Source organism: Panthera pardus, unplaced genomic scaffold (assembly GCF_024362965.1).
Source record: "Panthera pardus isolate Hobbes unplaced genomic scaffold, ASM2436296v1 HiC_scaffold_27, whole genome shotgun sequence".
Taxonomy (NCBI): domain Eukaryota; kingdom Metazoa; phylum Chordata; class Mammalia; order Carnivora; family Felidae; genus Panthera; species Panthera pardus.
The window spans coordinates 39639918-39783461 of record NW_026526843.1 but is presented as its reverse complement, the minus strand read 5'-3'; the positions used below and the strand labels follow the sequence as shown (position 1 = coordinate 39783461).

At 46.8% G+C, this 143544-nt stretch overlaps 1 protein-coding gene across 3 annotated transcripts; it reads right to left on the bottom strand.

Moving 5' to 3' along the window:
* Positions 1–65837: 65837 nt before the first annotated feature.
* TSC22D3 (TSC22 domain family member 3) lies at positions 65838–127851 on the bottom strand. 3 transcript variants are annotated; one of them, XM_019435664.2, is made up of 4 exons: positions 127687–127851; positions 126996–127421; positions 68541–68592; positions 65838–67420 (listed from the first exon to the last, which is right to left on the bottom strand). In XM_019435664.2, the coding sequence occupies exons 2-4, from the start codon at positions 127313–127315 to the stop codon at positions 67190–67192; spliced, it is 603 nt and encodes a 200-aa protein (XP_019291209.1). In that variant the 5' UTR covers positions 127316–127421; positions 127687–127851; the 3' UTR covers positions 65838–67189. The 3 variants fall into 3 exon arrangements, with proteins under 3 accessions (XP_019291209.1, XP_019291211.1, XP_019291210.1); XM_019435666.2 differs by lacking the exons at positions 126996–127421; positions 127687–127851 and adding an exon at positions 74265–74383; XM_019435665.2 differs by lacking the exons at positions 126996–127421; positions 127687–127851 and adding an exon at positions 69299–69651.
* Positions 127852–143544: the final 15693 nt, after the last annotated feature.

The window sequence follows — 143544 nt, the reverse complement described above, 5'->3', positions numbered from 1 at the left end:
GTTTGGCTGGAGGAGCACCATGCATCTTGGGAGCCCTCTAGGGATGCCAGAGCACCGCTCCCCCATCACATAACTGGGGTCGCCAGTCATACATTACTGCCCGCTCAATGGCTGCCAGTGGGAGAAGAGGATTAGAGTTAACACAACCATGGGGGCAGGAACATACTGGAAGTCAATTCACACCTCATTTTCAGGCCAAGGATTGACCTTGTGCCTGTTAGTCATTTGCTGCCTTTTGCCAACTGCTGGCTCCCCCAGAAGGCTGTTCTTACCAGCTCATCCTTTTACAAGTGATTATCCCAAAGAATACACCATGATATCTCTACCCTCCCGCACACACACACCAGTCATTGGCCCCTTGACACAGCTGCTCCGAACAGGTGGCTCCTGTCAGGTCATGGTTTAAAGGTAAGAATGCTACAGCTAGACTCCCCCACCCCTTGTGCTTTACTCCTGCCATGTTTCAAGGTCTGCTTCTCTCTTGAAGATCTTTTTTCTACTAGTCTGAGACTCCTTGTTGAAGAAGAAAGCAAATTCTGTCCTGAATCCTGATGGATAAAATTCGGTGCTCCATAAACTCTTCGATAAAACCGTTTCCTCTAAGTCCCATGTTTCACAGCATAGTTATTTACAACTGTAGGGGAGCTAAGAGAGTGACAGGCATATTCAGACCCGGACAGCCTGTGGTAATGATTGTCTAGTTCTCTCCATGGCCCTGAAGATCGCCAAGGGAAAGGGCTTGTGGGGCTGGACAGATTCCCCCCACCCTGCCCTTCTTGAGACCACTCTTCTAAGCACAAGGGGCTACGAGAAAGAAGACACTCCTTCCCAACCACCATCCCCTCGCTGCCTCTCTCTCCTTCCTGGGAAGGCCTGGATGCCCTTAGCCACCGATGTTACTTTTTTTTTTTCAAGTGAGCTATACACCCGATGTGGGGCTCAAACTCATGACCCCGAGACCAAGAGTCATACGCTCTACTGACTGAAGCAGCCAGGCACCTCAGCCTTTGATGTTGCTAAGTAGTCTTGCCATGAAGCTTCTTAGGCCTGCTGTTCTTTTGGAGGATGTTCCCTTGGTTTTTCATTCACAGAATGAAGGGGAAGAAGAGACAAAGGGGCAGGGTAGCTCTCTCCAGCCCAGCCCTTGCTCACCTCCCCAGCCCCAGAGACCCTGAAACCTGGCTGGCTCCTTGCTGCAGCTTCAGTCCATGTGGGTGTGATCCTCTTTGTTTCTGGCCTATTGTATGCCCCTTGGTGACAGCCTACTGTCCCTGCCCATGCCCTAAGCCACCAGAGTGAGACTCTTCTCCATCTTTCCCTTTCCTGAGCTCTTTTCCCCCAAGATAGGCCTCCAGTAGCTCAGCTACCAACTATAAAATTACAAAGAGGGGGAAGGGAAAGCTGATTTGAAAGCAAAATCAAACTGTGCAGTGTGGCAATAGGACTTAATCTCATTTCCCTCCACCTAGCTTTGTGTTTTCAACTGGCTCGCGTCTTTTATTTTCCAAGTCTCCACTGCCATACTCCGCGTGTCCGTTCACTGCTACAGCTGGCTCTAGTTGTTTCATCCATATAGTTGCCATGAACCCACTCACATCTTGTGGTTCTGATCCAGGCTTTGAATATAAGACAAAAGAGGACAGCCAGGCTTGACCAATCCATTTTGCCTGGGCAACACACGGAGCAGAGTTTTTCTGCCTCTGTCATGGAAATCAGCCTGGAGTCACACTACCCAAATTTACTCCTCACCTTCCAAGTTCTTGGGGTAGGGCCTCCGGTGACAAGGTGGATGAGACTCTGTGGTGCTGCAGGGGCTACAGCCAGGCAGGGGAGGAGCACCATGAGGAGAGGGCCACCCAGTAGAGGTTGAAGCCTGGCTCGAAGACACTGCCTTCTCTGGTCCCTTTCCTGCAGCTATCACCTGGCCCTCGGGCCCTGTCACAGTGACAAACTGCCACTAGGGGGAGCCAAGCAGAGGCTGGAGAGAACGGACACCTGGGAAAAATGGCTCAGGGCTTGAGACTCCTAAGCCCCTACTGGTCCTCCAGGTCCCCTCTTCCCCTTAATGTCCCCAGCAGCCAGGGGACAACACGGTGCCAAATTCATTCAGCACACAAGTTGCACAAAGTATAAGTACATAGCTCCGTGTCTTTTCATGAACCAAGTGCTGTGCCAGATGCTAGGAACACAGAATCTGACAAGGTCCCCCACCTGGAGGCACTATGGTCTAGGGAGGGAAACAGGGCATTGGTGTGATAAGGGCAACGATGAGGCAAGAGCAAGGTTCAATGGGAGCACAAGAGGTGAGCAACTCAGTCAGTGTTGGGAGTCAGGAAGACATCCTGGAGAAAATTATTTTGACTTTTGAAGCAGTTGATTAGAAATTGGCCAAAGGGGGAATGGGGAGAAGGATGTTTCAGGCAGACAGAATAGCATGTGCTTACCTGGGCACCCAAAAGAATGTGGCAGGTGTGTATGTGCGTGCACACGTGTGTGTTTGAGAGTAGGATGGGGAACTGTGACCAGGGATGGGGCTGGTGAGACCAGACCACAAAGGATCTTTTTTTTAAGTTTATTTATTTATTTTGAGAGAGAAAGAGACCATGTGAGCAGTGGAGGGGCAGAGAAAGAGAGAGAGAATCCCAGGCAGGCTCCATGCAGTCAGCACAGAGCCCGACATGGGGTGCCACCTCATGAACCATGAGTCAAGATCAAGAGTCAGATGATTAAACCACTGAGCCACCCAGGTGCTCCCAGGAAGGATCTTATAAGTAGCGCAACCACACACCTATGGTCCCGGTGTATTTATTGATAGCACCCCCTTTCACTCTCAAAAGTGCCCTGGTTTGGATAACAATGCAAGCCTATAATATGGTAACCCTACTTGTAAGACATGCTAAAGTGTTTGAACTTTATCCTGGGAGCAAAGAGGAGCCACCCAGGGGTTTCAGCAGGGTGCTGACTGGATCAGAGTCACTCAGTTAAAACAGAATGACAGTGAGGTGAAGAGTGGATAGGGGGTGGGTGGCAAGCGTGAAAGAGGAAGCACAGGTAGGAAGCCGTGCAGTTGTCCGAGGGGAGGATGAGGGCAGCCGAGGTGACAGAAGTGCTGGTGGAGAGAAGACCAATTTACAGTAGGTCCGGGAGGAAAGTGCCACAGAACTGGGTGATATTTTGTTTTAATGTCGTGATTGAGAGAGAAGGAGTCCAGTACAACTTCCATTCTTCTGGCTGAGTGCACGGTGGTCACTGGTACTGTGGACTATGGGGATGATGCTGAAGTCTGGTTGTGGAATTGCTCAGTTTAAGGTACCTGGGGCATCTCACCAGGAGGACTCAACGGGCAGCCATGGCAGCCAGCAGAGAAGTGGCCATCAATACATTTTTGCCCAGATGCCATCTCCAGACAGTCATGAAGCGGTGGGGCTGGAGACCAGCCTTGAGTACTCTGGGTGTGTGAATCCAAAGGACAAGGAGAAGTAGGGGAGGTTATGGAACCAAAAGAAAGGTGGGAGAACAATGGAGAAAGGTAAAAAGGGTTTTAAATGTACAAGATAAAAATCTGGGCTATAGGTTACTTAAAGGAGGAAAATAAATAGAAGCCAACAGAAGGTTCTAAAAGAAACTAGTGGAGGTCTGTTGAAAATTATAGACAGCCTAGGGCAGCATTACAGACAATTTGGGAAACATGCCTGTGAAAAGCCTTCACTCATAATATGTCACTTCATCACAATGGCAATTATTTCAGTATATTCAGGAGGCATGCAAAAGTGAAGCAAGAGCAGAAGTAGCAGATTAACTAAATATTAAGATCTACAGTAACCGTTTTAACAGGTCCAAGGCCAGTCTTGGCAGCCTACATCAGCAACCCAGATAGGGAATAGCAATCAGAGGCTCATCTAAAGGGGGACAAAGGCTTCAGAGCCCTGCATCCATGTGAACAGACTCCCTATGCTTTATTAAATATCAAAATATTTTGAGATAATTGTAGATCCACATGTAGTTATGAAAAATAATAGAGATACCACACGCCCTTCACTCAATTTGTCCTAATGTAGGTAACATCTTGCAGAACTGTAGTATAACATACAAACTGGAAGTGATTCACTGATACAAACAAGATATAAACAGCACGATTCATCACCACAAGGAGCCCTTCATTGCCTTGAAGAGCCACAGCCACTTCCCTTGAACACCAGCACCCTCATTAATCCCTGGCAATTAACTCATCTATGCTCCATTTCCAACATCTTATCATTTCAAGAATGTTGTATAAATAGAATCATACAACATGTAATCTTTTGGCTTTTTCTTTAAACTCAACCTGATTCTCTGGAGATTCACCCAAGTTGCATTTCAATAGTTTGTTCCTTTTTAGTGCCAAGTAGAATTCCATGGTATACATGTACCAGTTTGTTCAACCATTTATCCATTGAAGGGTATTTGTGTTTCCGAGTTTTGGCTATGGAGAATAAAACCATCATTGACACTCATGTACTGGTTTTGTGTGAGCCTAAGTTTTTAATTCTCTAGGATAAATGCCCAGAAATGCAGTGGCTGAGTCATATGGTAGTGGCACGTTAAGTTGTTTGTTTTTTTAAGACACTGCCAAACTGGTTTCCAGAGTGGTTGGACCATTTCACATTCCTGCCATCAATGTGTGAGTGGTCTGGCTTCGAAACCTCTATAGAAACGTAAAGATGAATGGAAATTAAGATGGATACACGAGCGCTTCAGCAAGGCTTGACATTGAACTGAACAAGTTTTTCTCCTCATTCTTGAAGCCTCTCCTCTCCTCTTCACTTGTTTTTCTGTAGAATCCTTTGTTTCAGGAGCTTGATATGGATATTGACATCTCCCTGACCTCAATGTATACTTAGTAATGAGACTGGGATGGCCGGCACCTGCGCTAGTCTAGTCGTGAGACTACCTCGAAGACATGATGAACGTAGCTGGCAGCACAACAGCACGTATCAGATTCCTATGAAAACTGCCCAGATCCTGTATTTTCCTATAAAACCCCTCAGCCTCTTCCCCCACCCCAGGTGGGTCTACAGTTTTGAAGGCATCGGCCTTCTGCAGACTCATTGCCTGGCAAAGTAATAAAACTATTGTTCCTCTTTATCCCCAAACTCCGTCTTTGTGTTATATTATGTCTCCAGAGCACAAAGGTCAGTTTTCTGCAAGAAAACAAAAGTTTCTCTGCATCCTCACCAGCATTCAGTGTTGTCACTATTCTTTTTTTAAATTTTAGCTATTCTGATAGGTATATAGTGATGTCTCACTGTGGTTTTCGTTTTCATTTCCCTAGTGGCTCATGATGTTGAACATCTTTTCGTGTGCTTATTTGCTATCCTTATATCCTCTTTGCTGAAGTGTCTGATCCAACCTTTCAAAGCTCTCTGTTTTAGCTGGTTCCCTCTGACACTGCTCCAGCGCTGGAAGGGGGAATCGGCATCACCGTTGGGGTTTGAAGTACAGGTCCCACTCAGCCTCTGTTGATAAGACCAAGTAGGGACCCTCCAAGTTACTGCTGGATTGGGACTTCCGGCTTCCACTAGGTCTCTGCTGATACCTCCTGGCCAGGAAGGGTAGGAGTTCCTTGTAACTGCTTCCCCCACTCCCTATGACCTCTTGTGAACTCCTCCCCCCACTCCCCATGACCTCTCATGACACCACACGGTTGGAGGAGTGTGGTCTCCTTACTGCTGGGTGATGGTGAAAATCTTAAACTCTCCACTTGATCTGACACTACCCAGCCAGGAAGGATAGTCATTACAGCCTAGTGGGAATGGAAGTCCGGGGTCCCCACGTGGTCTCCACTGATACCGCAGGAAGAGGGAATCTCATTATCATTCAGCCAGATGAAAGTCCCACCTCTCTACTCAGCCTCCTCTGAACCCTCTTGACAGGGGGTGCAGGCAAGGGCTTGGGGTGCTCATTATAGCCTGAAGTCGAAGTCTCTGCTCTCCATGTGTCCCTTGTTGGCAAGGGTGGGGCCACAGTTTTTCCTGTGCTGTTTGGCTACAGTAGAGAGATCAAGATCTAAAATTTTCTGTTTTCTTAGGCTGCCTTTTTCATAAACAGAGATGACTTTTGCCGGGGTTCTTCTGCCTGCACCTATTGGTGTTTCCCAGTTATCAGCTTCTTCAGCTCCAAGTCTGGAACATATGAGGCAAAAAAGAAAACCCAGGAAACTCCCGATCATGTTGTTCCTTGAGTCAGAACCCCCTAGCTGCTCTGCCTTCTCTCCCTCTTTCAGAGTCTTCCATGGTTGTTTTATATATAATGTCCAGAGTTTTCAGCTCAGGTATTCAGAAGGAATAGGCAAAAGTAAGTCCACTTGATCTTTCTAGAAATTCGTATGTCTTTGAAGAAACCAAAACTTGTTGTCATATAAACACATAGGGAAGGGCACAGCTCACTAAATTTTCACAAACTGAACATACCTAGCAACTGGATCAAAAACCAGAACATGACCAACACCCCTTTCAGTCACTACTGTCCACACTACAGTAGCTACTACCTCTGTGGTTCTTACCTGGCTGGCCTGGCAGAAGGGCATCAACAGCTGGAGACTCACTCTGACTGGCTTAAAGGCTCTCCAGTGCGTGCATGCATGTTCATGCGTGCATGCGTGTTCATGTGTGCATGTGCACATGCCCTCTTGTGTATAAGCCCGTGGGTTTTGGCACCCAGCTTTTATCAATGTGACTTCCTTGCCAGACCCGTAGGTTTGAAAGTTCTTCACAGACAGGGGTTCAAATTTGAGTTCCATTATTAACCAGAAGTTCAGTGTACTAAGAGCATGGGCTTAGCACCTGAGTTCAAATCCTCTCTCTACCACTCCTCAGCTGTGTGGTGAAGAAAAGGGCAATAACAGTGCAGACCTTTTGGTGGTGGTGTGAGGATTAAATGCAACAACTTATGCTTAGAACAGTGCTTGACCCATAAGCCCATCCTCAATCACTGGCAAGTATTACCATTATTAGTATTAGGGCTGCGGTGAATATTGAGTGATCTAAGTTATGTCAAGTACCTGATACAGTTGCTGGCATTCAGCAAGCAGGAATTCTCCTTCCTCCCTGCAGGGGATGATAAAGAGTCAAGTACCATCTGTAACTTTGTTCCCATGGGCTGGAGGGAGGGAAAAGCTTCAATGGGGAGAGTAGCCATGATGTGGCATCCTTCTCGGGGCCTCCTGAGAATATGCAACCTGCTCCCTTTTGACAGACTTCCTTCCCTGCTCAACAACAAAGTCAACTCCCACTGCCTCCCTTCATGCCCCTACTCAGGGCTCCATCAGCAAAGGTCTGGATGGAGTAGAAAGCAATGCTGAAGGGAAAGCCAGCCTGTTTCTGTAGATTGAGGTCTGCCTGCCTCCTTAGCTCTAACACTATTTGACTTCCCTCTTAGTCTGGCAAAGGCCCTGGAAGTTTCCAGGCTACCACAACTCCATATCCCAGCCTAGCCTCTGTGAGTCTCTTCCTCTCTGTGGCAAACGGTGTGGGCTGCCATGCCCAGGCCTGCCTTGGTGAAGCCCCAAGATGGCTTCCAGTACCTCACTTTGTACATGAAGGGGAGAGTTTGTCACTGAATGTCCAAAATGCATTTTGACATAACCTACATTTTTAAACTGTGTCACTACACATTTCTGTGAGGAGAGAAAGAGAGAGTATGTGGAAGTTAAACAGAGCTAAAGCATTCTAGCTCCCCAAAGTGTGGGGATCGGCTACGCTAATAATTGAATGTAATTTATGAACTCCCTACCCACCTTGTTCCACTGCAGAGAAATCTCTAGATTTATGGCATTGCCCTTCTCTCTGCAGACAGCAGAGGGCCTCATTAGCACAAACTCAATGTCACTGGCAAATATATGGGAAAGAAGTTTGCCAAGGTTCTAGAAGCACAGTAAAACTTTGGTTAACAGAAATGTGCAAGAAAATTGGCTGCTCAGCTGAATTCTCTCCTCTCTCTCTCTCTCTCTCAAAAAAAAAAAAAAGACTTTTATAAGTAAGGGTTGAGAAAACCTTATTGTTCCTCCCCTTGTGGTTGAAAATTCATTCAAAATTCTCACATCGTCTTGCCTCAACCAGTAATAGGGATCCTGGGTAGGGTCTCCAGATTTACAAAATAAAAATACAGGATGTCAAATACAGGACATTATGTACTTTAAAAAATAAGCCTCTGAAAGATGGAGAGAGGACGGCAGAGGAGCTAGGGTCCCAACAACCTGAGAAACAGCATAGTGGTAAGTTTCCTGGATTTTCTTGCCCTGTATATCCTAGACTGGGCACTGGAGCAACGGGCAATCCAGAAATGTCAATGGGCACGGACAAAAGAAGCCTTAACAAAATCCAGCTCTTTCTAGGCAAAGGAAAAGGAATGAGACAGCCTAACAAGACAGAAAACTTACAGACATTCACTGTGCCAGGGCAACCAGAGACCACAGCTCTATCTGCCCCAGGCCAGCAAAGGTCCAGTGGGAAGCCAAGATTTCCACACTCACTAGGCTGTAAGGAGGTGTCCCCAAGGTCTCACAAGGGTGGTTTCAGAAAATGCCTAGCATGGGCCTGGGGCTTTCACTTTTGCCACCTGACCATAACAAGACCCCTCACCCCATAGTGCCAGTGGGGGCACTCCCGCCCCTCAAAGTGGGGGCCTACCAGGGATCCTGAACTCTCATTCCTGTTCAGCCTCTGGGTGTCACTGGAACCCCAATGGGAACCCTGGACTTCTAACTCTCCTGGCTTATCATGAGACCATGTCTTTCTTCCCTCACCAGCGTGGTGTCCGAGGAAGCTTGCTGAAATAGAAGCTTTAAATAAGACCCAGAGTCTCATTATACCCCAAATGTCCAAGTTGCAGTAACAAATGACTCGGATTTCCAAGAACCAGGAGGATCTCAGCCTCACTGAAGAAAGGCAATCAATAGGTGCCAACACCATGATGACAGAGATGTTAGAATTATCTGACAAAGATCTTAAAGCAGCCATCATAAAAATGCTTCAATGAACAAATATGAACATGCTTGAAACTACTAAAAATTAATAGGCTCAGCAAAGAAATAGAGATATAAAGGGACAACTGGAGATTTTAGAGTTGAAGAAAAAAAAAAAAAAACAATGGCTAGACTCAACAGCACAACAGAGGGGCCAGAGGAAAGTGTCAGGGAGTAAACTCGAAGATACAACAACAGGCATGACTCATTCTGAACACCAGAGAGAAAATAGATTTGAAGGAAAAAGAAATAACAGAAACTTGGGGACTTTGTATGACTATAAAAAAAATCTAACAGGGGGGCCTGGGTGGCTCAGTTGGTTAAACGTCTGACTTTGAGTCGGGTCATGATCTCACAGCTCGTGAGTTCAAGCCCCACATCAGGCTCTGTGCTGACAGCTCAGAGCCTGGAACCTACTTCGGATTCTGTGTCTCCCTCTGTCTCTCTGTCCCTCCCCTGCGTGCGCTCTCTCTCTCTCTCTTTCTCAAAAATAAGTAAACATTAAAAAAACCTAACATTCATGACATCAGAGTTCGAGAAGGAGAGGAGAAAGAGGATGGGGCTACAAAGGTACAAGAAGAAATAATGGTTGAAAACTTCCTAAATTTGGCAAAAGACATAAACCAACAGATTGAACAAGCTGAGTGAGCCCCAAACAGGATAAAATCAAATATAATCCACACTGAAACACATCATGGTCACACTTCTAAAAACCAAAGACAAAAGGGGCGCCTGGTTGGCTCAGTTGGTTAAGTGTCCAACTTCAGCTCAGGTCATGATCTCGCGATTTGTGGGTTTGAGCCCCACATCAGGCTCTCTGCTGTCAGCCCTCTGGATCCTCTGGATCCCACTCTGGATCCTCTGCCCTCTCTCTGCCCCTCCTCTGTCTTGCACATGCTCTCTCTCTCTCTCTCAAAAATAAATAAATATTAAAAAAATTTAAAAACCAAAGACAAAGAAGAAAATCCCAAAAGTAGGGAAAGAGAAATGATACCTTACCTATAGGGAAATGGAAATTCAAATGATAGCAGATTTCTCATCAGAAACTTCCTTCTCATCAGAAGGAAGTGCTGACAGAAAACTGTCAACCCAGAATCTAATGAAAATACCCTTCAGGAACAAAGGGAAAGAATCAAGGCATTCTTAGATAAAGGAAAACGAAGGACAGTGTGTCATCAGCAGACCTACTCTGAATTGACAAAAGAAGGAATCGAATCTTGGAACATCATGAAAGAGGAAAGAACTCAGTAAGCCAAAATATGGGTAAATACCATAGAAATACTTCTCTTGAGTTTTCTAAATTATGTTCGATGGTTGAAGCAAAATTTACAATCCTGCCTGATGTGGTTCTCAATGTATGTAGAATATTTAAGACAATTATATGCTTGTCAATTATACTTCAATAGAGCTAGAAAAAAATTAAGGAATAGGGTGAAAGACAATTATGAATGGGAGAGGGTAAAGGGACATAAAAGGGAGATAAGGTTTCCAGGCTTCACTCAAAATGATAAAATGTCAACACCAGTAGGCTGTGATAAATTACGTATATTTTATTTTATTTTTTATTTTTATTTTTTGAGAAAAATTTTAATGTTTATTTTTGAGAGGCAGAGAGAGACAGAGTGTGAGTGGGGGAGGGGCAGAGAGAGAGAGACACAGAATCCGAAGCAGGCTCCAGGCTCTGAGCTGTCAGCACAGAGCCTGATGAGGAGCTTGAACCCATGGACTGCAAAATGATGACCTGAGCCAAAGTCAGACGCTCAACTGACTGAGCCACACAGGTACCTGATGTATATTTTATATAATGCCTAGAGCAATCACAAAAAAGTTATACAAAGACACGCACCCCAAAGCACTAAAGACACAGGCATACTTCATTTCATTGTGCTTTGCAGATATCGAAGGTTTGTGGAAACTCTACATGGAGCAAGTGTATTGGAGCCATTTTTCCAACAGCAATTTGGCCATTTCGTGTCTGTGTGGCATATTTTGGTAATTCTTGCAATATTTCAAACTTTTTCATTGTTATTATATGCTACGATGGTTTGTAATCAGTGATTATGACTCACTGAAAGCTCAGGTGATGGTTAGTATCTTTTAGCAATAAAATATTTTTAAATTAAGGTATGTGCTTTTTTTAGACATAATGCTATTTCACACTTAATAGACTACAATATATTGTAAACATAACTTTTATATGCACTGGGAAACCAAAAAATTCATTTGACTCGCTTTATTGTGATATTCGCTTAATTTGCAGTGGTCTGGAACTGAACACACAATATCTCTGACATATGCCTGTAATGAAAATAGAATCCTAAAAATGGTAAAGGCAGCACATGGGAAGTTAGGGAAAAGAAACAACAACAACAAAAACAGAACAAACAGGAAAAGAACAATAAAATGGTGGTCTTGCTCTCCAGCATATCTAGCAAATAATTACATTTGGTGTATAGTGTTGAAATACACCAATGAAAAGCCTTAGATTGGCATAGTGGATTTAAAAAACATGAAAATACTTTTACTTTAAAATATATTTACTTTAAAAAATCTAAAAATTCTTTTAAACATGGAAGAATATACCACATTGATATTAACTAGACTTACTCTGGTGACCATTTTTGCAGTACACAACATGTATTGAACCATTATGTTGTGCAACTGAAACTAGCAGAATGTTAGAGGTCAATTTTATGTCAATTTTGTAAAAGTTAAAAAAAAATTCTGGACGCCCAGCTCAGTTTGAATTTCAGATAAACAATGAATAATCTTACAGTGTAAGTGTGTCCTGTGCAACAGCTATCTTAAATTCCCCATAGCGCTGTTTTCTCCCCAGTTTTGTTTTGTTTTTCATCTCTCCTACAAATCAATAGCAGGAAGAAAAATAAGCAGTTTAACTCCTGTGTCCTCTCCAAGGAAACAGAGTTGATTGTCCATGAGGTAGATTTCTCACCCAGGATTATTGTGTGGATTAAATGAGCTAATGGAAATGAAAGCCCTGGGCACCCAGGAGTTGCTCAATAAACATTACTTTCCTTCTCTCCTGAAACATCAAGAACTTTCGGGCATCCTCAGCCTGGCTGTGGCTCTGAGATAAAATGCAGATGACCCTCTGCCTGCTGAATGTCATTTTTATTTTAGGAACTAAAATAGTAACTAAATTTTATTGAAAGGATAAGACATGGTTAACAAAAATCCGGACAGTACAAAATGGTATAGGACGAAAAGGAAATCTCTCCCCATCACAGTCCACAGTCCTCCACTTCCTCTCCCTAGAGGCAACCGCTGTTACCAATTTATCCCTTCCAGAAGAGTTCTATGCATATGTATGCCTATATATAACCCTCTTTTTTCCCACCAGTGTGAACATACTAGATGTACTGTTCTGCACCTTTGCATGCTATTTTTAGCTTCTAATTGCCTGGCTGCAGTGGGATACAGGCAGTAGATCCTGAGGGTCCTTATGAAAAACAGCCCTTTGAAACTCGTTGCTACCGCTATTGTAAGGATGTTGTCAAGGATGTCGTTCATTGTATCCCACAGCATCCTGTCTGAGGACCCCCAAGAGGAATTCCTGTCTGATCTGGGTACTAAGAACAGCCGCCCTTCTGAGCAATGAGTTTGTTTTTATCTCCTGGACATTGTGAATTGTGCAACAACAAGGTTTCCCCTTTCCTGTTGGCTGCTAGAAAGCTTATAGCCAGCTTTTGGGCCCACCCCTCGTGGGAGCAGAGGCTTTTATGGTATATATTTCTACCCTTATTCTTGGCTCCGCTTTCTGCCCACCCTTGTTTTTCTATCTTTAATTTATGCTGCCCTGGCCTACCTTGTGTGTCCTTTCAAACCGACTGAAATCCTTTCTGAGGAAAGGTGAATTTGGAATAATTAATAACCTCCTGGCGTAGCTCACTCTCTCTAGTCGCCACCTACTCCCTCCCTTATCCCCCATCATATTCTTTCAGCAGCTTCCTAGCGCTCCTCTCCTGTCTCCTTAGCAATTCCTCTCCCCTCCAGCCTTATGTCCCAGCCAGCCTTCATTGCTCTTAGGCCTTGATGGGGGCTCTCTGGCTTGTCATTGCCCCCACCCCCACCTCTTGTGAGGGTCTTCACCTCTGTATGCATTGTGGGTAGCCTTTCTTTTTTTTTTTTTTTTAACGTTTATTTATTTTTGAGACAGAGAGAGACAGAGCATGAACGGGGGACTGTCAGAGAGAGGGAGACACAGAATCCGAAACAGGCTCCAGGCTCTGAGCTGTCAGCACAGAGCCCGGCCCCGGGCCTGAACTCACCGACCGCGAGATCATGACCTGAGCCGAAGTCGGCGGCTTAACTGACTGAGCCACCCAGGCGCCCCTGTGAGTAGCCTTTCAATGCTTGATTTGATCATTCTAGAACTGAAGACTCTGGCACCCGGCCACACATTAGAATCATTCTCCATCCATCCAAGTTTCCAGCTGGCGTCCCTGGCAGCCAGGCCTGCCATTCGGTAATGTCAGTGGTGTGTGCTGTAAGAACAGGACCATCACAGGCTCGCATTACCTCTCTGGACCAAGGGGGGATTCCATGGAAGAGATGAATTGTTTTTGAAGGGAGCTGCATCCCAGCTAACCTTGTTTCCCAGGTTGGAAGGGCCAGGAAGGCAGAGTGATCTCTGGAAAAAAGCATGTAGACTGTACAGAAAAGTTGGGAACCCCTTGTTCTGTTCCCTGCCACTGAGTGGTCAATGTTAGACAAGTCCTGTCCCCTCCCGGGACCCTAGTTTTTGAATCCCTAAAGATAGAAAGATTAGAGAATCTTTCAGGGACCTGCCAACTTGGGCGGCTCTGTGAGCCAGTCAACAGATGTTGGCAGATAACCTGCTGGAGGATGCACTCATCCCTTCCGGCTGCAAGTCTGTCTGTGCTGGGCTTATTAATAAGACACTTCTAGTCCTCGGCCATAGAAGTGAGGTTCCTGCGATTACCAATCTTCTAAACTGGCAGAGATGCCCCTACAGGCTGTGGTAGTCTGAATTTAAATTTAATATACTAAGAAGTTCAAGAGAGGGGTGCCTGGGTGGCTCAATTGGTTAAGCATCCAACTTCAGCTCAGGTCATGATCTCTCGGTTCGTGAGTTCAAGCCCCGTGTGGGGTTCCGTGCTGACAGCTTGGAGCCTGGAGCCTGCTTTGCGTTCTCTCTCTCTGCCCTTCCCCTGCTCACACTCTGTCTCTCTCTCTCGAAAATAATTTACATTAAAAAAATTTAAAAAAAGAAGTTCAAGGGAAACCCAGCTAGAAGGTCTGATAGGTCCACTGCTTAGCTAGTTGATTTTCCCTTTTTTTTTTTTAAGTTTATTTACTTATTTTGAGAGACAGCAAAAGCAGGGGAGGGGCAGAGACAGGGAGAGAGGGAATCCCAAGCAGGCTACATAATCAGTGCAGAGCCAGACACGGAGCTTGAACTCATGAACTGTGAGATCATGACCTGAGCCAAAGGCAGACGCTTAACAGACCGAACCACCCAGGTGCCCCAACAATAGCTGATTCTAATACTTTCTATTTGAGTGCAGTAAGGAATCAGTCCTATTCAAAATACCTTCCATGAATTAACTCATTCTGCATAAAAACCCAGTGAAGTTGGGACCATTACAATGAACACCTTATGCAGCCATGAGTCAGAGTTAATATTCATTTTTTGCCATTTTTACCTTCAATCCTTAAAAAAAAATTAAAACATTGCAGAAACAGCCAACACTTTCCATCCCATGCCTCTTCTGTCTTCCCCATTGGGAACCATTGTTCTAAAGTTGGCAGTTGGTGAGGGTGTGTCGTATTTATGTTTTTGTACTTTCACTACATAGTGTATATCCATAAACATTATGTAACATAGATGTATGTTTTTAATTTTACATAAACGGTGTCAGAATGTAAATTTGCTTTTGAATAAATGGTGTCAGAATGTACATTTGCTTTCGAAATTGGAGTGGTTAATTCAGTACCTTGCTAGAGTGGATGGCCTTTGTTCATACCGTTTTCAGATGATAAAATGTCAACAATTAGTGCCCATTTAGACTTACTTTGACCATAGGATTCCTTGGTCTGTGAGGTCTTCGAGATGTCTTCCTATCCGTCTTCCATGTACCAGCTTTTTGTCTCTTAAAACAGAACCAAGCTAACTACCTATTAGGCCACCAGCCAGGAATTTCCTCAATTTCCGACCTGCTCCTGACCAAATTATTTGTAGCTTTATGCACCACCTTAACCCTCTTCCTTCCAGTTTCATCAGTCCCTCTAGCTTCAAAAATTACCTGTTGAATGCGTTGACAAACAAATTTGTAGCTACAGCCAGAATTTCCTCCTTATCTCCAGACCTGTACATCTTTGCCCTAACTGGACACCCTTTATCTGGATGCCTTAAAGGTACTTTGGATTCAACTTGCCTCAGACTGAACTCATTGCCACCTTCCTCTCCAAAACAAAACACAACTTAAAGAATTGTCTATACACACCATTTCAATGTCTCACTTCCCATGCACTCCTGTTTTTTGAATGTATGTTCATTCCTCAACTCATTCCCATCTACGTTCCATTCTCACCTCTTCACCAAAACTATTTTGTAACACTTTTTTTCAAAATTGAAGAATAATTGACATGCAACATTAGTTCCAGGTATACAACATGGTGATTCAATATTCATTTATTTATTTATTTATTTATTTATTTATTTATTTATTTAAGTTTGTGTGTATGTATATATGTATTTGTTTATTTATTTTTAATGTTTATTTGTTTTTTAGAGAGTGCAAGCAGAGGAGCAGCAGAGAGAGAGGAGGACAGAGGATCCAAAGCGGGCTCTACGCTGACAGTATCGAGTGGATGTGGGACTTGAACTCATGAACTGGAGATCATGACCTGAGCTGAAGTCAGAGCTCAACCAACTGAGTCACCCAGGTGCCCTTTATTTATTTATTTTTAATGTTTATTTTTAAGAGAAAGAGAGAGTGTGTGAGCTGGGAAGGGGCAGAGAGAGACAGGGACAGGGAATCCAAAGCAGGTTCTACACTGATAGCGCAGAGCCTGATTGCGGGGCGGGGGGTTTGAGCTCGTGAACCGCGAGATCATGACCTGAGCCGAAGCCAGACACTTAACCAACTGAGCCACCCAGGCGCCTCTAGTGATTCAATATTTATATACATTATGCAATGGTCACCACAATAAGTCTGGTTCCATCTGTCACTATACAAAGTTGTTAAGATATCATTGACTACATTCCCCATGCTGTACATTACATCCCCACGTCTTATTTATTTTATAACTGGAAGACTGTACCTCTTAATCCTCTTCACCAATTTTGTCTCTCCTTCCACCCCCTTCTTCTCCGGCAATCACCAGTTTGTTCTCTGTATCTGTGATTGTGTTTCTGTTTTGTTCATTTGCTTTGTTTTTTATATTCCACATAGAAGGGAAACCATATGGTATTTGTCTTTCTCTGATTTATTTCACTTAGCATAATACCCACTAGGTCTTCTGTGTTGTCACAGACAGCAAGATTTTGCCTTTTATGGCTAATATTCCCTTCTGTATATTTACCACATCCTCTTTATCCTTCTATCTGTTAGTGGACATTTAGGTTGCTTCTGTATCTTGGCTATTGTAAAGAATGCTGTGCTGAACATAGGAATGCACATAATTTTTTCAAATTGGTGTCTTTCTTTTCTTTTTTTAATTTTTTTTAACGTTTAATTATTTTTTGACAGAGAGTGAGTGGGGGAGGGGCAGAGAGAGAGGGAGACACAGAATCAGAAGCAGGTTCCAGGCTCTGAGCTGTCACCACAGAGCCCGACGCGGGGCTCAAACTCACAAACTGCAAGTTCATGACCTGAGCTGAAGTCGGACGCTTAACCGACTGAGCCACCCAGGCACCCTGGTATCTTTGTTTTCTTGAGATAAATAATTAAAAATGGAATTGCTGAATCTTATTGGAAGAACCTTCATAGTATTTTCCAGAATAGCTGCACCAATTTACATTCCCATCAACACTGCATAAGGGTGCCTTTTTCTTCACATCCTCACCAGCACTTGTTTCTTGTCTTTTTGATCAATAGCCATTTCAGGGGCACCTGGGTGCCTCAGTCGGTTAAGTGTCCAACTTCGGCTCGGGTCATGATCTCATAGTCTGTAAGTTCAAGCCCTGCATCGGGCTCTGTGCTGACAACTCAGAGCCTGGAGCCTGCCTCAGATTCTGTGTCTCCCTCTCTCTCTGCCCCTCCCCCTCCCCCGCTCACGCTCTGTCTCTCTCCTTTTCAAAAATAAATAAACATTAAAAAGTTGTAAAAAATCATATGACTTCACTCATACGAGGGCTTTAAGAGACAAAACAGATGAACATAAGGGAAGGGAAACAAAAATAATATAAAAACAGGGAGGGGGACAAAACAGAAGAGACTCATAAATATGGAGAAAAAACTGAGGGTACTGGAGGGGTTGTGGGAGGGGGGATGGGATAAATGGGTAAGGGGCACTAAGGAATCTACTGAAATCATTGTTGCACTATATGCTAACTAATTTGGATGTAAATTTTTAAAAATGAAAAATAAAATTTAAAAAAATTTTTAAAAATAAAGATAATAGCCATTTCAATGTGTAAGGTGTTATCTCGTGATTTTGATTTCCATTTCCTTGATGATGAGTGATGTTGAGCTTTTTTTCATGTGTCTGTTGGCCATCTGGATGTCTTCTTTGGAAAACTATTAAAATCCTCTGTCCATTTTTTTAATTGGCTGTTTGTTTTTTTTGATATTGAGTTGGATGAGTTCTATATATAGTTTGGATGTTAACCCCTTATCAAATATATCATTTGCAAATATATTCTCTCATTCAGTACATTGCCTTTTCATTTTATTAATGGTTTCCTTCACTATGCAAAAGCTTTTTGATTTGATTTAGTCTCATTTTTTTATTTTTGCTTGTGTTGTCCTTGCCTGAGGAGACAAATCCAAAAAAATATATCACTGACACCAACATCAAAGAGCTTACTGCCTATGTTTTCTTCTAGGGTTTTTATGGTTTCAGGTCTCACATTTAGGTCTTTAGTCTATTTTGAGTTTATTTTTAGGTATGGTGTAAGAAAACAGTCCAATTTCATTCTTTTGGGTGTTGCTGTTCAGTTTTCCCAACACTATTTATTAAGGAGACTGTATTTTCTCCATTATATATTCTTGCCCCTTTTGTCATAGACTGGCCATGTAAGTGTGGATTTATTTCTGGGCTTTCTATTCTGTTCCATTGACCTATATGTCTGTTTTTGTGCCAGTACCATAATGTTTTGATTACTATAGCTTTGTAGTATAGTTTGAAATCTGACAGCACGATATGTCCAGCTTCGTTTTTCTTTCTCAAGATTGCTTTGGCTATTCAAGGTCTTTTGTGGTTTCATACAGAGTTTAGGATTATTTGTTCTAGTTCTGGAAAGAATGTCATTGGTATTTTGATAGGGATTGCTTTGAATCTGTAGATTGCTTTGAGTATGGGCATTTTAACAATATTAATTCTTCCAATCTATGAGCATGGGATATCTTCCCATTTATTCTGTTGTCTTCAATTTATTTCATCAATGTCATAGTTTTCAGAGTGTAGGTCTTTCACCTCCTTGGTTAAATTTATTCCTAGGAATTTTATTCTTTTTGATGCAATTGTAAATGGCAATTGTAATTTCTCTTTCTGCTACTTCATTATTAGTATATAAAAATGCATCAGGTTTCTGTGTATTGGTTTTGTATCTTGAAAATTTATTGTATTTATTTATTAATTCTAATAGCTTTTTTTGAGGCCTTAGGGTTTTCTATATATAGTATCATGTCATCTGCAAATAGTGGCAATTTTACTTATTACTTTCCAAATTGGACGCCTTTTATTTCTTTTCCTTGCTTTACTTGCCGTGGCCAGGACTTCCAATACTATGTTGAATAGAAATGGCAAGGCTGGGTATCCTTGTCTTGTTCCCAATTATAGAGGAAAAGCTTTGAGCTTTTCATCATTGAGTATGATGTTTGTTGTGGGTTTGTCATATAAGGTTTTTATTATGTTGAGGTATGTTCCCTGTATAACCATTTTGTTGAGGGTTGTTATCATGCATCAATGTTGGATTTTGTCAAATGCTTTTTCTGCATCTAGTGAGATGATCATGATGTTTATTCTTTGTTGCATCAATGTGGTGTATCATGTTGATTGATTTGTGGATATCAAGTCATCTTTGCATCCCTGGAATAAATCCCCCTTGATTGTTGTGAACAATCTTTTTAACGTATTGTTAGAATACAGCTTGCTAATATTTTGTTAAGATTTTTACATCTATGTTAATCACATATATTGGCCTATAATTTCCTTCCTTCCTTCCCTCCTTCCTTCCTTCCTCTCTCTCTCTCCTTCTTTCTTAATTTCTCTTCTTCCTTCCTTCCTTCCTTCCTTCCTTCCTTCCTTCATTCCTTCCTTCCTTCTTTCCTTTCGTCTCTTACAGTGTCTTTCTCTGGTTTCAGTATCAGAGTAATCCTGGCCTCATAGAATGAGTTTGGAAGCATGCCTTCCTCTTAAATTTTTTGCCATACTTTGACAAGGACAGGTATTAACTCTTCTTTAAATGTTTGGTAGAATATACTTGTGAAGCTGTCTGGTCCTGGACTTTTGTTTGTTGGGAGTTTTTTTTATTACTGATTCCATTTCATTGCTAGTAATCTATCTGTTCAGATTTTCCACTTCTTCCTGATTCAGTTTTGTAAGATTGTATGTTTCTAGGAATTTATCCATTTCTTCTAGGTTGTCCAATTTGTTGGCCTATAATTTTTTATCTCTTATGATCCTTTGAATTTCTGGGGTATTGGTTATAATTTTTCCTCTTTCATTTCTGATTAATTTATTTGGGCTCTCTCTCTTTTTCTCATGATGAGTCTGGCTAAAGGCTTATCAATTTCATTTATCTTTTCAAAAAACCAGCTCTTAGTTTTATTGGACTTTTCTATTTTTTCTCCATTTCACTTGTTTCCAATCTGGTCTTTATTATTTCCTTTCTACTATTGACTTTGGATTTCATTTTTAGTTTTTCAGTTCCTTTAGGTATAAGGTTAGGTTGTTTACTTGAGATTCTTCTTGTTTCTTGGGGTGAGCCTGTATTGCTATAAACTTCCTTCTGAGAACTGCTTTTGTTGTGTCTTAAAGATTTTAGGGGGTGCCTGGGTGGCTTAGTCAGTTAAGTGTCTGACTCAGCTCAGGTCATTATCTCATGGTTTGTGAGTTCAAGCACTGCATGGGGCTTTGTGCTGATAGCATGAAGCCTGCATAGAATCTGTCTCTCCCTCTCTCTGTTCCTTCCCTGTTCACTCTCTCTCTCTCTCAAAATAAATAAATAAATTTAAAAAAAAGATTTTAGAGTGTTGTGTTTATTTTCATTAGTTTCAAGGTATTTTATTTCCTCTTTAATTTCTTCATTGACCCTTTGGTCATTTAAAAGCATGTTGTTGAGTCTCCACATTTTGTGTTTTTTCCAGTTTTTATTCTTGTAATTAATTTCTAGTTTCATAATGTTGTGGTCAGAAAAGATGCTTGATATGATTTCAGTCTTCTTAAATTTATTGAGACTTGTTTTGTTGCCTAACTTGTGATTTATCCTGGAGAATGTTCCATGTGCACTTGAGAAGAATGTGTATTCTGCCGTTTTTTAAAATTAACTATTTAAAAAATCTTATAGTTAACACAGTGTTATATTAGTTTCAGGTATACAATATAGTGATTCAACAATTCTATACAATACTCAGTGCTCATCAGGATAAGTGTACTCTTAATCCCCTTCACCTGTTTCGCCCATCCCCCCCACCTACCTCTCCTCTGTCAACCATCGATTTGTTCTCTATAGTTAAGAGTCTGTTTCTTGGTTTGTCTCTTTTTTTCTTTGTTGGTTTGTTTTGTTTCTTAAATTCTACATATAAGTGAAATAATACATACTTTGCTGTTTTTAAAATTTTTTTTAACATTTATTCATTTCTGACAGAGAAAGAGCGCAAGCAAAGGTTGGGGCAGAGGAGAGGGAAACACAGAATCTGAAGCAGGCTCCAGGCTCTGAGCTGTCAGCACAGAGCCCAACACAGAGCTTGAACTCACAAATAGCGAGATCATGACCTGAGCTTAAGTCAGTTGCTTAACCGACTGAGCCACTCAGGTGCCCCAATACTCTGCTGTTTTTAAATGAAATGTTCTGTATATATCTATTAAGTCCATCTGGTCTAGTTTATTGTTTAAAGCCAATGTTTCCTTATTAATTTTCTGTCTGGATGATCTATCTATTGATGTAAGTGGGGTATTAAATTCTCCTACTGTTATTATATTACTGTCCATTTCTCCCTTTGTGTCTGTTAATATTTGTTTTCTATGTTTAGGTGCTCTTATGTTGGGTGCATTAATATTTACAAGTGTTATATCTTCTTGTTGGATTGATCCCTTTATTATTATGTAATGCCCTTCTTTTTGTCTAGGGGCACCTGGGTATTTCAGTTGGTTAAGTGTCCAACTTGATTTCGGCTCAGGTCATGATCTCACAGTGAGATCGAGTCCGCTCCAGAGTTGGGCCCTGTGCTGACAGTGGAGAGCCTGCTTGGGATTGTCTCTCTCCCTCTCTCTTTGCCCCACCCCTGCTCGTACTTTCTCTATCAAAATAAATACATATTTAAAAAATAAAAATACATATAATCATTTTGTCTGATGTAACTATTGCTACTTCAGCTTTCTTTTTGTGTCCATCTGCATGGATTGCTTTTTCCATCTCTTCACTTTCAGTCTATGTGTCTTAGATTTGAAATGAGCCTCTTGTAAGCAGCATATAGATGGATCTTTTTTTTTAATCCATTCAGCCACCCTATGTCTTTTGATTGGAGCATTCAATCCATTTACAATTAAAATAATTATTGAGGTATGCAGGCACCTGGGTGGCTCGGTCAGTTGCACATCTGACTTTGGCTCAGTTTTGTGATCTCACAGGTTGTGGGTTTGAGCCCTGAGTCAGGCTCTGTGCTGACAGCCCAGAGCTTGGAGCTGTTTCATATTCTGTGTCTCCCTCTCTGTGCCCTTCCCCCATTCACAATCAGTCTCTCTCAAAAATAAACATTAAAAAAATTAAAATTAAATAAAATAATTATTGAGGTATGTAATTATTGGCGTTTTATTCATTGTTTTCTGGTTGTTTTTATAGTTCTTCTCTTGCTCTCTTCCCTTGCAATTTGATGACTTTCTTTAATGTTATCTTTGGATTCCTTTCTCTTTATTTTTTGTGTATCTATTATATATTTTTGGTTTGTGGTTCTTATGAAGTCCGTGTATAACAACCTATGTATATAACAGTCTGCTTAAAGTTGGTGGTCATTTAAGTTTGAACACATTCTAAAAGCACTACGCTTTTACTTCCCTTCCCCATGTTGTATGTTTTTGATGTCATATTTTACATCGTTTTGTATGTGTGCATCTCTTAACAGATTATTGTAGATATGGTTGATTTCGTGACTTTTGTCTTTTAACCTTCGTATTAGCTTTATAAGTGGTTGATATACTACCTTTACTATATGTCTGCCTCTACCAATGAGGTTTTTTTCTTTGATATATGTTCTTATTTCTGGTTATGGCCTTTTCTTTTGTCGTTAAAGAAGTCCCTTTAATATTTCTTATAAATCTGGTTTAGTGGTGATGACCTCCTTTAGATTTGTCTGTCTGGGAAACTCTTTATCTCCCCTTCAACTGTGACTGATAACCTTGCCAGGTAGAGTATTCTTTTTAAAAAAAATTTTTTAATGTTTATTTACTTTTGAGAGAGAGAGAAAGAGAGAGCATGAATGGGGGAGTGACAGAGAGAGAGAAAGAGAGAGACAGACAGACAGAATCTGAAACAGGTTCCAGGCTCTGAATTGTCAGCACAGAGCCCAATGCGGGGCTCCAATCCATGAACTGTGAGATCATGACCTGAGCCCAAGTCAGATGCTTAACTGACTGAGCCACCCAGGCGCCCATGCCAGGTAGAGTATTCTTGATTGTAAGTTTTTTTCCTTTCAGCACTTTGAACATATCATGCCACTCCCTTCTGGCTTACAAAATTTCTGCTGAGAAATCTGCGAAAGTCTTATGGGGTTCCCTTATGTGTAACTAATTGCTTTTTCTTGCAGCTTTTAAGATTCTCTCTTTATCTTTAATTTTTGACATTTTAATTATAATATGTTTTTGTGTGGATCTCTTTGGGTTCTTCTTGTTCAGGACTTTCTGTGCTTCCTGGACCTGGATGTCTGTTTTTTTCTCCATGTTAGGGAAGTTTTCCAGAGTTATTTCTTCAAATAATTCTTCTGCCCCCTTTCTCTGTCTCTTCTCCTTTGGGACCCTTTTAATGTAAATGTTAATATGCTTGATGTCCCAGGAGTCCCTTAAACTATCCTCATTTTAAACATTTTTTTTGTTTGCTTTTCAGTTTGATTGATCTCTACTCCCCTGTCTTCCACATTGCAGATCCATTCTTCTGTATCATCTAATCTGCTATTTATTCACTCTAGTGTATTTTTTTTATTTTTGTTGTTGTATTCTTTAGCTCTCATCAGTGCTTTCTTGGTTAAAGTTTTCACTGTGTGTACCCATTCTCCTGAGCTCTCATCAACTTTATGACCATTACTTTGAGCTTTTTTTTTAACTTTATTTATTTATTTCTAGAGAGAGAGAGCACGAGCAGGGGAGGCTCAAGAGAAAGAATCTCAAGCAGGCCTAGCGTGGAGACTGGTATGGGGGGAGGGGCTCGAACCCACTAACTGTGACATCATGACCTGAGCCTAAATCTAGAGTCAGACACTTAACCGACTGAGCCACCCAGGTGTCCCATTACTTTGAACCCTTAATCAGGTAGATTGCTCATTTTGGTTTCATTTAGTTCTTTTTCTGAAGTTTTATTCTTTCTTTTGGAACATATTCATCTGTCTCTTCAACTTGCTTGACCCTCTGTGTTGTTTTTACATATTAAGTAGTTCAGCTAGATCTCCTACTCCTTTTTAAAAATGTTTAAATAATGTTTATTTATTTTTGAGAGAGAGACAGAGTGCAAGTGAGGGAGGGGCTGAGAAAGAGGGAGACACATAATCTGAACCAGGCTCCAGGCTCTGAGCTGTCAGCACAGAGCCCGACGCAGAGCTCAAGCTCACAGACTGTGATATCATGACCTGAGCCGAAGTTGGACGTTCAACTGACTGAGCCACCCACGTGCTCCTAGATCTCCTACTCTTGAAGGAGGGGCCTTAGGTAGGAGATGTTGTTTGGGGGCTCAGAAGCACAATACTCCCCTGGACATCACAGCCAGAGGCTCCAGGGTCATCCCCTCTGTGGGCTGCATCCAGTTTCCTTCTTGGGCAGGGCTGTGCTTGCTGTAAGTACACTGGGGGGAGGCACTGGCCTTTGGCCTGGCTGGCTGCAAGGCCCAGCCAAAACTGCTGCAAGTGTGCTTTTGAGCGAGGGTGGCCCCCAGGGGCCAGGCTGCAACTCACCAAACTTGTTCTTGTCAAGGTCCCCAGTTTCCTCCAAGTTACCAAGTCCAATGGCCAGTTGTCTGTTCTTAATGCACTAGGCCTGTCAGCACCAGTTGTTGCATTGATCACTCACTCCTTGAAACTCTTCACTTCTTTTTTGGGACCCCTCTACACTTGCTTGGTTCTTCCTACCACACCAGTTGCTCCTTCTCAGCTTTGCAAGGTCCTTCTCATCTTTGTGATCTTTAAACAGTGGAGTGCTCAAGGCTTAGATATGTGATAAATCAAATATATATAGGAAACATGAAAAATATATAGGATGAATATATCAACTCCCTTATTCCAAATCTGTTGATATCTGCCTATTGCCCACAGCAGTTTTCAAACTTGTTTGTAGGTGGTCTTTTTTTTTTTTTAATGTTTGTTTATTTTTGAGAGAGAGAGAGTGAGCACATGAGCAGGGGAGGGCCAGAGAGGTGGCGGGGAACAGAGGATCCAAAGCAGGCTCTGTGCTGACAGCAGAGAGCCTGATGTAGGGTTTGAACTAAGGAACCATGACATCATGACCTGAACTGAAGTCAGATGCTTAACCGACTGAGCTACCCACACGCCCCTGTGGGTGATATTAAAACAAACAAACAAACAAACGAAACAGTGGCATTTTAAAAAAAGACACTTTGTGAGGGGCGCCTGGGTGGCTTTCGGTTGGGTGTCCGACTTTGGCACAGGTCATAATCTCGCAGTTGGTAGGTTTGAGCCCCAGGTTGGACTCTGTGCTGGCAGCTCAGAGCTTGGAGGTTGCTTCAGATTCTGCATCTCCCTCTCTCTCTGGCCCTCCCCTGCTCACTCTCTGTCTCTTGCTCTCTCTCAAAAATAAATAAACACTAAAAAAATGCTTTTTGAAACAAACGAAGCTTTTTAACACAAGTAAATGTGGAGCTACTCTAGCTGGAGAGCCATGGAGATCCTATAGCACCATCCACCCAACATCCTCCTCATACCTGCCTCCTTTCTCACTGCTGGCAGCTACTGGAATAGCCCCTTGGAGGCCTCTCTGTGGAACCTTCATACTCCAGGAAACACAGTTGGAAACCCTGTAATATAAAGCCCAAACTCTTACAAAACAAAGAAAATGTCAACAATAAGAAAGTTGTTCTCCATGCTCTGGGCCCTGCTCCCTTGCCCATGTCCTGGCTTCCCACCCTATCTGCTCTTCACACTTTGGCCACAGCCAACCAGTGGCAGGTCCCTCAGTGAGTCTCAGCCCTCAGCAGCAGTTTTGGCCCTCAGTACACACATGTTACATACCCTTGGAGAATGCGCTATCCTCCCTGCCATGCCTCTCAGTCTGACAAACTTAGTTTTCAAGAGCCAAGACAAAATCTGTAAATTCTTGCCTGGCTCCTCCAGGAGGATTTAGGGAGTCCTTCTTCACAGTCCCTTGGAGAAGTCTGAGAGTTACGTTTTCTTGGTCTGGGTGCCTCAAAGGGCAGGGATCTTACTCTGCTTATCTCTGGATGCCGTAGCACCTGGTTTGTCACAGACGCTCAATGTTTGGAAAACGGCCCAGGAGACTACAGTGATGGTTTTGACTCTATTAATAGGCCCTATTGATATGTCGCTTTAACCAACAGGACTAACTAGAGAGGGCTATCTTTACTGATAAGCACGAAATCAACTGCGCCTGGTGGCTTAGTTTCTTCTCTCCCAGCCTGGAAGTCATAAACAATGTGTTCCCTCTGTCACAGGTTCCGGAGGGGGAAGAGAGGTTTCTTAGAGCCAGCTGAGGTTGGCAGCTTTCCTGAGCCATATCTGGCCTGAGCGGGAGCCCCACAGGACCTCCAGGTTATCAACCACACAATGGCTACAATGTGCTGGGCTGCAGGAGCGAAGAGAACAATTTCTATAGCCCCTATATTGTTTACATGAACTTCACAAAAGCATTTCACAACAGTGGAGGGGTGCCAGTCTTAGCTGACTATCAACACAGGGAAAGGAGTGGGGGATGGTGGAGAGGGAAGTCTATAAATTCAACACCAACTCACCCTGGAAAACACACTGAGGTGAGTCCCACTAGCTCCTTGAGTGTTTTGTTTTGATTAGTTTTTCAAAGAGGTAGTGGGGGATAAAGGGGACTTAATAATAACAGCTCCTATTTATTTAGCATTTACTGGGTACCAGAGATTGTACTGATGATTCTGTGTATATGATTCATCATAATCTCTTGAGATGGATACTACTATTACTGTTCCCACTTTACAGATGGAGAAACTGAGGTATGGTGAGGCCAAGTAGCTTGCCTGAGGTTCACAGGAGCAAGCCAGGATTCAAACTCCTGCAGTCTTGTTTCAGAGCCCAAGCCTTTAACCAACTGCACTTCACTGTCCCCCATTGGTTGTACCAAGGCCACTGAAGCTGTGGTCCCACTCCTCGGAAAGCTGACGAAGATGGTAACCAAAGACTGACACGTCCTCAAGGAGAGAGAATATGGCCATAACTACACGGGGCAGAAATAAAAAATGAAGCCCAGAGAGGTTTGCCAGAGTTGCTGCTGAGGATTGTGGGCAACAGAGTGGGGGCAAGCGAGGAACTTTTCCCAAAGGTGCTGAAACAGATTCTTGTACACCCATATTCACAGCATTCAGCACTGTTCACAATACCAAAAGGTGGAAATCCAAATGTCTCTCAAAGGACAAGTGGATAAACAAAATGTGGTTTACACATACATTGAATTTCACTCAGCCTTAAAAAAAAAAAAGAATGAAATTCCTGGGCGCCTGTTTGGCTCGGTTGAGCGTCTGACTCTTGATTTCAGCTCAGGTCATGATCTCATGGTTCATGGGTTCAAGCCCTGCATCAGGCTCCGTACTGCCAGCGGAGCAGCACAGGGCCTGCTTGGGATTCTCTCTCTGTCTCCCCCTCTCTCTCTGCCCCTCCGAGGCTCACTCTCTCTCTCAAAATAAATAAATAAACTTTTTAAAAAACTTTTTTAAAATGAAATTCCAATCCATGCTACAACATGGATGAACTCTGATGACATTATGCTCAGTGAACGCAGCCAGACACAGAAGGACAAATACTGTCCATTTATATAAGGTCCCTAGAATAGTGAAATTCTAGAGACAGAAAGTAGTGTAGTGCTTACCAGGGGCTGAGGGGGGTCAAGAATGGGGAGTGACTGTTTACTGGGTACAGAGTCTCAGTTTGGCAAGATGGGAAAGTTCTAGAGATGGACAGTGGCAAGCAGTGGCTGTGGAACAATGTGAATGTTAGGTACTTCACGCCACTGTTGTACGCGTAAGAACGGTTAAAATGGAAACAAGATACAATAGAATGAAATAAAAACAGACTTAGCAGCAACCTGGCCCACAGAGCTTGCAGCCCATAGGGAATGGTGGTGGGTTTTGAGGTCCCCAAACAGAGGGTCAGATGGCAGAATTTAGTCACTCTGGGAGGAGCAGCAGTGAGCGTGTGTGGCCTGAAGAGGGTGCCAGAGAGCTCCGGAATGGTTTCTTCCAGTCACCTCCTCCCTCCCACCCCTCCCCCCGACGCTGACTCCCAAGTGCGTGTGAGCGCCTGCACACACACGCACGCACACACACACACACCTACCCCACTCCAGAGCTGACACCGCCAACACAAGCAGCAGCTGGGTGTGGCCTGACTCCCAGGGAGTCCTGGGGAATCCCTCCAACTGAGCAAAGGTCGAGTCTGCCTCTCCCAGCTTCTCCTGGGAACACTCCCTCCCGTTTGTGGCGGCGCGAGCTAGTGTATCCTCCAGTGAAAACATTTTTAAGAGGTGCTACCTGTCCAGGCCTCGGAATTGTCCTGGGGGGCGGGGCGGTAAGGAGGCAGGCCAGTCCAGTGGAACAGTCACGGACACTCAAGTGCCACAGACGTGGGTTCGAATCCCGATTGGACCCTTTGTCCCAGTATTTGACCTCTTTGTGCCTCAGTTCCCTTATCTGTTAAATGTAATCAAGAACAGCACAGGGACATACTTTACAGTTGTTGCCAGGATTAAATAAGATGTGTCAAGTGCTTGCAACACTGCCTGCATGTGGTGAGTGCGAAATAGGTTGTCAGCTACTATTATTCCCTCACAAAGTGGCTGTGATGAAAGCCTGCAAAGGGTGAAAGCACCCAATACCACATGGGCCTGTGAGTGGTGCTAGCTAATAATAGTAGCAGGAACAGTAGTAGTGGTGGTGGTAATAATAATAATAATAATACCAGAGACCCGGGGTCGTCGGCAGTCAGAGAAATGGCCAGAGGAATGTGGAGACGCAGAACAATGCTGGGGGAAGGAAAGCCATGGTGTGGGGGTCTCTGGGGAAGCCAGTGACAGCCAGTCCCCAGAGAGCACTGCCCTCAAGCAGCCATTCAATAAGGCATGGGGAGGGAAGGGAAGAACGGGCAGTAGAGAAGCAGGGACACTGCTGGCCTTCCACGAGTGGAACACCTTCAGGGAAGGGGGAAGGAGGCAGGCCTGCCTCCGAGTCTCCAGGGACCAGCTATACAGTACCAGCCTCTGTTTCAATTCCTCCCCTCTTGGTGTCTCAGCTTTGTTTTTGTAGCTGGAGAGGAAAGGCCTGGGCGGGGCTCTGCTGCACAGCACCAGGAACCACAGACCCAGCCGCCCCCGGATTGAGGGTACAGAATGTACCCAGACTGCAAACCACACCCTTGTAGCCCAGGGAGGCCCCTGGGGCGGCTGGGGGAACTGTCACACTACATTGTTTGAGAGCCCTGTGCCTAGCAACCAGCCTGGGGTTCCACAGCCCTCAGACTGTGGGATGAACGTGGGATGTCCCAACAGGTCAGGACTGAATTAAAGAACTTCTTGCCAAAGGGTTTCCCAGGACTGAGGGTCCCTCTGATCTGCAGAGAGGTCCACAGACCCCTCCTGTTGCTAGAGTAGGTCTGGAGCTGGCATAGGATAGAGCTTCCAGCCTAAGGCCACCATAAGGGGACACTCCCAGCCACAGCCAACTGCCCCCCCCCACCCCCAACCAATTTAGGGGAATGGTGTCTGCCTCCCTCCACCTGTCTGCACCATCCTGCTACAATGCACCTAACTAGAATTTCCAGAGCAGTGAAGAGAGAGACAGATGGGACATTCGGGGAAGGTGGAGACAGTTTCCTGAAGCCTGAAGTGACTAGAAAATGAAAACAGATTGGGAGGGGGCCAAGCCCACAGCAGATGGGGGAAGGACTTCCAGGTGGGTAGGCTGGAGGAAGAAGGCCCTGTGAAACCGGGATGAAATTCAGCAAGGGGACAAGTGCAAGGGGTTTGTTAGCGACAAAATCTAACAACATAATTTAGCTCAACACAAACAAGAAAAACACCAAGAGAAGGAGGGAGTTGACCACAAGTTGAATATGAATCAGCCTCAAAATAGAGCATGGCTCACTTAACATTGGCCACATTTTCCAAACCAAAGATCAGGGCGCATATTTGACAAGAATGAGTGTACTTACAGGGAAACAAGCCTGAGTGTTTGGAACTGAGGCTCTCCCCAACAAGCCTAGGTGGTAGGCTCACTGAGACCATGCCTCTGACAATCTAGTCTGTCATCAGAGGGCTGTGTCCAGAATCTGGGGGAAACGGAGAAGGTTCAGAAGAGAACAAAAGATATGAAAAATGTGGCAAATATTCATAAAGTAGAAGCCGTGTGAGGAGGTGGACAGGACTCAGGTACAAATGTCCAGCAGCTGGACCCTTGGGGGCTGTGCAACCTCAGGAAAGTTACTTAACCTCTCTGAGCTCCAGTCTCCTGGTCTTTAAAACTGGGATCATAATATCTGCCATAAAGGCTGTTGTAAAGATTTAAGTGATAAAAAAAATGCAAAGCACCAAACATATAGTAGGTCCTTGATAAATGCATAGCTATGGGTTTGGAAAAGGAAAGGAAAACATGTGAGAAGATTTTATGAGGAGGGTACTAAGTAGATGTTCCCTCACATCCATGGAAACTGTAACAAGGAGAAAGGGACTATGGCCAGAGCAGGACTATGGGTGGGAGTGGGTAAGAACCTGGTGACCATTACAAGTCGCAAAGTGGCAGCTGACAGGCTGAATCCAGCCCTCAGGCGTGTTTGGTTTGGCCCCAACAGTGTTTTCCAAAGTTTTGAGTTAATCGCCAACCTTTTTAAAAGTGGACGATTTCATATAAAAGTCCAGAGTTCTGGATTTTCTTGAAAAAGCAGAAAATCTAGCAACTCTGGACCCACATGTCTGCATGACAAGTGTGGGAGGGGAGCGAGGGCTGTTTCTTTTAGGTCTCACACTGGTGCTCCTCCGACTGTGACAGGCATAGGCATTCTGTTAAATGCAGATGCTAATATCCTGAATGGGCAAATCCATGGGGACAGAAGGGCAAATCCATGGGGACAGAACGTAGTGATTGCCGATGGCTGCAGGGAGGAGGGGGTGCAGACTCATATTGCTAACAGGTATGGGGTTTCTTCTGGGGATGATGGAAATGAAACCAGGTAGACAGAGGTGGTAGTTGCACAAAATGGTAAAAACCACTGAATCGTGCACCTTAAAAGAGAGTATTTTGTGGCATGTGAATCATATCTTAGTAAAGCTGTTACTTTAAAAATGCAGATTCTGGGAGCGCCTGGGTGGCTCAGTGGGTTAAGCATCGGACTAAGGCTTAGGTCATGATCTCAAGGTTGGTGAGGGCGGTTGGTGGGACTCTGTGCTGACAGCTCGGAGCCTGGAGCCTGCTTCCGATTCTGTGTCTCCCTCTCTCTCTGCCCCTCCCTCGCTTGTGCTCCGTCTCTCGCTCAAAAATAAGGAAATAAACATTAACAAAACAAGGCAGATGCTGATTCAGTGGGACTGAGGTGGGGGTGGAGACTCTGCCTTTCTAAGGAGCTCCCTGGCATGCTCCAGACTGCAGGTCCTTGGGACCAGCTCTGTGCAACTCTTGTAACCGCTGGTTTTTAGCTGCTACTGCACACTGGTACCACCTGGGGAGTTTTTAAAACTACTCAGGCCTGGATCCCCCCCCCCCACAGGGATTCTCATAACATTAATCTGGGATGAGCACATTAATTTGGGATGAGGCCCTGGGCATCAGGATTTTTGGAAGCCCCCCACCGTGATTCTACTTTGCAGCCAAAATGGAGAACCACTGTCTCACATCCTGGCCAGGGTCCCCTTTCCCCTGCTCTGGTGTGCCCCAGGCATTTGACCCCAGGCTGGGCTCCAAACCCCGGAAGCTCAGCTTCCGGGCCTCTGCCAAGCCCGCCTGGCCCTGCCCACCGCCTTAATCCCACCCTAGTTGTTAAGTTTCTGAAGCCAAACATTGCCTCCCCGACCCGTGTCCAAGTCCCTTGCTGGTGGATACTGTTCTGTTTCCTTGGGCGAGTTTGGGCCAGGGCATTTGTCAGAGGCTTTGGGAAAGTCCGATCCTCCCCGGGTGCCTCCGGTAAGTAAGGCCGGGACTCCCCGGGAGCCCAGGCAGGGTAGCCCCGCCGCCGCCGCCCCGGCCACCCTCCCCGCCACGCCCTTGTCTAGCAGCCGCAGGGCAGCCCACACGCCCGCCCGCTTCCCCGCTTCCCGCTTCCCGGGGCGGCGGCGCGTGGGAAGACATGTGCTCACAGGGGAGGGTGAGGCGAGGCGAGTGCCGCCCATCTGCCCGGGCTTGGAAGCCGCCAGGGAGCCAACGCCGCGACTCTTTCAGTGGGCAGAGGCCAGGGGGAGGGGAAGACAGTGGGCGGGTGCGGGGCGGAGACCTGCCCACGGGGCTCAGTGGGTAATTCATTATTGCGTGCAAGCCTCTCTCGGAGGCGAGGCCCCGAGCAAGGTCCAGACATGGGCAAGTCATTCCAAGTGAAAAGAGGTTATAACCACGAAAAGAACATTTCGTTCTAACTGAGTGGGAGGAAGACAGCTGGGCAAGGCCAATGGAAAGGCCCCCCAGCCAGCCTCGTAGTTAAGGGACTGATACCACTTCCCAGATGTTTGAAGCCGAACATCTCTATCCGCCCCCTCCCCCGACCCTGCCCTCTGACTACTTATTTTCTCCGTGCAGTTGGCTTGAATGTAGCTATTTGTGTCCTCTTTTTCTCAAGCGCTTGCTTGCCTTTATTTTTTCCTAGAGATTGGAAATAATTTAATGAGATTCTACCTAGAAGGTGCAGAAAAAGCTGGGGAAAAGCTGGTGTTAAGAGCTTGATTGCTGAGGCTATCCTAATAGATTCAGCACTGGGGACATTTTCACTCTTGCTTTTTATAATTCCTAGGAGGCCACAGGGTCACGGAAGCCTCTCTGGGGGCCTGTTGTAATTTGGAGAACAAACACAGGCCTCTGGTGGTGGTTGCTGCTTGGTTCTCCAGGTCCCCTTCTGTTTTCAGACTAGCTTTGTCCCCTTGGGTTTTTGGTGTGTGGTATGAATCGAGGCACAGGGGTGCCTGAAAGACAGCAATGGAAGATGATAGCAGGCAACCCCCTGCCCCCTGCAGGAAGGGCCCAGGAGGAGGTGAGCTTTTGAGCTCTTTGAGCTTCTCAGCTCCTTCCTTCCACCCAAGAGACCAGAGAAACTGCTAGAGAGGGGGCTGTGGCCCCAGGGCAGGCCCGCTTTGGACTGGAGCAGGGTTGGGCATTCTCAGAAAACTCAGTCCCTTGTTGTGGGCTGCCTCCCCACACTGAAAAAGCGCTGACAACACAAATTCTCAGCATCTCCTCTGCCCCACCAGGCCTAGCCAGCCTGCTCTCTACCCCTGCCCTTTGCCCTCTGTACCTGGCTCCTTCTCCAACAATGACACAAGAGATAAAAGGCAAAAGGCTGAGGTATACAGGGCAAGTGGCTCTGAATTAGGATGAGAGGCCCTCAGAGAACCACCATCTGTGGAGCAAGGACTGAGTTCCTCAGAGAAGGATCTTGGGGGAGGGGGGAGTTCTGTCACCAGGCAATGGTGGCCTGAAGGGATGATCCCTAGATGTGACCTTGGGGAAGAGAATCTGATGAGGGGTGAGGGAGAACAGAGAGGGCATAAGATTAAAGGAGCACAATTCTACTAGCTAACATGTATTAAATGGTTTCTAAGTGTCAGAACAAGGCTAAGTGCTTCACATGGATAATCTCATTTAGTCCTCTGAAGCGCCCTAATTACCACCATTTTGCACCTTGGTAGTGGAAATCTAGGCGTAGAGAATGTTGAGTAACTTGTCCAAGGTCCACAGCTATTAAGGGGAGAGTGAGGCTGAGAACTCAGCTCCATCTGAGTTTAGAGCTGCCGCCCTTAACTAGACAGCCTCCCCACTGATAGCATAAAGGCCTCAGAGGTTACCAAGGAGGGTTCTGGCCACTCCACCCCAGGCCCTGAGGGACAACTGCATCCTATAGATCCTGGGAAAGACAGCAGGGATCATAGGGAAATTCTCACCCCATCCTCTGTGCCCAACTTTGCAGCATGTGGAGAAGAGCCCTTCTCTGCTGTCAGCCTCTGGTCCCTGCCTGAGCCATGTGTGGATCCGTGTGCAGCCACGAGGCTCAGGGGATAGGGGTGGGACTTAATGTTGGCACAAGTGTCTGGGCCAGAGTGGAACAAATCAGCACGCAGAGAAGCAGGCTCTGCCTTCTTGGCTCTTGCATCCCCAAGGAGTGCTAGGCTTCAGCTAGGAAAGTGTTCTAGATGTCCCTCCCAGCCAGTAGGGCTAAGACGAGGCCATCTCTTTCATCAGCTGTGCTAAAAATCACCCCCAGAAAAGGCAGCACTGTTTAGACACCTGTTGTTTTCCCCAGTGGGAACCTTTCAGTAAGGGTTTGCACAGGGGGCCCTTTGAAATGTTCTTAGGGGTTGCCTGATCCTTGCCCCAGCAGGCAGGCCCTTCTAGCCAGGGACAGTGAATCACCCAGACCAGAATCCATGCATCTGTTTGGGAGAACACTGTGTGCTCTGGACTGGCGCTGGAACCCAAGGGGAAAGGGAAATGTGCAAAACTGACCCACCAAGGGAGAGACTGGGAGAGGTTTCTTCTATGGCATCTGGTCAAGCTCTTCCAGCTAAGCTTCACCAGTGTGTGCCTCACTTTCCTCCTCTATGCTCACCGCCTCTGCCATGACTCAGGCCTTCCTTGGTCCTCTGTCCCCTGAATTGCTGTCACAGCCTCTAGCTGCCCCATCTCCCTCCCCCCATCCTCTCTCCTTGCCACAACCTGAGCCATCTTTCCAAAAGAAATATCTGATTATGTCAGTCCTCAAGTTAAAACCCTTCAGTGGCTCCTCATTACTCTCAGGGCAGAGAGGGTAAACCTTTTGGCATGACATTCAAGGCCTTAGTGGTTTGGCTCAAACATGCTCTCTACCAGTGTAGGGATACCGGAGAAAATGTGGAGAGGCCCAGGTAAATGTAAATTTCAGATATCCAGCAAATAATATTTTAGTTTAAGTATGTCTCTTGCACTGGGTCCTATATTTTTATTTGCAAACTCAGGAAAACCCTACTCCAGTGGTGTATCCATCATTCCTGATAATAGCTGTACATGAGGTCCTTCTCATCTCCTGGAAGGAGTCACCAGCATCCAAACTGATTCCTTTGCCCCTGGGCCCTCCCTCTTCTAGAACATCCACCCCCTGCCCCAAGATGTTGCCTAGGTCATTCTCTCACTGCCATCCAATAATGCTATTTACATTTCTCACCCCTGTTCTAATCCCTCTCTTCTGGGGTCTTGTTGCATCCCACTGTCCCACCTAACATTTGGCTGTGTCATGTTTTGCATTACGACCTGCTGATCTGTGGAGAGCGTTTCTTGACTGGCCCCACAAGGCCTCGTCCTTTTCATTCCCTCCTTCCTCCCATCACTGGGTAGTGGGGCCTCGGTAAATGTAGGTTGACTGATCAATGGTTGATTTACTCCCTCACAAGACTGTGAGCTCCTAAAGGGCAGTTTCTGGACCAAACGTCACATAGTTCTGTTTGGTTGGCACCCATGCTGAGCCAGGATCTGTTTCCAATGTGAGGATCTAGAGATGAATAGCATAATGCTTCCGCCCTCACAGAACTCACAGTCTAGCCAGGGAGTTCCAGTGTGTATGGGTACTTACACAGGAACATGAGTTGTGCAGTGAACAAAGCACATACAGGGTGCAAAGTGCTTACAGAGGTGGAAGGGATGAACAGAATTTGGGAAATGGGATGTTGGATAAATTATAGCAGAGGTTATGTCTCCTTAGGGGAGGGTAAGGGCATTCCTGGCAGGGGAACCACAGGCACGCATGCATGGAGGCAGGAAAGCCCATGGTGTGTGTTCAGGAACCATAGGAAGTTCAAAAGCAGGGTCAGGCATGAAGGACCTTGAACAGTAACATGAGATGTTTGGATGGTGGATGATGGGGAACTGTTCAAAAGGGTTGAAGAATAGGGGCTCCTGGGTGGCTCAGTCAGTTAAGCGGCCAACTTTGGTTCAGGTCATGATCTCGTGGGTTCAAGCCCCATGTTGGGCTCTGTGCTGAGAGATCAGAATGTGGAGCCTGCTTCAGGTTCTGTGTCTCCCTCTCTCTGCCCCTCCCCTGCTCATGCTCTCTCTCTCTCTCTCTCTCTCTCTCTCAAAAATAAACATTAAAAGGGGCGCCTGGGTGGCTCAGTCGGTTAAGCGTCCGACTTCGGCTCGGGTCATGATCTCACGGTCCGTGGGTTCGAGCTCCGCATCGGGCTGTGATGACAGCTCAGAGCCTGGAGCCTGTTTCAGATTCTGTGTCTCCCTCTTTCTCTGAACCTCCCCTGTTCATGCTCTCTCTCTGTCTCAAAAATAAATAAATGTTAAAAAAATTAAAATAAAATAAAATAAATAAACATTAAAAACATTTTTAAAGGGTTGAAGTATAACCTTGACATATAACATTGTGTGCATTCAAGGTGTACAACGTGATGATTTGATATACATATATACTGTGGAATGATACAATAGTAAGGTTAGTTAACACATCCATTGTCTAGTTAACATTTCATTCAAGTGCTTTAACTGAGCAGACTTCTGTACACCTTCTGTTGAGAGGCGATCAAAGCCCAACACAAAAGACCATACATTGCATTATTCCATTTATATGAAATGCCCAGAAAAGGCAAATCCATAGAGACCAAAAGTAGATTAGTGGTTGTCTGAGGCTGTGGGGGTGGGAACAGGAAGTGACTGCTAATGGGCACGAGGGACCTTTTCAGGGTGATGGAAAGGTTCTAAAATTGGATTGTGGTAATGGTTACACAACTCGGTGAATATTCAAAAATCATGGAGTTGCACACTGAAAACAGGTGAATTTTATGTTACGTAAACTATACCATGATGAAGCAGTTTAAAAATAAGAGACCATCAGTCTGGCCACACTGTGGGAAATGGATTGGAGTGAGGCAAGCCTAGGTGTGGCCAGAGCAGTGAAGAAACTTCTGCAAAGGTCTGGGCAAGAATTAGTGAGCTCTGGCGCTAAGGCAATGGCAGAGAGGCCTGGGGGGAGGGTTGGAGTCAACAGACATTTAGGAGGTCCAATCAATGAGGTTCGGTAAACAGATTGCCTGGAGGGGATAAGTAAGACAGAAGAGTCTAGGATGACACTCTGGTTTCTGGCTTTGACAGGTGGGCAGATGGCACCAGCAAACCTCACAGCGCTTAGTACAGGGCCTGACCCTTAGCACATGTTGGTGGAATGCATAAATGATTGAATGAATGAAGTGCCTTCATGTCATCTCCTCTCCTGTTGCTCCCTCTCACCCGTAGGCTAGTCCTCTGGCCCCCAGTGTGCTTATTTCCAGCACTGCCCACTCGGAGGCATGGAGCTGCCCAGGGATTCTGCTGTTCCTGGATTCACCTGCTAAGAAACACTCATCTGGTTTCTTCTCTGTGACCCAGAAACCGTCAGGGCACACAAGAGACCTCTGGTCTGGGGTGAGGAGGGGAGCAGTTGGGAATGGATGGCCACCAAAGCCCTGAGGACTCTTGTCATGGCCTCAGGACTCCTCTCTCATGCGGTTAACCCCCACCCTTACCTGGACTCTGCCACTCACCTACAACCCCCTCCCTATCAATCACTGCTGCATCCCGAGTCCTCAGGATGCCCTGCCGTCCTAGGCTTTCACTTAAGTTCCCACTTGCATCAGTCACCTGTCAGTCCATGGACCAGTGTCCATCTGAGTGTTCTCTTTGGAACGCCTGCCTCAGAATGACGTGGGGGTGTTTAGTAAGACGCAAATGGCCAGCCCGGCACCTGACCCACTCAATCAGAATCTACAGGGCTGCGTAGGAGGAAGGAAGTTCTGCCCTGTTTCAGAAGTTTCCTCCGGTGGCTGGGAGGCGCAAGAATGTGAGAGCCACTGTAGGGGAAAGCATGAACATGGATTAGGAGTGCTTGTAAGTCAGGGCACCTGGGTGGCTCAGTCCGTTAAGTATCTGTCTTCGGCTCAGGTCATGATCTTGCAGTTCGTGGGTTCAAGCCCCATGTCGGGCTCTGTGCTGACAGCTCAGAGCCTATATCCTGCTTTGGATTCTGTGTCTTCCTCTCTCTCTCTCAGCCCCTCCCCCACTTGTGCTCTGTCTGTCTCTCTCTCTCTCAAAAATAAATATTTACAAAAATTTTTAAAAAAAGGAGTGCTTGTAAGCCTGCCACACCGGCATGCAGCCCCTGGTGACCACTTAATGGACAGAGAGCCCTCCCCAAAAAGCTCCCCACAACATGGGCAGCCTTCCCTCACATTCATCCCTCCATCAGGAAAGGCACTCCAGCACGACCGCTAATCGGATTACCCTCTTGCACAATCTTCTCCCTCTCCTCTCTCCCCCACTAAATTTCCACAAGACAGTCAGTGCTCAATTGCTCTTTCCTCTGTCCTCCCAAGCACTTAGGACAGGCTGACATGCATGAGAATTGGTTGTTTACATGAGAGCTTTTGAAGAGCCCAGACCAAGTTTGGGAAGACGAATGCCTTTGGAGTAGCAACGTCTAGGACAGAGCCAGGCATACAGTAGGTGCCCAGTAGATACTTGAGGGTACTGAGTCACCAAAGAAAGGAGCAAGAGGCATGAATAACATAAATGAAAGTCGTGCATCTGGCTATACAGAGTGACCACATTCCGAGTGTACCAGAGACAGACTTGCCCTCCTGGCTTGCTTAACAGTGAGGTCAATAGGTCAACACCACTGTGTTAGAACCCTGGAGAGGGTGGGAACACAGTGACCAGGCTAAAGAGCTGCAAGGCTGGCAGGGACCTTTATTCATTCATTCATTCATTCATTCATTCTTCAACCAACCAATTTTTTTAAAGTAGCCTTGACACCCAGCTTGGGCCCAAACTCACCACCCCAAGACCAAGACGGGAGGTGAGATCAGGAGCTGGATGCTTGACTGACTGAGCCACCCAGGAGCCCCTCCACCAACCAGTTTTTCATGAGCTCTTCCCATGTGCCAGGCACTGCACAGGTATCAAAAGTAAAATGGTGAACAGGACAGACAAGGCTTCTGCCCTCACAGAGCTTACAGTTTAGTGGGGGAAGACAGACATTAGATAATTATAGTTGTGAGAAGTGCTATGGAAGAAAAGAACAGTGTCCAGTGAAAGTGTATATAACAGCAGAACTTGAATTAGCAGGGCAGGAATGGGTGGGGGATGCTGTTTAAGGACGGTTTATACCCAAGGAAGTGACCTTGAGCCAAGACCACAAGCATGACCAGGAGTTAAACAGGCAAAACCTGAGGGAAAGCATCTCAGGCAGGAGGTACTGCTGTGTGGGGACCTGAGGCAGTCACAAGCTTGGCATGTTTGTGGAATATGCAAGAAAGCTGGTGTGGCAGGAGAGGGAGTGAGGGGTGGGGAGGCAGGAGCTGAGACTAGGCAACAGGTAGGGGCCTTTTGAATCACAATAAGAGGCTTGGATTTCATTTATTTATTTATTTATTTACTTGCTTATTTATTTTATTTTTTTAAGAGAAGAGTGTGCATGTGCATGCAAGCGGGGGAGGGGCAGAGGGAGAGAGAGAATCTTAAGCAGGCTCCTTGGTGCAGAGGGGAACACTGGGCTTGATCTCGTGACTGTGAGATCATGACCTGAGCTGAAATCACAAGTCAGATGTTTAACTGACTGAGCCACCCAGGTGCCCTTTGATTTTTATTTCGAGTAGGATGGGAGGGTTTCAGGCCAAGGAGTGGTGCAAGATCTGATTTGTGTTTTGGAGTCCCCTGGTTGCTGCGTTGGTAATGGATTGAAGGAAGACAGGAGTGGAAACAGAGGGACACATCAGGGAGTTATGATGGTGAGCTGGTCTAGGGTGGCAGCTGTGGAGACTGCAGCGGATGAGTTCGTTCAGCCCACACATTTTACAGATTAGGAAACTGAGGAAGGGGAAAGACTTTCCCAAGGTCACTTGGCTTCCTGGTCCTGTTTTCCCACAAAAGGTAGGTTAATTGAAAACCAAGCAGGGAAGGCTAAGTGGATCCTGGCTGGCTAAATTCACTGATGCCTCGTGGCACATCTGGGGTTCTGGAAGCCCATGCAGATGCTCAGAGTGGTATGGAAATGGAGGGACCCTGGTACCCATTAAGGCAGCACTCTGTAGTTCCACTGCCTGGGAGTGTAGCGAAGCCAGCATCAGCCTTCAGTTGCATATCTCAGCTCTGTTTAGTCTGGCCGTGGCTCAGCCTGGAGCTAAGTACTTACTGGCCAGTTCCTTCCTGCTTCCACAGTATAACGAAGTGCTGAGCTGGGCAGAACTCCCAGTGCGCGCCTCTCAGAGCAGGCAAGTAGCAACCTCATGCGGGGCCACGTGAGGTCGGGCGCTGGGGGTGGGGGTGGGGGGCCAGCACGCCTGAGCTCGCATGGAATTGGCTGCTCTTGGACACACCACTTCCGCGGAAGGCCAATCACAAGAGCCACAGCACCCTTGCTCTTACCCCGCCCCACCCTCTGCACTTGTCCTTGTGAAAGCCACAGAACTTCCCGCCGCAAAGTGAGCTGGGGGAGAGAAGTTCTTTCCCTCCCCTGTCCCACACCCGGCCCAAAAAGCCCTGGGGAGAGGCGCCTGGCTCACCGTCCAAGGAAGATGAATGGGCTGCTTGCCAAAGAGAAACGTTTGCTTTTTGGAGAGAGCGTTGTTGAAGACCAATTAGGGAGAAATGACCCCAAAGGGATGGTCAACCAAGGCTTTGTTGAAATGGCCTTGGGTGTAGATAATCATGAAAATAATCATAGGCTGGAAAAAAATCTCACAAGTCCTACCTTGCTAGCCGGCATCGATGTCCACTTCCGTGGCAACGCCCCAAGTGGCATTTGCCATCTTACACCAGGTCTCCCTCCAACCTACTCATGTGCTTTGGGAGTGCCATTCTTAGGGCAAGAGAGGCAACAGGTGAATTGAAAACGCTCAGGGAAACTTTTCTAGTCTTGGTTCTTTCATTAATGAGTTGGATAACCTCCCTCTAGGTCCGTTCCTTCACCTAGAAAATAAGGAGTCTGAGTAAATGCTCCTTAAAAGCACTTTTAGATGTGACATGTTGGGAGTCTAAGAGTTGTTATGCACCAGATACCAGGCTAAGCGTTTTACTTTCATCTCATTTAATCCGCACAACTCCTGTGAGGTAGATACTGTCATGTGTCTCTTCCACACTTGACAGGTAAGGAAAAGGAGGCTTGGAGATGTTAAGTGACTTACCCAAGGACACACAGCTAGCAAAGGGCAGAGCCACTACACTCCTGCTTCCTTAAACAGCAAGTTTACTGGCTGTACACTGTCCAAATTGTCCTTGAAGTCCTGACAAGCTAGGAATGCCTAGGAGAGAAAATGACTTTGCCTCCTCATTTTACATTTTGAATTCCAAACTGACATGTCGGTAGAAACAGGTGGACACTTTGCTGCTGGGAGCTGAGGAATCAAGAGAAGGTCTCTTTTGGGGTGCCTGGGTAGCTCACTTGTTTAAGTGACCGACTTCGGCTCAGGTCATGATCCCACAGTTTGTGAGTTTGAGCCCCACATCGGGCTGGCTGTTGTCAGCACAGAGCCTGGAGCCTGCTTCAGATTCTGTGTCTCCCTCTCTCTCGGCTCCTCCCCACTCGCACTCTGTTTCTCTCTCTCTCTCTCTCTGTTTCTCTCTCTCTCTGTTTCTCTCTCTCTCTCAAAAATAAATAAACATTAAAAAAGAGAGAGAAAAGGGCTCTTTCAATTTTTTCCTGGCAGCGGTGCCATGATGGGGGGTCCTGGGCACTCAGGGAGAAACAGGAGGGCACTGCCAGCTGGGAAAGTTGGCAGGAGAAATGCCTCATGAGGGCATCACCTGCTTTATAGAGTCGGATCCCTCCCTTGGGTTCTGGGATGTCTGACAAATACTGGACAGGTTTGCAGGTCTATACTCTAATGATATTAATGAGGGCAGGGGAGCCTAGTGAAAATTTAATAGACAAGTATAAAAAGTTTCACAGACTCTGTCTGCAGAAGTTCCTTTGAAGGTCTACACAAAGCCGCAAGGGCTGCTTGGAACTCTCTGTCCAAGGAAATTATTAACCTTCCTCATTTCTGGAGAACGATGCGATCTGTTTATTAAATGCCTAAATTAAAGGGAAAGGATACAGTGCAGTTGGGGGTTTTCCACCATAATTCATCTGAGGCTCTCAGTCAGGGAAATTCGAGCCCGGGGCTGACTAGGCTTCCTGACCACTTCCTACTCCCAGACTTCCTCCAACCCTATGCCTTTAATAAGTTCAGGTTGTTCAGAGTTCAGCTCTCATTAACCCTTTGAAGTCTGGGTGGATAAATGACAGTTAAAGTCCACAGACCACTTGATGTACATCAAAGATTGGCCAAGGAAACGATTGTTCCAGTGTGGAAGTTTCTATTGTAAGGATCAAATGAGATAACGTGTGTGTGTGAGTGTGTGCGCACGCATGCACCTGTGTGTGAAAGCACTTTCTGATCCTTAAAGCACAGTAAAATACTTTTATTATTATTTTTCTCAATAGGATGTCTTATTTTTTTGCAAGATGGATGCCTGTCCTCATTAAGTGCCTTTGGACCAACCCAGCTGGTACTTGTTGAGCCTGGGAAAGTACTACCTCTTGTGTTCCTCAAGCTGATTAATACTTGATTAAGAACCTTCTGATAGGCCTGTTGCTTTGTGCACTTGGAACCAATGTAATATGTGTATTGTTTCTCCTCAACAAAACTGTGAAAGGCAGAAGATGAAGAAGGAGCATTTCCAGCAATACGGGGGCTTGGGTTTGTCCATTGCTTCACCTAAGAAGGTCGGGGGGGGGGGGGTGTCTCAGGAACACAAGGGATTCTCTTGTGTGCTGAGTAGCTGAGGTACCTTCATGCACATTGGAATGGATCAGTCACAAACACAGGTCAGCTGAGAAATGGAGCGCATGTCCTGAGAAAACTCTCTTCCAAAAATGCCTGCGGTGACTCTCACATTAATGGTGGAAAAGAAAATTGGTAAAGCCCTTTGGAAGGGAATTTGATAATATCTCACAAAATTATATATGTCTTTACCTTTTGACTCACCAATTGCCCTTTTGGGAATTTATCCCAAGGATATGCCTCTAACAATATGGAAATGCATATGCATGAGGTTATTCATTACAGCATTGTTTATAATTGCAAAATATTTGAAACTTACCTAAGTGTCCATAACTAAGAGAGTGGCTGAGTAGGCTTTTTGGTACAGCCACAGAGGCACCTGGGTGGCTCAATCGATTAAGTGTTCAACTTTGGCTCAGGTCATGATCTCATGGTTCATGAGTTCCAGCCCCACATTGGGCTCCCAGATGATGGTGTGGAGCCTGCTTGAGATTCTCTCTCTCCCTCTCTCTCTCTCTCTCTCTGCCCCTTCCATGCTCTCTCTCTCTCTCCATCAAAAATAAATAAATAAAATTTTTAAAAATGAGGATACTCTCTATGAACTGATATGGAGTGATTTCTAGGATATGTTGATGGAGGTGGAAAAAAGCAAAATGAAAAAAATGTATCTGTAGTATGCTTCCTTCTGAATAAGAAAAAGGGGAAGTAAGAAAATGCAGACACATCTGTTCACACATACAGAAAGAAACACAAGAAGAATAAATCAGAAGCTAATAGAATTTGTTACCTATGGGAGTGGGTGGGAACAGCATATAATAGGAGCTTCATAGGCCTTTTCTGACAATGACTTACAGGTGCTATGAAGGACACAGTGGAAGGAATGGTAGAGTCAATCTGGAGTACCAAGAAAGGTTTCTGTTGTCTTGAAGGATAAGTACGTGGTCACCAGGTTGGCTGCTGAGATTGGCTGGGAGATTGTCCCAGAGAGAGGGAACAGTTATGAGCAAAGGTGCAAAGATCCAGAAAGGGGAGACAGCCAGGTATATAAAGTGGTTGGGACATTGAGGGAGAGGGTGACAACCAGGAGAGAAGGCTGGAAAAGGCAGTCAGGAACCAGAACATGGACTTCCTTTTATGCAATGGTAGGGAGTTGGAATTTTATTCCAAGTGACAAGAAGCTGTTGGAATATTTTGAGCAGAGGAAATGATATGAGCCAGTTGATGCTGCAGCAATCTCTCTGGCTACAGTGTAGGGGGTGGGCTGATGGGGAGAGAGTGGAAGCAGGGAGGCCAGTAGTAATACTTATGGAAAGGACTGGTCCTGCTCTGGAGATATTTTGAAGGTACAGCGGGTGGGACAAATTGGTAGATTGGGAGTGGGGGAGGATGAAGGAAAAAGAGGAGTCTGGAATAATTCCCAGATTTCTGGCTTGAGTGATGGGGTGTCTGATGGAGCCGTTTAGCAAGATGAGGAATGCAGGAGAAGGAGCAAAACTTGTGGGAAAAGGTGGTAAGTTTTCTTGGATGTATCAAGTGTGGGGTGTCGGTGGGACACCTAGAAGTTGGATGTATGGGTGTGGGGCTCAAGGGAAAGGTCCTGGCCTGGACCATAGGTGCGGGACCATATACACAGAGATTGAAAGGATGAGGCCAAAGCGGGAGAGTGTATGTACTATAGTGAGAAGAGAAGAAGTTCAGGGACCGAGTTCCAGGGAACACTAACATGAAATAGTGGCATAAGATGAAGACCCAGTAGAGGGAAACTTTTAAAATGAGTGTTAATAGAAATAGGAGAACAATTCAGAAGAGCAGAGGGCCACAGAGACCCAGGGGAAGACATTTGCAAGAGGAATGCAATCAATGACTGCAAAGTGGCCCTTGGGGTATTCACTTCTGATCTTTGAGCCTGATGGTTGGGGCTGGAGGAGCCAAACCTCAGGCACTAGGGAGTGTGGGGGAAGTGAGGAAGTGCAGTCAGGGAGGGGAACTCTTCTTCAAGACCTTTGTGGAGGGAAAGAGTAAGGTTGGTTGGCAGCTGATGAAGGGTTGGAGGAGAACAGGCAAGTGAGACCATTTGAGCTACAAAGAGTTACTGGACACACAAGGCTGAAAACCCAGAAAAGAAAGGTATTAACCAGTGGAGTCAGGTAGGGTGGGAGGGTCGGGTGGGGGCCTACATGGCCCGGAGAGCCCCAGGAGAGGGGTTAGGGTTGATTAGGAGAAGGGAGACCTCTCCGTCTGAAGGGTGACTTCTCATGAAATCATTTTTAATACAAAGGAAGCAGCAAAGATCAAATTATCCACGCTTGAATTGGGGCTCTTTGCAGACTTGCAGAGTGTGGGCATAATCCTATGTTGGTTCAGATAGGGCCCTGGGGTTTGGTCACAGGCATCTGGAGAGGAGGGTGCAGACAGGGGCGCTGGTTGCGCGCTGTGAACTGCAGACAGTACACACTTGGGATGTGTTTGTACAGACTCAGACACAGTTTCATGTATGCATGGGAGCCATGATAAATCATTGAGGTAAAAATCTCCCTTATAACAAATTATGAGACTTTACAATGAATGCATGGGACCTAATTAATAGGTTTGCCGATTGTTCTTTCCTGCTCTGGACTTCCGCCAAAAGCTGGAGGGCTGAGAACAGGACAGGGAAAAGGGCCCCAGGCTCCCTTCCTGGTTCTCAGCTCTGAGGTCGCCCCTGGCCCTGAAGGCTCAGCAGAACTTGGGGCAGAAGCGAGACCTGGGTTTGGCAGCAGTGCTGATCTTTTACGAAGCAGAGGCTCATTGGTCATAGTTTGTGCCAAGGGCAAAGGATGCAGGGCTAAGACATTCTGTCCCTTTGCAGACAATAGAGCCTGTAAGTTGCTTCGGAAGAGCTCATGCAAGTCATTGTCTAACTGAAAAAACAATGTGCTGACCCTTGCGTGATATATATTGGACAGAGAAACAAAATATTTGGTTTTGGCCCAGGTTCTGGCTGCAAGCTTGCTGTGTGACTTTAGGCAAGTACCTTCCGCTCTCAGGGCTTCAGCTATTCCATATGCCAAATAAGTGGAGTGAACAGATGATCTTGAAGGCAACTGCCACCCCAACATTCTATCTTTTTTTAATTAATAGACTTTCTTTTTTAGAGCACTTTTAGGCTCGTGGCAAAATTGAGCAGAAAGTACAGAGTGTTCCCATATATCCCCTTTCCCTCCACATGCACAACCCCCTCCCCTATGGACATCCTCCACCAGTGGGACATTTGTTATAATTGATGAAACTACACTGACACGTCATAATCACCCAAAGTCCACTGGGTGGTACATTTTATGGGTTTTGACAGTATATAATTATGTGTGTCCACCATCACAGTATGATACAGAATAGTTTCACTAGCCTAAAAATCCTCTTTGCTCCACTGACTCATCCCTCCCTCCCCTCAGATCCTAGCAACCACTGATCATTTTACTGTCTGCATAGTTTTGCCTTTTCCATAATATTGTATAATTGGAATCATACAGTATGTAGCCTTTTCACATTGGCTTCTTTCACTTACTAATATGCATTTAAGATTCCTCTATGTCTTTGTGTGGCTCAATAGCACCTTTCTTTTTAGTGCTGAATAATAAATATCCCATTGCCTGGATCTACCACAGTTTATTTTTCCACTCATCTGGTGAAGGACATCTTGGCTGCTTCCAACTTTTGGCGGTTATGAATAAAGCTGCTGTAAACATCTGGGTGCAAATTTTTATGTGGACATAAGTATTCATCTCATTTGGGGCAATACCATGAAGCGTGATTGCTGGATTCTATGCTAAGTGTATGTTTTGTTTTGTACGAAACTGCCAAACTATTTTCTGAAGTGGCTGTACCATCTTGCACTCCCACCAGCAATGAATGGGAGTTCCTCTTGCTCCACATCATCACCAGCATTTGGTGTTATCAGTGTTTTCAACGTTGGCCATTCTTTTTTTTTTTTTTTTTTAACGTTTATTTATTTTTGAGAAGAAAGAGACAGAGCATGAGTGGGGGGTGGCAGAGAGAGAGGAAGACACAGAATCAGAAGTAGGCTCCAGGCTCTGAGCTGTCAGTCAGCACAGAGCCCGATGCGGGGCTGGAACTCACGGACCACGAGATCATGACCTGAGCTGAAGTTGGACACTTAACCGACTGAGCCACCCAGGCGCCCCTCAACGTTGGCCATTCTAATAGATATGTAGAGGTATCTCACTGTTGTTTTAATTTGCATTTCCCTGATGACATACCTGATGTTGAACGTTTTTTTCATATGCTCACATACCAACTGTATGTTGTCTGTTCAGGTCTTTTGCCCATTTAAATTTTTTTTTCATGTTTATTTTTGAGAGAGAGAGAGAGAGAGGCAGAAAGAGGGGAGACAGAATCCCACGAACCCTGAGGTCATGACCTGGGCTGAAGCTGGTTGCTCAACCAACTGAGCCACCCGGACAACCCTTCTTTGCCCATTTTCAAATCGGGTTGTTCATTTTCTTATTGTTGAGTTTTAAGAGGGATTTGCAGATTTGGGATAACTATCCTTTATCAGATGTGTCTTTTGTAATTATCTTCTCTCAATTTGTGGCTTATCTTCTCATCTTGACAGTGTCTTTCATAGAAACTTTTTTTCAGAAATTTTAAATTTTAATGAAGTTCAGTTTATCAATTATTTCTTTCATGAACTGTGCCTTTGGTGTGGTATCTAAAAAAGTAATTGCCTAAGGTCATCTACATTTTCTCCTATGTTATCTTTTAGAACTCGATATTGTTGCTTTTAGGTTTTACATTTAGGTAAATGATCTGTTTTGGATTATTTTTTTAAAATTGTTTTATGTTCATTAATTTTTTAAGAGAGACAGAGCATGAATGGAGGAGGGGCAGAGAGAGAGGGAGACACAGAATCCAAAGCAGGCTCCAGGCTCCAAGCTTTCAGCACAGAGCCTGATGCGGGGCTCAAGCTCACGAACCATGAATCATGACCTGAGCCGAAGTCAGATGCTTAACTGACTAAGCCACCCAGGCGCCCTGTATTTTGAATTAATTTTTGTGTAGAGTGTATGGTCTATGCTTAGATTCATTATCTTTTGTACATGAGTGTCTAGTTGTCCCAGGACCATTTGTTGAAAAGGCTACTTTTGCTCTATTGTATTGCCTTTCCTTCTTTGTCAGATATCAGTTGAATATATTTATTTGTGTCAGTTTATGGGCTGTCTGTTATGTTCCATTGGTCTCTTTGTGCATTCTTTCACCAATACCATACTGTCTTCATTACTATAGCTTTATAGTAAGTCCTGTAGTCAGGTAGTGTGAGTCCTCCGACTTTATTCTTCCCCTTCAATATTGAGTTAGCAATTCAGAGTCATTTGCCTCTCCATATAAACTTTAGAATCAGTTTGCCGATATCCACAAGATAGTTTGCTGGCATTTTGTTTGTGAATATGTTGCATCTATGTATCTAGTTAGAAGGAACTACATCTTGACAATATTGAGTCTTCATATCCATGTACTATCTCCTTATTTATTTACTCCTTTTTTGATATCTTTCATCAGAGTTATATGGTTTTCCTCATATAGATCTTGTACATATATTGTTAGATTTATACTTACACATGTCATTTTGCGGGGTGCTAATGTAAATGATAATATGTTTTTAATTTCAAATACCACTTGTTCGTCGCTGATATATTGAAAAGTTATGGACTTTTGTATATTAATTGTGTATCCTACAACCTTGCTATAATCAATAGTTTCAGGGTGGTTTTTTTTTGTCAATTCATTCAGATTTTCTACATAGACAATCATGTCCTCTATGAACAAAGATTGTATTGTTTCTTCCTTTCCAATCCGTGTGTCTTTTCTTTTATTGTCTTATTGCATTAGCTAGGACCTCCAGTATGATGTTGAAAGGGAGTGGTAAGAGGGGACATCTATACCTTGTTCCTGATCTTTGTATGAAAGCTTCTATTTTTTCACCATTAAGTATGCTCTTAGCTGTAGGTTTTTTGTTTTTGTTTTTGTTTTTTTTGGTAGATATTCTTTATCAAGTTGGGGAAGTCTCCCTTTATTCCTAGTTTTCTGGGAGTTTTTATCATAAATGGATGTTGGATTTGCCAAATACTTTTTCTGTATCCATTAATATAATCATGTGATTTTCTTCTTCAGCTTATTGATGTGATAGCTTATGTTAATTGATTAAAAATTTTTTTTACATTTTTATTTTTGAGAGACAGAGACAGAGTGAGATGGGGGAGGGGCAGAGAGAGAAGGAGACACAGAATCTGAAGTAGGCTCCAGGCGCAGAGCCAACTGTCAGCACAGAGGCCGATGTGGGGCTCAAACCCACAAACTGTGAGATCCTGACCTGAGCCGAAGTCGGACACTCAACCAACTGAGCCACCCAGGTGCCCCCATTAATTGATTTTTTTGAATGTTGAACCAGCCCTGCATACATAGGACAAATTCCACTTTGGTTATGGTGTGTAATTCTTTTTATACATGTTGGATTTAATTTGCTAATAGAGGATTTTTGCATCTGTGTTAATGAGAAATATTGGTCTGAAGTTTTCTCATTAAAGCCTTTGTCTGGTTTTGGTATTATGATACTATTGGCCTCAAAGAATGAGTTAGAAAGCATTTCCTTTACTTCTACCTTCTGGAAAAGATTGTAGAATATTGGTATAAGTTCTTAAATGTCCTATAGAATTCACCAGTGAGCCCATTTGGGCCTGGTGCTTTCTGATTTGGAAGGTTGTTAATTATTGATTCAATTTCTTTAATAGATATATACTTATTCAGATTGTCTATTTCATTTTGTGTGAATTTTGGAAGATTGTCTTTTAAGGAATTGGTCCATTTCTAGTTCATCAAATTTGGGGCACAAAATTGTTCATAACATCCCTATATTATCCTTGTAATGTCCATGGGATCTGTACTTGTGGTCCCTCTTTCATTTTTGATATTAGTAATTTATGTCTTCTTTTTTTCTTAGCCTGGTTAGAGACTTAGAAATTTTAATGATCTTTCCAAGAAACCAGCTTTTGGTTTTGTTGATTATCTTTGTTAATGTCCTGTTTTCAATGTCCTTAATTTCCCCTCTATTTTTTTATTTTTTTTAATTTAAATTTTAGTTAACATACAGTGCAATATTGGTTTCATGAATAGAATTCAGTGATTCATCACTTACATACAACACCCAGTGCTCATCACAAGTGCCCTCCTTAATATCCATCATCTATGTAGCTCTCAAACCAATTTCTTCCATCAGGTCTCAGTTTGTTCTCTTTCTTCTTCTTTTTTTTTTCTTAAAAGATTTATTTAGTTTTGAGAGAGGGAGAGAACACAAGGGAAGAAGGAGCAGAGAGAGAGGGGAACAGAAGATCCAAAGTGGGCTCTGTGCTGACAGCAGTGAGCCCGATGCGGGGCTCGAACCCATGCATTTTGAGATCATGACCTGAGTTGAAAAAGTTAGACGCTCAACCGACTGAGCCACCCAGGTGCCCCTGCTCTCTTTCTAAAGAGTCTCTTGTGGTTTGTTTCCCTCTCTTCTCTTCCCCCCCTTCTCATATGTTCATCTATTTTGTTTTTTATATTTCACATGAGTGAAATCATATGGTGTTGACTTATTTCACTTAGCATAATACATTCTAGCTCCATCCATGTTGTTGCAAATGGCAAGATTTCATTCTTTTTGATGGCTGGCTGAATAATACTCCATTGTATATATAGACCACATCTTCTTTATCCATTCATCAGTTAATGGACATTTGGGCTCTCTCCATAGTTTGGTTATTACTGATAATGTTGCTATAAACACTGGGGTGCATGTAACCCTTCAAATCTGTATTCTTATATCCTTTGGGTAAATATTTAATAGCACAATTGCTGGATGTTAAGGTAGTTCTGTTTTTAGTTTCTTGAGGAACCTCCATACTGTTCTCCGTACTGTTCTCCAGAGTGGCTACACCAGTTTATATTCCCACCAAGTGAAAGAGGGTTCCCTTTTCTTCACATCCTCACCAACACCTGTTTTTTGTGAATTTTAGCCATTCTGACAGGTATGATGTGGTCTCTTATCATGGTTTTGATTTGTATTTCCCTGATGATGACTGATGTTGAGCATCTTTTCACATGTCTGTTAGTCACCTGGATGTCTTTTTGGGAAAAGTGTCTATTCATGTCTTCTGCCCGTTTCTTAACTGGGTTATTTGCTTTTTGGGTGTTGAGTTCAGTAAGTTCTATATAGATTTTGGATACTAACCTTTTATCAGATATGTCATTTGCAAATATCTTCTCCAATTCTGTAGGCTGCCTTTTAGTTTTGTTGATTGTTTCCTTTGCTGTGCAAAAGCTTTTTATCTTGATGAAGTCCCAATAGTTCATGTTTGCTTTTATTTCCTTTGTCCTCAGTGATGTGTCTAGTAAGAAGTTGCTCCAGCCGAGGTCAGAGGGGTTGCTGCCTGTTTTCTCCTGTCAGATTTTGATGGTTTCCTGTCTCATATTTAGGTCTTTAATCTATTTTAAATTTGTTTTTGTGTATGGTGTAAGAAAGTGGTCCAGTTTCATTCTTCTGCATGTCTTCATCCAGTTTTCCCAGCACCATTTATTAAGAGACTGTCTTTTTTTCCATTGGATATTCTTTGCTGCTTTGTCAAAGATTAGTTGGCCATATAGCTGTGGGTCCATTTCTGGGTTTGTTCTGTTCTGTTCCATTGATCTGTGTGTCTGTTTTTGTACCAGTACCATACTGTCTTCATGACTACAGCTTTTAATATAGCTTGAAATCTGGAATCGTGATGCCTTTAGTTTTGTTTATCTTTTTCAGGATTGCTTTGGCTAATTGGGGTCTTTTGTGGTTCTGTACAAATTTTAGGAGTGTTTATTCTTGCTCTGTGAAAAATGCGGGTGGTATTTTGATAGGGATTGCATTAAATGTGTAAATTGCTTTGGGTAATATAGACATTTTAACAATGTTTGGTCTTCCAATCCATGAGCATGGAATACTTTTCCATTTCTTCGTGTCCTCTTCAATTTCTTTCATGAGTGTTCTATAGTTTTCAGAGTATAGAACTTTTACCTCTTTAGTTAGGTTTACCTAGGTATCATATTGTTTTTGGTGAGTTGCAAATGGAATCAATTCCTTGATTTCTTTTTCTGCTGTTTTGTTATTGCTGTATAGAAATGCAACAGATTTCTGCACGTTGATTTTGTATCTTGTGACTTTGCTGAATTTGTGTATTAGTTCTAGCACTTTTTTGGTGGAGTCTTTTGGGTTGTCTACATAGAGTATCATGTTGTCTGTAAATAGTGAAAGCTTGGCTTCTTCCTTTCCAATTTGTATGCTTTCATTTCTTTTTGTTGTCTGATTGCTGAGGCTAAGACTTTCAGTACTACGTTAAATAGTAATGGTGAGAGTGGACATCCTTGTCTTGTTCATGACCATTGGGAAAGGCTCTTGGTTTTTCCTCATTGAGGATGATGTTAGCTGTGGGTCTATCATATTTGGCCTTTATGATATTGAGGTATGTTCCATCTATCCCCACCTTGTTGAGGGTTATTATCAAGAATGGATGCTGTATTTTGTCAAATGCTTTTTCTGCATCTATTGATAGGAGCACATGGTTCTTATCCTTTCTTATATTAATGTGGTGTATCACGTTGATTGATTTGCAAATATTGCTATCTCCTTGTCAGTCTCTCCAATTTTGGAGTGAGAAGTTTGCCCTATGACCTCACTTCTCTCTCTTTTTTTTTTAGTATTTATTTATTTTGGGGAGAGTGCAAGTGGGGGAGGGGCAGAAAGAGGGAGCAGAAAGAGCTTGCACTGACAGGCTGACAGTAGTGAGCCTGATGTGGGGCCTGATCTCATGAACTGCGAGATCATGACCTAAGCCGAAGTCAGACGCTCAACCGACTAAGCCACCCAGATGCCCCTGACCCCCCTGACCTCACTTCTCTCATGGATCTAAGCTTTTTACTTGTTATTTGATGGAGCGGTGACTTCTAAGCTTTTTACATGCTGTAATGGAAACCAGAAATGTCTATGGTCTTTCTCTGTGTGTTTATGTTTTTTCTCCCTCTGGACAGGAACCTTGTCTGTCTTATTCATCTTATATCTTCAATGCCTAGCACTGTGCCTGGCACATGGTAGGTGCTCAGTGCTGAATGTATGATGAAAAAAACGAGGGACAAGGAGTCAGAAGACCCGGGCTGTGTGATCTTGGGCAAGTTCCTTCCTCTCTCCCAGTCTCAGCTTCCTCTGTGATGTTGTTGTTTGTTCCTTTACTGCCTCCCTCCCTCCCTCCTCCAGAATGTAGACTCCATGAGATCAGGAACTTTGTTTGTCAGAGAGCCCAGCACGCAACGTGTTCTTTTTTTTTTTAAGTTTATTTATTTATTTTGAGAGAGAGAGAGAGAACGCGAGCAGGGGAGGGGCAGAGAGAGAGAAAGAGAGAGAGGGAGAGAGAGAATCCCAAGCAAGCTCCACACTGTCAGCTCAGAACCTGATGTGGAACTCAAACTCACCAACTGTGAGACCATGACCTGAGCTGAAACCAAGAGTCAGTCACTTAACTGACTGAGCTACCCAGGAGCCCTGCAACAGGTTCTTTATTAATATTTGTTGAATGAGGGCACCTGGGTGGTTCAGTTGGTTAAACAACCGACTCTTTGTTTTGGCTCAGGTCATGATCTCACAGTTCGCGGGTTCAAGCCCCGCCTCGGGCTTTGTGCTGACAGCTCAGAGCCTGGAGCCTGCTTCAGAATCTGTGTCTCCCTCTCTCTCTCTGCCCCTTCCCCTCTCTCTCTCTCTCTCTCTCAAAAATAAAAAAATAAATAAAATAAATATTTGTTGAATGAACAGATGGATGACTGAATGACTGAATCTACAAAAAAAGGGTTTTGCCCTGGTACTTTGATGGCAAGGATTTCTGGGAACTTTCCCCTTCCCATACCCTAATGGGGTGCCTGTCTGAGCTAGTTTTATGTGCTCCTAAGAGAGCTTGATTCTTCTCTAGGAGAGAAACGCAAATAGGTCACATGGGTTAAGATGGTCCAGAGTGTATGGAAAAACAAGTAGCCAAAGTTGGGACACAGTGGCTTCCCTTCGTGTCACCCAGGAGAACCCAGGCTGTGCTCCAATATGTGTGTCTGACTGCAGTTTGAAGCTTGAGGCTGAGCCCTTCAAAGCCACATAGACTTAAGTAATGTGACCCAGTTCTTTGGTTTTGCAAAGAAGGGAGCGTGCAACTGGGAGAAGAGAATGCAGTTATGTACCAGTTTCTTCCTAAGGGCAAAAAACAGAACGTTCAGCATTTGTGGGAGGGGCAGGAGTTGTGTTCCGCCTGAGGAATTCTTGCTCACTGGATGGGCAGTGTCAGGTGACACACTTCCATAGCTCGGCATGGCACCAGAATGGGCCCTGCCCAGGGTCGGAAAAAAAATGTTTTAAGTCTTAGCTTCCCCAGCAGCTTTGCAGCAGGGCCCTGCTGTCCCATTTCACAGACGTGGTGGGGCATATTGAAGGATCTTCAAAGGAAACTCTTGTTGAAGAATTCAGTTGGGAGCCCCTCGGGCCAAAGTTCTAAAGGGCCCCTTGCCTTTTGCCAAGAGAAACCCATTCCTTGACCCTTTGCAAGGCCGAAGTTGCTGAGATGATATGGATGCCTTTGGAGTGAGAACAGGGGACTCACAGGGAGCAATCTATCTTTCGGGGACACTTAGTCGTCTATGTCTTTCTTCCTAAGGTGAACAACTGCTCTTCAGCAAGTTTGAATCAGGCTGTTGAAACAGATCCTGTATTCCTAAGTTTGGAGAACTGAGCATTATTGGGCAATTTTTCCCCACAAAGGTCTTTCAGCTCTGCAAAAAACTCTGTTCCCATAGAAAATAATCCCCTCGAGTTAACATCTTCTCAACGCAGCCTGTCTGTCTTGGGTGTGAGATGGAAGGGTGGAAGACAGTGGGGACTGGTGGGATGAGGCCGGACTGGATGGCTTGTAAAGCCTCTTGCAGCCCCAGGATTTGACAATTTACCGTCACCAAAATCTAACAGGGTCTTCTCTGAAATTTTGCCTTTGGGTATCAGAGCCCCAGATTTTGACCTGAGGCTGCTTATTTTAGGGATCACTCTCCTTTTTACCTCCATAAAGACATTTAAGAGGATAGGCCGGGCTCCCAGTTTCTGGAATCTGTCTGGTGAGAGGCCTCTTGGGTCACCTCCTGAGGCCTTCTTGGATGAGCAATTCTGGGAAAACAGTTCAGCAGCAGAGACCCCACCCCACCCCAATCAGGGGTCTATTCTGCTTGCTGTGTTCCCAAGGCATATGGCCACACCTGCCAGCCAGCTCTGGCCCCTGCAGTAAGCACATTCCCCTATGTGGAAGTCAGTAGTCACAGACCCTTTCTTTTCTGATGCATTTTTTGATGCTCTCTTCCCCTTTTCTTCTCCCTCCTTCTCAATCTCTCAATACATCCAAACTCCTAGAGAAGAGACTGCTGGACATGCATTCTTCTCTTCCCTAAAAACAGAAACTTAGGTTTGTTTGGGGATGGCAGTGAACCTAGGTAAAGAAAGCCTCCCTTAGGAGGAGTGACCAGGCCAAATTTTGGCCAAAGAGATGTAAGAAGTGCTGTGCAGTATTTCTCAGAAGCTTCCTCAAAAGGAAGGTGTGATTTTTCTTTTCCTTCCTCGTTTCTGTTGTGTGGACTGTGGGTACAATGCCTGGAGCTTGAGCAGCCATTATGGGCAATGAGGCAACATGCTGAATAAGGTGGAACAGGAGCTTGGAAGAAGTTTAGGTCTCTGGTGACTTTATCAAGTCACTGTCAATCCTGGACTGCCTGCCTTCAGGCTTCTCTTATGGGGGACACAGACTTCTATCTTTTTAAAGCAAATGTTATTATTTTTTCTATTATTGCAACTAGAGTTAATCCTACCTAACACCATACCCACTCCATAAAATGAGACTGTAGCTTGATAAGTAGCTCCAGATAATGGGGTGGAGTTTGGGGGTTAAAATATGGACATGGAGAAAAGTGAGCATGATTGTGGGACTTTCCCTAGTCCAGAGGCAGAGAAACGCCACTGGGCTGAATGCAGTTTCCCTTCACAATAAGCCCTGTGAGAAGCCACATCACATCTCTCAGATTTGCCACAGTGCTTAGCTCAGTGCCTGACACATAGGACAGATTCAGTTAAAACATTATTACAAGAATAACCAATTCATTGCTTTCACAATTGATATACTCAACAGGGCATTTTCTTGTATGATTTCAAAGACATTGGGAGTGCTCCCCCCACTAGTCCCCCTCCAAAAATTTCTTCCCCAACTCACCATCCCCTGCCACAATATCTGAAACTCATATATATTTATTTATTAATCAGTTTGTGTCCGGTACTGTGTTTGACTCCAGGGTTGTAGCGGTGAGCCAAACAGGTATAGGTCCTGCCCTTGGGGAGCTTCCAGTGCAGTGGGGTAGAAGCAATAAATAAAAATATGTGAACCAGTCATTACAATCTGGGATAAATGCAGGGCACCTGGGTGGCTGAGTTGGTTAAGCCGCCGACTCTTGATTTCAGCTCAGGTCGTGATCTCATGCTTCACAGGTTCGAGCCCCACATCAGGTTCTCTGCTGACAGTGCAGAGCCTACTTGGGATTTTCTCTCTACCCCTCTCTCTCTGCTCCTCCCCTGCTCTTGCCATCTATCTCAAAATAAATAAATTTAACAAAACCAATCTCAGATAAATGCAATGAAAGGAACAGTACAGAGCGAAACTTCTTTAGACAGGCTTATGGGCAAAAGCCTCTCAGAGGAAGGGAGACGTCCGAAGGATAGGAACAAACAGTCATGCAAAGAGCGGGGTGGCTGGCCATGCTGGCAAGAGCATTCTGGACTGCAGGAACCCCATGCACAAAGGCTCTGAGGTGTGTTTAAAGAATGAAACGAGCTCAGTGGGTCCAGGGCATGGCAAGATCAGGGGAGTGACACTCGAAAAGGCTGGAGAGGTCAGCAGAGGCCAGATCATGCTGGCCATGGGAGGGAGTTTGGACTTTATCCTAAGTGCAATGATAAGCCTTTGATAAGCTTCAAGCAAGAAAACACCAAGATTTGATTTTGCATTAAGAAAGCCAGTCTGGCTGCTGTGTGGAATTGGACAAGGTCCAGTGGGCAAGCAGGGAGACCAGTGTAAGACTTTTGCCTCCCTGTGAGAGAAGAAAGTGGTTTGGACCAGGTAGTGGCAACGGGGCTAGAGAGAAGCAGACGGATTCGGGGTGCGTGTTGAAGGTCGAGTGGACCAAATGGGCAATGAACTGGATGTGGGAGCTGAGTGATCAAGGGTTCTGCTTTGAACAGTTGTGTAGATGGTGGGAGTTAGATGGTTTTGATCAGGTAGATATTGATAGACTTGTGAAACATACAAGTGGAGCTGGAGAAACATACAGATGGAGCTGTGGGGGGTGTGGTGAGGGGCAGTTGGATTTTAGAGGCTGGAGCCCATGGGAATGCTTAGGACTGGAGGTGTAAATTTGGGAGTCATTAGCGTGGCAATGTTTCTTAAGACCTTGGGAATGGATGGGACCCACCAGAGAGTCCTGAGGGGGCAGAGCTGAGCCCAGAAGCACTCCAACAGATAGAGGAGCAGAAGCAGGCAGAGGTGGTTGAGAAGGGGTGAGAGGATTATTTGTAGGCTGCCTGTCATCCCCAACAGAATGTTTTAGAGTTTGAGAAGGCTGGTAGATAGCACCTCTTCCCTTCTGCTTGAAGTCAGAATCAATCGAGAGAGACACACACGGAAGTCAGGAGAGAAGAATATTGCCTTTACTAAGCATAAAGTAGCCGTCTCCATACGGAAACATGAAATGATCTCTAGTGGGCACAGAGTCAATGTCTGACCTGGTCTGTGCCTAGCAGAGCACCTGGCACACAGTAGGTACCAATGTTTGTCGAATAAAGGATTCCAGATGGCAAGATTGAAACAACCTTCACAGGCCATCCGAGCATCACCTGGGGAGCTTTAAACTGCCCATGCACACGTTTTAATCCCAGATCAATTTTATCAACACTTCTGGGAATGCGGTTGAGGCATCAGGTCTCATGAAACTTGCCAGTTGACTCAGTGTGCAGCCAAGAGTAAGAACTGTTGCTCTGGTCCAATTCCTCATTTTACATATGGGAACACTGAGACTTGGAGCAAAAGGGTCATCTGTAACATTAGGGGACTCATTCTGGCCCTGGTGCTGACCTTGTGAGTAGCTGGGACAAGCCAGTTTCTCTCTATGGGCTTGTGGGCCCTCCTCTGGGAGTGAGGTTAGGACAGCCCCATCCAGCCCTAATGGCATATTAATCTATTCTCTTATCCCACGTGTGACAGAATTCACTGGGACATGGCTTGTGCCTTGAGATGCTTTGACATGATGATTAAGTTAGTGTCGTGCTTGAAAAGACTGGTTTCTGGATTGGGATATACAGCAAAGAAGAGATGTTGGGGACAGTTCAGGAGCCACAGAACCAGTCTTTGGTAAAGAATTTGTTATGTTTCCTCTTAGGTGGTGGCAGAAGGAAGCTCACCAGTGGACCAAGAGCAAAATAGCAGAGGAACCCAGCTGAGGAAGGTCCGTCCAATGGGCGGGGGCCACCCTTTTTTTTCACATTCCTCCTCTTCCAGTTCTTGTCTTCCTTTGCCCAACCCCCTCTGACTTATCTCTTTTTCATTCCCTTCCTGCTCTCTCCAGTTATCTGCATCAGACACAAATCTTTCCAAGGTGAACCTATTCTCTCTGCCTATCCATGCAACCCACCCACCTCTCTCCCAGTTCAGTTTGATGACTCAGAGCTTGTAAGTGTGTTGTTCATGAAACAAGAAAGACTAGGAAATAAGGCCGTAGGTGATTCCTGGCTTTACAAAATTACATGGGGGTGCTGTGGTGCTGAACCATGGATTGACTTTTATAAGTTTTTAAAAGTAGGCTCTATGCTCAACGTGGGGCTTGAACTCACAACCCTGAGATTAAGAGTTACATGCTTTACCAACTGAAGCAGCCCGGCACCATGCCATGCTTTTTAAAGGTGGATATTTCTTGGGGTGTCTGGGTGGCTCAGTTGGTTAAGTATCTGACTCGATTTCAGCTCATGTCATGATCTCGTGGTTCGTGAGATTGAACCCTGAGGTGGGCTCTGTGCTGACAGTGCAGAATCTTCTTGGGATTCTCTCTCTCCCTCTCTCTTTGTCTATTTCCCTCCACCCCTCCATCTCAAAATAAATAAATAATTAAAAAAAATAAAGGTGGATATTTCTTCAGCAACTTGATAAGGACTCAATATGAGTATGAATAGAATCTGGGGGCTGGAAGAGAAACTGAGGCCTAGTGCAACGAGGCAATATATGAAAGTCTCATGGCTAGAGGGCCCTTCTTGGTCTGGGTACTTACTAAGCCCTGGGCTTAGAAATGATCCTGGATAATCATTTTGTTTTGAAAGTGGGAAAACAGGTCTGACAATGCCAATAACTTGCCCAATGTCACACAGTTTGTTAAACAAAGACTAGGATTATGCCCTAGGACTCCTGACTCTTCTTCTTAGAACACCTCAGCCACCTTGGTCTTCCCCAAAGAGACCTTTAGGGACTAGTTATATACACATATATACGTGTGTGTGTGTGTGTGTGTGTGTGTGTGTGTGTGTGTGTGTTTAAAAGTTTAATGGGGTGCCTGGGTGGCTCAGGTGGTTAAGCATCCAACTTCAGTTTAGGTCATGGTCTTACCATTCATGAGTTCAGGCCCCACGTTGGGCTCTATGCTGACAGCTCAGAGCCTGGACCCTGCTTCGAATTCTGTGTCTCCCTCTCTCTCTGTCTCTCTCTGCTCATGCTCTGTCTCTCTCTCTCAAAAATAAATAAACTTTAAAAAATATTTTTTTAAAAAGTTTATTTTTGAGAGAGAGAGCACACACAATAAGGGGCAGAGAGAGAGAGAGAGAATTCCAAGCAGGCTCTGTACCCTCTGTACCATCAGCACAGAGCCAGACGTGGGGCTCGAACCCACGAACCATGAGATCATGACCTGAGCTGAAAGCAAGAGCTGGAGGCTCAACCGACTGAACCACCCAGGTGCCCCTAGTTTATTTTTATAGATGGCGGGGCTGTGGTGAGGACTCTGAAGAAGAAATGTCAAAAAGAATAGACTAAAAGATAAAAGCAGAGAGATCACAAACCTCAGTGTTCCTTGGGGATTTTCCTTTCTGTCACACCTCCCCAGCTGGCCATTCCTCCTGCCTCACATGGCCTTTCTGTGGGCAGCCTCTAGAGTGTGGCTCTGGGCCTCTGGTTGGCCTCCTCTGCCCCCATCCTCCTGGGGCACATGTTTGCTCGCATCGCTTCAGCTCCCTAGACGCAGACAACACCCGCATCTGGTGCTCTAGCCTTGAACTTCACACTGCTTTCCACAGCTGGTTTTGGGATATTTCCACATGTAAATATGTTGAGCTCAGCTGGAAAGCAAATTTGGAATTCATCTTCCCTCTGAAAATCTGGGGCCTGTTCCTACACCCGTTTCCTTGGGCACGTCCATAGTCTCCCAGTCCTACGGACTCAAAGCTATCCTGTCACCAGAGGCTGTGAGGGGGGGAGGCGGAAGTGGGGGACTCATTGTTCAATGGGTCCAGAGTTTCAGTCCGGCATGATGAGAAAGTTCTGGAAATGGACAGCAGTGATGGTTGCACAACAATATGAACGTACTTAATGCTGCTGCACTGTGCATGTAAAAATGGTTGCAATGTTAAATTTTAGGTTATATGTATTTCACCACAATTAAAAACAACAGAAAAAAGCAAAAATCTTTCTTCTAAAAATTTTTTTTTCAATTTTATTTGTTTATTTTGGGAGAGACAGAGAGAGTGAGGAGGGGAGGGGCAGAGAGACAGAGAGGGAGAGAGAGAATCCCAAGCAGGCTCCACGCCCAGCAGAGATGTGGGGCTCAAACCCATGAACTGTGAGATTGTGACCTGAGCTGAAATCAAGAGTTGGACACTCAACCGACTGAGCCATCCAGGCGCCCCAAAACAAAAATCTTTTAAGCCCTTCTTGCTAATTTTTCACTCTGCGGAGGTTCTGCAAACTTTCATATCCTCCAGCATCAACAGGAGTGACCAATTCCCAAACCCCACTCCCTTCTTTAGTCTGGGAGTGGGGTCTGGAATCTGCCTTTAAACAAACTTCCCCACACAGCTCATGGGGATGGGCTGCAGACCGCACTCGGACAAACACTCCCTTGCAGTGTCTTTTGTCTCCTTTCCATGACCCCTGTCCCTGCCCCGGCTGGCCCTCATCACCTCACACCTGGATTACAGCAACAGCTGGCCTGCCTTTGGCTAGCCTTTCTCTGCTTCAGCCTCCCCAGCTGCCAGCACCCATCTTCTGCAAATATCTTTGGCATCACATCACTTCCCTGCTTAGAAGCCTACCATGGCTCCCTCAGCCTGATTAGATCCTATCTCAATTCATCTGACTGGGAGCCAGCCAAGTTGCCCTCCCATCCCCCCTCTTTCCTCCTTCCCTGTTCACTCCCATCCCTGCAAGCTCCTTGATCATTTTTAATCTAATGTGAGCCTCTTCTGCTAGTTTGGGGTGGTATCCTTTCTACCCACCCCGAAAACTTCTGCTTACACAAGAGGAATTAGAAAAGCTGTAGAGATTCGGGGCACCTGGGTGACTCAGTCCATTAAGCGTCTGGCTCTTAGTTTCAGCTCAGGTCATGATCTGAGAGTTCGTGAGTTTGAGCCCTGGATCGGGCTCTGTGCTGACAGTGCGGAGCCTACTTGGGATTCTCTCTCTTTCTCTCTTTCTGCCCCTCCCCTGCTTGTGCTCATTTTTTCTCTCTCTCTCTCTCTCAAAATAAATTTTTAAAAACTTAAAAAACGGCGCCTGGGTGGCTCAGTCGGTTAAGGGTCTGACTTGGGCTCAGGTCATGATCTCATGGTTCGTATGTTCGAGCCCCATGTCGGGCTCTGTGTTGATAGGTTGGAGCCTGGAGCCTGCTTTGGATTCTGTGTCTCCCTCTCTCTCTGCCCTTCTCCCACTTGTGCTCTCTCTGTCTCTCAAAAATAAATAAACATAAAAAAAACTTAAATGCAAACTGGTGCAGCTGCTCTGGAAAACAGTGTGGAGGTTCCTCAAAAAATTAAAAATAGATCTACCTATGACCCAGAAATAGCACTGTTAGGAATTTACCCAAGGGATACAGGAGTGCTGATGCATAGGGGCACTTGTACCCCGATGTTTACAGCAGCACTTTCAACAATAAGCAAATTATGGAAAGAGCCCAAATGTCCATCTACTGACAAATGGATAAAGAAGATGTGATTTATATATACAATGGAATACTACTTGGCATGAGAAAGAATGAAATCATGCCATTTGCAGCAACGTGGATGGAACTGGAGGGTATTATGCTAAGTGAAATAAGTCAGTCAGAGACAGACAGATACCATATGTTTTCACTCATATGTGGATCTTGAGAAACTTAACAGAAGACCATGGGGGAAGGGAAGGGGAAAAAATAGTTACAAACAGAGAGGGAGGAAGGCAAACCATAACAGACTCTTAAATACTGAGAACAAACTGAGGGCTGATGGGGGGTGGGAGAGGGGGGAAAGTGGGTGATGGGCATTGAGGAGGGCATTTGTTGGGATGAGCACTGGCTGTTGTATGGAAACCAATTTGATAAATTATATTTTTAAAAAAACCTTAAACCTGTCTTGATCCTTTGTCCCGTTTCTCAGTGTGTCTGTCTCCCCTCCCCACCAGTGCTGGCCCTGCCATTCACTAGCTACGTGACACGTGGCAAGCCGTTTCACCTTTCCATGCCTTAACTTCATTTTCTCATCTGCAGAATGGGGATCTTAGCCCATTCTCATAGGTTTGTGGAAAGGATTAAAAGAGGTCATGGATGTAAAAGGGCTTACAGCAGTGTCTGGCACAAAGTAAATGCCATGTAAGTGTTAGCTATTATTACTAATTATTCTTATGATGACCCTTCCAGCCAGCTTCTCCCTGGAAACCACTTTTGCTTGGAAGAGCTAACTGAGGGAGTTCTCTGTCAAACCCTGCCCAATCTAGCAGAGGTGATCCGCAGAGCTTCTCTGCCTGAGACAACCTGAGGAACTGGGCTGTCTACCAAGCTCTAATTATGTTCATTAATTTCTAACCAACTAGGAGGAGAGGGAGTGAGATTTGAAAGCAAGAGTGTTCCAGAATATGTACGATGATGTTAGGACAACTTCAAAATACCCTAAAAGGACGGTGGGTTGGGTGCCTTCTTTCCGATGATCTTTCTAGAATCCTTCTGTCTATACTTCAGGTCCTTCCTGATCTGCTTGCTCCCTGGGTTCCTTCTGGGAGGCCAACTGGGAAAGCCTGTCTCAGTGGTAGTTCCCAGCCTGAGAGCTTTGCACCTTGTACCCCAGTAGTCCTTGTCTGTAAATAATCTACTGCCCACATTTTAGTTCTACTTTTCAAATCCCCCTCAGTGTTTTTGTGGTAAATACAATGAATTCCTTTAAAAGCACTACTGAATCCACAGTCACTATCATTAAGTGTTCTCTCTCTCTGTCTCTCAATGAATACTAAAAGTTCAACTACTATTGGGTTGAGGGGAGTCTGAGAATATTTCTGACATTTTATTTATTTAGTTTTAATTTGTTTTCAGTTTATTTATTTTTAGCAGGAGCGTGCACGCGCACAAGAGAGAGAGAGTGCGCGCGAGAGAGTGCACAACTGGGGAGGGGCAGAGAGAGAGGGAGAGAGTTGAGAATCCCAAGCAGGCTCCACACCATCTGTGTAGAGCCTGAGCAGGGCCCAAACCCACGAACCATGAGATCATGACCTGAGCCAAAATCAAGAGTTGGTCGCTCAGCTGACTGAGCCACCCAGGCACCCCTGACATTTTAAAAGAGCCACTTCTTCTCACAAAGGCTGGGAACCACTGCCCCATGGGGTACGTGGAAGCCGTGGGGAGTAGCACCAAGCCCTCTGGCTGTCAGTTTTCCTGTCAAATGGAGGTAACTCATAACTACCCCTTTTTCTAAGATCAAGAAACAGAATGTTCTGCATTCATGAGGAGGGGCACAGAGCCGTGTACTTGTGATTCTCATCAACGTATGGGGAGGATCAGATGAGATAAGAGATAAGAGGGTTCTGGGAGAGGAGGCATGTTCAGGCAGGGGAGCATTAATGCTGCTGTTCCTCTTGTTCTTTTCCTTGTTCTGGGTCCAGCTGGACCAGCTGAGCCCAGAGCCCCAAAGCCCGTGAAGGTCTTTCCGGGACTAGTGTGTTCTTTTGTCCCTCCACACCCCTACTTGGTTTTCTGTGGAGCAACAACAAAGAACTCCTGTATGTGACTAACAGCCGCAAAGTTCCTCTTATCTAGTCTAGCAACCGATGTGGCCTCAGAAGTTGTAGTGTTTGTCTCTGTTTAGTTGGGGTTCCCTAGGAAACAAAGTTGTTCTCTCTTTCCCACTCTGTGACCATGGGCCAGTTTTTTCCCCCCCTTTTCTTGTAGGGAAAGGCTGGATGACTGGGGAGGGCCGTGTGTTTGCTGAGCCATCTTCTGGGTTTCTCTTTTGCATCTGTGGGTTCTTGTTTGGCTGGAGAGTGGGTGTGGGAAGTCTACAGATGAACCGAAGAGTCAAAAAGTCCCTGAGGGCCTCTTGAAAGGGGGAGGGGCTTGGGACCTAGTGGGAGTTGGGAAGAGCAGTATTTGGGTCAGGGTGGATGCCTGGTCCAAAGTTTGTTCCTGCAGCTGTGTGAAGTGTGTGCGCTGTGATCAAATTGGCCGGTGTACACAACGAACTTGGCATTAGGAGCAGAGAGGTTAGGAGCAGGTGGGGAAATTGGGATTTGAGAGGCCAGCCAGGCAGAGGTTAAGTTCTGAAGAAGAGTTTTGGCAATTGGAAAAGAAGAGGCCAGCACATATGACTGCTACAGTGAAAGAAGCCTGGCATTTTGAATATATTTGGACAGTGATTGGCACAAGGGACAGGGGCCAAGACCTCTTGGTCCTTGAGGTTTGTGGTTCAGGAAAATCAGGGGGTTCTGTTAAATTTCAAGTGGCAAAGGGATAGGCATAGATGTTAGAGGAAGTTGAGAGTGAATGGGATCACTTCCCTGGGAATAAGGTGGGGCTTAGTACACAGCTCAGGGTCTATGGTGGCTCCAGAGTTGGGTGTGGCTAAGGAGACATGGAATAACTCGTGGACAGAATCAGAGAAATGGCAGGACTCTGGATGCCAGAGACCTGGGGTCAGGGAAAGAGTGATGGATGAGAATGGACCCCACAGAGAGCCAGAGGAAGGAAGCAGAGTCAGGATCCTTCGACCTGGCCATGCGTGCACAGCTGGTGGGTTTTGTGAGCCAACTTTCAGCGGTGACAAGTGCAAGGGCAGGGATCCTGAGCATCTTTCCTTGGGGGAGGGGGATCCTGTTTGGGCACCATATACATTCTGTGCCCTTTTCTCACGAGGGTCCTCTGAACTCCTTTGCCAAGGTCAAGGGTCTCACGTGGATTGGTATTAAGGAGAATGCGCGAAGTGATACCAATGATGTTTTCAGAAGAGGGAAGAGGCCCACTCGCGTTTATTTGGTTCCCTCCCTTTTCTTTTGGGTCCTTTTCTTGGGGTATCCTTCCTCCCAATCAGCCCCTTAAGTTGAGGTTGTGTGTTAGCGGTCACTTAGCCACTTGCTCTGGAGCCGTCTTATGAAAGCAGGGAGCAGGCCAATGGGGTAGATGTGGGGTTGAGTCCCCCAATTTTCCATAATAGCTGTGTGACTTTCGGCAAGTCACTTGCAATGGCTGAGCCTCAGCCTCCTCACCCGTACAATGCGGGTGTTTTGAGAGTTCTGCAAGATCACGGATGTGGCACTGGCCTGCCACTTAGAGGGTGCTCATGAATATTCAGTGCGTCAGAGAAACAGGGCCCCCAACTACACCAGGGGCCCCCCCTAATACCCACTCCATTTACACTCAGACGCCAGGTTTATTTTTAGAAAAAAAAAGAGCAAAGTTTATTGAAATTTCAAGCTACATTTGAAAAATCAAAATCCAAATCCTGGAGACATACATCAGGATAAGGTGTCAGAAAGTGGAAAATGTTCACTGCCACAGAACCCCCTAGACACAAGCTCCCTGAGTACATCACCCAGGCACCGTCGGGTCAAAGCCATCCCCTCGTCCATCCCTTGTCCACAAGGGGACACCAGCAAGCCAATCATGCAGTTTACTTGCAAGTTTTCCACAAACACCAAAACAAAAGTTTCTCAATGACAATGTGAAGTCCCAGCTGCTCTTCTCTGAACCCCATTCTATGTAGTCAGCACCAGTGAATGGTGGGTTTGGCATTTGAATGAGGACCTCACGCATCTTTGGGCCGGGGCACACATGGGGCAAGGGCTGCAGCAGCAAGGCATCTGTGGCCGCATTCAGAGGCTTGGCCCTCCTCCCTGCCTTTTCTCTTTAGTCTTACTTAACCTAAAGGACACACTGGATCAACTTGGTAAATGAACACAGTCAAAGAATTAGCCTTAAGAGATAAGGGACCAGTTGATACTCCCAAAGCCGGTTAGGCCCTTCAACACATAGGTGTGTGTGTGTGTGTGTGTGTGCATAGGTGTGTGTGTGTGTGTGTGTGTGTGTGTGTGTGTGTATACATTGCTACACTAAGATATAGATCTAGCCCTATGGGTATATATACGCATGTATGGCTATATAGAAAAACTATGCCAATACTAACCAAACAGAACTTTGTAAGCGGTCATCCCAAAGCCGTAATCCCACACTGGGCTGTGCGCAAAGCCATGCATTAGACCATATGAACCAACAGAAGACTGACTTGGCTCAATCTCTCCTATCTGTGGCCCTGCCTTGGTGAGACAGGGGAGAAGAGAGAGGTTGCCTCTGCTCAAAACATGAGTGGCTTCTTCATAGGAACAGTCGTTGTCAGGTGAAGCTGCTGAAGATGGCCATGGAAATGAAAAACAGACCCCTTATGCTTTCTGGAGTAAACTGGCATCACATCTCACACTACCTTTCTCCTTTGCCAGTTGCGGCCAAGTTGCTCAGACCCTGGGAGCCCCCAGGACACGGTGGCATTAGAGGCTCACTGGCTGGGGGTGATGTGGCCCCACGCAACTCAGCCTCCAGAGACCTGCTCTTTGTCAGGGGTCTGTCACTGGAGTGGACCCAAGTGGCCATGTCCTTAGGACATCTCTTGGCACCAGCTATGCTAGGTGTAAAGTTCTCCACGTGAGATGACGCTTGGGGAACCAAAAACAAACTGGAAAGAACTAGGTAGAACAAGTTTAGTGGCTCTGCCCACCCTGAGGACAGAGCCACTTACACCGCAGAACCACCGGGGGCCTCAGGTGCGTGTGGGGTTTCTGGAACTGGCTCTTCGGGGCTCAGGCGGGACTGGAACTTCTCCAGCTGCTCTGGGCTTGCCAGGGTCTTCAGGAGGGTGTTCTCACGCTCCAGCTGGGAGTTCTTCTCCACCAGCTCCCGGATCTGCTCCTTCAGGATCTCCACCTCCTCTCTGACTGCATACATCAGATGATTCTTCACCAGATCCTGCCACAGAGGGGAATCACAACAAAGCCATCCAGGAGCCATCACGGCCCCTCTGCAGCACCTTCACCCTGCCGTCGGGGCACCTGTGCTGTCCCTCGTGCCACTGGCCTTCCCCCCAACCTCCCCTATCAGCATCCTGGCCTTGCAGCCCTATTCCTCCCTTTCTCCAAAGCACTTAGACCCACTCAAGAGAGCTGCCCGGCTGGACAATGCCTGAGCTGGGAGCCCAGCTTTGAACTACACAGGATGCCTTCTGCAAGTTTCTACTGACTTTCAGAGCTGGCCACTTAGGAGCCACTTCTGTTGGTTGCTGGTGGTCGGCTCTATACCCGTTTCTACATAAGGTCCTGTTGCTGGCTGACCACCTCTCAGGGAGGACCTGCTAAGCACCCCCATAAAGTTTGTCTGCTGTACACATCTTCCCCAGAACAAAATTGGCTCTTTTGGAGACTCCTCCTCTTCAAATGACCCAGCACACCGGTTGCATCTGTGGTGCAACCAGACAGGACACTGGTGGCCCTGGGGGAAGGTGCCGGGATTGCTGCATCCTCTCTGAACCTGATGATTGCACTGGGGGTAGGGAACTGTGTCACTGGGCACTGGGGGCACAGTGAAGTGGTTGCTGACTGCTGGAGGCCCCAGCCCCCTGCAGTCATTTTGACTGCTCCCTGGAGTATGACCTCTACCTAGTAAGGAGAGGGAGATGGGGAGGGGTGCTCTGCTTCTTGGTTCCTCCCAACTCCTGACCCTAGCCCAGGCTCTGCGGAGGCACTGCAGTGCAGTTGCATCCAATGAGCTCCCGCCCCTGCCAAATGCGGGGATGCAGACAAATTCAAGAGTCTGAGCTCCCTGCCCTGCAACCTCCCCAGGAGGGAGCTACAGGCTGCTGCAAAGAGAGGGAGGAGGAAAGGAGGGGGTCCAGCAAAGGCAGACTGCAAATGCCCTAAAAGGTCCTGCTCTGTTGGGATGCTACTTAGGGGCTCCAAGAGCATAGGAAGCAGGCCGTTGGCTTCCTCAGGCTCTTGCCTAATGGCTTTTGCACCCACCCCCTCAGTCCTGCCCGAGTTACATAAGCGGCAGCTAGGTCTGGGGACAGGAATGACGCAGTGATGCCACTCACCATGGCCTGCTCGATCTTGTTGTCTATGGCCACCACGCTGGCTCCAGAGGCACTGCCAAAACAAAAAGCAAAGCGACCGCGTTACCCACTTGGTTCCACTCTGAGTACCTGGCAGCTGCAGCCAAAGTCCTCCATCTGCCCCAGCTCTTCCTCTCTCCCGCCTCCCTGGCCCAGAGTCCCGGGCACTTTGTTCCCAGGCCCTGCAGGAAGCTGCACCTCCCCACCCGGGCCGGCTCCCCGCCGCGTGGAGCAACGCGCGGGTCCCGGGGCGCACCGGCTAGCGTGGTCTGCTCAGCCGGCCCGGGCGACAGGCAAACAATGGGGGCGCGCGGCCCGGGGAGTACCCCCGCCGCCAGCCCATTCCAGCGCCGGCCCAGAAGGTCCCGGGTGAACCTACCGCGCTCCGAAGCTAGCTAGGAATTCCTTCTCGGCTCGGAAGCTTCCGGCCTGCTCCCCAGCGACGCACGGCGCGTGGCCAGCCCTCTGCCCGGCCTGGCCCTGCCCGGCCCGGCCCCGCCGCCCCTCTGCCTCCCGCTGTCTCCACCTCGGGCTGCAGCAGTTCGTTATCACGGCGCATCGGCCGCAGGGACGCTCCGACGGCGGATCCCAGCGCGGCGGTGACCCCCCTCCCTGCGTCCCCTACCCCCGCCCCTTCCCAGGATGCTGCACCGCGGGGAACGGGGACCGGCGGTGCACGGCTAGCTTGGTGACCCAGCCCCCGCCGGCGCCTCGGCTCGGGAGCTGCGGCCAGTGGTTACCTGTTATCCAGCTTAACGGAAACCACATCCCCTCCAAGCAAGGAAGAGAAGAAGGAGATGTTGAAATTGTGCAGCTGATAGACCGCCACCTCCATGGGGGTCTGATACATTTCGGCGTTCATAGCTCGGGCTGCTTGGGCGGGCTGGGCTGCTGGCGGCTGCTGGAGCGCTGCACGGGGCTGGGCTCTGCGAGTCGGGCCCAGGGGCTAGGAGGGGGGCGAAGGCTGCCGATGGGACCCAAAGCCAGGCAGGCGCTTCAGAGTTGAAGGGAAGTGACTCGAGGGGTGTCACCTAGTGTGTCACAAACTCCACAGCCTCCAGTCCAACCCAGACTCGGAGATATTTCGGCTCCTGCTTCTTTTTATAGGAGGAGCTGGCTGCGTCACATGGCGTCAGGGGCCATGCAAATGAGTCCTGTACCGGGCTTTGTGGTCCAGTTAAACCACATCCCCTCCCTGAACCTTAAGCTAGGACTGTAAACAGTTCAGCACTTTCTTGTGCCAACTGGCATCTGCAGAGAGGGCTCTGGAGATTGGTAAAAATCAAACTGGAGCTGATTCTTGAAGAAAGAAGTCCAAATGCCCTAACAAGAGCAGAAAGCATTCAGTAAAGGGTGGCGCTGGTTTTCAAAGCTCTTCTTAAGGTGTCAGCCGGCACACCCCCATGGCTTTGCAATGCCATCACACACCATGCTCCCTGGGTACCCACCCTCACCGTCAGGAGCCTCACCTTCTTCCTGCCGCCTGCCTTCTCAGCCGCTCTTCTGCACACACACTTTGTCATCTGTATGTCCCCTCACCCAGCCCGCTGGCCTGCACCCAGTCCCAGCCCCTGTACACTCACCTCCTCCTCCTTTGGATGTAGCCTCTGTGTACTGACACATGCACAGATCTGTGACATGCTCAGGATGCAGCTGAACTAATCTGCACCTCAGTGTGCATGTAAGGAGAGGAGAGTGTCCAAGAACTCCAGTGAGCTGGGGGAACATGTACCATGGGGAGGCTGGGGGCCATGTGGGTGACAGAGGAGGTGGGGGAGGAGATGGTAGGGGAACGAGTGCTGGAGTGACCACAAGACAGGGCCCTTTTCCTTTGATCTCCATACCCTACTCTGCAGAGAAAATACCTTCCACATTATCCAGGATTTCATATCCCTATTTTTAAAAACAATATTTCCTTACTTTCCTATAAACAGCAAACTACAAACCAAGGCTATATATAAATTATCCTAGGAAAATACCTGCCCTGTGATTCGCCCAGCCACAGGTAAGAAAGGCTACTTCACTTCAGGAACAGATTCCAAGTTACAAGGAAAATGAGGTGGTTGTTGCCTACCAAGAGTTACATATGTTTCCATGAAAATTTGTTTTCATTCTTTTCAGTCTCAAGCTTAAACTAAATAAAAGTCTGCAGTGGCTAGAGGTCCTTTTCTCCTGCTGTTTCCTAAGCGAGGCCACCTGGTGGACAGAGGCGGAATTGCAGCCAGAAGGAGCAATCTAGACAGAACAAGGGACAGGTGATGACCCAACGGCAAGGATTATTGACATGGACTCAGGGCCGTGAGGAGAACATCCCGTTCCACCACATACACAATAGTTTGGATGAAGTTGGGGCCAGTACCCATGAAACAGTTTGTGATTCAGGCAGTGGTCCAAAGAAATACCCTAATGCAATCATGCTCCTGGAAAAGTACTGGGGCCTCTTATCAGCGAAGAAGGTAATTACTATTTGCCTGAGGCTATTTCTCCTAACCAGGTGCCTGGCACTGACACCCTGGCCAAGGCCCCAGTTAAGCCCAGTCTTAAGGCCTTGATTTTCTCCAGGCGGCAAGTGCTGTTGTGCCACCGAACAGCCAACATTTTTGCCACTACGAAATGGGGCTCCCACTGGATCCCACAAGTGGTAACACACGCACAAGGGGCCGTTCTACTTGCAAAGAGCTGACAATAGAACTGAGAGAACCTACTGTGCACAGGCCCAGGATAGTGTATGTCTTCACCCTAGTTTAGGTGGGAGATAATCCCAGTCTCTGGATATTATGTTACCTTTAGGGCATAAATTCTCCCAATTTTGCACTCAACTGTGTGTAGTTGGCAGAACAAAGCACAGACTATATTTGTAGGTCATCGAGAACACTAGCTGAGGAAAAAAAATACTTTTCTTAAATCAGAAGCTTAATTGATACTGGAATTCCCTGATAGAGTAATCTGCCCTCTGTGCCACAGGGAGCTTTCTTGGCCCCAGGAAAGAGTCGAGGAGGTTTCATTGGCTTGCAAATCTTTCCTAAGCTAACTATTGCTACCCACCCCCAAAATTCCAAGTGAAATGATGAAAAGAAAGAGGGAGAGATAAATAAGCTGGGTTGGCAGAGAAAAAACACCACCAGGGAGACGAGGCATAGGACAGAAGAAAAAATAGCTCCTTCCATGGGGACTCCCTTATATGGAGTCAGAGGCAAAGAAACCAAGGTGGTTCGGGAAGGGAAAGGAAGAGAAGCTTGCTAGCAAAGTTGCGTTTGAATTGTACATTAATTATGCTTTGATTAAAAATAAGCTGAGTTTGGGGCGCCTGGGTGGCTCAGTCTGTTGAATGTCTGACTTCGGCTCAGGTCATGATGTCGCGGTTCGTGGGTTCGGGGCCCCACATCAGGCTCACTGCTGTCAGCGAGGAGCAGGCTTCTGATCCTCTGTCTCCCCTCTCACTGCCCCTCCCCTGCTCATGCCCTCTGTCTCTAAAAAAGAATAAACATTCAAAAGAAAAGAAGACTGTCTTAAAAAAAACAACAACTGAGTTTGAGACCTACTGACCATAATGTCTACCATTAAGTGAGCACCAGCTATGGGCCAGACATTTGTGCCAGCTGCTCCACAAAACCTGTGGTGTAGGCACTGTCACCATCATTTCACAGATGAAGAAACCAACAGTCTGAGAGGCTACCTTGCCCAAGGTAGCACAGCTAGTAAATTACAGAGCTGGGACTCCAATCTAGGTCTTCCTGACCCAGAGACCAAGTTCGTTCCTACTGCATTTAGGAGTGGGGTAGGGGGTAGGTGTGTTGAATAAGTGAATCAATGCAGTTGGGGGGCTGGGTTGGAGGTGCCCAAAAAGCAGTAAGGAAGAAGAAAGGATGAGGGGCAGGACATATGCCTCTAGGATGCCAGCAGCAGTACTGTTAGAGAATGGACTTTGAGCTCCGTCAGCACAGCTGGCTTTTCTGACGCTCATGGCAGGGGACAGCAGCATCGGGGACCAGAAGAATATCCAAAGTGTCCGTGTGAAATTTATAGTGGGCTGGGCTCACCCACATCATTTCAAAAGGCAGCCACACAGTCCTCAAAGAAAGCTCACTCTGTCTAAGGAAATAGGAAATATTAATCCAGCCTGGTGGCTCCTGCAATGACAAATATGTAGTCGGGGTATACGATACCCCAAATAAAGTAACCAGTCTGAGAATAATCACAGTACAGGCAAACCTCCACTTCCTAGGGCCCCACTAACTAGCATCCTTAATTAACTTTTTGTTGTTGTTGTTTCATATTCCTGCTATGCTCAGCTTTTAGGAGAATGAAGCCAGGCACAAGAAAACAAGCTCCTACCAAGGATTTAGTTTTACAAAACAACTTCGAAAGGATGTCCCACGTTCAGCCCACTCAGCCCACGCTCAGCCAATCTCTCATCCCCTCTATACCTCTAGTTTTGCCCACTGCCAGCCAAGTGAGAAGTGATCACCTTGAGGCCTTAGGGTCCACCATTAGCAAACAATGAAACAATGGCTGGATCCCAGGATCCCAGAGTTCGCTAAGGCAAGACAATGGACATAAAGGTCCCTGTAGAGAGATTTTTTTCAAACAAAGGCAGGTAAGAGGGGGAGAAGAGAAGAAGCAGGAGGACTCCAGAAGGTTTTCTGCTTAACCCCTGGCACACTAGAAAATTCCTCTGCCCAGAATATCTGCAAGAAACCTCACAGTGAGTGGAGGCTTGTGCTGTATGAAGTATCTATGACCTTATCTAACTTTTCTGAGAAAGTGCTGATCCGAGGGGCTCTCTGCATCCCTATGTCCTACGGAGGTGGGCCCCAGGTAGGAAACCATGGGCTAGGGATTCACTAGCCCACCGACCTGTGTGCATATATCCAAATTCCCTTTCTTCTGACCTACACTCGACAGGCTGGGCTGGACCCAGAGCCAGCACAGCAACAGGGGCTGGCTGATGAGCCAGGTCCTTTGCTGACTCACAGTCTAGCCCCAGTGGCCACGGGATTCGGCAATTAAACAGACACAGCTGCCCCCTCCCTCTCTCAGGGGTGACTTGTAGATGCAGGGTGGCATACAGGAGGACAGAGCCAACTCCCTCCATTTTAGGAGGGCCTGGAAGCTGACTTGTTGAGCTGGAAGAAGTGTCTCAGCATTCCCACCGATATGTTCCACTTCAAAAGCCAGACTCTCTAGGACAAGAGAGCTTCCTACTTGGGGTTCCCACGGGACGGCGGGACAGAGACTGGGTAGTCTGGGCCACAGAAGGCGTGGGCCAGATTTCAGCACACTGATGAGGGGTGGGGAGCTGACTTGGGGTGGGTGTGGTAGGGTTGGGGGTGGCGATGAGGGGGAACATCTCACTTCCCTTTTTGTCACACTTGAAGCATTGTGTACCATGTAGCCCAAAGGAAACTATTTATAGGCAAGTCTTCCTTATTTTCTACAGGGAATGTTCCACCCAAAGATTCGGCAATGGTGCCAGCAAAACACAGGGTCCTGTGTCAGGAGAAGCGGAAAAAGACACGACGTGAGAGGTGCAGGACAAGCCACAAAGCAAACACAGGGTTAGGAGCTGGAAAAGGAAATCAAAAAGGATATTGAGCACTGGAGCATTAGCACAGTTAATGGGGCGGCTGCAAAACAGCCCTCCCCTCTTATTCCTCCACCCCGGCCCCCTTCCGGCTGAAGCTCTGGCTACTACTAATTACTTACTTGTCCCTTTTTCTGAAGAGGCTGGGGGAATAAGGAGGCTGAAATGCCATCGTTTAATTTGTCCTTGCTTCTGTCTTATCTTCTCTCTTCCCCTCTGCTTCCCCCTCCAGTGTGGAAGACCATAGACAGGAAGGCCACTGCAACTTACATCGTTACTTTGGCTTCATGGAAAATCCCCAAAGTCCAGAAGGAGGGAAGCAAGAAGGAAAGACGGGGACAGGGAGAGCGCCTTGTCCTCTGTGGGTCATGTGAACTGCCCTGCATGGCCAAGGCCCAGAACCCTGACTCTCGGGGGGGGGGGGGGGGGGGGGCAGGAAAATGGTGGGGGAAGATGTGAACACAGATGCAGAAGGCGATGGTAGGAGGGACCCCAAGGAGAGTCCTGGTGGAGATGGATACTCTCTTGGAGAAGCAGTTCTAACCACTGATTTGGGCCAAGCCCTGACACCAAATGACGACAGAGGCAAATGAATCGTGCCTTTCAGCTCCCTCCGGGACAGGGTCCCATGTGAGCCTCACAAACAATCTCTGAGTGACACTAGGGATGACAGGCAGAACCAAACCCCATTCTGACAGGGTGGGCCTCCCCGCTCACCCTCATTCAGAGAAGTTCAAAAAGCGCTCTTGTCGAATCATCTTGGTCACCCCAACTTTGGCGGCTAACTCTGAGGGGAGGCAGTTCCTCCCAGTGTTTCGGCAAGACTGGAAGTATTGGCAACGTTAGCCAAGAACGCTGTTTAGCTCAGTGGATCTTAAATCTTATGAACCTTGTGTCAATATTTATGCCTGTCTCCTTTCCCCTTATGCCTCGCAGCTGGGAAAATTGACCTCCATCATTTTTCTGAGCCCTATTCTCATTTTCCACCCTCCCCATTACCCATCTCCTAGCATGAAATAGATGTTCCTGAAAAAGAGACGGCAAAATTAACCTCAGTCAATAGAATCTCCTCCCCCTTCTCCTCCTCCTCCTCCTCCTCCTTTTCCCTCTCCTTGTTGCCATTATCATTCAATTCAAGTCAGTTCAACTCAATTCAATTCTAAATTGACTGAATGCCTATTTAAAGCCTAAGGCCCTTTGGGGGGGGATTTAAACAACCAAACAAACAAATTTTTGACCAGTCAAAAATTGTGCTTCCTTCCAGAATATCCTGGGCCTGCAGCAAATTCGGGAGTCTCCCTACTTGGTGGTTATATCTTAGTGAAATGTCTGCTTCAGGAAAAAGCCCAGGACTTGAGGGTGTCTGGAAGGGTAGCTTGGGGTTCAGGAGGGCCACAACCACTGCCATCCCCAGGCATCACTTCATTCCTCAGAATTGGCTGTGCTTTTTTTTCTCCTCACCCTGACCGTTGGGCCATGCCCATCTAGACGGGGATAACACAGCTGCCGCAGAGCTTGGACTTTAGGACCTACGTAGCTGCTCTGACCTTGTAGCCTAAGTGCCAGTGCCTCTCACTCAGATTCTCTTCCTTAACCCTCAACATTTGTAAACTAAGGGGTTTGTAAACCTTGTTTGTAAACAAAGCATAGATATTTGCTCTCTGAGTTACCACTGCCTTCCTTCCAAGAAGGGTGTCCATGTTTAGTGTGGGGATCACCTCTACCTGCCCACTTCTCGGTCTTCCTTCTTTGGCCAGCTCCCCTTGGTCTTAACCTTGGTTAAGGTTAACCTTGGGAGGCTCACCCTCCCAAGCCTGCACCATCTTCAGGCAGGCGGAAGGCCTCCCCTCCCCCAGTCACAGCCCACCCTCTGGAAGTCCTAGCCCACTGCTCCCAGCCTGCTCAGGAGCTGGGAGAGAAAGCGGCAAGAACATGGCCGCCCTTCACGTTTGCACCAGCCCTCCACCAGCCAACCGGAGCCAGGGAGACCCTGGCAGGGCCTCTCCCTGTCCCTTCTGCTCTGTGGAGCAGCCCCAAGAGCTAAAATTCCAAGCCATTTTTTCTTGGAATGGGGTTGCCAGGGTTACTTTGAGTGGTGTGTGAAGGACTCAGGGCTACTGGTAATGCGTGGAAGACAAGAACCAGGAGGATCTCGCTGGGGATGTGGAGCCGGCCGACAAGAAGCTAATGAAGAGGCCAGGGCCTCCAAGGTGGAGCACCTGGCTCCATTGTGGGCCCTGCTATAGAATGGGTGACCTTTGAAGTGGTACAGGTTTCCTGGGAAACAAAACGCCAGTAATAATGCCAGCCTCTTTAGGTGCTTGGGCTCCTGGGCCACGATGGGCAAGCATTATGAGCCTCCCAAGGCTCTTGTGTTGTATGCCCCAGGCCCGTGCTTACCTCATAGCAGAGCTATTCACCAAGGGCTCACTTGAGGTAGCTCCTTGATCCTCTGTGGTGGGATTCTCTGACTTGTGAAGAGGGGCTCTGCAGATTGCAAAGGGCCTCCCCACTCTCCAGCTACCCCCAGAAGCCTCAGAGGTTCCTGGATGGAAAGGAGGCAGCCTAGCTTCGGTGAGGCCAGTGGCAGGAGGGGGCAGGGGACACGCTACTCGCACCAGAGAAAGGAAGGAGAGATACAAGGCAAAGCTCCTCCCTGGGCAGCCCCCACCCTGGCCATGGGAACAGTGCCCGGGAGCTCAAAAGAGTGTTTGTTGGGAGGGTTAAGGAAGGCCTCCCGGCTCGGTTTGAGAATTGCTGACAAGGAATATACATACCTTATCAGGAAGAAAGAGAAGCACAGAGGCACACACATCCATGCAAACATTTCTCTCAGCCTTTCACCAAGTCTAATTCACAGAGATAGGCAGGAGAAGGACATCATGCATATCTTCTGTCTCTGTCTCTGTCTCTCTCTTGGCTATTGCCAGCTTCCTCCTGACCCCAAATAAGTAGTAAGACAACAGGACATGGCAAGATGGCAAGGCAGGACACTCTAGACCAAGCCAGCGTATCAAAAGACACAGCCTTGGGGGCTCCTGGGTGGCTCAGTCAGTTGTGTCTGACTCTTGATTCTGGCTCAGGTCATGATTTCATGGTTTCTGAGTTCAATCCCCGCATCGGGCTCTTCACTGACAGTGCAGAGCCTGCTTTGGATTCTCTCTCTCTCACTCACTCTCTCTCTGGCCTTCCCCTGCACTCTCTCTCAAAAATAAATAAATAAACATTAAAAAAAAGACACAGCATTGGCTCTCCCTGACATCCAGGGCCGGCTGCATGCTGTGCAGAGTCATAGGTGATAGGGTTCTTGGGAGAAGCATGGAGAGGCAGTCAGATGGGTACAGGGGGAACCAGTTGAAGCCTCCCACTGTACACCAGGAACAGGAAGCCCTCGTGCTGCCAGGTGCACAGGTTTCAAAGATGTCGATCACACATTAAATTAAAAGAAAAATAAAAGCAAGCACTGCTTGCACGCAATCATATGAACACCAAAGAAAGGATCCTCACAGGCTCCTAGAAGAAGACCGTTCTAACTACAGCCGGTCCTGGCACAGATGCTATGTGACTGGTTACCTGAGAAATGTGATTTAAAGGGCACTGAGAAAAAATCCTCTCAGTACAAGATGTCTGCCTGACCTAGCTGCTGTACTGCCTAACGACATCACCATCTGAGTCATACTCTTGGGTTCTAATGATCATTCCTGGACTTCTTTATAATTTGAGGAATTAAGAAAGGTGTTTTTTTTTTTATCTCCATGAAAAAGCCCTGGGAAAGTGCCACATTCTGCCACGATCGGTTATGCATACTTAAGTATGAACTCATTTTTCATATTACTTTCAACAGAGTGGTCAGGGGCAGATCAGCACTGGAAGACAACTGGACACATAGCAGGTAAACCTTGCTTGGTGGGCTGCAGAGGGAAAGAAATGGATCCTTATGAGGTTTTTAATTTTTTTTTTAATTTTTTAGTGATTATTTATTTTTAAGAGAGAGAGAGACAGAGAGACAGAGAGACAGAGCACGAGCAGGGGAGGGGCAGAGAAAGAGAGAGACATAGAATCTGAAGCAGGTTCCAGACTCCTAGCTGACAACAGCAAGCCCGACGCGGGGCTCAAACTCACAAGCCGTGGGATCATGACCTGAGCCGAAGTCGGACACTTAACTGACTGAGCCACCCAGGAGCCCCAAGGTTCTTATTTTTTTGTGTTTATTTATTTTTGATAGAGGGAGACAGAGGATCCGAAGTGGGCTCTGCACTGACAGCAGTAAGCCGGACGTGGGGCTCAAACTCATGAGATCATGAGATTAAACCATGAGATCATGACTTGAGCCGAAGTTGGACGCTCAACTGACTGAGCCACCCAGGCACCCCCGCTTATGAGGTTCTTAATATCAGGATCAGCCTGGGGGGGGAGCTTGTGAAGAATATGAATGTCCTGGGCTCCATCCAGCCCTAGAAAATCCGGTGGAATAGTGTGTGACTTGGGAAGGGTATTTTCAGATGGTTTGGATGCAGCTTTTCTGGTCCCAGTCCATGGAACTGCCTTTGGGAATCACTGGCCTAAAGGTGACAGCCAAGACAGGGTCTACTCAAAGAGTCCCCAGAGGGTCAGGGTCACCAAGACTTACTTTGTGTGATACACCATGATGGGGTTCAGAATATTCTGGGCCTAAGGTCTGTCTGCCCTTCACTCGCTTTCCCTTGCCTTGTCAACTCCTGAAAATTTGATCAGAACATGAATGAGCACTGCTAAAAGAAGGATAACCCAAACCTGCTCTAATTTATAAACCAGTCTCTGACAAATTTCACCTGTTATGAGGAACAGATTGCTTCTAAGACACTTCACAGCTGTCGGTGGAACTCTGCCTGAGAGGCTGGGGACGCAGAGGGTGGGCATCACAGGGTGGGAAGGGAGAAGAACCCGGGGAGAGGGAGAGAACAGGGAAGAGCTGAGTTTTCTCCAACAGCACAGTTTGGTCAATTAACCAGCCCTGCCTCCCTTCTACAAAAGTCAGCTCTTCGCCAGCCCTGTGCCTGTCACCACCTGGTCAAATGTGTGTCTGTCAGAGGTAGGCTAGAGGGGTGTGACTCATTCCCTCCTCAGGAGCCTGCTGGGGCTGACTACAAAGAGTTACCAGGATCTCTGCAACCATGCTCATCTCCAAGGGAGGGCAGAAGGGGAATTAGATGCTCTCTCTCTGTGGTATGCATCCGGCCTGTGTTTTGGTATTTTATTTTATTTTTATGTTTAATTTATACTGCCTGCTAGGTTTGGGGCTTAAATAAACAAAGGCTATGCTTCCCCCAAGGCTTGAACTTCCTGGTTGCCTGTCAGCAACAGAGTGACCCTTTTATCCTCTTCTCTTGCTCCTTGAGACAGGCAGTGCAGGGGGTGGGATTGGAAGAGAAAAAGATATTTTGGATCCAAAGCCTGGAAATTCTTGGTGCCAGCTTAAAATACCATCCTCACCCCCGCCCTTCTCGACAACATGTATGTTAAGTTCCAAAGCCACCTTACCAAGCACAGACTTGTTTTAAAGGCCACAGCAGAACCCACAAAAATGGGAAATTCAAAGTATTTATTGATTTTTTAAAAAATCTACTTCCGGACAACTTTGTACCACCAAGCAAAGACAGAAGGGTCCCAGGTCTTTGTGGGCAGAGCAGGCTTAAAGGCCTATAGACTGAGTAGAGTACGGTGGGCCTGCCTACCTAAGGAAGGCTCCCTGCCAAAGCTCATACACCTTAAAAAATAAGATGAACACTGGCTCCTATGTCCTAGGATAGAACTCTAACAGCAAAGTAATGAATCCTGGTTTGACATCCTGTTATTTGCTAAAACTAATAATACCATGGAGTTTGTTGACAGACTTTCAGGAGAGCTAAAGTAAATATGGAAACTGAGGAATGGCCAAGTATAGACAGTTACTAGCTCAGCAGAGGAGAAGAAAGGAGTTTCACAGTTATTCCTTGGGCATCTTGGGGCACTGGGGCCTGAGCACAGTGGGGAGGTAATCTGGAGGCATCTGTCACATCACCGGATGATTTCTCTCCAACAATAGGCTGTTGCAATAATGGGCTTGGCCCACAGAGCTGGGTCCTGAGCCCTTAGAGAATAATGGTAAGAATCGAGAGGGACTGCCCTAATACACATGCCAAGGGAGGTGCTCCCTCAGAAACACAGCTTTCTACATGAACTTGGTCAAGTAGGAAGAGAATATGTCAAGAGGCCAGAGTTCTTTTTCCACTTTGGCCACTAGCCAGCTGGGGGACTGCTTGGAAGGTTCTAAACCCCCTGTACTGCCAGCTCCTCATTTATGAAATGGGAATGATGCTTCCCTCCCCAACATATACACCATACAAGGTGGATAGGTTTATAGACACCTCAAAGTCTGGAAACAGATAACATCATTGTATTATTTTTGCAGACTGACAATGTCTTGACAGTAATATATATACATATTTGCCCAGGTTTCCTGACTTGGTGGCTATCCTGTCAGTGACATAGCTGTATTCTTCGGAAAGTCAGAAGGGCCACATGATCACTCCATAAGTAAGGGTCCCGGGCCCCAAACACTGCTGGCAAAATGGCTCACTGGGTAAGCAGCCCTATCAATGCAATTTCAAAGCCTGGCATTGCTACCTTTGTGCCCAGTTTCAATTTTTGTTTCCAAGGTTTCATAAGTTATTGGTACTGCTTATGGGGAGGGGCTAGCATGAGGGACAAGAGGCTAACTCATTCGCTTGGAGGTCTTTGGCAATCTGTCCCTGTACACAGGACTTGTCACTTGCATAACATTTTGGCCTCGAGAGTCTCTTCGATGGCACAAGCAGTCAGTAGTCGGCAGGACCTCTTGTCTTTCAAACAGGACTAAAGGCACAGCCAGATAAGACCATGACCGGAAGTGGGCACTGTACCCTCGGAGTCTGGACAGTACCTGGCACACAGTCTCAATATGGTAAATATGTACTTAATAACTAACTAAAAGGTTTGAATAAGTGTTAGAACTTTGTTAATGGCTCCCGCAGGGAGGAACTATAGGCCAATTCATGAATTTGCTTTCTGTTAATGCTTTAATTTGGGGACAATCACTGTCTGAGAGCGATTCTGCAGTTAAAAACATGAAAGACTAGTGAAAATCAAACATACTTGGGAAACCCAACCCAAACACAATTTAATTGAGTAAGTGGCCACTAATGACCTGGAACCGAGGCCTGACCTCTTCAGTAAAAAGGGATAATTCACCCCCGTGTGTGCTCCTGGTTCTCCACTAACGCTAGGACTCTGGTCAGTTTCCATCTTTAGCTGGAGGGGCTGGGTCAGTTGGGAACAGAGCACCCACAGGGAGCAGTGGAGGGTGATGAAGCCCAAGAGCAGGGCAGCCAAGTCTCAGCTGGCAGTAACATCAAAGAGGGATTTGGGGCAAGCAGGCCTCATTCTGAGCCAGTGACAGCCATTTAACTGGAAAGATGTGGGTGGGGTGGGTGGGGGCGAATGGGGGCAGACACACACACACACACACACACACACACACACACACACACACACACAAACCTGTCCTGATCAAAAATACCCTGATACCCACCAAGATTAAGGAAATTCTCACTGTTAATGTCACCATTGGGTTTGAAGTCTTGAGGATCCCTGTTAAAATGAAAAGTCTTTCTCAGAAGGGGAAATGTTCAGTTTTTTTCAGGGAAGGAACATGACGGCCTGCCTGGTGTGGTTCTGAATAGTGGGGGGCTTCTGGGAGAACTGACTCAGGCTGGCTAAGTATAGACAGGTGGGGTGCTGCCTGGGAAGGGGCCTCACAATGGGTCCTGGCTGACTAGTGGCCTTGGGCTTTCAGGGGCCAGGCAGATGTACCCCCATATTCCTGGACTCACTGTCAAGAAACCAAACTGCCTGAGTGGGCAAACTCTAAGAGCAGTGGAGTTTATGACAAAGGAGATGGTTTTCTCCTGCCCTCCTTGGGAAAACGGTTCTGAAGAATCTGTGAGGAGCAGGGATATGCCTGAGCCTTATTGGGGACATTTAACTTCCATGTTCCCTTTCCAGGGGATTTTGTTTGCTTGCTTGTCAAGGCATCCTCCCTGGACACACCCTCCTCAAGTTCGACTTACTCATTAATAAGCTGGCACGGGTGACAAACTGACCCCCAGGAAGGCTCCATTGGCTGATAAGGGGTTGATGGGTTCTCCCTCCCATGGGGTAATTTCTTTTTCCCAAGAGCCTCCTATTAACCCAAAGGAATGAAATCTAGTGGGGGAAATGCCAGGCAGAAAGGCAGGTTGCTGGGGGAGCTGTCTTTGGCCATTTTCTGCCACTCTCTGTTGGCAGTCGCCTTCTCTGCCTGTGCACCAGGCGGCCCTGGCAGCAGACACAACACTCACACCAGAGCTAGCCAGGCCAGCCCTTGCCCCTCCGCACCCCTCCTTCATACTCTTGTAAAAGCCTGGCAGAACCTCCTCCCTGAAACCCATTCTGGTCTGACCAGGTGATGGCCAACCGCCTAACACCAGGCAGAGCTGGGTCAATGGAGGGGGGCAGGGTGGGGGGACAGCCCCCCACTCCTCCCTGTGGCCCTGTTGTGAGGCGCTGGCAGCTGGGAGAGGACCTGAAACCAGTTAGCCTGGGGCTCCCAGCCAGCAGTGTATTTTCATCTTGTTTTGACTGGGACTGTCCTCCCCTGTGTAAACACATCCATGACAGGGGGAAGACAATGTAGAACAGCTTAAAATAGGTGGGTGGAATACATCCCACCCATGAATCACCAGCACGGGGAATGCCCTGCAGGTGGGCCTTGCTTTAAGCAAACCTGACATATGAAAACCTTGATTCAATAAGCAGGTGGGGATGGACAGCTGTTAGGTCTTGACCTATCACTGGGAGCTCTCAAAGCCACATCTGGTCCAAATAATAATATCAGTGGCTCCTGTGTACTGCTAGCTTAGCAGGCACTGTGCTAGAGTAATTATATACATTAGCCTTTTGAACCTTATCAGCAGTTGGAGGATCGACAGTAGGGGGATGGGTATCATATTATCATTAGGCCCAATTGGTGGATGGGGAAACAGAGGCTCAGAAGGGTTAAGTGACTTGCCTAGGGTCCCCAGGCTAGTAAGTGGGGCTAGTAAGTGGCAGAGGCCAAATACGATCCCCTGGTGTGTGATTCTAAAGTTCCAGGCTGTCTCTGGCTAGGCGTTTTGCTTTGTTTTAAGGAGATTTCCAGGCATCTGAGGCACGAATGTCCCTTCCCACTGAACCCTCTGCATCACAACTGCAGGGGAACTGGGAACCTCTCAGGGTCAGGGTGGGGAAGCCCTTGGGGTCGGGGCTGGTTCTTTCCATTGATTAAAGGATTCCCATCTCAGTCCCCTGGATCGGGCGGGGGGGGGGGGGGAGCTTAGCATGTCAGAATGGGATGGATCTGCATTTCAACTCAGGGACTGGCTGACTGTTTAATGGCAACTGCTTGACCAGACTCTGGGAAGGCCCCTCAAGTAACTGCAAATAAGTCCAAATTACTCACACACCAGGCCAGGGAAGGGACAAAAGACTCAGTATAATAATCTAGTATAAGGAAAGACCAAATGTAAACATGTATTTTGAAACAAAATGTCACCAATCATGCTGTTGGTGCAGGGCTGGCCCCCAGGGCTAAACTGTGAAGTAGGAGTCTGTCTTCAGAACCTTCCTGCTTCCTTTACAGGTACCTTCCTCCTGCCTGTTCCCTCAGGCGACCTGTGCCCTCCTGCTGCTGGGAGTTCCATGGGGCCCCTTACTACTATGTTGGGTGCCCTGCCCTCCCTAGCAGTGCCCACTTCAGGGGAGACTCTGTCTCCCTCCTCCAAATCAAACGTACCTGGTTTGAGGGCCAATCCTAAAGGACAAATTAGAGAAATGTATTTGTGTCAATGGCAGGTAATGACTTAACTTGTTTTGCTCCACCAGATCACAGGGGCTTTAACCCACAGATTTTGGTCAGTGGTATTTCAGGCATGGGTGGGGCATGGGATTGGGGAGGAAACAAGGTTGGGGGAGAGAACGACAGTGGGAGTGGGTAGGTTGTTTTTCAGTGATCTTCAAAACTGGCCAAGTAGGCCACATGCTACTCTGACTATAGGTAAGTCTGGATAGACAGAGAGGGATAAATACTGTGTCCTTATACTTGTGCTGTATTCTTTCCAGAACATGGTGGAAAGAGCACTGGAATAGTAATCAGGAGACCTGGGTTCTGGCCTGGTTTTGCCCCTGGCTACCAGAACAACCTTGGAAAAGTCCTGTAACCATTCTGGACCCCAGTTTTCCCCAAACATAAAACAAGAGAATCAGGGATACAAATTTATATTTACTTGGGTGCTTATTTGATGAATGATTCCCCTATTTAGATGGGGAGCTCCATGAAGCCATATGCCAAGGGTCTAGAACAGTGTGTGGCACATAGCAGCACTCAACAAATGGAATACTAGAATGAATGAGTGAATGACCTGAATGAATGAATGGCAAGGCAACTTCTGACTGTGCTGCCCATTCTAATAGTCTCAGCCTCGACCTCGTCAGATGCAGCTGTGCCTAGAGTGGAGGGACCCAGGCCAAGGGCTGGGTGAAGCCCTCAGGCCTTTGTGCTCAGGATCATCAGGTGCAGGGGCAGCCTCTAGGACCTTAGGTAGCAGGCAAGAGCTTCTGTGAGGCCCAGGATGCCTGCAGGATGCTGGATGGGAGGGCAGTTAAGGGCTGTAGGAAGGGCAGGGTCGGTCAGGAGGAGTCAGGAGAGTAACTTTTACACAGTTTTCTGTAAAACGGGAAGCCGAGATAACAGAGAAACTGATGAGTGTCTGGGCTGAGGTAGGAAAAGTGCCGAGTTGCGTGGTGACTCAAGGTCAGGAGCTGGAATGGGGCCCGGAGCTCTCAAGCCTCCACTCACCCCCTTGGGGCTGCCCCTGGCTCCAGGCCAGCTCCCTGAATAGCTCCCCCACCCAGCCTCCAGCCTGCTGCCCTCCCCCAAGGCCACAAGGAATCCTACTCCGCCCCCCACCCGCCTCCCTTCAAGGACTCCAGTGCAGTCACCCATCAGAGCTCTCAGAGGCCCACCTCTGGGCAAGCCTGCCCCCCTTCTCAGTGTCTGCCCTGCCCGCATTCACGCTCTGACGCAACTCCTCCCCTTCTTACGCAAAAGAGGGGAGGTTGGCCAGCACAGCCTCCCCTCCCCCTCCTAACACACCCCCTGCTTCCCCTCCTCCACTCCATGGCTAGGGCCCTCTCCTAGAAACGCTCTCAGGCATTATTCTGAGGCACTGAGATTTTCTCCCATGGCCCCACTCTTTTCTCCAGCACCCTTCCCATTTTAACACGGGCCACAGTTTCAGTCCAAAATGATGAACCTTTTAAGAGTGAAATTTCAGGTATTAGTGAGTGGAGTGAAAGATTATTTATGGGGCAGGGGCCCTTCCCAGAATTCTTGAGATAATGTTTGGGAGGTGGTTACCTCCATACTCTGCTCTGAGTGTTCATTAGGCCAATTCTGGCCTTTGCTGCCCCAGGAGTTGGGAGACCAAAGTTCTGGTTCCTGCACTGCCATTAAACTTGTCTGTGTGACTTTGAGCAGATCAGTTAATCCCTCTGAGTCTCAGTTTCTTCATCTGTCAAATGGGAGTAATTACCCCATGCCCCACCCACCCTGATGGAGCTGTTAAAAGTAAAGGAGTGTGTGTGAGTTTGTGAGTGTGTGTGTGTGTGTGTCTGAGAGCTTGAAAGCAAGAGCCAGTGTGTGTGAGAGTGTGAGTGTGAGTGTGAGTGTGTGTGTGTGTGTGTGTGTCTGAGAGAGTGCGAAAGCAAGAGCCAGAGAAAGAGAAAGAGCTTTCTAAATGGCAAGGTCCCGGACAAATACCAGGAATTATTATGTCTCCCTTCTGCTGTGCTTGAAGGACCTATTCAGGTTGCATGGCAGTGCCCTCCTTTTATGAAAAATGTCAGCGTGCCCCAGAACCTTTCCTCTTTCTCATTCTGTCTCTCCTCCAGGGTTTGGCCCTTAGCCAGATTTGGTCTCCTACGCACCTCTGCTTTGCTTTAAGAACATCTCTTGCTCTGCCCCTGTCCCCTTCACCACCCATCTTGTCACCCACAAGCTTTCCTTTACTATCCAAGGGCCTCCAGCCATTCTCTCTCCCTCTCTGGCCATGACCATGGCCATGGGTGTGCCCAATGCTCTTTCAGCCCTGAACTCAGCCCACCCCCACCAAATCTTTTAAGAGGAAGGATTTGGTCGGCGGGGGGGTCGGGGGGTGGTAATGATTGAACCTGACAATTTGCTATCGAGGCTGAACACAGTGCAGAACACCCAGCATGTGCTCAAGAAACATACCATTGTTTGGTTACAGATGTGTGTGTGTGGGGGGGGGGCGGTAGATTTGGGAGTGGAGTCTGCTTTGGGGCCCCTGAAATCCTGCCAGATAGGTAATTGCCTGCTCCACCTCTAGATTCACCAGGCCCTGTACCAGCCTGCTCTTCCCACCCATCTTCCCCTTCACCTCTCAACCCTGAGAATGGGCTGGGCTCTTTCATCTGCAGGACCTGCATGTGATCTCGGGCCTCCCTGGCCTAGTGCCACAGTTTCTCTGGTGACCCCACCTTTGCCCCAGGGACGAAAGGCTGGGAGCAGTTTGGGGCACCCTCTGAATTTCCCAGCATAAGCAATCAGCTCCCTCTGAAGGACCGCACCCAAGAGTCTTTCTACCTGAGGAACTTGGGTTTCCTCCCCAGAATCAGAGGCCCCTGAGCCTTTTCCCAGAGGCTGGAGAGTGATGCCTACCACAGTTCCACACAGATACTGTAGCTGTGCTCCTACATTAGGGGCCATGGCAGTCCCTTGGCCTGGCAAATACTGGAGAGAAAGTTTCTCCCAGATTGCGGGGGGGGGCGGGGGGGAGGCAAAGCCATCGCTTGCCTCTGAATGCTCCCTCAGGGCTTCATTTCAACCCTCTCCTCCCCAAAGGAGGAAATTAGAAGCAAAAGGTGACCTTGGCAGGCCTTGCCAGGGACCCGTGATGGGGCAGCAATGCATGGCCTCATTTTGTTGGCCCCCGCCCACCTGCCTCCCTCCCTCTGCCTGCTGCTGGGCCCCCATGTTGGCAGGCAGGTCTGGGGGAGAGGTGAGACTCTGGAGGCCACTGAGAAAGCTGGTCCCATAACAGAGATGGTGAAGGCAGTCTCAGGGGCCCAAAGTTTAAGCAGTCGGAGGGAGCAGTGGTAGGACTCTGAGGTAAGTGAGGGAAAAAGGAAATCAATAGGACAGAGTCTAGGTCTTCGATGGAGGCTGGACATTGGTAAGAAAGATCACAAACTCTCATATTTGTTAAACCAGTAATGGAAAGAGTAATGATAATAATAATAGCTACTACTTATTGAGAGTTTATTATGTACCATTGTGTCCAGCGCTTTTCATGCATTATTTCATTTATTCCTCACAACAACCCTATGTAATTTTTTTTTTTACACATGACACATGAGGAAATAGAAGCTCAGGGAGGTTGTGACCAGTCCAATGTCACAAGCCTAGAGCTGAGATTTGAGGACCTTGTTGACTCTGGAACCCATATTCTTCACCCCTAACCCAGCCCTCACTGCTCCTGTCCCAAGCATGGGCCCTGTGGCCAAAGGGCCCACCAGGTACCCTCCAGCATGGTTTTGGCTCCCAATTCCCTGAGAGCCTCAGTTACCTGGAATTGACTTTTCTTCATCCTGCTTTTTTCCCCTAAGAAGCCAACAATTGCAATCAAGGATTCGTTTAAGAGCATCCAGTGGATGGAACAGGGGTCACACAAGAGACACATGAATCAGGAAAGAGACCAACTTTTGTTCTTGGCTCTGCCATGAAATTATCATGTGACCCCAGGCAGGTTGAATCCTCTTTTAGGACCTCAGTTTCCACACCTTCCCAGACATTCTCTCTGGTCCCAGGCAGGGATCAGTAATGTATAAAATCTAAGAGTATCAAATTCCTAGTGATGGGCCACTGACCACCCTCTCCTCCATGGAAGAAGGCCTGCCAATTTGAAAGTGCTCCCACTCCCCACTCCGGGCTTACCCTTTGGTTAGTCTGCTATAACACTCACCACCACCCTCAGCATCTAGTCTGGGATCCACTCAAGACCTCTGGGCCAGGAGGTAGCTCCTTATCAACCAAGCCTTCTCTCCCTGAACATGCATCAATATGCCTTCCAGTCACTACTTTGAGATGACCTTGATTTGCCCTTTCCTCCCCTTCTTCCTCTCCTTTTCCCCTGTCCACTATTGCTCTGGGAACACCATTCTTCTTTTCTTCTGGCAAACATGTCTGATGCACACCAGCTGGCTTCCTCCTTGAACGCGCAATTCTCCCCTTTGGCCTACTTGGCATCTTCTGGCCTCTCTGGGTTGTGTTTTGTTTTCCCACATATTCAGAGACATGGAAGGAGCCTTGAGGATCAATTAGTTCAATTCCCTCCTTTTATGAGTGAGGAAAGAGAAATTTGGATAGAGTAAATGACTTGCCCAGGGTGATACTGCTAGGCAGGGGCTTCATCCAGGTCTGTCTGATTTGGGGGCTGCTGCAAGGCAGCAAGGCCTTAGTCCATCAGCCACCATTTCCCTCCCCTTCTCCAAATGCACCTCTTGTCCATGTCACCCCACTTGGCACGGATTCTATTCCCTGATTGCTTTCCATGTGTATATACCTAGGTTTCCCAACAAAAAAGTAGTCCCTAGGGGCAGGGAGCCAACTAATTCCTCCTACCTGAAGGAAGTAAAAAGCAGGGGAAATGACCTGCCTAAGGTCATACAGCTCATTAGTGAAAGAACTGGGAACAGGATATGGGCCTCCTAGTCTCCATTCGGGGCCACTTCTACTACATTGCGATGCAGGGCACCTCTGTTGCTCTCCCATTCCCCCCGTTCTGTACTCTACTGAAATGTTTCCTTCTTGCCCCTTCCTCCCTTTTTTATCTTCTCCTCCTTCCTAACTTCTGCCTTTTTCACAAACCTGCTGGATTTCAGAGCCAGAAGGGACCTCAGGGATCATTTGATTCTACCTATCACTTAACAGAAGAGAAAACTGAGACCAGGAGATGGGAAGTCATTGGCTTAAAATCAGCCAGCTAATTAGTGGCCCAGCTGGGACTCAAGGCCGGGTCCCCAACTCCCGTTGGGGGAGTGAACCCCAAGTTCCGTGCTCTTTCAACCACCCTCTTCCCATCTGAGCTTTATGTATAGAGTCCTTCTTACTTGAAAATCCCCCCTCACCTGCCATCCAGGTCCAGCAAGATCTGAGAGCGCTTGCGCCCAGGGTCATAAACGCCCCTGGGGAAAGGTAGAAGGAATAGAGAGGCTGGTAACCACTCACATCCTCCCACATCCCACCCCAGGAGGCCCCAGCCTGGCCTTGTCGAGAGTGGTGACTATCAAGTATGTGTTGAGATAAAGCCATAGCCTCTCGTATTCTCAGTTCATGGCCTAGACAGTGGCGTCAAAGCCTGAGCTGGCTGCAAAACGAGGTCAGTTCACTGTCCTTCCAATGGAAAAATCTTGTAAAATCAATAGCACTTATAATGTCAACAGACCCGGAGACCTTTCCTCTGTTTGTTTTTTCCTCCTGAGCTGCTCTTTCTCACCCACCCTACTGTGAAGGCATAGACAACACAGGAATCTGGCAAGTGAAGCCAGGAATCTGCAAAGGCCAGCCCCCAGGTCCCAGAGCCCCTGAATCTAAGGCAGAGAGGGGGCATGTTGAGGTATGAATGGCTCGTGAAGACCCCTGCCATGGCCCTCCTGCATCTCTCAGGCAAATGCTAATCAAATCCCTCCCTGGCAACTGGCTCCTGGTTGCAAATAACCAGAAGCTGCTCAGAGCTCCAGTAGAGATCCTGGAGGCTGAGCCCTACCCTAGCTTTACCTCACTGGGCCTTTGCTAAGGAAGAGAACAACTAGAAAGCCAATTAGAAAACACCATGGGGCCTTCCTGCACTGGGAAGTGTCTGAGGCCCTCAGACTGGAGTGGATGTTGGCCCTTTTCCCAGACATCCTTCCCCCACCTCCAGTGGGTGTGTCCTACCTTCTCTCCATGCACACAGAGGATGGCTGTTCCTATGCTGTTATTTGCATGGTCACAAACAGGCTTCTTCCTCCTGTCCCTAAACCAGTCGCACCACAGAGCCTGAAATTTCTACTATTAAATGCAGTTCTTTATATGAAAGTGTTGTCAATTTATTCTAGCCTGGATTCATTCAACAAATATTCATTGACCACCTACTCTGTGTCAGACACTGATAGCTTCTATCAACTGTATTTTATGCTATTTTCCAAGAGTAAGTGTGTGCCAGGGTGTGGGTCTCTGGACACTGGGGGCATCGAGGAATGGGGCATGAAGCAGGAGATGCCTTTTCCATACACACTCATAGGACCAGGGACAAACATCACACCCCAGAGGAGTTGTCCTGGGTGACTGCAAGAGGCAGACATAAGGACAATCACAAGGCCTTCCATGGCTAAGGCACAACTGTGCCCTCTGCCCTCTCTCTCCATGGCAGGGTTCCTTGCCCATTGGCAAGGCAAAGGGCAAGACATTTGGGAAGAAGTGGTTCCCTCTTTTCTGATATGTCCTCTGGGCACTAAGTTTGGTTCCTTTGCTGGTCAGGATATATCCAAGGCACTGAAAGGCAACTAGGTAGCTCTTCAGTGGAAAATTTTCCTGATTAAACATCCTACCCCCAATGCCCAAATGCATGAACTGGATTTCACAGATCATCTTCTCCTAGGCAAGGCCTTGGCCCTGGGCATGTTCCCCCAACCCTGCCCCCTGGGCGATCTTGCTCAAGGATGCCAAAGGAGTTGGTGGCAGGGGCTGGGAGCAGAGCCCAGGTTTCCTGGATTCTGGCCTGGCACTTTTGCCACCAGACCCTGCTACCTCTCCCTCTCATCTCTTGCCCTTTGTGCTGCTCTTGTCTGTACCCTCTGGAGGCATGTGCTCCACACATGACTAACATTCACTGGGTGAGATGTCTCTGCCCAACACCACTCAGTGGTTCAGCCATATGGGGCATAGGGAATCTGGCGGTCTGCTGCCCATGGGGCCAGGCCTGGTGGGGAGGGGAGGGCAGGCCACTCTGCTGGTCTGAGATCTGCAGAGTTGGGTCCCTAAGCCTGTCATTTTGTTTTCATGGGGGACCCTAAGTGCAGTCCCTAAACTTGGCAACCCTAGAGCCAGGACTGGGTCCCATGGGACCCCCCACTCCCAGGCTTGTTGCTATGACACATGGTTCTACAAGTGCTGAGCGGCATTGTAGGGGCCGGATGCAAATGGCACGCAGCGGGGTCTAGCTGTGAGCCAGTTGGCCAGCTGACATTTCAGGGTCCAAAGAGCTTGTGTGTACTGGACAAGCTGTTTATTGTGGTCTTGGCACTGCCCGGCCCTTCAGACAGCAACAAATGCTCCCAAACTGGGAAAGGAGAGGAAATAAGGAATCAGCCGTAGCCAAAGAAGACCTGGAATCTCTTCCCTCACACCATTTGCTCCCTGCAGCTGACGTGCTGCTGCTGCCAACCATCGGAAGTGCCCCTATGAGGGAACTGGAGGGGGCAAGCCCCACAAGCCTCTATTCGTGAAGACCTAGATACCAAAATCATATACATGCCCACATCAGTATCCTTCTGCCTGCCTGGCTCCCAGAGGCTGCTGCCAAAGGAAGGTCAGGCAGTCAGTATTTGGACTAGGAATGAGAAATCTTGATACCACAAGGTCTAAATGTGCAGAGGAACTGGTATGCCAAGTCTGCAAGCTACACACACACACACACACACACACACACACACACACACTGCATCAGTTAACATTCACTGAGTGCCTACTTTGCACCATAGTTCAAATCACTTCATATACAGTATACAAGTATACATGTTATCTCAATTAACCCTCTCCAATCCCTAGAGGGTCGGTATCATTTGAATCATTCTCAATTTACAGAGGGGGAATCTGAGGCTCTGGCAGGTGAAACAACTTACTCAAAGTCCCACCAGGTAGAGTGAGTGGCTGCAGAAGATTCAATGCAAGGTCTCTCTGGCTCCAAAGCCTGTGCTCATTACACTACAGGGACCTTATGACTAAGCCTATTCGTTCCTTTGTACAAAAAAAACCTTGGGGAAGGAAAGAAGGGAAGGGTAAGAGGGAAGATCCAAGAGCTTGGCCTTGGGAAAAGAACCACAATGATGGGAGGGATGGCAGATGAGGGTATGAAAGAGGGAGGATGGGCAGTGGAATGCCTACCAGACACCCCAGCTAAGATTATCTATGTCTGCAGCTTGTCTCTTGGTAACCCCCCTTACCCCCAGCGTGGTGCCTGTCATGACACTGGCACTCACTCAGTAAAACCGCTAAAGAACAAATAAGCCCAACATGGCGACCTTGGGGAATACACACAGACCAAGGTGTTGCCTCCCACTTGTTAAGACCCAAGCTTTAAAGTGGCTTCCCCAGAGACTGGGTCACCAGACATTACTTAATCCCCTACCCCTGGCACGTGGCAGGCATTGTGAATAAAGAGACAAACCCAATAGGGTCCCTAGCCTTGAGACGTGGCCAGATTGACAGGGGAGATGTTAGATTTGCCCTGAGCCACCCCAAGGGGTCAACTGAGGCAAGGGGTGCAGGCTGTGCTCAGTCAGGGAACAGAACTAAGCCCCTGGGCCTCCCCAGGGATGGGGCTGCTGCCTTTCAGCTCCACTCTTGGAGTTGGGCAGCCCCACTGGAACCATTCTTCATTCAGTTGCTTCTACAAACGCAGCTCAGAGCAGTCTCTTAGGATAGTGCTGGCCGCTTTAACTGGCAAAGCTAGAGCCTGAAATGGGTGAGGGCTAGGAGAAGAGGTGAGACCACAGGAGCTTACCCTTGCCTTCTCTCTCCTTAACATCTGCCAGTGGACCCTCCACCACCAGGAAGGGGAGAACACCCTTCTTCAGAGCTCTCCCCCACTGGCACATTGTCTCCTCCCTCCCCAGGAAGCCCAAGGCTTAGAGAAATGAGTCCAAGTAATTAACTAATTAATGAATATGGATGGCAAAGTTGCTGAGGTTGCTGGAAAACACCCTGTTGCCACCAACACACACAGCCCAGCCAGGCACCCGCCTCCCTCTGTAGGCGAAGAGGAGGCTACAGAGGGACTACTTGACTGTGTCTCCCCAAGGCTCCAGCTGCAGCAGAAATGCCCGCCACCAATGCCAGGAGACCTATTTCTGGGCAGCACAGCCCTACTGCAAAGATGGCCCCTCCAGCTGGGGCTGCATTCTGTTCGGTTACTCAACATCAAGGGTACCCTGTGGTCCAAGGAAGTCCGTCTGTAGGCTCTCCCAATGCAAAGTGCAAGGCTGCGGGAGACGGATGGATGGAGATAGGAGAAGGGGAGAGAAAAGGAGAAGGGGAGAGAAAAGGAGAAGGAGAGACAGAGAGCCACACACAGCTGGCAGGAGCCCATCTCCAGCTGTTGGGCGGGCTGTTTCCTTTGATAAAGCACTTGGCAGTACTCCCAGTTCTGTAGTTTCTGGCCTGCGAAAGCACACCCGGAGCACGAGCCTGCCTGTGGGAGGACTTCAGCCTTACTTTGTTTTCTTTCTGTCTTTTTTTTAAGCTCTGGAAAATGCCCCTCCCCTTCCAAGGAACCTTGCTCCTCCCTGCACCCTGGCAAATTGAAGTTGTACCAACAGGTGATGTGGGCTGGGCCACCTGTGTGTCTTCACAGAAAGACAGAGTGGCAGAGGGCCTGAGACGGGTGTGCAGTGAGGCCTAGGCATGTGTGCGTGTGTGTGTGCGTGTGTGCGTGTGTGTGTGTGTGTGTGTGTGTGTGTGTGTAGACGGGGGTGGAGACTGTGTGTGTTTGTGTTTGTCTGAGAGGCTGTGCTTGTTTGTTGTGGCTGACGCTGCCTTCTGTGTGGCACATCATCACTATTCTCCCTGCCTAGGCTCCTTCCAGCTCACTAATGTTTCCCTGGAAAGGACTGGGAAATAGGGGAAGTCCCAGGGTCATGTGATCACACAGACCAGCAAGCCCTCCCTCCAATCCCTGGTCCTGTGGCTCCATGGAAGCCTGTCTCCTTCCTCCCTTGTGAAGTGAGGAACCGGGCTTGAAGGCCTCTGGGGCTCCCTCAGGAACCGGAGCGTGGAGTGTCACAGATCCCCCTGTCCCCTCCCATCCTCCAGGCTCATTTATGGCCTAATGACAAAATGCCCCCACTCCAACCAGCTCCCAGAGGGCCTCCACCAGTCCCCAGCTTCCCAGATTCCTGAGGGGAACTTGATCTGGCCCAGGGGCCCGCACCGGCTCTTCACATCGTCCCTGGAAGTCCCTGCTCCTTGGGAGCCCCCAGCACAGAGCTCACTCCCATACCCAGCCAGCCCCACAGAGGCACAGGAGGCCGGGTTTCTGAGGGAACCTCTCAGGATCAGCTGCAAGGGTGCCGCACAGGTGAGGGGGCCCTGCCGAAGCCAGCAGGAGTGACAGAACTTCCTCCCCAGCCCAAGGGGGAGGTGGCCACTCCACCTGAAGCAGCTCAGGGTGACCATAAACCACTGACCGCTGCCCCACTGTGCCCATGGCCCAAACCAGAGTGGCCCTTGGCCCTTTGCAATGGGAGAAACGAAAACAAACACAGCTTGGGAACTTTGGACCAGCTTCCAAACTGAAGGTCCTCAAGTGTCCCTTGTCCCTCATCCCCCACAAAAAGCATTTGCCTCATGAAAAAAGGGAAGACATGTAGACTCTCAGGACATCAGAGCCAGTCGTCACTTTAGGAATCATCTAGTCAAACCATTTCATCTTACATATGGGGAAACTGAGGTCCAGACTGAGGCAGAGACTTCTGCTGGTTAGCAGAACAACTGGCATCAGAAGTCAGGGCACTATCCCAAAGACTTCTGGGTCCTGGCCATGGTTGAAAGAAGATACACCAACCTGAAGCCCAAGAAGGTGCTTTGGGACCCAGAAGCTATAGACCCAGCTCTAAGTGGGCAGTGTAGCCTGATGAGCTGAGGCCATGAGGGTGGTGTGGGGCTGTGAGCACTCTAGACCCCTTTCGCCTGCCAATAGTTATGTCTGCTGACACTGCTGGGCCAGGTGGGCATCATACCTGGGGCTCAATGTCAAGCCTGAATTGGGTTCAGAACCCCTGCTCTTCCCCACCTTCACCCTTTCTAGAATATTCTTTATACTGAGGTTTCAAGGTCTGTAATGGGGAGGAAGCCCAGCCCTAATTTTCCCCCTGGTGGGGTGGATGGGGGACAAACCCAGGTATTTGGCCCTTACCACTCCTTTGGTATTCAAAGCCCACCTGCTTCTTCCCAACTCAGACCTAATACCCCAGTTGTGAACACAGAGGATGTGGGTGGATGGGAGTGCAAACCAGCTCTGAGAAGGTGATAAGCCATGGACAGCTTTCCCAACTGGGAGCAAACTCTGGGGCCAGATTGTAGGCAGATGTCAAAGTCCACCAGGCTGACTGTGGCATACTTAGGCCAAAATTAAATTGATTGAGTCTGTGCTCAAGCCATGGTCTGGGGCTGAAGCTGAGTTGGCCCTTCCCTCTCTGACATGGCCAGCCCTGCAATACTAGAAGCTGCCAACCCTTTACTATGGCTGGTGTGGAAACAGCACATGCTGTTTTCTGAGACAGGGTGACCTGGATATCTGGGAGAAGCTCCATTAAAATAAAGAGCTCAGCATGGAAGATGATCATGCCCACTAAATCAGTTCATTTTGTTCTTGCTCAGGCCTGTGGTACACAAGCATCAGTTAGAACAAGGTCTTTCTTGACTTTCCACTCAAGGAGTTCTGCACCAAGATTCCAGACAGTTGCAATTGGCATTTACTTAATTCCACCCATGTTTTTTGGAGCCCACCATTTTATAAGACATTTTGGCATGTGCTCTTCTGCATATGTGGAGATATATTTTTATAATTGTTCTTGAGTGATTTCTCTGCATGTGTTCCACCCCCGAACTTGACCCAAAACTCCTGAAGGGTGAGAAGCATGCTTTTGGTGTTTTTTTTCTCCCTTCCTCCCTCCTCCTGTGGCATTCAGACAGTGATATGGCCAAGAGGACAGTCTCAATAGTGCTTGTTCAACTCAGTAGCAACAATTGAGGAGGCCAGTATAATTTCTGAATTCATCTGCAAGTGTATTCAGTGATGATGAAAATCTGCAGCTGGATGTATCTGTTGTGGCAAAGAAAGAGCTATTCTTGAAGGGAGGGCCACCCAAAGCCAACATGTCAGTTGATTTAACCACCCCTCCCCATCCCATCTTCATGAAATAACAAATAAGCAGTTGGGAGAAGGGTGGGGTGCCTCACACCAAGCAGTCATTAAGCCCAGAAGCTGGACATTCCATTTCCCAGCATCCTCTACTCTGTTTTGTGCATCTCTTTGGCAACAAGGGTGTCAGGATGCTTTCTAGGTTCATTTTCAGAAGTGGCGGTCTTCCTGAATCTAGTTGCATGACTACATCGGATCCAGAGTGAGTTATTGATAGGAAACTGGTGAAATTAGAGAACATGTTTGCTCATTTGTGGGTATTAACATACACCTTGCTATGGGTTTGCCTAGGAGAAAATATGAGGGGACTGGTTTTAATGGTGGGAACACTTTTATAGATAGGAACCCTGGGTATTTAGGAACACTTTTCTTAAAATGCTCTTTCCAATCAGAACTGTCTCTTGGTTTTCCTTCTCTCCTATTACACAAGTGGCCTCACAGACTGAGGAGCTAGAAATCTCTCATGGCTAATAGGAAGAATACAAAGGTTGTCTAGTGACCTATGTTATAGCTAAGACTGAGAATTTAGCTAATATCCCTAAAGAGTGAACTACTTACTATTAACCAAGTTGTTAATTAGGGTCATGTTTGCACTTCAATTGTCAGCCCCAAACATCTGTTTCTTTAAACCATGTCACTTTAGTTTATTACAGTTATAGCCACTGGTGAGATAATCTGCTTAGATTTCACAAGTATGTGTGAATTGCCTACCTCAGCCCTTATTTTCACAGAATAAGAGTCCTCTTGAAGGCACAGGGTCAGACTAAAGATAATAAATGATTTTTCTTCTCAACAGAACTAAAAACAAGGCTTTAATTAATTCACCCAATTCTAGGATTGAATATCTATATTACATTTCTTAATGATGTTAATCTGTCCAAGGGTGACCCACAGGATTCCCATTGATCCAAGAACAACCTTTAGGCAGACATTTCATTGGCTCAGAGATTGTTTCCCCATCATTAAATGCTGCCCTTCTCAACTGTGGAGTCACCCCCATTTTGTTGGTAGAAACTGCAGGTGGCCAGGGAGAGGGGACAGCAAAGGGGGGCAGTGCTAGAGATCGTGAAGCAGAGAGGTGGGGGGATTCATGGTAGAAAATACCTTCCTAAGGAGGAAGAAGCAGAGGCAGAGAATTCCAGGAGGTCTGGGGTACAGAATGGGGAATAGAGGCCTAGATGGTTCTCCCAGGCAAGCCTAAGACTTGAGGATAGTCCAGACATATACACCCTCACAAACCCTCACACCACACACACACACACACACACACACACACACACACACACAAGCACACAGACCTCTTTTACATACACTTCCTCGCCATGACTCTCAAGTTCCAAATACAGGAATAGACTCAGATGGATTTACACACATATGTCATACACACGAGAACACCATCCCTCCCAGATGCTATCCTTCCAGCTGCCCCTTCACAAACACAGGTATCTCCCAACCCACATAAATGTAGTCACCGTACATTTTTTCATACATTTTTTTGCATATTTAAACCAGTTTTTTAAAATGTATATCCACATTACTACCCCAATCCCCTCCACACACTCAAGTCCCGACTCAGGTACACAGTGACACATAGACACACACTCACATACATTCTCCTTCCCAACAAAGGCAAAAAGAGTCCACACTCAGTAAAACCTAGTGCTCTGTTCCTTGGTGGAGGGGATCTGAAGGAGTGACTGGATAGTTAGGGGAACTTGCAAAGTACTTTTTCTAATGGCTCTTAGTATGGTGGAAAAGTCCATCAAGGACATTTGAAATCCCTCACAGAGTTCACTCCCTTGGCCTATAGACAAGACACCAGCAGTAACCTTTAGCGACTGCCAAAAGCTTCTAAGACTCTCTTAGTCCTGCTATGCTAGCTGACCTTTGCAAGGAATCCTGGGTATTTTGAACTAGGGACATTTAGTATAAGATATAAAACAAAACAAAACAAAAACAAAATCTTTCCCTGACATTTAAGAACAATACTGAAGCATCTGTCCAATTCACCTGGCAGGCCTGGCCTGTGGCAAGATGGTAAAGAAGGAAAAGTTCATTTTAAAGCCCACCTGCCCTGGGTCCTCATCTTGTCCTCTGCCAGGCTTACTCTGTTCTGGCCAACTAAGACTAGAACTTGGAAAAGGCTTTTGGATTTGACTAGAAGGAGGTCATGGGCAAACTTAGAGGGAGTCTATTAGGTCTGAGATCCAAGTGGTGGGCACTGTGATCTAAGCAGTGCCATCTGCATAGGAAATCTAGGGTCCAGTGAGTTTTGATCCAAGTCCTGCCAGTCTGCACATTAAAAAGTTCAAATGTGGCTCGGCTGAAAAGCAATCAGATCTGTTATTGACACTGTTTCATTCCGAATAGCACAGAGGACTAAAGGCTTTCTTTACTTAGTTCATTAGTTAGCTAACAAGCATTTTCCAAACACCTACTGTGCATGTAGCACTGTCCCAGACACTCAGCTCTTGCTGTCTCTGCTCCTGCTATTGAATTTCTGAATACAGGCTGTTGCCAGACATCCAATTTTCTGAGTGCTTGCTCTGACAGGGAACAATGACTAATGAACCAAACATCAGGGAGGGCCTTCTGATCTCCAGCACAGAACATGCCCATAAAGGCAGAGTCTAATTTGTTCAGCAAGCAGCTGCCAATTCTTTTGGGATTTTAATTACCTGGAGCAGTTTATATGGGTGAATCCCCTTGGGAGAGAAACCCTAAACCCTGTGTTTCTCACACCCTATCATACCCCAGGTCCCATAAATGGCTTTAACCCCCAGCCATTGCACATGGGTACAAAGTCCAGGCCACAGAAGTTCACCAGACAGGCATTCAGGCACTGCACACAGCCTTCCTTCACACCACATGCACGTGCACACACACACACACACACACACACGCACACATGCAGAGGCAGCCATGGGTGATGGAAAGCACTCTAGACCACAAGTCAGGAGATCTTGGTGTCAACCAATTCTGCCTCTGCTTTTTTGTGTGACCTTGGGCAACACTTTTTCTGTCTCTGGGCTTCTGCCTCCATGCTTATAAAATGAGGGTGGGACTAGTTCTCTATGGCCTTTCTGGTTCTGGGACTTGACATTCTGCTTCCTGAGCCCCAAAGGATCTGGGTGATCAGGTCAGGTTTGTAAAATGGGAATGAGACTAGGACAATGGCTGGCTCAGGAGCCTGAACAGTCACCATGACAGAGAAGGGGAAATATCTCTGCCTCCTGGGGTCAGCCCTTCCCAAAGTTCCATACTACTTCCCAAACTGTTCACAAACTGGGCTGGTGGGTTGAAGGCAGCGCAGGCTCTACTGTTCCCTTTTGCCTCATCTCCCTCTCCTGTCATTCCTTGTATAAACAACTGTTCCAACACTCGTTCATTTGAACCAGCCCTTTAGCTCAGACCGACTAGTTTCCTTTAGCAATGATTAAATGGTCTCGAGAGTCTCCCAAGTCTGTAAAATGTAAATAACAGCCCCTGCCCTGGCGGCCTTCACAGGCTTTCCAAAGGATCAAATAAGATAAAGTCTGTGAAAGTGTTTTAGAAATTGTCAAGTGCTATGCAAATTTGAGAGATTATTATTAACGATGGGTGGGAGGCAGTCACGTGATGCCAGAAGCTGAGTGCCAACTTGCCTGCTCTCCTTACCATCTCCCTTGGGTGAAGGCACTGGCATTGCCAGCCAGCCTGTGGCCAGCTAACATATCAGGAGGGATGGTTTTTTGATTAGCACTCCATTTTCCCTTAGCGGAGTGTAGGACCAGAGGAAAGAGGTCAAGGAAGGAGTAGGTCAATTTGGGCATGGTGAGAGAAACGTCTAGAGTAGTGATTTAAAATTTTTATCAAACAGAGTCTCAAGGGAAAACCCAATTTATAAAACAAAACAAAACAAAACAAGCATAGCTACCATAATAGTTAAGTAGTTGAGGCTGGGGTGAGGGGCATGAGGCCCCAGTGGATGGGCCCTCTGCTTGCCCTTAAGATCACTCTGATGGCTCTGTAGGGCTCCAAAGCAACACACTGGAAAACTGGCAGTGTAGAGCAGGAGCTCATGCCTGGCACCTAGTGCTCTAAGCATCCAGAGGACAGCCAGCCACAGCCTGGGCACTGGAGGGACAAGGGTATGGGGCACAGAGAACGGGGGGGAGAAAATGCTATAGAAAGGCAGACAGAGTTGGGTGCAACACTTTTTGCCTACTCAGCAGCCTTGTCTAGGGCCCCAGGCCTGCATTCTTGGATAACGCCAGAATGGGGTTGCAGCACTGGCAATCAGTGCTGGAAGGCCCATGCAAAACGTGGGTCCAGCAATGGGTGAAACCAAGGCCCAGGCTAGATGAATGTGAACAGTACTCTTGCTTTCTCATTTAGCTTAAGGGAGAAGGAGTTGCTCCCCAGGGCGAATCCACTGAAGTCCTTCTAACGTGTGGCCCCACCATGAATGAGCATCCCTGGCATGGTGAGGAGGAAAAGGCCAGAAGGAACTGGCTGGACATCCTCAGGTGAGGTCAGTGGCCAGGCAGACAGATACCTGCCACCAGCCCAGGAGCTGAGCAGAAGAGGAGCTTTGAAAGTGCTGGCGGGTACAACTGAGGACCCAGCAATCCAGGCAAGGCATATTGGGCCTGGTCAAGATTGGAGCCCAGAAGCGGAGTCAAAGAACAAGGAGAGAGAGCTGGGGAGCCAGGGGGTCTGGGAAAACTGAGAACAGTTCCCTGCTGGAGCCCTTGCTCCATTTTTCCCACTCTCCCCACCCAAACAGGCTCAGCAACAACGCACAGCTGACTAGGCAGAAACCAATCAGATACTGCAGGTACCAGATGAAGGATCCAGGCCGATAGGGGTTATATGTGCCCAGGACTTTCACACAGGCAGGCCATGGGTAGTTGCTGACTCCGAGGCTGATGGAACAGTGTCAGGGATTTCATGAAAGTTGCTGCAATGGGGAGGATATCGTAATAATAAAAAAATCACCTTAGAGTAAATGATGCTGGCATCCTAGAAATAGCCGGTGCTGGTATTTCTATATTATGCAGGCCCTTTGCGAAAAGCCCAGCATCTTTCTCTAGGAGATTCTTATTCCACATGTGTCTTCCCCTGATTCCTTCTCCACATGTGGTGGCCTAGAGCTCCTTCTCAAATTACCCTGAGGTAGCTGCTACAGAGACACGTTTGCTGTGCCAGGGCTGGGCAGGAAATGGGTAACCCAGAGCAGAGGATCAGCAGCAAAAGCCATTTATGCTTGAAGGAAACGCGAACATTTGGAATTCCGGTGTGCTTGGGCGGAGGGGAAGAGGTCATTACATCGGTCCAGACGGTCTTTGTCCCTGCTCTTCTGGAAGGGAGCAGTGGGACCGTCTCGGAAAATGTGTTGGATGAGAGAATCACTTGGCTAGGGGTTACTTCCCCTGCATAAGCCTGTGTGAGTGCAGACACGGGGAAGGAGGTGGAGAGGGGGGCTCCTGAGGGGCCTGGAGAGGGACAGAACTCAAGAAGGAAAGAAGAGCAAATGAGCCAAAAATAGCTTTGCAACAGACCCCTCCTGAAGGACTATAACCCTTGCTCCATAAGTGGTTAGCACTCCTCCCTTCAAGCAAGAATGGTTTTGCTATTACAAGCAATTGCCTCACGCCTGCTTTCTGAGATATTTAAAAAGTCAAGTGATTCAGGTACACATGAGGGGGTTTTCCAGATTCTTCCCTGCATCTTCCAAAAGTGCGGGCCTGGCTGGGTTGGGGGAGGGCACAGAGGCTCAGGCCCAATTCAGCTCCCTGATCCTTAGGCTAAGCCGGAGCCTTCATCCTGATACTCAGTGCCTTGTGTCTGGGCTTCAGTGTGGGTGGAGTTGGGGCACAGCCAGGAGTCTTCCAGTTACCTCTGTGAAAGGTAACCACATCCCCAAGGGATGGCCTTATACATAGGTGGAGAAGGTGGCTGCCTGCTTTGTATGATTTGAGGGGCTAGAGGTCAGAACAAATTTTCCCAAAAAGGTCAGTTCCATCAGCCCACAGCTAAGCTTGCAGTTCTCACTTTGCTTACTCCATTGGAAGGTCCAGGTTTTTTTTTTTTTCTATTTGAGAGAGAGAGAGAGAGAGGGAGGGAGGGAGGGAGAGAGAGAGAGAGAGAGCACAAACAGGGGAGAGGGGCAGAGGGGGAGGGAGAGAGAGAGAGAGAGAGAGAGAGAGAGAGGATCCTAAGCAGGCTCCACACTCAGTGTGGTGCCTGACACGGGGCTCAATCCCACGACCCTGGGATCATGACCTGAGCTGAAATCAAGATTTGGACGCTCAACCAACTAAGCCACCTAGGCGCTCTGTGGAAGATCCAGGTTTAAACAGAATCGTGACTTGGGAAGGGAAAGCACATTCAGCTACTACCAACTGTTTATACCTTAGCAGGATTCATTTCATCACATTAGCAGTAGCAGAAAGCAGGTCTCCCCTAGGGGGATAGATGGCTCAGAGGTCAGGAGGTTGGAAAGTTCTGAATATATAGTTGACAGCCCTCAGCAGCTGAGGATAGTTTGAGGGAGCCTGTGCTAGAAGGGGGATTGGGGAAGACAAGACAGTGTCAAAGACCAATCCTACCCAGTTTGCTGTCTTCTGAAAGATGTGTCTGCTTCCTCTGTCCCAGTCGAAAATGTTTCTGATTTGACAACTAGGTTTACAACAAGGGAGACACAATCTCCTCTCCAGACTGAGGCCCTTCCCCAGAATTCATACCCATCTCTGCCCACTTAATGCAGGGACCATGTGCTGGTGAGGTCTGGAGCCAAGATGCCATTCACCTTCCCTACTGGGCTCCAAGACCTGGCAGGACCCACCCCTTGCTTCCTGGGGAGCATGAAAACAGTCATTAGTTCTTTGTCTGTGGTGGGGTGGGAGTGGGAGGGGATATGTGCTCCCTTGGCCAAGCCCCAGCCCTGGAGACAAAGAATAAGGAAGGAATGCACAAAGCACTGCACCTGGAGGCCAGGAGTCTGTCTCCACTAGTGCCACAGACCTGAGTGGAATGGGTGCTCTGAAAGACAGCTGGGTTGGAATTTGCTGTGGTCCCTTTGCACTGGAGAGGTTAGAAGCCATCTGGACAACTAGAGCTCTAAAGATGGAGTGCTGCCGCCCAGCTGAGATTCTCCAGAGACACACGGAGCCTAATGAGGTTGCCAAGGGAGCCGTCTGGCAGCCTCACATCAGGGGAAGGGATATGGAGCAAAGACACAGAACCAGGCTCCAACAGAGGGCCCATAGCCAAGATAGGCATGGCAGGCAAAAATGCAAAGATCATTCACAAAGACAGCAAGTATTAAGTCTAGCTATAGCCCGACAGAGTGAGCCACTGTGCACCCCCTGCCTCTCGTGGGCGGTAGAGACTGGGGGAGCCGCATTCACCCAGATTGCCACAGGGCCAGCCATGGCAACATGGCTGTTGCGGCTGGTTCCAGGGTCTCAGCCTAACTGCCTTGCAAAAAGCAGCATGAGCCTCTCTGCCCTTCACCTACAGCTTGGCCCCTGGCAGGGTACACCTGGCCAGCTCTGATATTTTCTTAAGTGTGTGCTGAGCCAGAGAGGAGCAAGGGAGGGAGGAGGATGGACTCGAGGAAGGGAGGAAGGGCCAGGATGCCAGCCTCCTGAGGTAGATTCCGAATGAATACACTACTGACGGTGAAAGGTAGCAGCACAGCCTCTTCCAATTCTAGCACGTCTGGGAGTCATTTTTCAGCTCACACTTCCCTCCTGTGACAGATACATAAATCCTTGGCTGAAGAGGTTGCCGTGCCCCTTCCTGTCTCAGACACGATTTCCTCAGATGAATTGCACCACCTCCCTCAGACTTGCATGGGTCAGATGACCCGACCAGGCACAGTGACATAGCCATCAGGCTGCAATGAAGAGGGAGAAGGGAACTATGATTTCCTATCAGCAACCTGGCCCTGTCTCTCCCCGAGTCAAACCAGGTGCCAGTGGACAGGCCCCTTAGAACTTCCTGGACGAGTCCATGGCATAAACAACCATAAGACAGGTTCCAAAGACACCCAGAAATGACATCTGTGTGACTGAAAGCCAACTCCCAAGCATTTCTGGGTGTCTTTTTCCACTTTGTGAAATGTCCACGGCAGTGCTTGGTCTCAGCTCACCTTCTCCTTACACTCACATTCTCCTTCTAGTTCCTATATACCTACAGGGACACAAGCTCACTTTTATTTCAACCCAAATAATGAGGAAGGAAGAACTACTGGGGGAAAAAATTAGACCCATAGCACAGTTTCAAAGCTGGCTATACATGATTTAAAAAAAAAAAGATTACCCTTTTTTTTGGATTATCCACTGCCATGTCCGAGGTTACCCCCGCCATGTGAAATTCAACCATGATTGTATTTGGAATCCATTTACAAGCGGATAATTTATTTTTGCAAGAATCTTCCTTGTTTATGCTCAATTCAGACTGGTGTCAAAGAGACCCTGCATTCTTGAGTTCCCAGAGACTAGCTAGAAGGTGGAGGGCGGGCAATGTGGGATTCAGTGACTGCTGCGGATATTCCACAAAATGCATAATGAATATAGGAGTAAATCAAAATGTGACTCTACCCAGATCAAAGAATGTGGCTACGTGGGTATGGCAGCTAAAGACAGAGGTGGCAATGAATCGTTAGCACACAATTTAATATCATTAAGAAACAAGCATCCTGGATGCTCTAAATAGGAAAGAAACAGGTAGGAACTATGAGGTCATCTCCCTTTTCTACTCTATGGCCATCAGGCACTAATGAAACCCTACACTGCTCCAGTCTCCTGTTGGACAGCTAGCTCAAGGGGTTAGGGCAGGCAGTTGGGTCCTCTGTAGTCCAGTTAATTCTGCTCCTTTCCTATCTTGCCATCTTCCAAATGTGTGTCACTGGTTGGAGGAGAGATGGGGGGGGTTGGCTAAAGGCAAAGGTGTGCCTGTTACATTCTCAACTGTTACAGAGGACAGAATGAAATCTAAGTGGAGAATTTGGAGATGGTCTAAAGGATAGAGAAATACAAGGTGGTTCAAAGTCTTTGAAAAAATAGATATCGCTAACTTGGAAAAGAGGGCTGACAAGGTGCAGAATAACTACCATTAAAGCATATTAAGTGGTGTATAAAAAAGCTGGAGGTCGGGGACGTCTGGGTGGCTCAGTTGGTTAAGCGTCCGACTCTTGATTTAGGCTCAGGTCATGATCTCAAGGTTCCTGAGATGGGTCCCACATCAGGCTCTGCACTTGACAGCACAGGGAACCTGCTTGAGATTCTCCCTCTTTCTCTGTCCCTCCCCGCTCTTGCTCTCTCTGTCTCTCTCAAAATAAATAAATAAACTTAAAAAAAAGGAAAAGAAAGATGGAGGTCAGAATTTAGGAGGAACAGTCTCAGAAAGCAAAGGTTGTTTAACAGCAGATTTACCACCAAAGGATATTGATGGTATTTCCTCTCTTGGAGGTATTGGCTGCTCAGCTGTCTCTACTTGGCCCTTTTGCTAAAGACAGTTCCAGAGACCAAACAACACAGGAAAGAGATGTAAGGCTCCTGAGGTGCATCCTAGCTTGACGGCAGGAGACCACCTTTCTGCTTCTCTTCCAGGGCTCATCCCCATTATCTGCAAGGTGAGCCCTGGGAGGAAACAGGGCATGTTCCCTGTCTCAGGGCAAGGGAAGGAGGAAGTGGGCCAAACTTATTTACCCAGAGCCCATCACAAACTCCCAGCAGAAACAGGAACCCTCTTCTACAGTTTGATTTTATACAAATTTCCCACCAAATCTTGTCCGAATCTGTCCAGAAATCAGCACAAGTCCATGTCGCTTGCCACAGTCACTTATTTCCTGTCCTGCTGTGGCTTTGTGCATTCTGAGAAAGACTGTAACCTCCTTGACTTGCTTCCTGGAAATACCTCCTTACATTTGAGTTGAATTTGCCTGCGAACAATGCTGAGAAGAAATCGCTGGAAGGTGGTGAGGACAGCCCCACCAACTTTCCAGCGGCATTCTCCCCACCCTGTGTGTGGGGGTGTGGTAGAGACAGTGCCCTGGAGCAAGGCGAAGGCCTGCTGGTAATCTGGAGTGTTGAGTGTCATGGGGCAGCGCAGGACACTGGGGGTATAAAAATAGCAGGGTGTTCTTACACTTGGAATAGGGCTGTCACAGGAGGCCTTCAAGCTAGGTGTACATGGATGAGATGATCTCAAACCATACAGTATGGCTCTCATTATCCTCCTCCTCCTCTTTCCCGCCTCTGCTAACACAGTGTGGTAGTAGGGTCCCAAATGCAGTGATTTGCTTACCACTGTCAAGATATTAGCCACATGAGGGGCACCTGGGTGGCTCAGTCGGTTAAGTGTCTGACTTTGGCTCAGGTCACGATCTCACGGTCATGAGTTCGAGCCCCGTTATTGGGCTCTGTGCCGTCAGTGTGGAGCCCACTTCAGATCCTCTGTCTCCCTCTCTCTCTGCCCTTCCCTAGCTTGTTTTCTCCCTATTTCATAAACAAATAAACATTAAAAAAATATTAGCCACATCTGAGTACTGCTAGTATAGTCATTTATTTAATATTTTCTCTAAAATAAGCAGATTCACTTGTGAAAAATGCTTTCACCTCAGGAACATTTTTGAGATCAAACAGTGTATGTGTTAGACACATCCCCTCCCCCACAACATGTCAAATAAATAAATAGCTATACAAATAGAAAAACAAAGTAGTCCATGTAACACCTAAAATCATTTTGCTTACCACCAGCATACATTTACCATGCTTGGGGAAACAGTACTCTCTGTATAGTGCCCGCAGATGGTCCCCACCACCAACAGGCAAGGCTTTATCCTCCTCCAATGTAAAGCAGGCAGGGCTTTAGAATTCCTGCCTGGCCCGGAATACCTTTCCTGAGCCTGCCTCCCTTGTGCCTTCCTCTTAGGGCTAGGGCCCAGGCCTTTTATTAGTTTTCCCCTTTCAGGGGCCAGCCCCAGCCAAGGTTCCAGTTTTCGAGTTTGCGAAGGAACACAGGGCCCTTATTCTCAATCAAGTGCTCCTTCCCTCGAGCTATTTCCCCTGCTGAGAATTCCACACTAGACCTCACTTACCTCGGACAGTGCCCTCCCTGGAGTGGACTTCTTCAGCCTTGGCCCCAGGGGCTGCATTGGCGGAGTGCCCCAAGCCCACATCAGTAGCCTGCCAGTGCGGCCTGGTGCTCACACATGCCCCAGCAACCTCTGGCTGGGAGCTGGGGACACGTGGTGCCCCTAGCTCGGAAGCCAGCCACCGGCCCTCTGCTCCTCGGGTGGTCGTTGGGAGATAGAAGGAGGCCTGGAGCAGGGACACGAAAGGAGGGGCCAAAGCCTGCTGCGGGCCAGAAAGATGTGCGCCCATATTGGCTAAACCCCAGGACTTTCTAAAAATCAGGGCTGAGATTCCTTCAAGCCCAGGCAGGGTGTCGACCCCTTGGGGATGCTTTACTAGAGATTCCTGTTTCTGCTGGAGTGTTACAACTTTTGTTGTTGTTATTAAACAGATAATAATCCCCCCCCCCCGCCCCGTCCCTCACCACCCCCTACCCCCAATCTAACCTGGACACTCTCAGGGTCTCTGGATACAAAGCCCTTAGAGCAGCAAAACTGCTCCTAGGCTGGAAGCCCCGCCCACTCGGCTCCTGGCTCCTGGCGGCTCCCGGGGCGCCCAGAGCCTCTTAACTTCCACCACCCAAGGGGAGACGCCTTCCAGTTCAGGGGAGCTGAGTTTGAAAACCCTGTGGTGAGGAAAAGCAAGCCAGGTGAGGACCCAAACCCTACAACTTGAAAGGATACCGGTAGATTCTTATTTGTGACCTTGTTTCTTTGGAGGGGTTAATTAACCTCTACTTGGTCTGGGCATGGCACAATCTACCTCCCCTCTTTCTTTCTGTCCTCTAAACTCTCTCCTCCTCCCCTTCCCTCCCTCAAATTCACCTTCTACCCTCTACCTGGCCTCTCCTCCTTTCTCCTCAGACCTCTCCTCCCTTTCTTCCTCTCTCCTTCCAGCAGCCCCTAAGGTACCAAGGAAGACCATAGAGCCTATAGTGCAGCACTGTTTCTTGTAGGAATTCCAATATGCCTTCCGATCTCAGGGATCTATGACTGATTGAGTGGCAAGAAATGATTGTTGAAGGTACTGAGCCAAGAAGAATGAGGACTAATAGCAAGGGAGCAGGGCGTGTGCTGGTGAGGATGAGGGCACTAGGGCAGTGAGCAGGTGTCTGGACAGGTGTGTGTGTGGGGGTGTTTCTCTTCTACTCAATCTCCCCATTGCAGCTTCCCAGCAGTGGAGATGCTGGTGGGAACATGGTTGGCAGAGGACATCGGAGATGACCTGCCACATAGGGAGAGAGCCCTGTGCTCTCATGCCTGGCCTTGCTAGGAGCTCTCTGGTTAGTGAGATGTCACCTACTATGACTTATAGACTCTCACCACACAACCCGGGGAGGGATGACCAACTTTGAAAGACTCTGAATGCAGTGCAATGTACCAAACACTAATACTCACCAAGCAGATTGGTTTTATGGTAGCTCACCTGTGCATTAGTGGGGGGAGAGTAGCTATACATAATGTTTGTCAAATTCTCAAAGGGCCCTGCCTGAGTCATGCAGCTGTAGGTCTGGTGAAATTGGGGGATTTACCAAGAAAGCAGGTTTCTAAGACAAGGGGTCATTCTAGTCTCTCTTCTTAGGCTTTTTTTTAGATCTAGATGTGAACATCCAAGACCTGAAAATACCCCTGATTCAATTGAAAATCTTCACAAAGACACACACGAAGAACTAAAAAAATGCATTCTGGATTGAGTACCTGAGTTTTGGGGCTTAAGGGGCCACTGGGAGATATTTAGCAGAGAGGCTTGTTAGCAACAGTACATTGACCACACCCCCTAACATCCTAGTTCTCCTTACTAACTCATTCCAAGCCCATCATCCTTTGAGTTTTGAAAATCAACCCTAATGTTCTACTAATCTGGACTCCCTCTTAAGGTCATGACTCTTTACACACTTACCACCTTCTCCTTCCCTCTTCTTGTTCCCGTGAACTCCTTCTCCCCAACCACACCATTCTAACATTCAGGGGTCCAATGACTTAGTCAAGTGTCTGTATATCCCATCCATGCACATCAGGAGTTTAGAGGCGTTTTCCTGAATATCTGAGTGGAAGAGGCTCTCCCCTCCCCCATTTTGTCAGTAGGGAAAGTAGCAGCCCACAGGAGGGCAGGGAGTTACTTACTCGAGCTCAAGCATCAGATTGGTGGCAAAGTCGGGACTGGAACCCAGATCTTCTGGATCTAAATCTGACCCACTTTCCACCACCTCGAGCTGTAGCTCCTCCAGGAACTGTGCCTCCTCCACGAGTTCAGGGTCCTCCCCAAGCTGGGGCTCCTCCACGAGCTGGGGCTCCTCTAGCCTTTCCCCTTTCATCTCACTGCTGCCCAGGAAAGCCTCGATTGCCTGGCAGGGGTTGGTTCCCTTTCTCTGTCTCTGTCTCTGTCTCTCTCCCCTCCCTCCCTCCCTTCCTTCCTCCCTCTCTCCCTTTCTCCTTCTGTGTCTCTCTCAATTGCTCTCTCCTTCTCTAGCTCCCTCTGTCACTTCTGGGCTAGGGTGGGAGCAACTGGAAGCTCTTTCCCAGCTCAAAAGAAAAGTGCTCTGGGAGCCTCAGGGCCAGCCTGAGCTGGCTGGGCTGTGGAGGCAGGAGGAAGTTCCTGGCCCTGAGTGCCTTGGGGGCTCCTAGGCTCTGAGGGAAGGCTGGAGCTCCTGGGGTGAGCCCTGCCCTCTGGATCTTCTGCGAAGGCCGAAGGCCGGGCCAGCTTCCTAAACTAACTCCCAGACTGAAGGGGAGGGCCAGATCCTCCGGGGGGAGCCCAGACGGCGGCTCTGCCAGCCAGCCCCTGTGGTTGGAACTTTGAAAAAGACCAATGTTTCAGCAACTGATTTCTTTTCCAACATGAACAGCAGGCCTTTCTGTCCCCCTTGCATGACTGTGGCTGTGGCAAGCAGCCCCAACCTGAGCAGAAGCAGGATTCCAGGGCTGGGGCTCCATAACACCCAAACCACTGGTCAATTCTATTAAATAAAATCAAATAAAAAAACACCTTTTTTGGCATCAGGTGGACCCAAAGCTGGTCTCCTGGCATGGAGATGTTGTGTACCTACTGGGATGGGATGTGCACGGCCGTCTAGAGACGAGAAGTCGGAAGACCATTGGGTCAGAGAATCAGGAGACATGGTTTCTCTTTTCAGCTGGTCACTAATTGGCTGTTTGTTTTGGGGCAGGTACGCAGCCTATTCTGGGCCTCAGTTTCCTCATCTGTAATGGGAGGGGATCAGACCAAATGGCTGCGAAAGCCCTACTAGTTTTGAGCCTCTGAGTCTGTGTCTAAGATGTATGTGGAGGCAGAAGGTGCTGGCCCCCAACTCTGGGAAGGGGGAGGCTCAAGGTCTTGAAGAGGTAGTCCATCCCCATCTTCACTGCCCTCTGAAACCCTTTTTCATTTGTTAGCAATGCCAGTAGAGTGTTCTCATGCTTCTGTGGGTTTTGATCTCTGGTAAAAATCTCAAAAGCTTGCCCTGCGTACTGCCACCCTCCCAGGAAGGAAGAAAGCCAAAAGCCTTCTCAGTCATTTATACCTGAGTGTGAATGAAGAAGGTTCAGAGAGCAAGCCTTGACAGGGAGAAAGCTTGCCAGACTGGGTTGCAGGTGTTACCTGGCTCTGGGCAGGAGAGGGTGTGTGATTGATGGAGTGAGGGGAGGGGTCAGTGAGTGGACTGGTGAGAGAGGAAGGCAAATCAGAGAAGGTTTTGTTCTGGTTCCACAGAAGATTTGCCTAATGTAATGAACTGAATGCTTCCTGGGAGCACCCTCTCACTTAACCTTTCCAACCACACTCCCCCATTCTTTAGATGAGGAAACTGAGGTCCAGGGAAGTCACTTGCCAAGGTTGCAGAATCTGCCAACGGTAGTTTATCAGATGTGAAGCCCCTGTGCTTCATGAGCACATGGTGGCTAATGTTCTCTGCTTCTTGGTGTCCCCTTCAGGGTCTTTCGAGGGTGGAGAAGCCCATCCCAGCTCCCCTACAATGGCCAGCACCTCCCACTCTTCTGGTAGAGGGACAGGGAAAAGCAGAGTAGGATCCTGATTCTCTAGGATCCTGACTCCCCAGGACTCAACAGCCCTGGGTACGCCTCGCAGCTACTACTAGAATATGATATAATATGTCTCCTACGTTTGAATAGGAGAGTAAAAACACAGCATTTTGGAGACATGGCCATTTCTGGGGGCCAATTTCAAGTATAATTTTCAGTGTGTTAATTCTTTATTTGTTTCACTGACCTTCATCCTGTTCATCTGGCAAGTGAGCTCTTCAAAGTCTTCCTGATCCTCATTTTCGGCTGATAGACTATTACAGCCTTTAGAGAATCACTCTGCCTAAATCAAGACTGCTTGATCTTGGCAATGAGAAAATGTCCTTGGGGTTTGCTTCTATATGAAGGCTTCAGTGAGCCAGAGGAACTTCAAAATCCATGTCTTAGGGCATCGTAGTGACTGGGTTCATTTTGCCTTTCCTCGCTAATGATTTGGGGCAAGAATTGCTCATAGAGGGGTACATGCAGTGCTCAAAGTTTTAACAAGGTGACTTCTTTTTTCAGACTTTCTAATCCTAGAGGAAGCCCCCTTAGCTTGTGTTCTTGTAGCTTCCTGCACCTTTCCTTCATTATGACCAATTGTATGATACATTTATTTGTGTAATTATTATTTAATGTCTGTCTCTACCACTAGATTGTAAGTTTCCTGCCACAAGGATTCTGCCTGGTTTGTTGGCTGCCACTGTGTCCCTTGTGTCTAATCTTCTTTGTGTGAGAGGAAGAAGAAATCCTCTTCTTCCACCTGGGGTGGGCAGTCTTATACCAATGCTCCCAGCACAGGGGTGCTCCCCAAAACTGTAAGATGGTGGAAAATGGGTGCCCCCCCCCCCACTGAAGCTAATTTGACTAAGAGATGAGAAGGAGGCATGGGGAAAGGTGCCCTAACTGCTCTTGAGTCCATACCCCCACACCATTCCAGGCCTGGGAGGTATGTGCTAGGTTTAATGACTGGCCTCCAATGGAAATTTCATAGACATTTTTATTATGCAAGTATTTTCATGCAAACACTTTTTTTCATATGCCACACATGCACTTTGCTTTTCCTTCTGAGTACCTGCTTCTGACTCCTTTGCCTGTCTGTCCCCTTCTGTCCATGGTCCTTATAAACCAGCTCCTCTTACACCTTTACCCAGTTCTTTATTTCTACCGTCACCACCTTCCCCACATTTACAAAGTATTATAACATCCCATGGTACTTTCATTTAGCTTCTCTGAATGCTTGTAGTCAGGAAGTTCTTCCTATTATCTAATCTCAATTCTTCATGCTACAGTAGAGGCCTGTTTCCTCTTGTTCTGTTCCTAGTGTGGCTTGGAAGCAGCTAGTCACCATCTCTGAGTTGTGACTTTTCTTATATTTGAAGATCAACCACTCTTCTCTCTCTTCACCACCCTCCCCTCCACCCTCAAACTCCTCTTAGATCAATCATCATCTTAGTTCCTATAGCTCTGCCCCACCGCTCCTTGAAGTACCAAGTTTACCTCCCATTGGCTAAATAAGTCTCAGTGGCCTTATCTGGACCCTTCACAATTAGATTCCCTTGGATCGTGCCAAGCTCTTGACTGTTACCTGCCTTGCCATTATGGTGGGACCACCTCTCTCCAGTGAAAGCTCCTTGGAGCCCCTTGATCAATGTCTTTGCCCCTCTCCAAGGTGCAGCCCCCCTTCCCCTCTGTTTTCAAGTTGTTTTTCAGCCTGGACAAATATCTGACATTTGCAGCCCAGAAAATTTACACCTCAGGCTCCAGAAAGGAGTACAGCCTGAAGCTCTGTGCCCCACTGCCTCTGTACAATGAGGAGCATTCATAACTCAGAAGGAAGCCCACAAAGAGAAAAGAAAACCCAGATAACCCTCCCCTTTCTCTTTTCTTTATAGTAAATAATTTACAAAACAAAATTTTCCTCCCCACAGGCTATACTCACTTTATCACAGGTCCCCAGGGCCAGCCTTTACACATTTCCATACTGTCATGGACTATTTTTAGCAAAGGATGACATTAAGTACTAGTTGCCCCGTGTGCTTTAAACTCATCTCTTCCTCTTGTCAGAATATTAGTCCTCCTCTTTTGGACCTGCCAGCTACTCATGGCCTAGAGATATTTCCAAGGGTGTGAGCAGCTACCTAGTGGTATGACTTCAGTGGGTCTTTACTAAGTCCTCTGTTTTAAAATGTCTCATTTGGGGGCACCTGGGTGGCTCAGTCAGTTAAGCATCTGACTTCGGCTCAGGTAATGATCTCACAGTCTGTGAGTTTGAGCCCTCCGTTGGGCTCTGTGCTGACAGCTCAGAGCCTGGAGCCTGCTTCAGATTCTGTGTCTCCCTCTCTTTCTGCCCCTCCCCTGTTCATGATCCGTCTCTCTCTGTCTCAAAAATAAACATTAAAAAAATTTTAAAAATTAAAAAATAAATAAATAAAAATGTCTCATTTGGCCCGGATCTGCTCATTAGAATTAGACTGGGTCTGATGATTTCAGTATTAGAGATTCATTTCTTTAACTCAATATCACTTCCTCAGGAAGCCTTGTCTGCTCCGTTGTTATATTCTCTGTCAAAAGCTCGTTCCTTTTCCCTCTTGGCACTTACTTAGTTTGTAAATACACATCCATTAATGTGACTGTTTGGTTGTTGTCTATCTCTCCTACTCTGCTGATTATTCTATGATGGCTGTGACCATGTCTCTTGTTGTGAGTTTCCCATTCTATTCCCAGTGCCTAACAGTGAGCCTGGCACATGGAAGGTGTACAGAAAATACTTGTTGCTGACCAAACATGCTCATAAATTTAAATGTGAGTTCTCCAGGGCACTGGTGGGAAAGGGTGTGAGCACGAGTGCCCAGCATACTAGTTGGGGGAGAGGGTCCCAGAAAGCAAGGGCAGAGTGCTGACCATAAGTAGCACTCTCCTTCCCCAGGTGACTTGAAGCTGGTTCCCTTTGCTATCCCTTTCCTATCAGCTTGAGGCTTCCCTCCTTTCTCAGCTTTACCCCAGGACCTTCTTTGGTAGGGCATCCGGGAAAGAAGGATTTGACCAAGGTGCATATAAGGCTAAAACTAGCAACTTTTTAAGGCTAGCAACTTTTTTCCAAAGACACTTGGGCAAACTGTGTATATATTCTCATGGCAGCACCTTGACATGTCCCTGGTTCTGTTACCCACCTCAGAAGGGGATTGGTGGAGATCAAGGCCAGGGGTGCTGAGATATGAAGCCGCACACCCCCCTGGGTCCTCTGGTGCTCACCTTCGACTGTACTCCCAAGCTCAACCCACCTGGTCCCAGTGAGCTTTCTTCAGGCCCTAGAGGCCCTAACCTACCAGGGCTAGCCCAGGTCCCTGAGGAGAGAGTGCTAGGGACCAGCTCACCTAGAGTCAAGAGGAGCAAGGAGAGGAGGGCCAGAGTTGGCCTTCCTCTAGTTCCTGAAGCTTGGAGACTCTGGGTTTCAGTGTAGGAAGAATGGAAAGTGTTCTTGGCTGCTGTCCCCACTCCAGGCCAGCCCCTTCCTACCCATGATCCCCACTGGACTGGCAAGGCTCCCCTCCCCTGTCCCAACCAGGGAGCACTGTAGCTGCTTCCCATCATGCCAAAGCCAAACCATTCTTAAGGCCCTGCTGGAAGCCACCACCATACAGAGACTCTCCCTTCCTAGTTTGCTTCGGCACCACCCAAGTTCCAGACCTGCAGAACCAGGGCGCAGCAAGTTTAAGGCCTTTCCGTCAAGGAGCAGGAGTCCCTGCTGGGCCTGAGTTGCTCTAGTGGAACTGCTTTGTTCCCCTGAAGGCCTTCGGGACAGCTACTCTACTCCTCTACTCTTAGCTCCCCAGGCCCCATCCTAGCCTCTTCCTCCTTCCAGCTCTTCTTCAGTGCTAGGCAGGGTAAGCACTCAATAAATCCACAGTGGGTGCTCGGTAAAAGTGGGCCCTTGGTCAGTAAATGATGAACTGATTGACTGAGATGCTTGGTCACTCAGTCCAAGGCCGAATGAGGTGCTGCCATCATTCATTTCTCTGTGTACCTGGGCCGGCCAAGTATGTTGCCTTAAAACAGAGCAGGGCTTTTCTTATTCTTTCCTTGTTGTTGTTTTCGTCTTTGTTATGTTTTGTTTTGTTTGGCTTTGTTTTTACTGCAATGGACTCTAAACTGGAAGGGCAGGGGGATAGGGACAAGCAAAGGGCTCAAAGCCTGGGAGGGCTCTCAAGAAAAAGAAATTCTGCACCTCAACCTCACACTCCCCAACATTGACTAGATTCTGGCCGTGATCTGGGAAACTTCAGGGAGCTCTCCTGAGCCCTGAGATGATGGTCTTGAGTTTGTCTGAGGATTCATGAATCTGAGCTTTGGATATAACATGTCTACTGGTAATTCCCACACCACTTTTCTTTTTACATTGTTTCTCCATTTCTTCCTCTTTTTCTCTAACCAGAGAGCAGTGTCCCCAACTACTCTCAGCCTGTGAGCCACTTACCAGCTGGCAGCACAGTGGGGCGGGCTCAGGCAAACACTGGGGAAGAGCAGAAGAGGAACTATTGGTTTAGTCACAAACTTTGAGCCAATGGAATTTTAGATTGATTGGGCTATTCTGTGTTGTAGATAGTCAAATGAGCTTATTAAAGAAATATGTCAGCGAATCTGGTAAGCCTGATTTCGCTGGGGGCTCAGTTGCAGCAAGCTGGTAATGTAATTTTCTGAATAGACCAGGAAGAAAGCTAAGAATCATTGTGAATTCAGGCCAGCCTGGGGACTCTAAGGCTTCATGAAGACTATATTGGGAATTGGCCTTCTTTTAAACAGCTCCTCCAGCTTATAGTAAACCCTTTTCTGCATGGGGTCCCAGAGCAGCCCCTGAACCAACAAGCAGATACAAAAGGAAGAGGGACTTCTAAGACCTGTTCTGGGGCCCCTCCAGATGCACCAGGCTGTCTCTTAAGCAGCATAGGATCAGGTAATAGAAGAAGTTGCCCTCCTTGCCCCCCTCCTGCCCCCACCGCCGAATGCCCCAAACCACACTAAGCCCACAGCAGCTCACCTGCCTGCTTACATTTGCTGCTGAGTGTGGGGACTCAGGCTGGATCACCTTTGCAACCTGGTTGCCTCTGAGAAGACTGCTTGCCTGACACTACAGGGAGAGTAGGCTTTTCCCCTGGAAATATGATTGAGCTCTGTAGACCCCCAGCAGGCTTCTGAATGCCTGGCCTCAGGGAAGCCTGCCACTGAGCAAGCAGAAGCTTGATGCCTCAGTAACCTGGTTCTGTTACATAAGGCACTATGGGAGATATGAGTCAGGGCCCTCAGGCTGGCCTAGGCCCAACTTAGTCTGGGAGTGAGGCTATGCGAGGTGAGGGAGGGTGGTCGAGGGGTGGTGTGTACATGTGGAGGAAGCCAGCAAGGAGCCATTGGAACCACTTCTCTTCTTATCACTTCTCACCCCCTTCTTCCTCAGGGATAGCAGGCATGGCCAATCAATGGCCTAGACAGCTCTGACAGAAATCCTGGCCAGACCCCTAAGCTGTGAGCAGCTGCTCTACATCTCCCCTGAAGAGAAGACAAGAGGAAGTGGGTTGAATACCCAAGCCTATTTTGTGACTAAATTCTTCCTTCGAGAAAGGATGAGGAAGGTCTCTGTGGGGCTTTGTCCACAGGCAGGGCCCTGATTTTAAGCTGGGCCTATCTGAGGAAAGCGGCTCCCAGGAGAGGAAGGCTGATAGCGTAGCCTGGGGCATCACTGATCAAGCCTGCTTCCAGCTCTTGTTTCTCCTTGGGCTAGTGTCTGCACCATGGGAAGCTTCCCATTCGGTCTCCTGTACTGGCTGGCTAGGATCTCACACCTGTTCCCGAAAGGGCAATAGTTACTTTAAGGCAGGGATCTCCAGCTAGAAGGTACAAGTGAATTCGACTTGCCCACTGATAAGATTCCCTGCTGCCTGGATTAGCATTTGGAAAAGTCTGCTTTCTACTCTCACAGACCCCTGTCTTATGCCCACTCTGATTCCTTAGCCCAGATGAATTTCGGCACGGTCGATAGGGGCCTCCATAAGTCCCTGCCAAGACTCCTCATCAAACCTTTTTTTGAGGCTAAGATCTAGCCTTCTGGACTTCATGGGGCTTCCATTAGCCCACAGGGTTATATGGAGGGCCTGCTCTGCCAAAAGCTGTGGTCTTGCAGCAAAGGCCTAATCCTTGTCCCATTATTGCAGGCACTGGGATGGCACAGCATGTCCCGGGCTGTTACTGTGGCTTCATCTAAAAGGGAAATTTTGTCTTTTTGACCCCTGTGGTCATGGAATGCCTTCCCTTGAGTGCACTGAGCACACAGAGTGCCCCACCAAATGTGCCCAAACTTTAGTCCCACTTGGCATGTTGGCTTCTCTGGAGCTCAAGAGTCTATTTTGCATGACACCGAACAATTTATTATGTAAACTCAACCACCCATGACAAATTTTGGCTTTGTAGTTATCTTGAGGGATGCCTTAAATAAGAGGAGAAAGTTCAGGTAGGAGCAGCATCGTGATGAGCAAACACAGTGCAACGGCCACCGCCAGGTGCAGACAAGGCTGGCCTCACTCCTCTCACCCGGCCCCACAAGGTCGGGGGCAAGTACTGGCCAGACACATCCATCTCCATTTATCCAGACTCCCCGGCCTTCAGGACCTGTTATGGAAAGGAGCCAACACTCTACCTGGAATCGAGAGCTTGTTAGTTTATCTGGATGTGCAAATATAAGCAGGAGTATTAACCTTCTCTTCAGGCAGGGAGGGAAAATAAGGTCACCCTGGAAGAGTTATTTTCTGAGGGGTGGGCTCACTCACATGGGTCCATTCCTGGCAAACTGGAGGCGTAGGTGAAATTTGTGCTCTGTTCTTACTATTTGTCTTTATGAGCACAAACCTTCCACCTTCACCTCTTCAGCTCTCATGCTACCCAGAGCCCTGGGCTGCAGCAAACCTTCTGTGGATTCCAGCCTTGTCTCCTTACCTCTCTTCTCCAAACTTGGCTTTCCCATGCTTCATTCCCATAGAGCCTTCCTTCCAGTCAGTTGCCTCCCTCAAAGAAGGTCTGGTAAATAAATCCACACAAAGAAGTCAATGATAATTAATGATGTCACATGTGACTCTTCTAAAAGGTATGGTAGACCCTGGACATTTATGAAAGGGACTCACTAATTCATGAGCATCCCAAGACCATATCATTTTCCCTATAAAGCTTCTATGTCCATCACTTCATTAAACTTTTTTTAAAGAATTTTTTTTTATTTTTGTTAATATGGAAGAAATGTTAACAGTAAAACTGGTGAACCTAGGGTACATGTACTGAATTACTGGAGGCTTTTTTCATTTTATTTTCTTGCTAAATACACTTAAATTAAGCTTTACTGAGGGATAATAAAGTACAAGGGTTACTTTGAAGTGATTCTCTAACCCATTTTGTTTGCTAATGTATGTGGAAGTAGCTTAGTCGGCCCTGGTGCTATAATATAATACTATAGACTGGGTGGCCTCAACCATAGGCAGTGATTTCTCATAGTTAAAAGTTGGAGGTCCAAATTCAAGATACTAGCCAGCTGGATCCTGGTGAGAGCTCTCTTCTGCTGATAGCCACTTTTTCACTGTGTCTTCATCTAGTCAAGAGAGAACTGTGGAGTCTCTTCCTTTCCTTAGAAGGACCTTGATGCCATTGGGAGAGCCCCACTCTCATGAAGCCACTTTTAGCTAAACCTATCTCGCAGAGGCCACATCTCTAACCACTGTCACATTGGGAGTTAAATTTGGGAGGACACAATACAGGCCATAGCAGTCAGGTCTCAAATCGTTAGTCTTCTGTAATTCATTTTGTGCTTATAGGCTTGAATACAGAAAAAAGAAAAAACTTGAACTTTTCCATACTCCTTTCTTTAGAAACGATAAGAAGCTGCTGAAGCCTTGCCCACTCTTCTCTTTCTTTTTTTTCTTTTTTTTTTTCTGGATGTCCATTTGGTGACAGGATTTGGACATGAGTACGTATCGGCCAGAGGACCCATCAAGGTGGGAAATGGCTGTGTTTTTCTTTTTCTTTTTTACTTTTCTTTTTTTATTTCTTTAATTTAATTTTTTATTTTTTTTAAATTTACATCCAAATTAGTTAGCATATAGTGTAACAATGATTTCAGGAGTAGATTCCTTAGTGCCCCTTACCCATTTATCCCATACCCCCTCCCACAACCCCTTCCGTAACCCTCAGTTTGTTCTCCATATTTATGAGTCTCTTCTGTTTTGTCCCCCTCCCTGTTTTTATATTATTTTTGTTTCCCTTCCTTTATGTTCATCTGTTTTGTCTCTTAAAGTCCTCATATGAATGAAGTCATATGATTTTTGTCTTTCTCTGACTGACTAATTTCACTTAGCATAATACCCTCCAGTTCCATCCACATAGTTGCAAATGGCAAGATTTCATTCTTTTTGATTGCCGAGAAATACTCCATTGTGTGTGTATATATATATATATATATACACACACAATATACAATATATATGTATATATGATATATATTTGTGTGTGTATATATATATATATATATATATATATATATATATATATATATAAGATATATCCACATCTTCTTTATCCATTCATCCATCTATGGACATTTGGGCTCTTTCCATACTTTGGCTATTGTTGATAGTGCGCTATAAACATGGGGGTGCATGTGTCCCTTTGAAACAGCACACCTGTATCCCTTGGATAAATGCCTAGTAGTGCAATTGCTGGGTCACAGAGTAGTTCTATTTTTAGTTTTTTGAGCAACTTCCATACTGTTTTCCAGAGTGGCTGCACCAGGTTGCATTCCCAACTTCATTAAACTTTTTAGCTTTCTTTTCATGGTGTTCACTAGCAGCTGACTCAGGAAGGGGGTGTTGTCCTCAAAGAAACAGATGTTTCCTCATTTCATAGAATCACTACATTTGTCTGGACTCTGAGGAGAGGACCTGGGCAATCCCACTTCTATGTGTCTAGACCCCAAAGAATTGAAAAAAGGGACTCAAAAAGATACCCATAGGGGCACCTGGATGGGTCAGTCGGTTAAGCTTCTGACTCTTCATTTCGGCTCAGGTCATGATCTCACTGTCATGAGATCCAGTCCCGTGTCAGGCTCTGTGCTGGGCGTGGAACTTGCTTAAGATTCTCTCTCTCCCTCTCTCTCTCTGCCCCTCCCCCATGTGTGTGTACTCTCTCTCTCTCTAAAAAAAAAAGAAAAAAAAAAGAAAAAAAAAGATACCTGCCTACCCATGTTACTAGCAGCATATTTCACCATAGCCAACAGGTGGAGACAATCCAAATGTCTGTGGACAGATGAATGGTTAAACGAAATGTAGTTTACCCACACAATGGAATATTATTCAGTCATTAAGAAGGAATGAAGTACTGTTACATGCCACCACATGGGTGAACCTTGAAAACATTATGCTAAGTGAAAGAAGCTGGACACAAAAAGCCACATGTTGTATGAGTCCACTTATGTAAAATATCTAGAGCAGGCAAATTCATAGAGACAGAAAGTAGAATAGAAGTGACCAGGGGCTGACGGGAGGAGAGAATGGGGAGTTATTGTTTAATAGGTATGGAGTTTCTGTTTGGGATGATCACAAAATTCAGGAAATGGATAGCAGTGATGGTTGCACAACATTGTGAATGCCTTTAATGCCACTGAATTGTATACTTAAAAATGGTTCTAATGTCACTGAATTGTATACTTAAAATGCTTAAAATGGCAAATGTTATGTTACATACATCTTACTGTAATATATGTATATACTACTTATATACTTTATATGCATACATAAAATACACACACATCATATATACATATGACATACGCATGTCATATACATATACCGGCGAAAGCCTCTTAGCACATGGAATTCACATCTGTGCTTCAAGAAAAAGACAATTACTTACATGTTGAGATTTTCATGAGGCATCCAAACCATAAATGTTAAGTTTGCAAATGCATTTGCATTTTTAACAGGGAATGTTCCTTAATCCAATAGTGCCTATTCTTTGTCAGACCACTAGGCACTCAGGAAATAGTTATTTTACTTTATTTTTTTTAACGTTTATTTATTTTTGAGACAGAGAGAGAAGTAGCATGAATGGGGGAGGGTCAGAGAGAGGGAGACACAGAATCGGAAATAGGCTCCAGGCTCCCAGCTGTCAGCACAGAGCCCGACACGGGGCTCGAACTCATGGACCGCGAGATCATGACCTGAGCCGAAGTCGGCCGCTTAACCGACTGAGCCACCCAGGCGCCCCAAGAAATAGTTATTTTAAATAACCTTGGGCTAGGGAAGGACTTTCGAAGCTTGATACCAAAGGCAAAAAATCACAAAGGCAAAGAATGACAGGCTTAACCACAGGGAAACCCAAAACCTCTCCATAGCAAAAACAAAAAAACAAAACAAAACAAAACAAAAAAAACAAAAAAACCAAAAAAAACAAAAAAAACAAAAAACCCACCAAAACCAAAAAACCTCCATCCTCAAAATCAAATGGCAAATTAGTTGACAAAGGTTGCAATCTCTAATTCAGGGTTTCTCACGGTGTGGTTCTGCATACCACTGGTGCCACGGGAGAGGGGTTCGGTTTTAGATGGTACACAGTCATAGAACTGAATTTTAGAGTATGAATTTGGACATGACAGCAGACAGGCAGGGGAGTCATTTTGCCCCTCAAATCACACCATGTAAGTGGCTACGCCCTCAGAAGTCAAATCCAGGAATATACACTTATGAAATCATTAGTACTAAGACCTACTTAGAGAAGCACAAATAATTTTTATGCAAATTTTTCTTGGAAACCTGCTCTCTGAATCTCCATCTTTCCCCTTACTGCTATATATCAACTCAATAGGGAAAGTGAAATAAATTAGCACACACAAAGCCATTCAACATTTTTGCTCTTTATTACTTTCTAAGCATCTGAGTGTGGGAACTAGTTGTTGCCAGCTAGAAGCTTAAAGGTAGACTCCTAGGACTTTTAGATCTGGAAGCAAACTCAGATTCAGAGTGTCTCAGACCACAATGGGCAAGTGTGCTTGGGGACCAAAGGCAGAACAGTCGATTAAGAAGTTTTGAATAAATTCTTAGAAATAAAATTTGAGGTTATAACAACAGCAATAATAGACTATGGCAAAAGCTCTCACACCAGCTTGCCACACCTTACCAATCAGTTAAGGCCCCTCGAATTTCAACTTTGCAAGGTTTTTTTCATAGGCTACATTTATTTTATTTTGTTTTATTTACAATTTTTTAATGTTTATTTATTTTTGAGAGAGAGACACACACACAGAGTGTGAGCAGGGGAGGGGCAAAGAGAGAGGGAGACACAGAATCCTAAGCAGGTTCAGGCTCCAAACTGTCAGCACAGAGCCCAACTCAGGACTTGAACTCATGAACTGTGAGATCATGACCTGAGCCGAAGTCAGATGCTCAACTTACTGAGCCACCCAGGCGCCCCTATTTACATTTTTTTTTTACTTACATTTTTTTTAAAGTAGGCTCCACGCCCCAACAACGTAAGGCTTGAACTCATGACCCTGAGATCAAGAGTCACCTCTACGGATTGAGCCAGCCAGGCATCCCTCATAGGCTATATTTAAATTGGAAATTTTAGCTGCTTATCCAGTATGTTCTATCTGCCTCCTTAGTTTTCCAGTCTTAGAAGTATATTCAAATGGTAAGGCAGAGTCCCTTAATAAAAGGGTGACCGACCATCCCAATTTCCCTGGGACTATCCCAGTTTGAGCGTTGAAAGTCTTGTTTCCTCACATTGGAGGGTTTGTCACCCTACCTAGTAAGGACATTTTAACCACTTGATTAGTTTCTGGGCTAATATTTACCTCTGCTTAACAATTCTTTCTTTGCAGACAATTCTTTAGTGTCTGATTGATCTTAGGTGGAGTTTTGGCTTTGCTCTTTGTTGTGAGGCATCAGGCAAGTTTCTTAATTTTCCCAAGCCTCAATTTCCTTTATTAAAAATCAAAAAGGGTGATAACAGTACCCATTTCATTGGGTTGGTATAAGTATCAAATGAGATTAGTATATATTGTTGTAAATGCTCCATCAATGTTAGCTATTAATCTATTATAATTGTTAGTTACCTAACACAAGATTGAAGGGATGGTATTTAAAACACATCTTCCCTCACTCAATATTTTTTTCAAGTTTATTTATTTATCTTGAGAGAGACAGCACGAGTCAGGGAGGGGCAGAGAGAGAGGGAGACAGAGAATCCCAAGCAGGCTCTGCTCTGCCAGTACAGAGCCTGACCCGGCGCTCAAACTCATGAACCATGAGATCATGACCTGAGCTGAAATTCAGTCAGATACTTAACCAACTGAGCCATCCCGGCACCCCCCCCCCCAATATTTTAGAGGCAACTTCACATACCAACAAGCTGCATGCCTGTTACCACTCATTCGTAGGTATATACACAGCACGGTCCACTGGAACTACCAGGCTATGAGAGTTAATGCATGTGGCTCAAATAACAACAGAAATCCCACTTAAATATTAGTAAGTATTTTTCCAAAGACTAGGTTAAAATTGTAAAATCTTTACATAAGACCACACCAATAATTAAGCAGTCATTTGACAAAAAAACAACAGCAACATAACAACACAATGGTTATGAGCACTGGCTATATAACAGGAAGCCAAGGGAAAAACAAGTGAGTGTAAAACGAATCCCTGCCCTCATATTGCTTACACCCTTGTGTTCCAAGGATACCAAGAGCTAAGCCCAGGAGCCAGGGACAGATCAAAGCAGACAAACCAGATAGAAATGAAGAATGTGCCCTGCCCTACCTCCCTAGAATATAGGGGCCCTTGCAGTAGGAGAGTAGGCTGCAGAAGAGGCAGGAGAGTCTCTCTCCCAGGAGAAGAGGCAGGCTTGAAAGTAGACAAATTAAAAGAAAAAAGACACCCAAGCAGGAATTTGAAATATCAAATAATTAAATGGAATAGAAGTAAAAATGATGGCACTTGAAACATCAAATCATTAAATGGAACAGAAGTAAAAAGTATGGCTGAGTTTTGAAGACAGAAACCCTGGAATAAATGAAGTAAGAAAAGACAAAATTTTCACTTTGGAGAAGGCTGGCCAGCTCAGATACAGGAGAAGTCCCACGACCGACAGTAATGGTCTCCTACTCTGCTAAGGAGCATGTCATTCTGGGCAAAAGCTAAACCAAACTCAGAATCTCCAATTTCTGAGGTCCCAGGAAAGGTCAAGGAAGATGAGATAATGCTTTGTCCTGCTGGAACTATAGGGCTATTACCATAGGACCAGGTCACTCCCCAGCCTCACCGAAGCCAGAGGGCTTGCTGGTTTGCTACTCAGCTGTTTGGGACACTGAGTTGCTCTGATTCCAGGAGGCAGGGTACTCAGGTACACCTTCTTAACAATTTGCCCTGCTCCCTCCACCCATACCCCCAACCCATAGTATTTCCAGGCTTTGCCAAGAACCAAGAGTCAACAGACAGGTGTCAATGGAGTAGGTGACAAAGGAGGTTTTTCCATTCAAGAAACCCAGATAACCAGAAAGCATCCCAAGGTATGGCACAAGCCAACATTTTGATCTCAGGCTCTCAGCCTCATACCTCATGCACATAGGTCTGACCTCTTAGGCCCTGAACCTAGGAACAAGAGCTGAGGAAGCTTTCCCTCTTATACTTCAGCAATGCCATTTTGGGGCAGTTTCTCTCCCAGTTGAAATAGTACAAATGCTACAGGCCCTCTTTCCAGGTGTTTCTGCCACCCCTCCCCCACCACCAATTTCCTACAGAGCAGAGGGCTTTAGCTCGCAGGGATGCAGAGTCTGTCTGTGGTGTGAATACACTTGTAGTAATCTTTGGCCAGAAATGGAAGATTCCCTCGAAACCTGTTCCACATGTGGCCTGGTTTCTTCAAGACAATGAGATAAATTGATGCATAATGTGAAACAATAAATAAGAAAGTGAATTGAAGGCATGGAAAATGCCTGAGAAATACAACTTGTTATGATAATGCTTAGCGAAGTCAGCAGCCCTGCTTGTCCCCTCCTGGAATTTCTGGGCCGAAGAGGCAAACCTGGTCCTTAGCATCAAGTGAGGGCAGTTCCTACCAATCTTAATTGCTTATAAAATTTCCTATGTGTGCTTCATTGAAAAGCCGCCCAATGATTCAAATATTCTGTGGATGCTCAAAATTGCTTATTACCTGGCCTCAACATACCACCTGCCCATGACCTGGAATCTCAGAACTACAAGGAACCTTAAGAGGCCAGAGTGATCAGGGAACTTGCCCAGGTTCACACACTGAAGTAGAGCCACAATTTGTACCATAACCCAGGTCTATCTCAGCGGGGTTCTCTTTCTCTTAATATAACCTTTGTTGTTGAGAGAATAAGATCCACCCCTATACACACGCACTAACACACACACACACACACACACACACACACACACACACACTAGTGTCCCATCCCAATGGTTCTAAGAACACCAGGCCTAAGGCTGGGTTTCCTGCTTCCCCTGACTCAAAATTGCCTCAGTTGTCTCCCCGCTAAAGACTGACTCTTACCAGAGTGTCTCAGACTGGATGGAGGGCAGAAGCCACGTTATATCTTCCTATTATGTTTCTCCCCTCTCCCTCTTTCCTTGCCCTTCAGCAGGATTTCTAGAAAGTATGACCCACACTCCTACACAGGCCTGGGAAGATATGGGTTCATCCACCCACCGGTCCTAGGATGCTCTCTGGGGCTGCTTTTGCCCATCATTGGAAATTGAAGTCTGTAATCCATGGAGGAGGTGGGGGTACCCCCATCCAGAGTCTCAAAAAATTCTCACACATCTCTAATTTTTCTTATTCTCCACCCTCTCCCCACACCAGCAGAGGGCTTAATTTGTCTTGACATTTTGCTTACCCTCGCGGTCAGCCAGGGCCACTTGGTAATTTAAAAGCCCTTGCAATTTCAATCTGAGTTTGCATATTTTGAGAAGGGTAGAACTCAGATCCCAAGAGCATTCTGCGACAGAATCTCCAAAGTGGCAGTGGAAATGTATGCATTTGAGGATGGGTGCTGCCAGCTACCCCCAACCTATCTGGGGCTCTGTCCACCTTCTGGACTCCAGCATTTCCCTGGGAAAGTCTCCTGCGCGCACCTTTCAAGATCGGGCTCCCACCTGCAGGGCCTTCCCTCAGCCCCACGGGACTCCAGGTAGCATCAGCAACGAGTCTTATCGCCCCGCCCCTTGTGAACTTCCCGGTAGCGCCTTCTGTCAGAGGTGAGGGTCCGGCAGAGGCTGGCGCTGGCCCGGCCCGCGTGCCCATCTGTATGCCCAGTCACCCACCTGTGGAAGAAGAGCAGGATGGACAGCATGGTCTGGTCGATGTTGCGGTTGCAGATGCCCTCGTTGATCAGGTAGCAGGGGTCCCGCAGCACGGGCTCTAGCGAATCCTGCCGCATTATGCTGTTGAGCTTGTCGGTGTTGAGGTTCTCGAAGATCAGCTTCTCCTGCAGCTGCCGAAAGTTGTTCACGGTAGGGCTGCCCGGGTTGTTGTTCTCTCCGCTGCTGTCGCTCTGGAGCCCGCTCCTGTGGGCCAGGTCCAGGCAGCAGTTACAGCAGTCGAGACCGACAGGTGAGCGGCAGTCGGTCTTGGACTGGGCCATCTTCTCAGACTCAGGGGCCGCTTGGCCTGCGAGGTCAGGGTCGGCTGGCAGGTGCGCGCCCGCCGGGCTGGCCTGAGGGGACTCCAGGGTGTATGGAAAACACGAGCTGCGAGAAGAGTTGGAAATTAGCACCTAAAGCCAGCCACCCTCGGCTCGGCCACCTCCTGGCTGTGCTGCTCCGGGTGCGAAAAGAAACAGCTGGACAAACAGCTCTGAGCGGATCCTTGGGCTCACTTCCTCCTCTTCCTCCTCCTCCTCCTCCTCCTCCTCCTCCTCCTTCTCCTCCCCTCCCCCTCTGCCCTCCCCCTAGGTGCCACCCGCGGCCTTAGCACAGTCCCAAGTTTCCCAAGTGTGAGCGGGGCTCGGCGGACCTGTGGCAGCAGGAAGGGCGGGCGGCAGGGCAGAGGGAGAGCTGGGGCGCGCCCTCGCTCCCTCCCTCCTTCGCTCCCTCCCTCCCCGGCTCGCTGGCTCTCCCGCTCACGGGCTCCCCTGGGCTGTGCCGGCTGAGCGGTGGCAGGAGCCGAGAGCGAGTGACCCAGTGAGCCGGTGAGCCTCATGCCCAGGAGTCAGCACGGGGCTGTGATAGCATGTAAATTACCCCGCGGGGCGGGGGTTTGGGGGGCGGTGGAAAACGCTCGGCCGCCGCGGCCGGCTGGCTTCTGCCCCCAATCCCCCGCCCCCCCCCCCCCCCGCACCCTAGGGCCCTCGCACCCTCGCACCCACACGGCCGCCCGCACCCTCGCCCGCGCTGCCGGGAGCCGGGTCCGGCTCTCCCCACCCCGTCCGCGCGCCCGGTGCCTGGGCTCGAGCTCTCTCGCCGCTCAGGGCGCATCCTCCGTTAATAAATCTACTAGCGATCTCTGGTCTCGAGAGCTCCGCGGGAGGGCAGACGTTCCGCGTCCCACCGAGGACGGGTCCCCCTGCAGGAGAGACGCCGCCGCTCCCCGCGAGCCTGCCTCGTGGCCGCCTTCAACCGCCGCCCCCCACAAGCCTGTTTCTGGCGGGGGTGGGTGGGGGCTGCAAAGAGAGCGATTGCCCCCACAGAGTCCGAAGTGCCAGGCACGCTCTACCGAGTGCCCAGTGAAAGCCTTGAACGAAACTCACAGAAGCGCGCTCAAACTCGCCTCGGTTTCTGTCCCCTTCTTCTCACTTCTCTTCCCCTCTTTCCCCCACTGGCTCTCTCCTCTTTTCCCTGAACCCCATTTGAGGCGATCTCTGCCCGGGCTTCCGGGAATACCCGGCTCCCCGGCAGGCTTCCCGCTGCCTTGCCCCCTCACCCTCTCTGGGCTCGCGTCTCAATTTGCCTTTCCGTCTCTCAGCGCTTTTTCTCCACTCTCTTCACTTTCTCTCATTTTTTTTCTTTTCCGTTTTTCTTTCTTTACCCATTTCCGCCCCCTCTTCCTTCTCTTTCTTGCCCCCTTTCTTTCCTTATTTTTCTCCGTTTCTGCATTTCCTCATTCCCCCCCTCTTCTCCCCCATTCCTTTTTTTCTCCTCATTTTTTCTTCCCCCTTCATTTCCCCCGTTGTGTTTTCTCCGCGCGTCCTTCGCCTCGGCACCCCCCCCTTTCTCCTCCGTTCTGTTCTTTTCTCCTCACTTCAGTATCTTCCCCTACTTTTCCAAGCTTACTCCCCGCACCCTTTTTTGATCTCCACCTGCCACTTTAGTTCGTCTCTGCCCTCATCCTTTCAAGAGCTGCGGTGAGGGAACGCTCACCGGCACTGGGGCCGTGTCGAATGAAACTGCGGGCTGTGGCATTCTCAGTTCTGAGAAGAATGTGATTCTGGGGCCACGGAAAGGTTAAAGGTCAAATCCGTGGAGAGCAAGGCAGGCTGGTTCCTTGGGTCATACCCCAGGCTTGCGGGATGTAGGGATGTGATGGGTGGGCAAGTGGTAGACTTTCAGGGTGTCTCAGGATTGGAGAATTGGAATACGTCGAATGTGGAGGATTCCCTAATTATTGGCTCCCGAAAAAAATTCAAAATATTCATGATCAGTTTTCACACAGAACTCCAATGGATTTCAGTTTCAGTCAGCACTTCCCACCCCCCTTCCGCTCGCTTTTTTTCACAAGCCCGCGGCCCTGGCCATACAGCAGTATATACCGCCATCTTGTGTTTAAGACGTGGAACAACATTCGGTGCCTCGCGGTCAGAGTTCAATCTTTAGGAGCCGGCAGGGATGCCTCCTAGTGGAATCCACAGGGCATTACTTCTGAGAACAGGAGGGAAAACTAGGCGGAGCCTTTACACTAAAAGCCCGCCCCTCCACCCCCCATGACCTAGCTGTACCCGCGGACGCCAGTCTGGGCCAGAGCCACCCTGTCTCTGGTGGAGCTTCGCTTGCCTCAGTCCCTGTAGACCGGGCTTCCATACACTTGAAATTCTCTCTAGGTGCTACAAGCATCAGCCCTGTGATTAGCAGCAAAGGGAGGCCAAATAACTCCTGTTCCCAATGCCCTCTGGGTCTTTTTTTTTAATTAATTTTTTAAAAGTTTGTTTATCCTGAGAGAGAAACAGCGCGAGTGGGGGAGGGGCAGAGAGAGCGGGAGGGAGAGGGAGAATCCCAAGCAGGGTCCAGTCTGTGGGCCCAGAGCCCCAGGTAGGACTCAAACTCTCGTGAGAAATCGTGAGATCGTGACCTGGCCGAAAACCAACAGTGTGAGACTCAGCCTACTGAGCGTCCTGGGCGCCCCGGCCCTATAGGTCTTATATGGGGCCCCACATCTTTAGGAAATGGAGGGAGGGAAGTACTCTCTGCTGTAGGGGCCAGAAAACCAGAAATGACCTGTATCCATAGCTCCCGACAAGGTCCCAAGATCAGAGATGAAAGAGGCATTTGGAGGTCAGTGAGCAGACCTGCAGAACTGAGAGCATGGTCCCTATGCTCTCACAGACTGCTGAGGATTCAGTTTGGGAAAGGCAATCCTTTAGATGCAATAGTTTCCCTTTTTCTTCTTCTTCCTGGTCTTTTTTTTTTTTTAATGTACTTGGGTAAAAGCCAGAGGAGGTAGTAGAATATGAAATTTCATATGGTTGTGCAGACTTATAGCCTACTGAATTGTTTTTTAATTACAGTGGTTATGATTTTCCCTCTTGTTTATAATTATTTTATAGTAAACATTATAACAAACTGTATTAGCTACATAAATGTTTACTTAAGTTGTGTTTTGAGAACTGCTGGGGCCTTTTGCTTCTATACATGCCTGAGTCCTCTTATCTTTGTGCATAACCTTGGGACAAGGCCCTGGTGGAAGTATTTCCTTCTTGGCATTTGGCACCATTAAACCCAAGATTTTGTCCCCTTGACATTTCCCTTGTTGTACTCCTTGCTCTCATCAGTGTTGTTAATAATTCAGTGCAGCTTTGCATACTATATCCAGGCTGATCAGGAGCAAATAAAACCTAGGTATAGAAAAATCTAGATAGTTCAGTGATAGAGTTCAGAAAGCTGCTGTGTGTCTGCATACAAGTCCAGCTTGTATTGATATATAGTATACCTCCATAGGGAAGGCTGCCTGGGCAGGGCCCCCTTGGCTTCTCTCTGTGAAGCCTTGCTTTGCCTACATATATTGTGTTGGGTGGAGACGCTACAAGCAGCAAAATGCTCTTGCATAAGCCCAGTGAGCAGAAGGGGGCCCCACTTCAAGACAGAGCTGGTGGCTCTCCGGGTGGAGCAGAAAGCGAGTATAAGGGGCATCTCCTTCTCAGATGGGGTCATTCAAGGGTCACTTATTCTGCACTTGCCCTGTGCCAAGTATGGTGTTAGTGGAGATTCAGAGGTAAATGAGACACAGCTCAGGCCCTCAAAGAAGGTATGGTCTAGCCAACAAACCAGATACATCAAGAGACAAAAACAGTACAAATGAGCGGTGATGAGGGAGGCCTGGTGTGTGGTGGGAGCAGGTGCTGTGGAGTGTGGAGAAGATGTCAGCTCTGGAAGGAAGAAGGGCAATCTAGGTGGAGAGAGTAGAGAACAGAGACCTGGTGGTGAGGACAAAGTGTATGCTGGGGCCCGGGTGGGGGGGATTACAAAGCAGGTCGGTGTTATGGGAGAACAAGATGAGAGATGGAATAGTGTGAGTCGAGGCTGGAAAAGGATGAGGGACCAGGTCTTAGAGGGGCTTGTGTGAAACATGAAGGGGATCTCGACACACAAGGCTGCTGTGCATTTGGAAACTGTTAAGAAAAAGGATAGGGGCTCCTGGGTGACTCAGTCGGTTGAGCATCCAGCTCTCAATTTCAGCTCGTCATGATCCCAGAGGTTGTGGGGTCAAGCCCCAAGTTGGGCTCCGTGCTGAGCAGATTCTCTGTCTCTCTCCCTCCCTCCCTCTGCCCCTCCCCACTCCTCTCATGCTCTCTCTCTAAAATAAAATAAAATAAAATAAAATAAAATAAAATAAAATAAAATAAAGAAAAAGGATAGATACCATTTATTAAGTCCCTGCTATGTGCCAAGCACTTTACATATATTATCGCATATAATCCTCACAACAACCCTGTGAAATAGGTATTGTAGTTCCAGTGATGAAATGGGTTTAGGGAAGTTAAAGAAGCTCTCAGGTTACATAAGTAGTAAGTTAGGCATTTGAATTTGAACACAGAGCTTTCAGACCTGGAAGCTTGTGCCTTTAACAATTAGGTGACTTTTTGTAAAGTTTATTTATTCATTTTGATCGAGAGAGAGAAAGAGTGGGGGAGGGACAGAGAGAGAGAGAGAGAGAGAGAGAGAGAATCCCAAGCAGGCTCCGTGCTGTCAGCGCAGAGCCTGATGCAGACTGGGCTCGAACTCACAAACCTGAGCTGAGCTGAAATCCATAGTTGGACACTTAACCGACTGAGCCACCCAGGCACCCCAACAATTAGGTGACTTTTTAATGATGGGTTTATCAAACATTTATAAAGCATAACGGCTGTTTAAAGAAGATCACATACTCAAAATAAAAAGGTGCAATCAACGATTTACTAATATATTAAAAGATTTTTATTTGTAAGGAAATTGGCAAATCTGGTATAATAATTAATACTAGAATATCTGAGTTTTGGATCACCTACCATGTGTCAGGCACCGTTCTAAGTGCTTGACATGGCATCATCCAGTTTAATTTATCACCACAATCCTGCGAATTAGCTCCTACCATCACCCTCACTTAAGAGATGGGAAAACTGAGGCACAGAGAGATTATCTGGCCTATCTAAAGAATAGGTAGCTGCCCTCTAAGCCCTTACAATCCAGCTATGTTCAAGTAAGGCACACAAACAGTGATCTTCAGGCAATCCCTTTTCCCTACCATTGAAATTCAATTTTGTTAACATTTCTTAACTGGGGAAAGCAGATTATACTTCCGGAAACTTTTCTCAATTGTCCATCACAGATTTATAGATTGTTATAGCCTGGCAAGGATTTAAAATCTGGATCAGGGGATCTTATTTGTGCCAAGGACCCCTTTGAAAGTATAGTGAAGTTTAGAACAATGTTTTCAGATACATAAAATCAAATATGTAGAATTACAAAGGAAATCAACTATATTGTTATGCTGTTATCAAAAGATTAAAAATAGAAGGTTGTGATATAGGTATATAAGTGCTTGTTATTAATGTAGTAAATGACAAGATCTAGAAGCAGCTATGATAACTTCAAAGTAATGATGAGTGTAAAAGTATTTAAAGACACCTGTAATAACAGTAATGTGACAAAATACTGATTTCCACCAGTGATGAAGTCACGGGTACTGCTAATCCTACTGTGATCTGTTCTTTCTATTTGTAATGGAAGGAAATCTAAATTTCAGTTAGAGGTTGGGGAAAATAAAGACATTTTTCCACTGAAATTTATTTATCCTCTGAATTTTTAAGAATCTTTGTTCTAGACCAACCATTTATAATATTAAAATAATAGTTAACATGAATGAGCCTTTACTACATGCAAGCTACTGTTCTGGATCTTTACAACAATTTTTCATTTATCCCTCATAGTAAGCTTATGAGGTAGCCTTGTTTTATGGCTCTGAAAGAGATGGAATTAATTTTCCAAGGTTACACAGCTGGCAAGTGGAAGAGAATGACAAATGTATTTTCTCACAGTTCTGGAGGCTAGAAGTCTGAGATCAAGGTGTTGTAAGGGTTGGTTTTCACTGAGGCCTCTCTCCTTGCCTTCTACATGGCCATCTTCTCCCTGTGTCTTCGCATGGTCTTTCCTCTGTATACGTCTGTGTCCACATTTCCTTGTCTTATAAGGACATCTGTCATATTGGATTAGGATTCACCTTAATGACCTCATTAACCCTTTTAACTTAATTACCTTTTTAAAGACCCCCATCTCCAAATACAGTCACATTCTGAGGTACTGGGGGTTAGGATTTCAACATACTGGATTGAGGGGGGGAGGTGAACAATATAGCCCATTACAGACCCCAGCCACAAAGATTCAGATTCAGTAGGTTTGGGGTAGGGAACAGAGATTTATCATTTTAATAGGTCCCTAGGTGATTCTTATAGGCAGGCAGGTTTGGGAACTATTATGTTCCCAACTACAAACTTTCTTAGCACAGTGCTTGGTCATGGTTGGTGCTCAATAAATATTTGTTGTTTGACCAAGAAGAAATAGAATATGGAGATGAGCACGTGGGGGACATTTTCAAGAGTCCTTAAGGATCATCAGGTAGAAGTTAAATAGTTAGGTCTCAAATAGACACCTCTGCAGATAGGGAGCTGGACCCGATGAATTCAATGTCCCATCCTTCTTCCTTTTAGTTTTTTTATACGCAAAAAGAAGAAGGTGCAAATTTATAAGCAAGTGTTAAGAGAACATGAACTAAGAACTGATTTGAAAGGGATAGCATTAATAAGGAAACAAAAATAAGATCCTATATATGTAGGATATTTGTGTCTGTGATTGTGTATTTACTTCTATGTGGAGCTTTGCCTGTGGATATTGGATGTGTGTGGGCGATGTTGGAATATGGAGATATACGAGCAAAGAGGATTTGTATAGAGGGGTGTGTGAATGGGCACTTGTGTCAGGTGTCTTGATCTCATTTGAGGGCCATTTTACATAGAGCTCAAGAAATGGTTACCATTTTAATAATTAAATTTTTTTAACAGTTTTATTTATTGTTGAGAGAAAGAGAGACAGACAGTGAGTGGGGGAGGGGCAGAGAGAGAGGGAGACACAGAATCCGAAGCAGGCTCAAGCCCCGCTTGAACCCACGAACCTCAAGATCATGACCTGAGCCAAAATCGGATGCTTAACTGACTGAACCACTCAGGTGCCCCTTAATAATTTTTTAAAAATAGTAGTAGTTGTTGTAGTAATATAAGGCTGTGGTACTCAAAGAATCTGTAGTTTTTTTAGATATTCTTTAAACACTGGTTTGTTTTACTATAGTTTGGTTTTCTATCCCTCTATTACAACTGGGATTTGCTTTACTCAGATTTGACATATTTTTCTCTTGGTGAAATTAAAATATATCCCCCCTATAGAAGAATTTTAGATGGAGTACTGACAGTGGTTACTTCTAACGAAGGGGTGGGGTTAGGGAGGGTGAAAGGAGTAAAGGCAAGGGACTTTCTAGTTTTATGTGCCAAAAAATTAGTATGTTTTACTATATAAATTAAATAATTTTATTACTAAAGTAACACAAGATTATTTTTTGTAATTTAAAATCTTTTTTTAAAGTTTATTCATTTTGAGAGAGAGAGAGAGAGAGAGTGAGAGAGAGAGAGAGAGAAAGCATGCACAAGCAGGGGAGGGGCAGAGAGAAAGGGAGAGAGAGAGAGAGAGAGAGAGAGAGAGAGAGAATCCCAAGCAGGCTCCCCACTGTCAGCACAGCCCTGATGCGGGGCTCAAACTCACAAACCATGAGATCATGACCTGAGCCAAAATCAAGAGTTGACATCAGTGCCTGGTTAAGCATCTGACTTTGGCTCAGGTCATGATCTCACGGTTCATGAGCTGGAATCTGCATCAGGCTCTCTGCTTGAACGCAGAGCTCACTTCTGGATCCTCTGTCTCCCTCTCTCTCTGCTCCTCCCCTGCTTGTGCTCGCTCTCTCTCTCTTTCTCTCTCTCTCTCTCTCAAAAATAGATAAATAAAAAGAGTCAGACACTTAACCAACTGAGCCACCCAGGTGCCCCAATACAAGGTTATTTTAGAAAACAGCTGGTGTGGGATGGTGTGAAGAAGCCTCCAAATTCACTCACAATTCTGCCAGCCAAGAGCAACTTTTATCTTACTTAGCCTCCCTCTTTACAGAACTGTGTCATGGAGGTCATATGTTATCACATCCTAATATCCACAGCGCATTGTCTTCTGGAGCTCAAGGTCTCGTGAGAGAAAGAGAAGAGAGAGAGAGAGAGAGAGAGAGAGAGAGAGAGAGAGAGAGAGAGGAAGAGTGGCTTCCCAGAAGAGGTGATGTCTGGATTGAGCCTTAAAGATGACTTGCGAAGGCTGAGCCCATTTTCTAGTGCCTAGTAAGCATTTGCATAATGCGATGGTGGATATAAAACACTTAGTGGCTAGCACATAGTAAGAGCTAGACCTTATTATTACCTGACCCTTTCAAACAGATTTGAATGGCAACTTGTGTTCGCTATGAGGAGTAATTGAGATAATGCATGTAAAGTACTAAAGATAGTGCCTGGCATCTAATATGTACACGGTACATGGCAGCAGTTTATAGCATTGTTTGTTGGTAGTGGTTTTATTATTTTGGGATTCTACTGGATTGAGATGGAATCTTCTGTCTCTGATCTTCTGTTGTTTGACTCTGGAGTTTGTCCTGTTACATTATTTTCTTTATTTTTTGATTTAAAAATTTAAAAATATTTTGTTTTTGAGAGAGAGACAGACAGAGCTCGAGTGGAGGAGGGGCAGAGGGAGAGCAAGACACAGAATCTGAAGCAGGCTCCAGGCTCTGAGCTGTCAGCACAGAGCCCGACGTGGGGCCTGAACCCAGGAACCACTGTGGGATCATAACCTGAGCTGAAATTGGATGCTTAACCGACTGAGCCACCCAGGTGCCCCTGTTCTGTTACATTAAGATATGATGTCTCCAAGTATGCTTATGTTCGGAGCTCTTTTCCTCACAACAACCACTGGCTAACCACCATTGCCACTATCACCAGCCACGTGGTGTGCTCCTGTTGTAATCTCCAAAAGCATACAGAACCTATTGGAGCTTGATGGTAGAAGTGGAGCAGACCCCTGGTTTGCCTTAGAAAATATTTTTTGTATACTAAAGAGATGGTTTCTGGGTTTCTGATTAGTACAGCTCCTGTATTGCTGAAGACAGCTGGTAGAAGTGAATCAAAAGCTTTCCCCATCTTTTGGGGCACTTTCATTATTCTGGACCAGAGGGTAGAGCGTACATAGGCTGCAAGTGTGCTCCTCAGTCCAACCACATCTCCCCACAAAAGCCAAGAGCAACTCCTTCCTCACCAGCAGCTGGTGGTCACTTTTTCCCAGGGTCCCTAGTTAGTGCAACTCTTAGGGTTTTTGCAGAGCTTTGCGGGTATTCTAATGGGAATTTGTAATGTTTATTTATTTATTTTGAGACGGAGAGAGGGAGAGAGAGAGAGAGAGAGAACAAGTGAAGGAGGAGCAGAGAGAGAAGGAGAGAGCGAGAATCCCAAGCAGGCTGTGCTCCACCAGTGCAGAGACTGATGCGGGGCTTGAACCTACAAACGATGAGATCATGACCTGAGCTGAAACCAAGAGTCAGACTCTTAACGAACTGAGCCACACAGTTGCCCCTCTAATGGGCATTTGTAAATGGTGGGTATCAGAGATTGCTAGAGATTGCCACCCTATTAACCCAGAGTGCCCTGAATATAATCAATCTTCTTACTAAAGACTTCAGTAAGAAGGCACAGAAGACCTTTGTTTTTTCCATGGTCCTTTGTGAACTAGCTTTCCACACCTCCATCCTGATGATCCTGTTTTCGGGAGTCATCTCCTTTCACCCAATACAGGAGTCCTCTGCCTTTTTGTAAGGAAAAACTGTGCTGAACTTTCCTGAAGCTTTGATCTCCTCTGGCAAGAGGGAGGTTAAGGGTAGAAGGAAGCTGAATGAACCTAGGGGCTGTCCGTCAGGGTGTGGGAGTGAGGAGGGTTGTGGGGTAGGGACACTGTTTTCTGTCTTCCCCTCTGAGCTGCTAACCCAGGCACATTACAGAGAGCAGGGAAGGAGGAAGGTGACTACCTTGAAGAGGTAACTTGTACGGCTTCCACGTTGCTTGTAGATCCCAAGCTACTGATTAGGGACCCCTGACCTAATATAGCAGAAAAATGGTTTGTGTTGTTGTTGCTGCTGGTTTTTAATATCCTTCCCAATGTGTATGTCCCTTCCTGTATTAGCTTTCTGAATCTTGATACTGTGCACTCAGATTGATCTCTTAGCCCTACTTTCCACTCCTTGGGCCATTTTCATTTACGTTTCAGCCACCTCTGGAATTCTGGACCTGGTTTATCTAGTCCTTTGTCACCACTCCATATGTGGACATAAAGGCAGCCTCCAACTCATACATAGGCTAAGATCTCAAAGTTCATTCTGAAGTCGGTTGTTTGGAAGGAGACATGCATTTTTCTATAGAAGAAAAAAAGAAAAAATGTTATAAATATTAGTTACAGTTTCAGACCAGCCCACTATATATATATATATATACATTAGCCCACTATATATATTAGAAGTGTGTATAATATATATATTATAGTGTGTGTATAATATATTATAGTGTGTGTATAGAAGTGTGTATAGTATAATATAATATAATATTATATATATATATATATATATATATATATATATATATATATATACACATTAGCCCACTATATATATTAGAAGTGTGGGCCTGGGGTGCCTGGGTTGTTCAGTCGGTTAAGTGTCCGACTTTGGCTCAGGTCACGATCTCACAGTTCATGGGTTCGAGCCCCACATCAGGCTCTGTGCTGACAGCACAGAGCCTGGAGCCTGCTTCAGATCCTCTGTCTCCCTCTCTCTTTCCCCCTCCCCCGCTCACACTCTGTCTGTCTGTCTGCCTCTCTCTCAAAAGTAAATTAAAAAAATTAAAATTAAAAAAAAATGTGGGCCATTTTCAAGGAAAAGTTAGAAAATCTTGGTCATCCAGCTAAAACAGGAAGATAATCCAAGGGAATAAGAAATGCTTTAGCCTTATTGCTGGCTGGAGCTGGAGCCAAGGAAGTTGAATTGGATGAGGTAGATGAAGCTTTCATGGAGGCTCTCTATGGGACTTTTGACGACTTTGCAAGGTTGCAGAGGGTCACAACACTAGTTCTTTATTATTTCTAATTTCACTTCAAAACTGATGGCTTTCAGGGTGCCTGGATGAGTCAGTCTTGGTTTTGGCTCAGGTCTCACAGTTCATGAGTTCAAGCCCCACATGGTGGCACAGAGCCTGCTTGGGATTCTCTCTCTCTCTCTCTCTCTCTCTGTCCTTCCCTCACTTGTGTGCTCTCTCTCTCAAAATAAATAAATAAACATTTTTAAAAAACTGATGGCTTTCAGGTGTGGCTGGCTGGCTCAGTTGGGGGAGCACTCAACTCTTGATCTCACGATCCTGAGTTCGAGCCCCATGTTGGAGGTGGAGCCTATTAAAAAAAACAAAACTGATGGCTTTCAGTAATCATAACCACCAAATACTGGGCTCCTACTGTGTGACAATTCACATACCTGCTCCTCATTTGATCCTCACAGTAGCACTCTAAGGTAAGTACTATAATGACCTTTATTTTACAGACCAGGAGACTGGGTTTCAGAAAGGTCAGTGAGCTTGACGAAGGTTATTAGGTACAATTGAAAAGAAAGCCAGTGGTTTCCCATTCCCCAACCCCATGCTTTTACGGTGTGTACCCAGCCACCCTTTTCTTTCCCTTGTCAGGAGGTACGTTATGAGCATTACTCCTAAGTTTATCAGCCATGATTAGAGTTGTTTGTTAGCTCATAAAGGAAACGAAGAACGAAGAAGTCAAGAGAGGTGAAGGGAGGGAGGAAAGGATGGAGGAAGGGAAAGGTTTTAGCTAGGGAGAAGCTCAATGAAGAACCCCAGATACAGAAGTGCTTCTCAAACTGTACTGTGCATATAAATCACCTGATGCCAGCAGTGCAGATTATTCTTCAGCAGGTCTGGGGAGGGGCCTGAGATTCCTGCTTTCCTAACAGGCTCCGGGGTGCCCCTGCTCCTGTTGGTCCAGGGCAACACTTTGAATAGCAAGGCTGTATAGTGTAAATGATAAACAAAAAAAATCAGACATCATTAACATCCCTTTCTTAATTTTTTTTCAGTGTTTATTTATTTTTGAGGGGGGTGGAGAGAGAGAGAGAGAGAGAGAGAGAGAGAGAGAGAGAGAGAGAGAATCTGAAGCAGGCTCCAGGCTCTGAGCTGTCAGCACGGAGCTGGACATGGGGCTCGAACTCACAAAACATGAGAGCATGACCTGAGCCGAAGTCCGTCACTTCACTGACTGAGCCAGCCAGGTGCCCCATTACCCCGTTCTTAATTTAATCAGGATCAGCTTGTACACTGAACAGTCACTTTATTATTCTCTTTTCTCCTGTAGGCTGTCCCAGGCCACTGTCTCTGCTTCGGGTCTGCCTGTCTGTTTCAGCTTATGCCCACCTGCTCTTTTAAATCCAGGTGTTAAAGACATATAAGCATCTTCTGCCACTCTGAGCTCTAAGCAGCCTTAATCAGGCATTAGTTTCTCTTGGCACTGGCTAGATCTCTGGCCATGGGGTTCCAGGTCTCAACAGCTGCTCCCAGCTATCTTTCTACCACTAGGAACAGGCTTTATAAAGGTAAAGCGTGTAACACTACTGTTCCAGCTCTTTCTAATTTCCTTTCTCAGAGCTGCTGCCTTCATCTGCAGCCAGAAACAACCTGGCTTATTTCTTTGGCAGAGTTGAAATAATACCAAGCATTAGTCTAAGGCAGCCATTGGAAAGGCTCTTCACAGAGTCTTCCCGCCAATTCCAAAAGGCCAGTAAAATTTTTTTCCTGGAAGTTTATTTGCCTTACCTTGCCACTGTCTCTCTTCCCTCCCCCCAGGATTTTGATCGTGATCCTTTTGAGCCATTCTTCAAATTTTTCTTCTATTTTTAGAGTCTCTGACTCATTCTTCCCCCATAGCAAAAGTCAGGGAGGGCCTTCTGTTCTAGCCAAGCTCTCCTTTTTAAAGTTGGAAATAGTCTTTCACAGTGTCTACAAATCAATTTGATGATTGGTGGTGCACAATGACTGGATTGCTTTTCCATCTTCTCTCTCTCTGTGTCCTTTCTAATTCCCTTTGTAGGTGGTGTTTGTCCAGCCTCCACTTGAGTACACTAGATAAGTTCACATTTCATGATTGGATAAATGAAAAGCTGTACTGAAAAGGACTTGCAATCTTTCCTTTGTAACTTCTATCCATTAATCTTACTTTTACCATATGGAACAGAAAGAATCCTTCAAATGTTTCATGACGGCTGTCATATTTTCTTTTAACCATCTCTTAGCCCAGTTCCTAATCAGTCCTCAGTAGTTTCTTGACCCTTATCTAGATACACTTTAAAATAAGGCACCTAGAAATGGATATACCGCTCCATACTCATTGGTGCTGAGTACATTTGAACCGTTCCTTCCTGTGACCTTCTAATACAATTTTACGATTATGTTGGCTTAAAAAAAAGTCATCTTGGGGCACCTGGGTGGCTCAGTGCATTAAGCGTCTGACTTCAGCTCAGGTCATGACCTTGCAATTCATGAGTTGGAGCCCCACATCAGGCTCTGTGCTGACAGTTTGGAGCCTGGAGCCTGCTTCAGATTCTGTGTCTCCTCTCTCTCTGCCACTTCCTGCACTCGCACTCTGCCTCTCTCTCTCTCAAAAATAAATAAACATTTAAAAAAAAAGTCATCTCTTCACATATATTGAGCATCTACCTTGGGTCAGATACAGTACCTAACATCTACTAAGCAACCTCTCCAAAGGTTCAGTGGTAGAGGGTCTCTGTTCTCTCTTACCCCATCGGGCCAGGAGACGGCATATAGCTAACCTCTTCCAATACTTCTTCCTGTTGTCTACCACCCTCCAGGTCTCTCACTTATTGACGACCTCAGCACCTCACTTATCATCTCCCCAACTCTGGTTACCATCCTGAGTGACTTTAATGACTCATCTAAAGCTTCATCCTTTCTTCCTTTTTGTTTTTTAAAGTTTACTTATTTAAGCAATCTCTACACCCAATGTGGGGCTCGAACCCACAATCCCAAGATCAAGAGCTGCATGCTCTACGGACTGAGCCAGCCAGGTGCCCTCAAGCTTCATCCTTTCAATCATTTTCACCTCCAATCCACTTCACCAACCAATTCCCATGATCTACTTTATTTTCAGCAGAGGACCTCACCACTTATTTCATTATGCAAATCAAAGCCATCAGATGCTCACTTTTATTTTCCTGCCCTGACCCCACCCTGCCGTATAGTTGCCTCTCTACACATCCTAATCTCCTTCTCTTTTTTCTTTCTTTTCTTTCTAATTTTTTATTTTTCCTTTTTTATTTTATTTATTTATTTATTTATTTATTTATTTATTTATTTATTTATTTTTGCCTTGCAGGAATAGGCCTAGCTTGTCCAGTTCAAGGCTAAGCCATGTATTTATGCTTCAGAGCCCGTTCTTTCCCATCTCCTTGGAGACTTTTCTCCATTGGCTATCCCTTTTCTCATCTGTATCCTCAACCACTCTTTCTCTTTTTACTGGCTGCTTCCCATTGGCATTTAGATATGCTTGACTTTCTCACATTCAAAGGAAAAAAAAAAAAACAAGCAAAATTCTTCTTCAACTCTGTTCCCAACTGGTGCTCACCCTATTTCTTTCCTTCCGTGATCACGGAAGCTTTTCAAACATAGCAGTCTACACTTGGTGTCTCCATTTCCTCACCTTCCATTCCAAACTCAGCCCTGCCTTTTCCCCCAAAGTCTGGCTTTTCTGACCCCAGAACACCACTCTTACTGCTCTTGTTGAGGAAACCAATGACATCCCGATTGCCAAACCCAGCAAACAATTTTAAGTCTTTATTTTCCTGGAGCTCTCTCTGCTGCATTTAACATAAATGATTGCTCTCACTCCACTTCCGTCCTCATGACTCTCTTGAAAGTGCCTACACTTTGACTCTGGTCATGCTGTTCCCCTCCTGATTCTCCTCGTTCCTCTTGGTTATTCCTTCCTGTTTTCCTTTCTGGACTCTTCCTCTGCCACCCCTTCAATGCTGCTCTTTCCCAGGATTCTTCTCATTCTATACCTTTCCTTGGGTCATCTTATCCATCCCCATGGTTTTACCTACTTTGCTGTTCACTCCCTGATCTATATTTATAGCCTCAGATCTCTCTCATGAGCTCCAAACCTGAATATTCAATTGTGACTAAACATATAGGACATGGTATGTTCCACAGGTACCTCAAAACTAAGCTCAGTATGTCACAAATTCATCTTCCTTACTCACATCTGCCCCCCCCCCCATCCATCCCACTACCACCATTTTGGTGATGCAGACTCTTATCCACACAGTTGTCCTGACCTGAAACTTAGGAGTCACCCAAGACTCTTCATTCAACCAGTTGCCAAGAGTTGTTAAAGTCTATCTTCTTTTCTTTTCTTTTTGTTACTACAAAAAGTGTGTCTTTTCTTTATGTTACTACAAGCATACTAGTCCAGACTTTCCATCACCTTTCTTTAAACTATTTAAATAGCTTCTCAACTGGTCTCCTGCCTCTTGACCTACTCCCCTTTATTTTTTAAACATTTTTAATGTTTATTTATTTGAGAGAGAGAGAAAACACAAGTGGGGGAGGGGCAAAGAGGAGAGACAGAATCGCAAGCGGCTCTGCACCATCAGCACAGAGCCTGATGTGGGGCTCAAACTCACGAACCATGAGATCATGACCTGAGCTGAGATCAAGAGTCAGAGGCTTAACAAACTGAGCCACCCAGGCTCCCTGGCCTATTCCCCATCTAATCTGCTCTCCATATTGGTGCTAGAATTAGTTTTCTGTAATGCAAATCAGATCACATCACTCCTCTGCTTCAGGCCTTAGAAAGACTCCCCACTATTTACTGGTAGTGTCCAAGCTGCTCTATATGCCTTTACAAGGCCTTTCATAACCTGGCCCTGCCTACCCTTCCAGTCTTATCTCCTATAATATTTTCCTTGTCCTCCTACCCAAATAATACCAAA

What these genes read in the sequence shown, in the direction of transcription:
- TSC22D3 (XM_019435664.2), bottom strand. Translation starts at nt 127,315, where the DNA reads ATGGCCCAGTCCAAGACCGACTGCCGCTCACCTGTCGGTCTCGACTGC. An exon ending in ATCCTGCTCTTCTTCCACAG is followed by an intron (nt 68,593 to 126,995) that starts GTGGGTGACTGG and finishes TTGTTTTGGCAG; the next exon opens with TGCCTCTGGAGCCAGCGTGG. An exon ending in ACAAGATCGAGCAGGCCATG is followed by an intron (nt 67,421 to 68,540) that starts GTGAGTGGCATC and finishes CCTCTGTGGCAG; the next exon opens with GATCTGGTGAAGAATCATCT.